General features: G+C 35.3%; 1 protein-coding gene and 1 pseudogene across 2 annotated transcripts; one reads left to right on the top strand and one right to left on the bottom strand.

The window, feature by feature from the left end:
* Positions 1 to 24,888: 24,888 nt before the first annotated feature.
* On the bottom strand, positions 24,889 to 27,242 carry LOC308502774 (cytoplasmic dynein 1 intermediate chain 2-like; annotated as a pseudogene). The gene is made up of 2 exons: positions 26,838 to 27,242; positions 24,889 to 26,257 (listed from the first exon to the last, which is right to left on the bottom strand). The product of its transcript is annotated as a cytoplasmic dynein 1 intermediate chain 2-like (transcript).
* A 21,226-nt stretch (positions 27,243 to 48,468) lies between these two features.
* SYT10 (synaptotagmin 10) lies at positions 48,469 to 111,750 on the top strand. The gene is made up of 7 exons (XM_081061041.1): positions 48,469 to 48,742; positions 65,420 to 65,777; positions 80,117 to 80,684; positions 97,888 to 98,008; positions 101,268 to 101,439; positions 103,909 to 104,038; positions 105,855 to 111,750. The coding sequence occupies exons 1-7, from the start codon at positions 48,592 to 48,594 to the stop codon at positions 105,924 to 105,926; spliced, it is 1,572 nt and encodes a 523-aa protein (XP_080917167.1). The 5' UTR covers positions 48,469 to 48,591; the 3' UTR covers positions 105,927 to 111,750.
* Positions 111,751 to 144,179: the final 32,429 nt, after the last annotated feature.

The raw sequence follows: 144,179 nt of genomic DNA, 5'->3' as shown, positions 1-144,179 counted from the left end.
AATGGCAAAATGATACGGGGGTGAGTAATTGTATTGTAGTGAACTACAAAAGTTGGAGAAAATGATAACATTTGAATGAAAATAGAATTATTTACTGTCCAATTTGCTAAGTTTTTACTTCCAGGAAAATTGTTTGAAACAAAATTTTTTCTTCAATGGCTGTACAGATTTTTCCTTGATTCTAGATTTAGAACTTCTGCTTCCAGAAAAATATGAAACACAAACCTGACTATGTACATCTCTGCCTACAAATGACCTCCAAGATTCTCTTGTACAAGATGCCCAGGTTCCTTAGGATGACATTTGAAGCTATGACCTGGTCTCTGTCTAACTTGGATTATTAGTCTCTAGACTCATTTCCTTCAATCCCTGCCTCACTCCTTTGAGAAAACAGGGCATGTTTTCTTGTCTTCATGCCTTTATGCACCAACTGCCTTCTCTCTACCACCTTTATCTAGTTAAAGCTAACTCTTTCTCAATACTACTCATGAATTAGCTACTTTCAGGGGCCTTTCCCCATCCCACATATCGGGCTAAACGTTTTCCTCTGGGCTACCAAATCTATACACAGAGAAAAGACATGAAGCTGGTCAAGGGTCAAAATGCCCATGTTCCAAGGCCTAAATTTTTCTCTTAATTTCAGCTGGGACCTCAGGTAAGTACTCACTTAATCCTCTTAAGTTTCAGTGTCCTCATTTGTATTTCAGGAATAAAAATAGTAGCCACTTCATGGAGTTAAAAAGAAAGAATGAGAGGAAGCCTCAGAGTTGCTACTATTATTATCATTATTGTAATTAATAGTATCCATTTTGCCACTCTAAGTTCCCATAGAAATGAACATTATTAGGTTTTCAATAAACATTTGTTGACTGGAACTGTTCTCTTTTGCATGTCTAACATTATTTTTAGTTAGAATGCAAGAAACGACATCAAATAGTAGATACTATAAAACTAAAAAGTTAGAGTTATGTAGATTCTTGTCAAGATTTAATTTTCTTCAGTTATTATCTAGATATATTTCAATATATTTACATATTTTCATTTAAATTGTTTGAGTAATAAATTTTAGAGGCAGATAACTGAAATTTATTATCGTTAGAATATTATTCTTCTCTAGTATAATTAAGCTGTAAAATCTGTCATGTCTACAGGAAAATCAATTTGTCTTAAATATTTAAGTTATGTTTTCATTTTATGTAATCAAGAATAAAAATTAAGAGTAAGTGTCTAAATTCACTTTATTTGCAAACAAACAAAAATGGATCCAAAACTGAGATTTTACTCAGCTATTTTCTGCTAACAGCTTTGAGCAGCTCATCTCAAAATTCCTCTCATCTTTTTATTCAACACCAGCTTCATTCCAATGCTGTCCTAGTCACTTCACACCTTCTTATGCCACCAACTCCAGCCCTCTTCTACCTTCATCACTCTCAGTAGACGATTTCCTTCCATGCTTACGGGAGGAAATAAATACAATAATATTCCCTCAACTTCCTGCCTGACTTTGACATTTCCAGATAGTCTTACTGGGGGCTGAAGTAACTCTTTTCCTTAAGCTCACCCTATTCCCCACTTCTGAAGACTTTTTAATCAGTTGCCCTTTCTTCTACATCTTTAATCTTTCTCATTACAATTTCTTAAGTTCCATCTACAAAAAGGTTCAAGGTCTCATCGTCCTTAAATAACTTTCCTTTAATTTTTTTTCCTTCTCCAGCTCCAGCCCCATTTCTCTCTGTTCATTTTTCTACAACATTTTTTAAAAAGATAAACCTACATTTATTCTGTTTGTATTTTTAAACTCTGACTCATTTCTGAATCTTACTACATGCATGGTTTCTACTTTCATACCACTAAAATTATTTGTCTCGTCACCATGGCATCCTAATTTGCAGCTGCTACTTATAATTGTTTCTCTTCATCACATAGCCTATTTCACCTCTGTAATATCTATTTATTTTTGGTTACGTCTTCTTCTGAAATTCTACTTCCTTATTTTCCATGACACTGCACTTTTCGAACTTTCCCCTATACTCATCAACTCTTTTTCAGTCTCTTCTACTCTCTAAATATTAATGTTACTAAGTATTTTTTCCTAAATTCTTTCCTGCCTAAGATCTACCTAAGCCACATCATGACTTTAAATTCTGCCTATTCACCAAATCCTTTTAAGTCTGTAGCTCCAATTCTCTTTGCTTTTCTCCAGCTTAGAATTTTCTTGTGAGCTACAGATGCATATTCCCAAGTACCTACCATGTGTCCCCGAAAATAAGACCTAGCAGGACAATCAGCTCTAATGCATCTTTTAGAGGAAAAATTAATATAAGACCTGGTATTATATTATTATATTACATTACATTACATTACATTATATTATTATACTATATAAGACCCGGTCTTATATTATAACAAAATAAGACCGGGTCTTATATTAATTTTTGCTCCAAAAGACTCATTAGAACTGATTGTCCAGCTAGGTCTTATTTTCGGGGAAACACGGTAGTAGGCATCTCTAGATGGATGTTTTGCATGCATTATAAACTTAAAATTTTTAAAATAAATTTACCTCCTTCGAAACCAGCCCCTTTTCCAGAGTTTCTTAGCTCTGTTAAGGGAACCACTATCCTACCAATCCACAGTAGTTAAAATTCTGAAAGCCATGTTAGATCTTTATTTTTCTGCCTTCTAATCTACCTGTTCAACAATTTTTGTGGATTCTCTCTGTATATGATATATATGCATATGTGTATGCATGTGTATGTATCCTACGTAATTAGAATTATTCATAGAATCATAGAACTTAATAACTTATTCAAACATAGGATCACTGTAAAAAATATATTTGTTTTTAATACAGAGGTAAGTACAGCTAGAAAAATAACTTCAAATATAATATGCCTATAAATATCACAAGAATTGTTTAAATCTTAATAGATTAAAATATAATTTTGAAAATTTTAAGTCCTAAATAAATGGACGTTTTTATTAGGCTCATGAACAGAAAAACGATATCATACGGATGTAAGCTCCTTGAAGTAAAGTACTTATTCATCTTGTATTATCTATAACATATAGTTGAGTGCATTACACCTAGTTGCTACTCTATAAATGTCTATTGAATGCAGTGGGTGGGTTTTAGAATGTCTTAAAAATTAGCTAATCAATGGATATAAAATTTTATTTATGCAAGATTAATAAGTGCTAGAGATCTGCTGTACAACATGTGTCTATAATCAACAATACTGGATTGTACATTTAAATTTTATTAAAAGGACAAATCTTCTGTTAAGTGTTCTTACCACTATACACACACATATCAGAGTGAAGATAAGTAAGTCATATAATATAAATTCACTAGTCTAGCATGCTCTCATTAATTTTCCCCACAGTTTAAAATTAAACTATCTTTAATTTCTTTTTTATCTAAAGTTATGCTGAGATTTGAACAAAAAAGAACAAAGAGAAAGGAAAAGGAAAAAGGACAGAGCTTTCACTTGAGCAAGAAGAAGGTCAGCTGTCAGGTAAGTCCGTAGGAACAATGCAGCAAGAACTTGGGAGAGGTTAGGAAGCACTCACAGCTAGAATGGAATTTGGCAATGGGCCCACTTTTTTATTGAGGCAGCTGTGCCTTTATGTTTCCTTCCTGGTGGCTAGCTTAATTTGATCATGCAAACATACAGAGACAAGAACAGTCCTTAACATTGCATTCTACTAATAACCATTTTTCAAACATAGGTCTCAGAGAACCAACACCATATCTCCTACACTTATGCTGTGCTCAACCAATAAGACAGAGAAGTGATCACAGAATAAAGAATTTTTCTTCTTTTGGAGGCAGGTGAAATCAGAAGGGTTTCTCCTCTATGCAGAATGATGAATGAGGAATCATCATCACTACCAGGTGCTAGTAAGGGCAGGCGGTAAAGATGATTCTTCTTAAATTCCTGAATACATTTTTTCTTCTCTAATTTGATGACGATAACCCAATTCACTTGAAAAAAAAGTTTAATAGGTGAAGAAATGAAAAACCCTGCTCATCCTTTGACACAACTGAAATAAAGTTCTAATAAAAGAATGTGTAATAAAACAATTCCCAGTAATACCAACTATTTTTGGACTTCTTTTCCATTTTCCTCCACACCTGAAATTTTGTAAATTACCAATAACACTTGGTTTGAGAATCCTATTAAAGGAACATGGAACATTAGCTATAAAAATAAGTATAGGCCCATTTGTGCAGAGCTTAAAAGAAAATTGCAGTGGTCTTACTAAGAATCAGAAGATAATCTTAATGAGAATGAGCCAGCAGACCTAAAAAGAAAACGTAAAATGCTTCTTGCTCTTTTTCATCTCTTTTTAGCTTGATATTCTTTTCTGTGTTCCTCTGTGTTTTGAAGACTACTCAAAGTTTATGAGCTCTAGGAAAATTTTTAGTTTTCTGTATATTGAGCTGGGGAAGAAAAAAGAATGATAGAAATGGGAAGAAGTGAAAACTTTTTCCCCAGGCATATGCATATTCTTTTGAAGATGTTGATATGGCTATCTGTGGAGTGGAAATTATAAAATGGTCAAAGACTTATTTTCTATAAGCTTAAGATATACCCTTACTCTAGAAATAACCTTGGCTTATTTCTAATATAACTCAATCACAGGCCAGGTTAAATTTTTTAAAGCAACAACAGCATTACCTGGGTTGCATATTATTGCACTTTTAATTACTTGGGGTTTTGTTTTGTTTTTGGTTTGGGTTTTTGCCACCAAGTATAGGAAACAAAGGATATAGCTAGTTCTAAGTCTGTTACTGACTTATCACTGGTTTTTGTTCTGTTATTTAAGAACAAAAGCTAAGAACATGCCTTAGTTTCCACATTTATTAAAGTAAAAAAAATACATTTCATTTTATTGTACAAGAATATTGTCAAAGCATTTAAAATACCTTGCATCAAATAAAATATCTGAGTAAATAGGAAAATGAACATAAATAATACTGCTAACAATTATTCAGACTCAATGTCATTTAAAAACACGACTTATTTGAGGGAGGAAAATTGTAATTGAACTTAGCTGATGTTAGAAGGGTCAAAATTGCCAGGATATCATCTTGTTTGACCCAAGAACTTCCAATGCAATTGTGAATTTTAAGCATTATCTTCATTACATGAGACCAATATTACCTTAAGATTAAAACCAGACAAGGACATCACAAGAAAAAAAAAACTAAACATCAATACCTGTCATGAACATAGATCCAAAATTCCTGAAGATATTCGCAAATTTAATCCAACAATCTATATACAGAATTATACACCACGACCAGCTGGGATTTATTCAAGGTATACAAGACTGGCTCAGTATTCAAAAACAAATTAATGTAATCCATCATATCAACAGACTAAAAACAAACAAATAAAAAACATGATCACATCAATAGATACAGAAAAATCCTTTGACTAAATCCAATAGTCATTCATGATAAAAACTCTCAGTGACTTGGGAATAGAAAGAAACTTTCTCAATTTGGTACAGAATATCTACAAAAAACATACAGCTAACGTCATACATAATGGTGAGAAACTCAAAGCTTTCCCACAAGCTCAAAAACAAGAAATGATGTCCCCTCGTACCACCCCTTTTCAACATTGTACCAGAAATCTTTGCTAATGAAATGAAGCAAGAAAAGGAAATGAAAGGTATACAGATTGGGACGAGATGACATGATCATTTCTACAGAAAGTCTGAAAGAGCTGAAAAACAAAATCTCTTAAAACCAATAAGTGATTAGAGTAAGGTTGCAGGAGGCAAGGTTAATATACAAAACTCAATAGCTTTCCTATATACTAACAATGAACAAACGGAATTTGAAATTAAAAACACAATACTATTTACATTAGCACCCCCAAAATGAAGTACTTAGGCCTAAATCTAACAAAAAATACATATACGATATATCTGAGGAAAACTATAAAACTCTGATGAATAAAATCAAAGAACTAAATAAATGGCGAAATATTGCATGTTCGTGACTAGGAAGACTCAATTTTGTCAAGATGTAGTTTCTTCCCAACTTAATCTACAGAGTCAACGCAATGTCAATAAAAATCCCAGCAATTTACTTTACCAATATCAACAAACAGATGATAAAGCTTATATGAAAAGGCAAGAGACCCAGAATATAGTGTTTGTGTGTGTATTCACAGAAAAATTAAGTGGGAGGACTGACACTATCCAACTTCAAGACTTAAAATAAATCCACAATAATCAAGACAGTCTGGCATTGGAGGGAAAAAGATAAATAGATTAATGGAACAAAATAGAGAGCCCATAAATATAGACTCTAACATATAGTCAATGGATCTTTGACAAAGAGGCAAAAACAATACAATGGAGCGAAGACAGTTTTTTTCAATAAATGGTGCTGGAACAACTATACATCTACATGCAAAAATAAATGAATAAATAAGTCTAGAACAGATCTTAACATCCTTCACAAAAGTTAACTCAAATGGATCACAGACCTAAATACAAAACACAAAACTATGAAATTCCTAGACGATAACAGGAGAAAGCCTAGGTAACCTACATATTTTTTTTTTTAGATACAACACCAAAGACATGATTTATAAAATAAATAATTGATAAGTTGGACTTTATTAAAATTAAAAAACTCTTCTCTTTGAAAGACATTATCAAGATAATTAGAACACAAGCCAACACAAGCCACAGACTGGGAGAAAATATTTGCAAAAATACATCTGGTGCAAGACTGTTATCCAAAATATACGAAGAACTATTAAAACTAAAACAATAAGAAAACAAGCAAACCTATTATAAAATGGGCTGAAGACCTTAGCAGACACTGCACAAAAGAAGATGCAGAGATGGAAAATTCGCATGTAAAAAAAATGCTCCAAATCATATGTCATCAGGGAAATGAAACAACAGTGAGACACCGCCATATCTCTATGAAAATGCCCCAAATCTGAAATACTGACAACATTTAATGATGAGGAGGATGTGGAGCAACAGGAATTCTTACACATGACTGGTGGGGATGCAAACAGTACTGCATCCAAAATGGTACCTTTGGAAGACAGTATGGTGGTTTCTTACAAAACTAAACATTCTTTTACCATAAGATCCAGCAACTGTGCTCCTTGGCATTTACTCGAGACATTGAAAGCTTATGTCCGTACAAAACCCAGCACAAAGATGTTTATAGCAGCTTTATTCATAATTCCTAAAACTTGAAAGAAACCAAGATGTCCTTTGGTGGGTGAATAAATAAATTGTGGTCCATCCAAACAACGACACATGACTCAGCAGTAAGAAGAATGAGCTGTCAAGCCATGAAAAGACATGGAGGAATCTTAAATATATTTCATTAAGTGAAAGAAGCCAATCTGAAAAGCCTACATACTGCATGAGTCCAACTATGTAATATTCTGGAAAGGGCAAAACTGTGGAGTCAATAAAAAGATCAGTGTTTGCAAGAGTTAGGAGAGATGAACAGGCAAAGGTCAGAGGATTTTAGGACAGTAAAAGTACTTTGTATGATACTATAATGATGGCTGTATACGAGTATCAGCATACATTTGTCCAAACTCATATAATGTACTCCACCAGGAGAGAACCCTAAGTGAACCCAAAACTGTGGGTTTTGAGTGACTGTGATATATCAATTCAGGTTCATCCATGGGAAGAAAAAAAGAAATGTACCACTCTGGAGAGTGATGTTAATAATGGAGGAAGCCATGCATGTGGGGGCAGGGGACACAAGGGAAATCTCTGTCCCTCCCTCTAGATTTTGTTGTAAACCTAAAACGACTCTAAAAAATAGTCATTAAAGAAAACTTTGATGCTTTATTTCCATGGTATCTTACAGTACCAGAAAACATTTTCAGACTTATTAGATTATGATTATGGTGTTTTTTTTCTATTTTGTAATTGTTAATTTTGGGTTGGTATTGGCTAGCACTTCAATTCTCTTTTTTACCTGCTTTGCTCTGGTTCTTCTATTTGCTCTCCAGACAGCAATTTGTTCCCATGGAGTAGAATAAGAAATATGTGAGCAGCCTGGTTTAATATTGTTTTGCTCTTTTGATGGCAGTACATCCATTGTACGAAGCACAAATAACACTTAAAACTTGCTGCTGCATAGTTTTTCCGGCTGTACATTTTGCATAAATTGGATCATTTCTTTAATAAGAAAATTTTTCTGTTCAAGTATAAAATATAGAACAAACTTTGATTTAATTAAATGTGTAACTCATCATTCTGCATTTGTAAATGCCCACCTTTGCAAACACTGAGAGCATCAAAGATGTTTTTCCCTGCTGAAGGGAGAATGTAATAAATTGTGAAATGTACACAGATGTTACAACATAAATAAAAATTAGAATTGAAGAATCATTTCAACAGAATCCTGAAAGTGGGTAAGAAACTACACTAAAATTTCTAGTATAAATTATTATTTCACAAGATCACTAATTCTTACCTCCCATACAGACTGACACAAAAATTTAAATAAAATCACCAAACAGTTTGCTTTTGTTTAAAATATGTTTATTAGCAAGGTAAGAAATTCACAATACTTAGTATTCTAATTTTGATTATTTTTTATAATCATGCATTTTGTCTTAATTTGAAGCTGAAGCCTTCAAAAGAACTTTAGTCTCAATTTTATAATTAGTTACTATGTAACTAATTTTATAAATAGTTACTGCCATGTTTCCCCAAAAATAAGACTGGGTCTTATATTAATTTTTGCTCCAAAAGATGCATTAGGGCGTATTTTCAGGGGATATCTTATTTTTTTTTATATACAATGATCTACATTTATTCAAATACAGTCATGTCATCTTCTTCTGGAACATCGTCATAACATACTTAAATGCATCTGTCTGGCTGACGATCTTACCTGGGGCTTATTTTCGGGGTAGGTCTTATTTTCGGGGAAACATGGTATGTAACTATTATAACTGCATTACTAAAGTGAAAAAGGTACCTCTTTACTGAATACTCAGAAAAGTTTGTTATTAAAGCCATTAGAAGTCTTGCTATCTCTATTAAGTGTAATAACATAAAGGATCTTTATATTTATCATCTGGCTTATGGCAGAAACACAGCTAGAATGCTTCCATATCATGCATATTTTTTAATTCTTTTTTTATTAGTTTCAGACATACAAAAAAATGTAATATTTAGACATTTCACCCCTCACAAAGTGATAACCCTTCTCCCCCAATCTATTGTCCCTCTGACATATCATGCATATTTTAATAAACTCGTACAGAATGAAACAAAGTGTCAGTTTCTGAAGGCTGGAAAATCCATTTATTACGTGTAAGAAGTAGAAAGACTTAATTTATTAAAGAGCTGTTGAGTTTTTAATCACAGCTAGATACCAAATCCACTTAAATGAGTAAGCTACATTGTTACTGTATTATTATAGGTTACTTGTATCATACTATGAATGAACAAAATAGGCATTAAGAAGACTGCAACAGAAACATAAGTTGCCACAAATTCATTACAGTGTAAAATACTTAAAAAATGTTGACAACTTTATCAGTTGTCCCTTTACAATTGTCTTATTTTAAAACTTTTCCATGTGTTGATTTCTTTATTCCATTAGATCATTTTGCTCCATGATATGTTCGGGTGCCCTCTGATGGAAACTAAGATGAAGTTGCTATTTATTTAATATACAATGTTAAAAACTGTTCAAAATATAATAAATTATAATTCCTATAGGTAACTGATTATTCCAAGGTCTTGTTGTATGGGTAATAACACAGATAATATTGGTGCCGTAAGGAGTTTTAGTAGCATGGAGGTGAAAATCATCACATAAGAAGAACTTGTATCTATCTAATGTACATGTTTTACTTATTTATTCCATTATCTTTCTCTCCAAAGGAATTTGGTTTCTTTGTGACTATGTATTATTATTGATGTGCACAAAATTTCCAACTATGTACACTTTTCATAAAATACATAATACAAGTTACCTTTAAATTATCTTGCTTATTGGGATTTGTTCTCTTAAGCTCTTGTAGTTTTAGTGCCTGTTTTCTGAATCCATTAGTATAAATGTCTACTTTTAATGCATTGCTTTTTAAAATAGATCTATACTGAGTATTTTTATTTTAGTGGTTATTTAAAAATAAACTCTGATGTTCCATCTTGAAAATAGACATGTGCCTTATTTAGTTCTGCATCTAACTAGAATATATCTCTAATATCTTATGCTATGCTTATAAAGCAAGAATCCTATTCATGAATATCTGCATACGCACCACAGAGGGATCTTGGGGCTAAAAATAAGGTAAGGGTAACATTTCCAAAGTTAAACACCTCTTATAAATTATATCATAATACAATAGTGTGATGGATGCTGTTATCCACTCCCTTAAAAAGGTAATTCTATATTGTTTTGAGTAGCTATTATGGATATCAATCATTGTTTTCAGGCATATTGTATTTGTGCTGGACATAGGCAAGGAAAGCAGAAAATGTACTGATCACATTTGAATGATTCAATTATTCCCTATATGAATCCTAAATAGCCATGTATAGAAAAGAAAGAGTAATTGTCATTGAAGTTTCCCATATGGAAAATATATATAAACTTCTTTTGATGCATTTAATATAACATTTAAATGTAATGTCTAGATTAGAATATTTAAAACATTATCAAATTTCCCTGAATTTTAGTCTTAAAAACAGTATTCTTATTGTAGTCCATCTCATAAACAATCTCTTATTCTTTTAAAAGCATAATAATAAACAATGTTCTTATTTTTTTATTTTCAGACACCACTTTTACCTCTTGGTCACATACCATGATAAGATATACTTATTAAGATATACTTAAGATATACTTTTTTTTTATACATTTCTTTATTAACAAATTATGCCACACAAATCAGGTTACTTTTTCTGCTTACAGAGTTACAGAAATTGCATCTGTATTTGAAGCAGCAACATTAAAATCTTACTATGAAGAAATTCTGGGTATCTGATGGACACGTGTCCCATTTGGGAGACCACCTCAGGGAAGATGTAGATGCTTGATCAATGTACTGTACACCTGAAGCTGAACAATGGTGAATGCCAACTATAATTTTATATATATAATTGATGGCTCCGTGCGATGTCGGAGGGATAGTGGATGGGGGGATGGGGGGAGGGAGGTCCACAGTGTGAGGGATATAAATAATGAACGTCTAAGTATTACCTTGTCTTGTGCACCTGAAACTAAAAAAAAAAAAAAAAAATCTTACTATGAAGAAATTCTATATCTGGACCAAAGGACTGTAACATGGATTGAAAATCTAACAAGAAGACTGGCAACTATGGTGCAACTACAGTTACAATCAGATTCCAAGGTAAACTGTGGTCTTCTGAATTTTATCTAGTTCCATAAATATAGATGTAGATATTGATATATAGATAATATAGATATAGGTAATATAGATATAGAGACAGAGATAGGTAGAGATAGAGAGATAGGTGAAAGAGAGAGAGAGAGAAAATTTTATTCTAGTAGCAATTTAGTGTATCTAAAGACAAATGTCAATACCTTTCCATTTTGCATTTAATCTATGACTATTAGAGCCATATCACTGAAATAATTAAGAAAAAATTTAGGTGCCGTTTGATCCAGCCAGGAAAATAGACATTTATATATTTCTACTACAGGATTTCAATATAGAAAATTGGTCACTTAAGTTTGGGAGTGTTGAAAGAACAAAATGGAGATGCTAAGATAACTCAGAGATAATAACTGTAGAAATTGGCTACCACCCCAAAAATGGTGGAAAAGATTGGGGTTCTCAGAAATTAGGAGCTTGGAGGTAAGGTTTTGTGTAATAGGTGCTCATATTTTTGAAGGAGAGAGCTATCTTGGGTCCTACTACATAGGTAGTACCTTGACAGCATGAAGGAGTATTCTCCAACTTGTGATGAAGGGGTAGTGGCATCAACAAGTTTATGCTGGTATCCTTGAGGGGAAAACATGAGAACGGTTCTGGAAGCGCACAAAAGAGGCTGGAAACTGGAGCCAACTGCCCCTCCTGGGTGAATGCTGCTGCTCCTTTGGTGATGAAGGAAGATCAAAAACAGGAGGAAAGACATTCTCTGGGACAGCTATCTGATAGTATTATATAATGATTCTTAATCTTAGCCTCTCATTAGAATCACTTAATTTAAAAAACCCAGATACCCAGTCCTCACTTGTAGACAATGAAATCTGAATTTGTGGACATGGAAATTAGGCACTAATATTCTTTAAAGTTCCCCACCTGTATTCTAGTGTGCAGCCAAGGTTGAGAACCACTGTCCTCGTGCCTCTTATTGTCAGAGGCCCTCTAGCAAATGAAGTAATATAGTTTGCAGTTCCTGCTCTAGAACTGTTGTCACACAGCAGCCGACCCATCTGTGCCCTAGTACCTGCCCCAAAAGAAAGGAGAATCTGTGACACTGATCCCTTTCATGGACTTTACTTCATCTTTGTCTCCCTGTTTGGCCCCAAAGGATGGCTGGTTAGTCAATGATGGGTAAGATCCCTCAAGGAAGGAACAACCTAAGCCAGGCACAGTCACATGGGGGCCATCTGGAGAATTCACGGGATTGACAGAGATGGGCACAGACCCCCATCTTCCCCTGGCTAAGGAGAGCTTCTGCCTCTGTGGCTACATTCCTTCTCACATCCTGCTTGGGAAGAGATTCAATGATGTGATAACCTCAGTTCTCCATCTATTCATATGCATAAAGTTTTGTCCCTTGGGGAGATACATACATCCTGAGATTTACGGTTCCGGCTGCTTGCAGGCAAGGGTGATTTGTTTGAATCAGTTTCCTAGTATAATGCGTGAGATTCACAGATCTTGAGATTAACAACCTTTACTTCCTTTACTTCCCCATTTGTTAATCAATAAAAGCTATGTGTTGGCCCGATTCGGGGCTCAGTCCTTGAGGCTGGAGTCCCTTGGGCCCACTTGCACTCTATTCTTGGCTACTGTATTTCTTAATCCTGGGCCTCCCTTCTCGCTTCCCACAACTCTTGTGCTAGACGCAACACAGAACCATAGAAAAGAGCATAAAAAGGTGGATGTGGAGTAGAGAGATAATAGTTAACTAATCAGCAAAAATGTGAACATTTCTTGGCAATTAAAGCCAAAAAATTTGCAGAAATGGTATATAGGAAATTATAATGTGTTTAATATATTGTACAGTAGCTGTCAGAATGACTCAATTTAAAACTAATCTGGTACAGACTATATGATTTGTAAATTCATTTATTACATAATGAGTCAAACTTCTATAATATAGCTAATAAATATATTCAAATTATAGAAGTCTAGGAAAAAGTCTTTAAGATATAATAAATCTGATTGTACTACCTTGATTGTCTTAATTCCCATCACATATTTCTGAAATCAAACAATCTTTCCTACAAATGAACCATTTTAAATCTAAAATATTAGCCCCTTTCATAATGAAAGAGAACGTAGATCACTTATCTCAGTGTCTAAAACAATAAAATAGTACATAAATAACCAAAATAATAATTTTCTCAATATTGAACTTTAAAAAATTTTAAATGACATTATTACTTCCCAATAGATTTGTGTACTGAATAAAGAAGAACCCCATCCACATCACAAGTCCTTGGAGATAAATTACCATACTGCCTTTAGTGAGATATGCTCGAAATTCTACACACACTGAATTAGAGACAGTCAAAAGGATATAAACACATATACATGATTTGATTTGACTTCCTTAGTTGAATGTATTAATAAATCTTAAATGGTAATGTATTATTATGAACTGAGGCTAATCCGCTAGGAATCTAAATAACCAGAAACTCAGTAAGATATTGGAGTTGGAACTTGCAAACCTCTTAACTTAATATCAAACTATTTGATCTAATTGACTTGGATGTATAAGCCATAGAAGCTAATACAATTAAACATAAAATGTTATTTGTAGCTTTTATTGCTTGGAGCCTCTGTGTATACACTGAAATAAAAGTCCCTCTGATAGTTGAACTGCATCTGTAGTCTTTTTGGTGTAAAGCATCTACTATTCAAGAAGATTCACCAGGAATTATCTGCATTACTGGAAATTAAAATGAATGAACAAATTGGCATTCTACATTACACATGAAAAGTCTCATAATTTTGGTTAAGGTGAATGATTTGGTCATTCAACATCAAGACTCTAGATTGAAAGCCCATCATATTTTTCCCTAAAGATTCCTGAACTTGCTGCCTGCCTCTGTATTCTAACACCTTTACTTATAAAATGAATTATTTTAAACTTTGATTAACACTTTTTAAGGCTATCTGTCTGGTATCCTAACATATCATTTTCTTATCTCCTTATTCGGTTATAAATGACCGGAAGTCAGATCTCTCTTTTAAAAAGTTGTAACATACATGGGATTACAGAACAAGGGGCCTCAAAGATTTTAAACATCCAAACCCATCTTCTCCACATTCTCATTTTATGAAAGAAGTTCTGATGTCATGTGTTGTGGTAGACCTTGAATGCAGGTCTTTAATTCTACTGATCACTTACCAAAGTGAATGCATCTCCTACCAGGTGATCAATACATTGTTGTTGAGGAAATGAGTGAAGGCATGAATAAAGATATTAAAGAAATAATGGATGAGTAAATTATAACATCCTAAATTCACACAAATATAGAAGTTCAGTTCTCATAGAGACAATATTTGTTGAACGAGCTCCTGAATGTTATCATTCATGACACTGTCAGCCATTCCTATTTAATCACAGGTCACCTTTAAAATACATAACACAGATTACTCAATCTGAATACCAAAGTGATCTAGCCAGTTTCAGACAAGGCAATAAATCTTGAGGTTGATACAAAATAATTATACTTTGGACTTCTGTAATCTTTGACTTTGCCTGCCTCCTTTTTAGCCTGAGGAAATCTACTGCATGTGTCAAGAACACAAGAAATTGTGTTGTTTCCACTTAAAAGATATCATACACTTATTCTTTGATATATCATTAAAATAATGACAATACTAATGTTTGAAGGTCCAAGATGGTGGATTAGGTGAATGCTATGCCCACTGCTTTCCAGGATCACCAAAATTACAAATTAATTATAGAACAATCAACATCAAGAATCATCTGAAGACTAGCTGAACACATCCCCTATAACTAAGGATATAGAGAAAAGACCAGGGGTTGAAGCAGGGGAGACACAAAACAGGCTGACCCCAAACCTAGACAGTGGTGGAACACCAGGAGGGACACCACAGTGGCAGATGTCTCCCTGGAAGAGGAAGGGGTCACAGACCCATACCAGGTTCTCCAGCACAGGGGTCTTGTGCCAGGAAGAAGAATTTGCACAACACCTTGCAGTAAAAATCAGTGAAGACTCTGCCCATCCCAGTGAGATGGAGGGCAACTGGAAACCCAAACACCTCTGAAACGGCCAGCACACAGATTCATTCACTTCCAAACACTCTCCTGGTCTCCAGTGGAACTCAAGAGGTACCAGAGATATACGGGGAAAGATAGAGTTGTGTGGCTTCAGAGCGAGGGCTAGAAAGAGAGCAGCCATTATCTTTGTGTGGAGCCTGCCTCACATATAGCCTACAAGAGGGCGCCATCTTTTCTATGTCGAACCCTCCCCCAAAGGGCCAAATCTGAGACCTTATCGGTCTAGTAAAATCCATGCATGTGCACCACCTGGGTGACACCCTGCGTCCCTGCCTTCCCAGCACAGCGAGTACTGTATCACCTAGGTCACTCTTGGCTACTGAGTAGCCAACAGCACCCTACAAGCTGTGGAAGCCATTTACAGTAGCAGATTGCCTACAGCAGCTTGGGGAACTTTTGGGGATGGCCAGGCAGTGAGATGAGTCACAACTTCTGCCACAGCCTCTCTTGGGGGACTATCAAGAACCTGCAGGCCTGGAGTGAGTAGGGACTGGCTGCAGTGTTCTCAGAGTGTTTTTGTGAAGTGGTCATGGGTCAGCACTGATGTAAGAACTGAAATTTCATTAATTTTGTAAAAACCACCACCCACACTCCATAGCTCCCTGGAACCTCACCCTGTCCAGCTAGTTCTGCATCACCAAAGTCACTCTCAACACCAGGTCAACCAGTCTGGCCCACACACCTAAAATAGACCCTTTCAACAGCTCAGGCTTATGTACAGCCAAGAGGTGGCAATAGGCCTAAAGGTCCCAGGGCCTTTTGCAAATATGCCCCAAACCCAATACTGGGAGGAACCAGCATTGGTTCAAAGTGAGGCCACTCTCAAGGTCCAGTATAAGCAGCAGCCAACCACATGAGCTTTCTGCCTCATATCAGGTAACCACAGGCCACTCACAAGCGAGGCTGAAATTGTCCTGCATGGAAGCACCTCCCAAAAGATACCAGAAACAGCACACCCAGAGGCCAGCTTCAGAGCACTATCTGATTAGTCACACAAGCAACACACAAGCAACAGAGGGTGGACTTTACAGGCACAAGAGCCCACAAGGGCAAACCCCACTCAAAGGGGTCAGCCCCCACATAGCAGCTCATACACTGTGGGCAAAGCCAACCCTCACAGTCAATCAGCCTGGGAGTCAATCCCACCACTGATGCACTGAAAGAAATCTAGGCTCAACTATTAACAGGAGAATACACATAAGGGACACTCCTAGAACAGATGCACAGGAGATCAGGGAGAATGCACCACTGGGCTATGCAGGACACATACCACATAAGGCCACTCAGCAAAGACTGAGAGACATAGGAGGTCTACCGAATACATAGAAGCAGACACAGAGTGACAGCCAGAATAGGGAAAGGAAAAAACATGTCCCAAATAAAAGAACAGGAGAAACCTCTATCTCTGGTAGGTTGTTTGCCTCCATTTTGTTTAGTTTTATTTCCAGAGTTTAAAACACTGATTATAAGAATGCTTAAGGAACTTAGTGAGAATTTCAACAAAGACATAGTAGACATAAAGGAGGACATAGACACCATAAAAATGAACCAGTCAGAAATAAATAATAAAATAACAGAAATGAAGAATATATTGGAAGGAATCAACAGCAGATTAGATGAATCAGTGATTTGACAGACAAGGTAGTAAAAAAACACCCAATAAGAACAGCAAAAAGGAAAGTAATAATAATAATAATAAAAGACAGTTTAAGGAACCATTGGAACAACATCAAATACAACAACATTCGCATCATAGGAGAACCAAAAGGAGAAGAGAGGGAGCAAGGGATCAAGGACCTATTTGAAGAAATAATGACTGAAAATGTCCCTAAACTGGCAACGGATATAGACATGTAAGTCCAGGAAGCTCAGAGAGTCCCAATCAAGATGAACCCAAACAAGCCAACACCAAGACACATTACATTTAAAATGGCAAAGGTTAAAGACAAAGAGAGAATCCTAAAAGCAGCAGGAGAAAGACAACTAGTTACTCACAAGTCGCAGCATTCAAAATTGCATCAAAAAAAAAAAATACTAAGGAATAAATTTAACTAAGGAAGTGAAAGACCTGTACTCAAAAAATTATAAGACATTGAAGAGACAAATTGAAGAAGATACAAATAAATGGAAACATACTGTGCCATGAACAGGAAAAATTAATATAGTTAAAATGTCCATATGACCCAAATCAATGTAGAGATTCAGTGCAATCCCTATCAAAATACCAACGGCATTTTGCACAGAGCTAGAACAAATAATCCTAAAATTTCTACAGAACCATAAAAGACCATGTACAGACACAACAATCCTGAGAAAGAAGAATAAAGCTAAAGATATCATTCTACTGATATCAAACTATATTACATGTTATAGTAATCAAAACAGCATTGTATTGGCATAATAACAGGCACATAAATCAAGGGAACAGAATAGAGAGTCCAGAAATAAATGCATGCCTTACAGATAGGTATGGAGAAAAAGGCATTTGCCAGATCCACAGCTGAATTCCAGTTACTGGGGATGTGTTAATTTGCTCAGGCAAATTAACCACACCTGGTATAACAGCTGCAATTAGAGTCACCACATGGTTAAGTTTACAATAATCCATTGTCATTCTCCCAGATTCACCTGTCTTTTGCACAGGCCAAATAAAAGAGCTGAATGGGGAAGTGGTAGGAATCACCACTCCTACATCCTCCAAGTCCTTGATGGTGGCATTAATGTCTGTAATCCTTTCAGGGATGAAGCATTGCTTTATATGTATCATTTTCCTGGGTAGAGGCATTTCTAATGGCTTCCACTTGGCCTTTCCCACCATAATGGCCTGCACTGTATAGGTCAGGAAATCAATTTGTGGGATTTCTGCCAACCTCTAAGTACGTCTATTCTAATTATGCATTCTGGAACTGGGGAAGTAACTACAAAATAGATTCAGGGACCTACTGTCCCCACTGTGAGATAAATCTGAGCTAAAACTCCATTGATCACCTGAACTCCATAAGCCCATACTCTGACTGGAGGGTACCAAAGTCACTTTGGGTCTTGTAGAATCAGTGTCAGTTCAGAGCCAGTGTCCAGTAGTTGTTGAAAGGTCTGATTTCCTCTTCCCCAAAGTACAGTTACCCTGATAAAAGGCCATGGGTCACTGGGAAGGCTGGGAGAACGATTGACAGTGTAAGTCTTTGGTAGTATTCCTCAAGAGAACCTGGCCTTACCTTTATTAAAGGGTTTTGCAGTATGTAAACTCGCTCAAGTCAGGGAATTAAATCAAGGCCTACGACTCTGTTTTTATGATTTGAGTTAGACTTTTGTTCACTTGACCTAGAAGTTTCCTGCTTACACAGATGCAGTAAGAATTTTAAGCTTACCATCTATTTCACTTCCAGGAACACCATGATTAAATAGTCAATACCATAAGTCTACAAGATACAAGAGTCAGAAAAGTTTGATTACTTCTTTGTCTCCGCTGTTCTTTACAATAACCACACCTACCTTGTCTTTGGCCATTAGTTGGCCCTTGCCACCCCAGGATCGACTTACTCCCAGTGGGGTTAGATTTTCCAGTTGAGTGGCTATGGTTCCCACTCTCAGTTCTGGCCTACAAAGAAGAGTGATCATGTCGCTCTTCAAGAATGCTGGAACTCCCTTCACAAATTTACTTCTCAAAGTTTTGGTGAATGGTGTATGTTCTCCGTGCAGACCATCGCAGTGTAGGTGAGTAGGTCAGACATAACAAATCCACTCTGACATTCTAATCTCCCTAAACATCTGCATCTTTTTCTCTACATTAAACCAAAGGAGGCCAGGCATTTTTACTTTGGTCACAGTGAGACATCTTTTGGTCCATGTTTTAGCGGACCAAACAAATAAATTGTTAGATCCCTTTCTAACTGCCCAAGATGCAACATTAAATGCAAAATCTCTGGTTCGTGAGCCCACATCATTAAATTAAGCCTGATCCCACTTTATGTTCTTTCCACCATTATCTCACACCTGTAGTAACCATTCACACACATGTTCCCTGGATTTGTCTGCATGAATCAGAAAACAAAAGTAGTTCGTTTGAAAGAAAGTGGACCTCCCTATAGATCACGTTTTGTAACTCACCTTTCCGGGCCTGTTAGGACTTGAATCTAGATGAAGGTTTAGAAGCACAGAGAGGTGGTAGAGATGAGCACTGAGAAGAATTAGCATAATCTTACATGACAACTGCCTTAGGGTGGGGGGGGGGCATTACAATTTCCTCAGGCTGTGCAAGATTAATCCTCTCAAATGGAGGTGGAAAGGCTAATTATCACTGTGGGTGGGGAAGATGCTATCAGTGGAAGTGGAAAGACAACTTCCACTAGGGCTGGAAAGGCCACATTAGCTGGGAATAAGGTGGCCAATTCCAGTGGGGTTGGGAAGGCTATTTTTACTGGTAAAAAAGACTCATCTGAATTTAGGGGATCAACGTCCTGAGCTTTGTCAACGTCTTCTCACACATCCTCATCCCAACTTACACGATCCCATTCTTTTCCAATCAATCAATGTAGACATCCCATGATGCTAAAAGTTCAACTTGCATTGTAATTAGCCCAGTTGCAGAATGAGGTTCTGCATTTGATTTTCAGCAATTTTAGTCCTATGGCTACATCTTCAGATTACTCTCAAATTTGAAGCATTTCCCTTAGAGGGATCGGGTGCAGTTCATTCATTCATACATTTAACAAGTTTTTTTTTGTTTGTTTGTTTTTTTTTTGTTTTTTTTATGTGTGTGAGTTTTTACCCTATTCTAGGTGGCGGTAATAGAGAAGTCAACCAAAAAATGTACTCGCCTTTGTGATACTAATATTATAATGAAGGGACCGAGGTGTTAAGCAACAAATATATTTATAAAATTATCACAGAGTCATTAATGTGGTGAAGAATGAAAATCAGAATATGAAAATCAGGATCAAAGGTAACTGAAATTAAGGGGGAAGGAGGCTATTTAAGATAGGATGTTTAGATAATACCTCTTTCAGGAAGGGACATTGGAATGGAATTGTAAGGAGAACATTGTGTGAAGATAAGGAGCAGGATACAGTGCCAGGCAAGAAGGCTGGGGCTCAGAACCATATTCCTTGTCTTTATTTGGGAACGGGAGCACAAAGAATGGTAATCTATGGCAGAAAGGAGTGAAAAAGGCAGTTCACCACAAAGGAAAAACTTAGCACAGTACAATATATTCTATTTTGGAAAGCCTAACAGTTTAAGGGAGGTAGTACGTCTTTCCCTAAGGAGCACAAGATCTGAGCTAACAGGCTGGAGAACTTTGTGAGTTCTCTCTGTAAGAAGACAGAAAGACAAAGGCAGAGCAACTAGAGCAGAGGCCACCAGAAGCAAGATGACAAATCTAAAGAAAATGTACATTTCTTTACATAATTTAGAAAAGGTGTATCTCTTCTACATGGCCGTATTTCCCTGAGGATAGGATCTTTCCCGTTTATTTTTAACGTGGTCATCTGCTTTCTCCTTCTGTTGTCCCCCCAAAACAGGACCTATGAATGATTATGAAAAACTACTTATTAATATCTATACAAGATATTCATGAAATGGGAGACAGTTAGGTAAAGACTGGAATGGCACTCAGAGCTTATTTAAAAGAGACAGATATACCCCGGTGAGAGGAACTGTAGGGACCATCATGGCCATACCAACACAGTGTGTATCAGAGGCAATTTTAAATACCTGAAGATTATTTTTGAACCACTCGAGATGATCACAGTAGCTCCAGAAACCTTTGCGTGAAGTATGACCTTTGTGTAAGTTTCACTTTTAACTAAGATTTGTATATTTTCCAGACTCATCAATGAGGAAGGAAAGAGCAATCATACAACTGGTAAAAGCTAGCACATACAGCACACCAGGCTCGAAATTGGTGGTAGCAAAAATAATTAACAGATAATGTCAATGCACTGAAGTGTTGTCACAAGATAATGGTCTCCTGCTGCTACATAAATGTTGAAGCGAAGCACGTTTTTTTTCAAAAACAAACATCAAAGTTGAGACAGGAATTTTTATCACATAAAATACTAACCGTTAAACAACATTCTACTGAAATAATTTATTTGATACATTATATATTGCCCTAAAAATGCTAGAAAAAGTAATTATTTTATAATAGGAATGTTATAATCGTGTCCGAACAATTATTTGTTGTTATATTCAATGTTATAGTTATTCAACTTGATCATAATCTGGCTTTTTTGTTTTTAACTATTTAAAAATATTTATTTGAGTTCATGTAATCTAATGGCAGATCATGCCCTTTATTATCAATAAGCATGTCTCATTGATAATGTTTTTAAATTCATTGTTATATATTCATCTAACACTTTCAATTGAACATTATAGTTTAATATGTCTATTTTAAAAAAAGAACTAACTTATACTTTTTTCCTAAGGAACATATCTTTTCAACTCCTGAATGATTAGAGGTAATATCACAAACCCGGTGACAACTAAGTAATTGCATAATGATTATCGCATGCCTCTTGAATTAATACTGGAGACTATTATCAAAGTTAGAGACCTTTGTGTATTATAACAGAGAAGTTTGTGTATTATAACATTTCATCTGAACTTAAAAATAATTTAAGAAACTTGGAAATAACTTTGTGCCAGTTATCAATTTACTGTGTCTCAGCTGAAGACCCTCTTTTACTTTTTGCAATAAGGGACATAATAATATAAACCTTTCTCCTTTGCCAGTTGGCACGATGTTAAGTGTTCTTAGTGTAGAGTGCTGGAAGGACCCAGCAGGAGGAAGGATCTTCTCTTCTTGCTTTCAGGGAGCTCCTCTTAGTAAACTCCTGCAGTGTGCAGCAGTCAGCAGCATTTCTCCTTGGATAGCTTCCCCCAGAAGGCGACTTCCCAGTTCATCACCTTTGCAGGAGGATTACCAGTCAGTTGCACAGCACAGGGCCTCAGCCGACATTTCCACCATCCTATGAGCCACTGCCACACCCTCTCTAATAAAGTCTGAGTCTCAGCTTTGGGAGGCAGGTTCTCGCATATTTGTTCCTTTCTTGGGTGTTCTGTCTCAGCCAAAAAGGTAGGTGCTCCCCCTTATATCTGCTCTTCTTGTATTCTGTAGAGTTCTCTTTTCCCATTAGTAGGTAATCCATTATAATTAATAAATCTTTGTATTAAACGTTCACTGTTAAATTACCCTGTGGTTTCTGTCTGGAGTAAACCCTGACTAGTACAACTTTCAGTTTCATCCCTGGGTTTTGTTTTTTGTTCTTTTTTTTAAGTTCAGAATATAGTGAGTTATTCACTTATTTTCTTATGGAGGTGATATTTATTTAATACAAAATTAACCACTTAAAAGTGTATAATTCAGTTCATTTAATACATTCACAATGTTGTTCAACCACTACCTATCTCTATCTAGTTCCAAGACACTTTCATCTCACTAAGTGGTCACTCTCCATTTCCCCTTTGCCTCAGCCCTTGAAAACCACCTATCTGCTTTCTGTCTTTATAGGTCTACATAGTCTGAGTATTTCATATAAGGAAACATATGATGTAATCTTTTGTGTCTGGCTTCATTCATATAATAAATGTTTTCAAGCTTCATTCATATTATAGCATGTATCAGTACTTAATTTCTTTTCTTTTTTTTAACTTATCACCAACTGATGCATCGGATAAGCCTGGGTGTTTATTACCTGTCTCCCCACAACTAAAATGAGAATGCCCCATGAGGGTAGAGACTCTGTTTTATTCACTGCTGCCTCCCTAGGATATCAAACAATGTCTGGTCATAGCAGTCCTTAAGTAGGGATTTGTCCATAGATTGAAGAAATGAATAAAGAAATCAATTCTGACAGCTGCTTTCATTACCCAATGCCTTTGATTCAGAGCTTTACGAAAGCAGGAAAATTTAGTGTGAATATTCATGTGTCCATAGATTTGGTGCTGGATATGCTTGCTTTATTCTCTCCACTAAAGGACTGCTATTAAAATACAACTATGCCTTGTTTAACCAGAGGTATCCGTGAGCAACAAGAATTAAATTATGAGTCACCATCAGATGACTTACTAAAATAGATTATCCCATCACAAATAGCTTTTCTGTTTTTGTAATTATAAAATATAGTAAAAAACACAAGCTAGATTTATTAAATTTTAAAACTAAGGTATGTACTGTTATGAAACAGTTTTCAAGACATATTTTTGTGAAAAACAACAACAGCAAGATGAAGAATAGTGTTCACGAAGTGCTTTTATCCTAGTGGAAAATAATATGACGGTTTCTGACAGCTTACTATGTGCCAGGCACTGTATTATATATGCTAGATGAATTATCTCATTTAATTATTTCAACACCATGTCCTAAGTACTATACCTCCAATTTTTTCCAATTATATATATTATCTTTGTTTGTTTTTCTTTTTTCTTCTTTTTTTTTTATTGACCCCCTTCATCATTTCTCCACCACCCTGCCTCTGGTAACCACCAATCTGTTCTCTGTATCTATGAGCACGTATTTTGTTTGGTTTTTTTTTTAGATTCCACATATAAGAGAGATTATATGGTATATGTATTTCTCTGACTAATTTTACTTAGCATAATTCCCTCAAGGTCAATCCATGTTGTCACAAATGGCAAGATTTCATTCCTTTTATGGATAAAGAATAATATTATATATACATATAATATTATTCTTTATCCATTTCTCCACCAAAGGGCACTTAGGTTGTTTCCATATCTTGGCTTTTGTAAATAGTGCTGCAATAAATATGGAGTACATGTATCTTTTTTTTTTCTTTTCTTTAAAGTTAAACCGTATTTGTTTTTATTTATATATAGCTATCCATGAATTATAAAGAAGAAGAATATTAGAATGTAACTTGGATAGATGTATGCATGCTATGGTTAAGAATAAAAAAATCTTCCTATATATTACAGTTAGTGAGAACATTAATAGTGCAACAGGCAATTATGATTATTTAAAAATATGTGAACTATTTAACTTGTGGTTTAGAAATAACTGTACATAGTGTTATAAGTTGAAAATAATTCAAAAGAATAACTAATACCAAATATACACCCGTGTAGACAAATTCAAAAATGGCTGCATTCAGTAAAGTCAATCAGTTCTATTAAAAATGACACCAATCCAAAATGTAAAAAGGGACATTTTAAGATTTGCTTGCTGCATTAAATCCATTGTTCAACACACAAAATTTCCTTTTAACTATCATTTAGACAGAAGTATGCAAATAGTCTTAGGATCTATTTAGAGTCTTCTCCAAATCCACTATGACTACAAATCCCCTTTTCAGGAGCTACGCGGGGATTTGGGTAGCAGCCTCCTTCTCTTTATCAGGTCAGTTTGCACCAATTTCTGAGTGTTCAGCTGAATCATACCTATTCATCATTTTAGGGGACAGCATTCTGCTCTCCCTCATCATATATAACAATCTTTCTTTCAGAATCACCCATAGCAATCTCTTTTCCAGAATGATTCTATCTTACGCAAATAAGGGCAGGATTGCCCTCCAAGGAAATTCTGGTAGTTGGTACCGCTGTGTCATTATTGAGATTCCACAAATCTAGCCTTCCCATGCCATCCACACGAGCAAACAGGGCTGGGTGGGGAGTGACCATATAACATCATAAACATAGTAGGAATTCTCTTCAAAGGAGTATAAAGGCTTGCTATTCTTAGCTGTCTAAAGTTTTAGGGTCCAGTCAAATGATGCAGTGACGAAAAGATGTGAGAAGTCTACTGCTCCAACAGCTGCATGACAATGGATGCCAGTGATTGGTCCTCGATGCCCCTCAAACATCTCACCGACTCCAGCTTTGCTGCCTTGGCGGAATGCTTGTACACAGAACCTTCTTCTCTCCCAACAACAAAGTTTTTGACATCTCCAACAGGGAAGAACATAGATGTCACATCTACTGCCTTTGTTTATGAATCAATACCATGCTATCCTGTGGATGGGAAAGCACGTATAGATTCCATGAACAATTTTTTTTATCAGTACAGATGCTAATCAGATTGTGAGCATTTTGTGTTCCAACAACATTTATATAATATAGAGGATGTGTGAGCACAGCAGCTGACAATGGAGTTCTTCTCACCATGGTTCTTTTAGTGCTACATTCATCTGACGGCACCATTTAGCCTGAATCTGTACCACAAAAAAAACACAAACAAACAAAAAAAAACAGATTTGGATGAAATTTTGCAAATGTAGCAATCATCACAGCTGGCTTGCAGTGAAACACACACACTGGGGCAGTTTTTTGTATTTCATATTCCATATAAGGGCCACATCATCAGGCTCATAGGGAGCATCTTCACTGTTAGTATAGGAAGACACAAGTAACTCTGGATACTGAGATGACCAATCCAAACAACTAACAACCCGATGCTTTCACCAATATTCATCAAAAAATCGTTGGTTTAATGACAGTTTAGCACAGGCTTGAATATCTCATGTTTTGTCTTCCAAATCTCTTCCCCTGTAGTCAAAGAAGATATCAATCTACTCAAAAAGAATTCTTTCTACAATTCTTGTAGAAAGGTCAAAGAAACTTAAAAAAAATTTCTTGGAGTGCAAGACTGTTGCTTTTCTTCTTCAGTCAGTTCATGAGGGGGCGCTTTACTATCATTTTCCTCATCTTTCTTTTCAAAGATTTCTCTTCTTCACTTTCAATAGGTGGTTTAGGAGTCACTAAATCTTCTCAGACTGGAGACGACTTCTTTGTGTTGACCCATAGCTAGAGTCTGAGTTTACTTTGTACAAGCTCTGACAATTTAGTTCATGAACTTGTTCCAATGATGTTGCTAATCTTTTTTGATATTAGAGGGATTAGTCACCATGAATTTGTACCAACTGGACAAACAGTTAATCAAGTTGACTATTTGCAAGAGCTAAACAGGCTGCATGAAAAAGTTAGACAACCTGAAATTTTGCCAACAATTCATGGCTCTTGCATCATGACAATGCACCAGCTCACATGGCACTGTCTTTGAGGGAGTTTTTAGCCAGTAAACAAATAACTGTATTGGAACACCCTCCCTACTCATCTGATCTGGCCCCCAGTGACTTCTTTCTTTACTTGAAGATCAAAGAAGTATTGAAAGAAAGACATTTTTATGACATTCAGGATATCAAGGGTAATACGACAACAGCTCTGATAGCCATTCCAGAAAGAGTTCCAAAATCTCTTTGAAAGGTGGACTAGGCACTGACATTGGTGCATAGCTTACCAAGGGGAGTACTTGGAAGGTGACCATAGTGATGTTCAGCAATGAGATATGTAGCACTTTTTCTAGGATGAGTTCGTGAACTTAATTTTTAGACCTCGTATGTCATGATTTCTCAAGGAGGAGGAAAGTCAATTTGTGTCATTTTAGCCTTTCCAAGTTTAATATATCCTTGTCTAGATCCCACTGAACCATCTACAGAATCTTGGCTGCCAACTTCACTTGGAGTGCTCACAGATTTGAAGGATGGAGACCTAGTAGAAGAAGAGATAATGGGGTATTCTGGAATTAGTCCCATGCTTCGAAGCAATGCTTCAGTTTCTCTCACTTTGTTTCAAGATCCGATTCTTCTTGCACAGGAGCAAGTGCTTCTGTCTTCTAATCAGTTTCCTTTTCTTTTTTTATCCCTTTCTTCCTCTTTTGTCTTCTTTTCCTAACTGACTTGGGCCAACTGCTGCTTCTTTTGTTCCAACTCTGCCTTTAATTCACTTTTATCCGACATGTTTGTGACCTGTCAGGTGGTGGGATGGGAAAGAGTGCTCCTGCCTGCAAGTGCCAGGTAATGTCCTTTCCTTCACTCTCAATGCCAACTATCAACACCACTAGCTCCAAGACTGCCCGAAGCACCTATATTTTTTAGTTAGTGTTTTCATTTTCTTCAGATAAATACCCAGAAATAGAATTGTTAGATTGGTAGTTCTATGTTTAATTTTTCAGGAACTTCCTTACTGTTTCCTCTAGTGGCAGCACCAATAACACTCCCACCAACAGTGCACCAGGGTTCCCATTTTCTACATCCTTGCCAGCACGTTTTTTTCTTTTTGACAATAGCCATTGAAACAGGCATAAGGTGATATCTCGTTGCAGTTTGGATTTGTATTACCCCAGTGATTAGTGATGTTAAGCATCTTTCATGTACCTGATGGTCATCTGTATGTCTTCTTTAGAAAAATGTCTGCTCAGATCTTCTGCCCATTTTCTAATTGGTTGTTTCTTTACTACTGACTTGTACAAAGTTCTTTATATAATTTGGATATTAGTCCCTTATCAGATATATGACTCGCCAGTATTTTCTTGCATTAAGTAGGTTGCCTCTTTATTTTGTTGATGTTTTCCTTTGTTATGCAGAAGCCTTTTAGTTTGATGTAGTCCCGCTCTTTATTTTTGCTTTTGTTGCGTTTGCTTTTGGTGTCACATTTAAAAATTATTGCCAAGACATGTGTCAAGCAGCTTACCACCTATGTTTTTTTCTAGGAGTTTTACAGTTTCAAGTTTTACATTCAAGTCTTTAAACCATTTTGAGTTAATTTTTGTGTAGGATGTAACACAGTGGTACAGTTTCACTCCTTTGCGTGTGTCTGTCTAGTTTTTTCAACACCATTTATTGAAAAGACTAATTTTTATTATAAATGAATGTTGAATTTTTTCAAATGTTTTTTCTGCATCTTGAGATGATCATATGATTTTTTTGCCCCGCATTCTGTTAATGTGGTGTATCACACTGACTGAGTTGCGAATGTTGAACAATCCTTGTATCCCTGGAATAAATCCCAATTAATCATTTTAATGTAGTGTTAAATTCAGTTTGCTAATACTTTATTGAGGATTTTTGCAACTATGTTTATCAGGGATATTGGCCTGTAATTTTCTTGTCGTGTCCTTTCTTGTTTTGGTATCAGGACAATGCTGGCCTCATGAGTATGGGAGAGTTCTCTGCTCGTCTATTTTTTTGAAGAATTTGAGAAAGAGTGATATTAATTTTTCTTCGACTGTTTGTTAGAACTCACTAGTGAAGCCATTTGATCTTGGACTTTTGTTTGTTGGGAGGTATTTAATTACTGATTCAATTTTTTTTCACTACTAATTGGTCTGTTCTGATTTTCTATTTCATCATGGTTCAGCCATGGTAGTTTGTATGTTTCTAGGAATTCATGTATCTTTTAAATTGTTCAGTTTGTTGGTATATAATTGTTCATAGTAGTTTCTTATGATCCTTCATATTTCCATGGTGTCAGGTGAACATTCTTTCATTTCTGATTTTAGTTGAGTCCTGTCACTAATTGTTTTATGCATTTATCTTTCAAATCACATGTGAAAACAGGAAGTGTTACCAACAAAACATACAATAATTCTGGCTTTATATTTATTTACATAGTTACCTTTACTGGAGTTCTTTACTTCTGTGTAAGTCTCCAAGTTACTGTCTATTATCTTTTCACTATACCATAAAGTACTACCTTTAACATTTCTTGTAGGACAAATATACAGCTTTTGTTTCTCTATGAATGCATAATTATTCTTTCATTTTTGAAGAACAGTTTCATCAGATACAAAATTTTGGGTTGACATTTTTCTTTCAGCATCGTAAACATGTCATCCCACTGTTTTCTGGCTTGTATAATTTCTAATGGGAAATCAGTTATTAATCTTACTGAGAATCACTTGTAGGTAATGAATCATTTCTCTCTTGCTACTTTCAAGATATTCTCTTTGTCTTTAGACAGTTTATTACAATGTGTCTCAATGTGAATCTCCTTGACTTTATTTTATTGGAGTTCAATGAACTTCTTGGATTTGTAGATTCATGTATTTCATCAAATTTGTGAGGTTTTTCAGCCATTATTTCTTCACATTTTCTTTCTTCCTTTTTAACTCTCTTTTCCTTTCTAGGGCTGCCATAATGCTATGTTAATACAATTAATAGTTCCTAAAAAGTTCCTTAGGACCTCTTTACTTTATTTCACTTTTTTTTTCTCTGCTACTCACAGTGGATAATTTCAATTGTTCTATCTTTGAGTTTATTCATTTTTTTCTTCTGCCTACTCAAATATACAGTGTATCCCTATTAGTGAAACTTGCATTTTATCTATTTTTTTTCACCAAAACTTCTATTTGGTTCCTTTTTATAATTTCTATGCCCTTATTGATATTGTGTATTTCCTGAAACATCAGTCTCCTTATTTCATTTAGTTCTTTGTCAATGGTTTGCTCTTTGAGCAAATTTAAGACAGTTGATTTTAAGTTTTGTCTAGTAAGTCCAATGCCAAGGTCTTTTCAGTTATGGTTTCAGTCCTTTATTTACTTTTCCCCCTCTGTGGATGGGCCAGACTTTTCTGAAGTATTTATTTATCTATTTATTTATTCATTTATTTAGTATGCCTCATATTAAAAACTTGACATTTTGAATAATGCCATGTGGGAACTCCGGAAATCAGATTCTTCTTTCTCTCAATGTTTGCTATTTTAGCAAAATTGCTTTCTTTGTTTTATGTAGTCACTGAATTCTCTGGTTCATTATCCCTGCATTCAGCCATTCACCTGACAGAGATTTCCTTAAATGCTGAAATTTAGCAGTCTTTTCCTTCATTAAGCACTTCCCTGATTGTTATTAGTTTTTCATTAGATTCTAGAGTTTTTCAAAAAAGTTTATTCTGTCAGTTCTTGTCAGTTTAATAATACTTGTTTCAGTGGAATGAGTTCCCTACCCTGCCATTTTCTATGTTGTCATTCTTGAAGTGTATTTTTTAAATGTTTTATGCAAAAAAGTGAGACAAACTATTAAAACAGAATTCATGAATTACAAATGGAAATATTATTTGCACTCATAAATTACTTATGGAACATATTTCCTAAAGAATCTAGATGATCAACAAGCTTTACTAAACCTTTAAGTGCCATAAATTAATCAAATTATTTTCCACATATACCCTTTACACAACAAACATTGTGTTTTCTGAAAATCTATTCAGAAGAATTTAAAAGTAGTAAAATTTCTTGAGCAGGTATCTTTTAAAAGGATCTTGTTCTAGTTATTATAGTACATTTCAATGAAATTCAAGTATATGGTATTATATAAACATTCAAGAAAATTGTAATTATACAAAAATTGCAAGATCACTTTTAAAGGACTTACCATTTTCTTTCAATATAACCATGTCTAGAAGTTTTCAACTGATTAGAATAAGGTTGGATATATTAAAATTTTCAGGCTATCAGTGATTATAAATATCTAAATTCTCCTCTAAAGCATCATGCTGCTCCCCATAATATGTGAGAAACCCATCTGCGGAAGAGTGATGCTGCACTGTACAGACTAGCAAACCAGATAATTCTTTTTCCTTTATGTTTGATTTCAATTCAAATGAAAAATAAGCTCAAGAAGAGATCTTATTTTGTAATAAATTTTTCCAATCTTAATTCCATTTTTATTTGTTGTGCTATTCAAATGTTAATTAGAAAATTGCACATATATAACAAACACAATTTTGTCCATTTACCAACATTCATGTTACAAAAAAATAAAAGATATGTTGCCTATGTTTGAATTTTATTATCGGCACAAAATAAAAAAAAAAACAACGCAAAAATATTTATAAATACATTTAAAATGAGAACATTCAGAATGAGTGTGTTGTTTTTTTTCAATATGATGGCTCTGCACAATTGATTTCTAATGTTCTTCCAGAATTCAGATAATGGAAAATAAGCCATTTATATTTGTTCTCAAAGGGCTTTTTTTTTTTTCCCTCCAAGGAAGCAAGCAAACAAATTAACTCAAGGAAACAATCTGGGCTAAGCCATTTGTAAACTAAATATACATGAATTTAAAAATCAATTTAAAAATAGACTCACCAAACCAGAACTAATATATGCCAGGGATTTACAAAGTCCTTAAGCAAAACAAGAAGCCAGAATTAAAGAAAATGTTCCTGTAAGCCTGAGAGGGTGGAGTTAAACAGGAAGTCCAAAATTAAAGTGGTGACAAGAGTGAACCTAAAATATATGATTAGGAATACGTGTGTGGAATGGAGGATTTGGCTCACAAAGGGGGAGCAGGGTAGACAATCAATCAATTCAATTAACTAACACAAATTTTAAAGTCTCTTTTTTCTTATCTCTGTATTTGTACACCCTGGCCATGAATGGAAAGCCACTGTGGCACTTTGTAAAAATGCAGGTTTCTGGAATCGACCCTTGGATAATCTGATTCACAGGTCTTTGGTATGATCTACATGTTAGTATTTTAGAAAGCCCTGAAGATAACTCTGGTGAATGTCCAAGGGTGCATACCACTAATTTATATTTGGACGTTTAATGTTAATACGCACAACTTTATATATCTGTACCCATTTTATTAGGCAAAATTATAATCTCGATTTTCTTTTAGGACTCCACATGGTAATAGATGCATGAATTTAAATAATTTATTTCATTATTTAAATTATAAATAATAAAATTAAATTATTTAGTTTAATTTTTATTTAATGATCAAATAAAAATCAAACTGGGACATTTTATAGCCCTACAGAATAGTAGAAGCATCTCTTCAAGACCTAAAAGTCAGGAACTACTCAATGTAAACTATGAGGTTTGCCTGCCCCAACTTCAGAGTCATTGCCTAGAAAGTCAAATAAAACTTGAAGTGCATATAATTCACTTCCTCCTATTTCTGATATGGAAGCAGAAATGTCTGCTATGTCCTTTCTCATGGCTTGCTCTGGCCTCTCAGTACAATGTCATTTCAAGCATCAGGACCTTTGCCCCTCCTGAAACAAATAAGGGTATAAATATGACAGAAAAAATGAGTTTTTACTTTATAAACAGATTGAGGGTAGCCACCCTGGGGCCAGAAGGGCAACCTTAATTATAAAAAGTGTAAAAGAGCAGCAGGACAATGGTGAAGTAAAAGTCATTCTCTGAGTAGATTGCGACAGTGACTCTTAAGCTTGCTCACCCAAGAAAACAGATTTCCAAAGAAAGTCTACAAGTATCTATCACTCTAGAAGACTGAACTAGTTAGTGTTCATGCAGTAGAAAGGTCACATGTTTTAAGAGTCTGAATAAACAACATTTATATTCCAGCCCCAGTATTTTCTACGTGGGTAACTTTAGGCAAGCAACATTACCTCTCTGTTTCTCTATTTCTAATTCTATAACCTGATGATAAATGTACTTCAGCACTGTAGTGAGAATAAGAAATTGTGTACACCCCCCCCCACACACACACACACGGTATATCTGTTTTTCTGAACAGGCCAAATAGGCAAATGGGGTTATGGTAGGAATCACCACCTCTAAATCTTTCAAGTCCTCAGTGGTGACACTAAGTTTTGTGATTTCTCCAAGAATGGAATATTGATTTTGCTTTACTATTTTTTTTAGGTAGAAGCAGTTCTAGTGGCTTCCACTTGGCACTTCTTACCATAATAGTCCTCACTCCACAGATCAGGAAAATACTATGGGAATTCTACAAGCTGATGAGTACTTCTACCCTAATTATACATTCCAGAACTAGAGAAATTACCACAAGATAGGTTAAAGGACTCGCTGTGAGACAGACCTGAGTTACAATGCAGTTGATCACCTGACCTTCACAAGCCCCTGCTCTGACTGGTAGAATGGTAACATTTTGCATCTCCTAGAAGTAATCAGTACAGTATTCCTCTAAAAGTCTGATTATTTCCTTTTCCCCAATGCGTAGTCACCCTGGTGAAAGTCTATAGGTTCCTATGAGAAAGGCTGGGATAAAGTAAGAGAAAAAATTGGGGGCAGTGTAGTGAGGTCCTTCCTCATTACAGAGTACTCATCCAGCTCCCTCTTCCTTCAAGGAGTCGGGGTCGATAAACACTCAAATCTGGGAGAGCCATGACTTTTATGAGGATTTAAGTTAATTTCCGGTTCACTTAACGTAGAACTCTTCCATTTATACGTAGCAATTTAGAATTGAGTGCTATTCATCTATGTCTTTTCTAGGTACATTGTGATCAACTAACCAACACTACAGGCCCCTGGGAGTCAGACTATTATGATTACTAATTTGACTCTGCTGTTTATTACAGTAATCATGTTCAGCTTGTCTTTAGTGATTAAGTGCCATCACTTGGCCCCTGCTACCCCAGGATCCAATTATTTCCATTGCATTTAGGGATCCCAGTTCAATAGAAGCAGTTCCCACTCTAAATTCCGACCTACTGAGAATAACAAACAGAGCTCTATAAGGACGCTGAAGCTCTTCTCACAATTTTTTTGTCACAGTCATGGTGAAAGGCGTGTTTTTCACTTCCCTGGGAGGCTGAGCAGGTCTTACATGATAACCTGCCCTAATATTTTGATCTCCCTAAGATTTTAGATACTTTTCTCTACAGTACAACAAGGCAATTCTGGCATTTCAATCTCATTTAGTGTATGCCATATTTTGGTCCATGTTTCAACCAATTAAATGAACTGTTAAAGAGTCCTTTCTAACCCCTTAACCTAAAACACAAAATCCAGAATCTCTGCTTTGTTGGCCCTTATCAATAAATTTGACCCGATCTAACTTTATGTTCCTTCCACCTTTATCCCATACACATAATAGACATTTCCACACATATTCACCAGATTTCTATCCCTCTAAAAGGAAAACATCATGTAGTTCTTTTGGTGTCTAGTACATCTTTTTGTGGGTCACACTTTGTACCTTACCTTTCAGGTATTAAGCATGTATTAGGTTGGTGCAAAAACAATCGTAGTTTTTGCAATTATTTTTAACCTTTTAAACCCCAATTATTTTTGCACCAACCTAATAGTTATAGGTCTAGAAACAAAGGCATGATGAGATATGTCCTGAGGAGAATCAGTGATGTCTCACCAGGCAACTACGTCACGAGACGTCATTACAGATTATTCAGGCAAAGCACAGCAAATACCCTCAGACAAGGGTGGATGGGCCACTTCTATTAGAAATGAAGACTCAGCAGAATTTAGACACTCAATGTACTGAACTTCATTGAGATCTCCCCATATGTCCCCATTCCAATTTTCAGGATTCTATTCCTTCCCAGTCAATTCCTTCACTTTAATAGAGAACAGCTAAAAAATTTGGAATTTTGCATTTGTGTTGTAATCCAACCAATGGTAATGAAATATGAGTTACATGGAGATAGAATAGGTTTGGTTTTCAGAAATCTCAACCCCATGACTACAGGAGTTAAATCTCAAGGCAGACACAGAAGTTTCAGATCATTTATGCAGAACTGAGCTGGGAATTTGAAATTCTGAGCTCATCCTTTTTCTTTCTCTCTTTCCCCAGTGCAGTTAGGAACAATTATTCAATTTCATTATACTCCTTAGCTTGACTAAAATGTTCTAAGTTACCAAATGCAAGGTCACCCAGAACCTTGCCATTTGTAAGTATCTGATTTGGAGTATCCAATAGCAATATTTTGTATTTTTTCTATAGCCACAATCATGCCATAAATTACCAGTCTTCGCTTTACAAAACAAGGTGCTTTGAATTCATTGACAGTTTCTGAGATCTATTTGTAATCACACAATATTTAGGTGTATATTTCAGAGTAACAATTATTCTATGTACTCAGAATACTTGAGTTAAAAACAATTCAGAAGCATATTTTTATTTTAAATTCCTAGGAAATTCATTGTGTGCCTTCATTTGTTATTAACTCTGCTAAGAGTTATGCATGTGAATCCACGGAAGCATAGACTCCTTAATTATCAGACATTGATATGTTGTTGTATTTTGAATACCAGGCTGGCACTTGTTTCAACTTAAAATAATCAGTGAGCTGAAAGAATTCTAAAGACACTTAAATCTAAAGTAGAATTTGTTTTCTTCCATAATGCCAATGGTAATGAAACATGAGCTCACATAGAGATAGAATTTTCATATATCTTCATGATGTTCCTTGCATCTAATTTAAGTGAGATTAGATTTATCTAAGATTTATTTCGATGTAGGATAATGAAATGCAGTTCAAAACAAAGCATTTAAGGAAGACATGCATGGATGTTCTTATGATCACAATGGCGAGATAGATGTGAGGTCTATGAAAGTTTAAGGGAGATTGGAAGGCTGCCACCATTTATCGAATTCCTGTAAAATGTAAAGCACTAGGATATGAGCTTTACATACGTTATCTCATTTAATCTTCAGCCCATAAATAAAGTGTTACAATCCTCAGTTTACAGAAAATGACTGAGGTGATGGAAGGGTTATTGCATAAGAATACTTATAGAGGAAGTAGCAGTAGGGATTTAAACCTACGATGTCTATGGGACTCAAACTCTTAATTACTAAACTATAATACCTTGTTATAAAAATTGTAATCTTAAAAGAAGCCCCTTTGTAAACTTTAGATTGATTTCAAACATTATTACTATTATCATGACTATTGTTATATACATAGGTTTTTATATTAAATAATACATGATTATTGTTGAAAATTTGGATAATACATATACGAGGCTGGACAATTAAGTTCACAAACTCATCCTAGTAAAAGTGCCACATACCTCATTGCTGAATATCACTACAGTCACCTTCGAAGTACTCCCCTTGGAAGTTATGCATGGACGCCAGCACCTAGTCCATACCGCAAAGCAATTTTGGAACTGTGTTTCTGGAATGGCCATCAGAGCTGTTGTCGTATTACCCTTGATGTCCTGAATGTCATCAAAATGTCTTCCTTTCAATATTTTCTTGATCTTCAAGTAAAGAAAGAAGTCATTGGGGTCCAGATCAGATGAGTAGGGAGGGTGTCCCAATACTATTATTTGTTTACTGGCTAAAAACTCCCTCATAGACAGTGTGAGCTGGTGCATTGTCATGATGCAAGAGCCATGAATTGTTGGCAAAAAGTTCAGGTAATTTTAGTCAAACTTTTTTGAGCAGCCTTTCAGCACTTCCAAATAGTCAACTTGATTAATTGTTTGTCCAGTTGGTACAAATTCATGATGAATAATCCCGCTGATATCAAAAAAGGTTAGCAACATCATGGCAACAAGTTCGCAAACTTAATTATCACACCTTTGTATATGGTTACAGGATGTAAATAAAGTGCAGCATAGGGAGTATAGTCAAAGGTATTATAATAGCCATATATGGTATCGGATGAGTAATGGACTTGGGTTTATCACTTTGTGAGGTGTGTAAATGTCTGATCATTACCTTGTTTTGTACACCTGAAACTAATTCAAAATACAGAACAAAAAATAAAATCACTTAAAAAAATCAATTGTCCATAAATGTAAGGTTTTATTTCTGCACTGTGAATTTTATTCCATTGATCTGTATGTCTATCCTTATACCAGTACCTCAGTCTGAATTACTGTAGAGGTTTGTAGTAAGTTTAAAAATGGGAAGTGTGTGTCTTCCAACTTCTTTTCCAATATTATTTTGGTTATTCTGAGTGCCTTACATTTCCATATGAATTTTAGGATCATTCCATCAATTTCTGCAAAAAAAACCCAACATCTGGGGTTTTTACACGAATGGCATTATATCTGCAGATTATTATTATTTTTACTAATGAGCTCGGGATACTTCATTAATTAAGGTTTTTAATTCAACAATGTTTTGTACTTTTCTAGTCTTGCACTTTCTTCATTAACTTTATTCTTAAGTATTTTATTCTTTTTTTTGCTGTTAAAAATGAAACTGTTTACTTAATTTTATTTTGGATTGGATTGTTAATTGCTAGTGTACAGTAATACACTAGGTTTTAACTATTGGTCTTGTAAACTGCAATCTTGCTGAACTTGTATTTTAGCTGTAACTGTTTTGATACAGATTCCTTAGAATTTTCAAAATTATGTCCTCTGCAGAGATTATTTTACTTCTTCCTTTCCAATATGGGTATCTTTTATTTCATTTTCTTGCCTAATTTCCACAGCTAGAACTTCCAGTACAATATTGAATAGAAATTGCAAGAGTGGGGATCCTTATCATTTCCTGATCTCAAGAGAAAAGCTTTCAGTCTTTCACCATTATGTATGATGTTAGATGGGGTTTTTCATAGATGCCCCTTATCAGGATGAGGAAGTCCAGTTCTATTCCTAGTTTGTGGAATGTTTTTATCATGAAATTTTTTTGTACGAATATCTATTTGTTCTTACAATCAAGACTTAGCAGCCAGTATTCAAAATTGATAAATAAAATATTTAATCAAATTACACTATTATGATTTAAGTTTTTGTTTTGTTTTGTTTTAAATGCTGTTATCCTGAAGTTCTCTGGTATTCTTGATAGCATCTGAATTGACTTTGAGGTCAATTCCAGAAAAAGCAATCACCAAAATATTTTTTGTAAATGTAGCCTTATGGAAACTAGTGGTAATCCTAAAAAAACAACTGCTCAGAAAAACAACATACTCCTTATTTTATAGGCATATTCTATGTTCTAGTACTTACTCATTAATGTTTGGAGCCAAGATTACAAATGCTTCTGCAGAAAACTTATTCATAAATTAAAACGGAGCTCTCCGGCTGCAGGACGCCGAGATGCCCCAAGCTTGAGGCCGACACCGCCTGCACCGTGGGAGTAGGGGGGCTTGGCTCTCCTCATCTTTCAATAAAGCAGTTGGTCTGAAAATAAAACAACACAGAAATATTGTGAGAATAGTAATAATTCTCAGACAGTCGTTTATCATATTAAGCCAAAGCTGCCTTTCTGGAACTTATACCATTTACCTTACTTCTGCTCTCAAGAGTAGAACACAACTTTATTGTCTCTTCTGATGGGAAAAGTATACTTGATATTAGGAGATTGGTTCTAGGCTAGTTTTCTTGTAAGAACAGAACTTTGAATTTAAAAGTTGCTGAAATTTACATACTGTATATTTTCTCACATATAAATTGCGTGAATATTTGTTCAATGAATGAATACATTGTAATCACAGTGGTTTACAAAGCATTTTATCAATGCATCCATCTTCCCTGAAACTTTCCAAAATAAACCAGTAATGTTTAAATTTTTGGGTATTTAAAAATTGTCATAGCACATCTAAGCTCCTATTTCGAATTTGTCAGTCCCAGATAAAACCTACCTACAAGATATTAAACAGTTTCATTTAGTAACTAAAAAGCTAAATTGTTGTTTTATTCCTACTCTGTGCCCATCATTGTTCTCAGTTCTGGAGATGTAGTGGGTGAAAAAGTCAGAGTTTGTACTGTAAAATGGGGAAGATAGATTGTAAACAGATAAAAAAGCAAGAGGTGCAAACTTCCAGGTATAAAATAAGTTATGGGGATGTAATGTACAGTACAGGGAATATAGTCAATAATATTGCAATAACTTTGTATGGTGACAGATGATAACTAGACTTACCATGGGGATAACTTTGTAATGTATATAAATATGATGTATACTTGAAATAGGATATTGTATGTTAATCATACATCCATTTTAAAAATACATTTTTTTCAAAGAGGGCTAGAATCTCCCAAATGAGTAGAAATCAGAGAACATTGTCTCAAGAGGAATTTTAGAAAGGTTAATGGTGTGCTGTGTGAGGTTATTCATCATTCTCCTCTTGAAAAAGGTATACAGTTACTTTTCAAAGACTGTGTGAGTCTCAACTGTTTTACTTAAAAATGAGATGTCAGTTTGAGTAAAGCCTTGGCACTGAGTAATAAGAATGAACTGTAAAATCCCCACCTTGCTTTCCCCCACCTCCATGTAATCTTCCTTATGTTCCCTCTTTAATTTTAAATGCACAAAAGAAACTGCAAGGAAGACAACCAAGGTGGCACAGTAGGTAAACGTTGTGTTTACCTTTTCTCACAACCACATCGAAATTACAACTAATCTACAAAACAACCATTATTTAGAATTGCCTAAAATCAAGCTGAACTGAAGCCTTTCAACTACAGATGTATAGAACCCACCCCTGACTGATAGAAAGGGCAGAGATGCAGAACAGGATGTGGGCTTGTTCCACACCTGTGTGTGACCATTAAAGATCGGGAGGGCTATTCTGGCTATGGGAGTACCTCCATCTCCTAAAGGAGGGAGAGATCCCAGCCCCACTCAAGCTCAGAGGTCCAGTGCTGGGGAAAGAAGTCTCCATAATTTTTGGTTGTGAAACCAGTGGAGATTGTGACTGAGTGAGACAGTACGGCTGCACTGCCAGGTGCTCCTCTCAAAGTGACTGTGCGTGGCCTTACCCACCAATGGAATCACTCGTTCTGAGCTCCAGCACTGGGGCAGCAGCTGGAAAGGTGGCAGGCACAAATGATGGGGAATTGAAATGTCTGGCTTGGGACGGGGGCTGGAGAGGTGGCTTTCTCCTGAACGGAGGAGCTCGTGGAGGCCATTGTTTCTTTGTTGAGCCTTCCTCCTTCCCATCGTGCTAACACAGGTGACTGCCATTTCTGAGTCTCTTGCCTGGCCCTGGCGATTTAAGACCTGGCACTGCCCAACTTTTGGTCACACCCAGGCTGCTTTCCGTGGCCTCTTGCCTTGGCTCAAGCTGCACATTCCTAGGGTCTCTCAAAGGTTTGTGGAACCCAGACAAGCAGCATCTGGCTTGAGCAGCTCTAAACTGGCATTAGTGGCAGCCAGCCTTGGTTCACGGCTTGGCCTCTCAAAGGCACTTCCAAGCACAGCACAGGTGGCAGACATCTGCGGATTTCTTCTTGGCTCCTGCCAGGTGTCCCTAGGTGGGGCACGGGCTATAGCTGAAGTAGACCCACAGCAGATCCCCTCCAAGGTGATCCTGGGGCTGGTGCCCCCATTGGACAGCTTCAAAATGAGCTGGAGCATCACCTAGCCATCTCCAAATATGACACATCCACAGGGCAGATTGGGCAGGCACCAGAGTCCTGCTGAGGCAGATCCTGCTCTGTAGGGTCAGCCTCTGCACAACAACCCTTCCACTGTAGTTAAGGCCAGTTCTCACAACCAATGAGCCTAAGGGTAAGTCCCTCACCTTGATGTGCAATTATCAACCAAGGACCAATTAGAAGAGGAGGGCACACACAACCCACACAAGAGACGCACCTGGAGCGCATGGCTCAGGTGACCAGAAAGAGTGAGCCACTGAAGCCACTGAACCCCACAGCACACCTTATGTAGTAGGTGTGTACTACATAAGGCTACTCTGCTAAGACCAGAAGACATAGCAGCCCTACCTGATACATAGAAACAAACACAGAGGCAGCCAAAATGGGGAAACAAAGAAACAGTTCCCAAATGAAAGAACAGAACAAAGCTCCAGAAAAAGAACTAAGTGAAATGGAGATAAGCAATCTATCAGATGCAGAGTTCCAAACACTGGTTATAAAAATGCTCAATGATCTCATAAAAATGGAGATGGAAACCATGAAAAAGAACCAGTCAGAAATAAAAGATACGATAATGGAAACAAAGAATATGTTCCAGGGAATCAACAGTAGATTAGATGAAGCAGAAGATCCAACCAGTGAAGTAGAAGATAATGTAGCGGAAAACATGCAACCAGAACAGCAAAAAGAAAAAAGAATCCAAAAAATTGAGGAGAGTTTAAGGGGCCTCCAGGACAATATCAAGCATATCAACATTCACATTATAGGGGTACCAAAAGGAGAAGAGGGAGAGCAATAAATTGATCTAGTATGGGGAATATAATCAACAATGTTGTAAAGATCATGTACGGTGCCAGATGGGCACGGACTTATCATAGGAATCATGTCATAGACTGTGTAGATGCCTGACCAATGTGCTATATACCTGAAGAGCTGAAGGAGAATAATAATGAATGTCAACTATAACTAAATATATAGGTATATATAGTTACGGGATGTGGAGTACAATATAGGGAAGATAGTTGATGATAATGTAACAGCTATATAAAATGTCAGAGGGGTAGTAGCTTGGGGGGTAGGTTATCACTTTATGAGGGGTTTAAATGTCTAACTATTACATTGCTTTGTACACCTGAAATAAAAAATTCATTAAAAAAATGAATTATAATGGGTTTACATATCAAATAATCCTAATCCAAAGCATGGTGGTGATGATTTGTATTTGCATAGTGTTTGATACGTTTTTTTGAGCATTTCCATATTCATGGCCTCTTTTGAGCCTCAGGGCAATCCTCTGATGAAAGTAAAACACAATATTATTCTTACATTAGAAAAGAAAAACTAGGTTCACAGAATTTGAGTAAGTTATGTTACTTACTCAAATCACACAGTTATCACACAGCTCCAAAATGATGGAACTTAAACCAGAGCTTTCCTACCTAACTTGACTAACACACTCAATCTTTTATTTTAGATTGGTTATTTGAATTGACCAGGTATGAATGTTGGGGAACTTACTTCTGATGTAAATTCTTAGGACTACTTTTTGGTTTTAAAGAGGCCATATGGAACATTGGTTCTCAAAGTGTGGTCCCTGGACCAGCAGCATTGTCACCTGGGAAACTGTCAGAAATGCACATTCTCAGACCCTACTTCTGACCTATTGAATTAGAAACTCTGGAAGTTGGGCCAAGAATTTATATTTTTACCAGCGCTCCAGGTAATTCTGATACATGATAAGGTTTGAAATCACTAAGTTAAAAGATAATTAATGGCTACCCCATATTCCTTGTTTTATTATTAAAAATAAATGATTTAAACTTTTTAGACTTCATTTACATACATACACATTACAGAGAAAAATTTACAAATATGTCTAAATATGACCATATCATTCATGATTTTTTAGTGCAGTCTTTGAAAAATGTACTCAAAATAATGGCAAGAATTTAAAAGTAGGAACATCATTTTTGTAAGCAAGGGATGCAAAGAAAATGATATTGCTACATATTTCTGACGGAAACACAAATTGACTGTGATTTCATATAGCAGAATTCTCCTCCTTGGAAATCTAGATCATATAAATGAAATTCTAAGTATGTAAATAAATATTAAAAGTTTTACTACAAAACGCACTATGCACTAGTACAACATGTGCTACTACTAAATGACAGAGGGATCCATAGTGGTGAGTAACAAAAAATGAAGTGAATTCCCATGAGTAGAGAAACAGTTGGATAAATTATGGTGTATCATCACACTGAAAAATTTATGGTCATTTAAAATAATTAAAGGTACCTAGTTGAACTGGAAGGATTTCAGTTGAATAAGAACTGCACCTTTTTGGGAAACAGACAAGACAGAACAACACCGATTCATTCATACACACATCTATCCATATGCTTCTTTAATTATACGAGAGAGGAGAAGAATATAACAAGATACATGCAAAGTTTTTAAGTGGCATAACTTCTGAGGGCAGGGATTGGTTGATAATGTGAATGGGGAAATAGGTAAAGGGCATGCTTTTATCATCATATGCTTTTATCAATTATAGCTGCCTGGCTGAAGAGCATTTTAATCTTGTTCTGCCTACTGTACAAGCACCTCATGAGGTTAGATGAGAAGCAGCAGCACACTGCAATACTTAAGAACCTAAATTCTACAAACTAAGGCCTTACTTCAAATCCAGGCTCTACTACCAATGCCTATATGGCCTAAGAAAAACTACTGCAGCCCTCTGTAGCTCAGTTTTCCAACCTGTAAAATGAGAAAACAATAGTATCTATATCACAAGTCTGTTGTGAGAATTAAGTGGGTTAATATATGTAAAAAGCTTAGAACCATGCCTGTCACGGTTCTAAATGAGTTAATATCTGAGTTACTATAACAATTATCTTGCAAAGTACTTGGTTTTATATAGTAAATATAAATTATCATTATTAAATCATATGTATAAAATATATAACAGACCTGACACAAAGCAAGTGTTCAAAAGTTAATATCTGTTCCTAAGATACAAATGACCACCTTCTGCCTTCTTGAAGGACATATTCCACTACTACCATCACACTCTTCCTTCTAACCCATCTTTTCCCAATTTCCCTAGGAATAGAACAGTTTCTACCATATCCTACTATTTCTGAAACAAGCGAGTAAAGGCTTTTATTGCTGGCAACTAGAAGAAAAAAGACAAGGTTAAAAAGTGACACATATTATTGATTCAGCAAATATTTATTGAGTGACTATTACTGCTGACACAGTGCAGGAAACATGGAAATGAGCAATGATAAGAAAGAAAGGTTCTCCACTTACCAGAGTTTATTGTCAAATTCGTTATTTGACTTACATTACATGTGCTACAAAAGAGAAATAGAGAATGAAAAGAAAGCACAAAGTCAAAGAATTTAGAAAAGAACAAAGAAAATAGGCAGATGCCAGGTAGAGTAGGGCTTTTACAAGCCACTTTCGACATATTTGATATATCTAAATCTCAATGGGAAGGCACTGGGAATGATGCAATCAGAATTGCCTTTTAAACAGTTATGTATGATGGATTGGAGACATGCTTGTGTTCCTGTCCCTTCTGAAATGACAACAGACCAATAAAAAGACAAAAAGAATAGGAGAGGACCCAGGAGACGATGACAAAAGGCCAAACGATGTCAGTAGGTTTATAAGATAGAAGCAGGTAAAGAAGAAGAAACAGCCTTGCTGAGCAGAGGGAGCTTAAACCTCTAGAGGGAGACAGCAATAAGAAGCGACAGCTTCACCTCACAGAACCTCAGGAAAAAAACAACAGAAAAACAAAAACAAAAAAAGAAATGGAAGTAACTTGTACTGATTCTGTAGAAGATGGAGGGTAGGGTGAGAGGCTAACATAGGGGAATTGGTGCACTTCTTAAGGTATTTTTAGGCTCAAGTTGCCACCCATGCAACTCTTTGGTCAGGTGATTACCCTTCCCCAAACTTGCAAATAAAAGTTTTTAGCCTGAAGATATTAAACCAGAAAGGCTTCAATCCAAGACACCAAAATTACAAGAGGGAATAATGAAGCCCCAGTTTGAAAATGGAGGGTTAAGTAAAAGCCGATTTTAATTATTACCCCCACATCCCTAATGAAAGATTAGATATTACCTTCTAATATTTGGGGGTGCTCCAATTCAAAATACCCTGACTTACCCTTCAGTTAAGCCCTTTGTTTATAAGCCTTACTAATGTACTTGGGATTTCAGCTCCATATTGCAGTGCTCTGAAATATAAATGGAGAGCACTTATATTTAGTCATTTATATCAGCAGACACCTGAGATAATTCTACAACATGAAGAACAACTAAACAAAAAATATTTAAAAGGAAGTTAATCAGAAAAAAGACACAAGACAGAATCAGAGAGGGGAGAGTTAAAAGTACATTATTAATATGGTTAGAGAAATAAATACAGACCGTGCATCCATAAAATAAGAAATAAAAAAAATCAGTAAACAAAAAAGTATGCATATCTTAAAACTATTATAGCTAATAGCTGAAATTGTAGTAATTTAATAGACGATACAAAAGAGAAAGTCAAGGAAATCTCCCCAAAATTAGAGTACAAAGAATAGGGGGTGGTAGAGATGGAAATAGAAGAGAAACGAAAATTTGCACTCAAAAATCCAAAAATAAATGAGTTCTGGTGAGGGGACTACACACATACACACACACACACACACACACACACACACATACACACACACAAATAGGCAGAGAATTATTGAAGTAATAAATCAATAGAATTTCTCAAAACTGAAGAACTCAAAACTGAGTCTGTTTGAAAGGTTCACTGAGTACCTGTCAGGATAAATGAACAAAGTGAACACAATGGAAAGAGAGAACACCAAACCTTCAGAGTGATGAATCAGGTTGATTAAAAGGATCTGGAGTCAGAATAGAACTGTACTTCTCAATAGCAATACCCACTCATGCAAACTAGAAGTCTGGTCATCATCATCACCATTTGGGAGTGGTGATGCCGTTCTCTGAATCAAGAAGAAGTTAGAATTATAATTGGGCTCTTATGAATCTGAGCTACTGTGTTTCCCCGAAAATAAGACCTAATTGGAAAATAAGCCCTAGCATGCATGATTTTTCAGGATGACATCCCCTGAACATAAACCCTAATGCGTCTTTTGGAACAAAAATTAATATAAGACCTGGTCTTATTTTGGGGGAAACACAGTAGCTGTAGAACACAGAAATGGAAGGTAAGGATTTTTTAAGTTATAATTTAATGTTTGTCACTGATCTTCATTAGGGTAAAGCTCAGATGTTCTGAGATGTCCTCATTTACCATCTTAGTTCTTGTCTTGAAGGTCAAGTAATAGTTGAATTTGTAATGATTCCCAAATTCCCCTTCCTTTAAGGAGATTTCTACCAAAGGAGATAACTCTTTCCCCTCAAAATTTTGAAAGGGCCATGGGAAGGGGAGAAAGAAAAATTTGGAAGAGGACTGAGCAAATGAAGAAATGAGTGTTGAACATTCACTGAAAATTACCACTCAAGAGGCTAGCTTAGCTAACACAGGAACTATCTCAGGTCTTCACCTCCAAACCAGTTCTTCCTCTACTTAAGGCAGAGGTCACTCAGAAGGAAGCTGTGAAGGTGACCCTTAAAACCTGTATTTGTTGACTATCAATGTCTCATAGGAGTATAGCACTTTGAGCAGCACATGGTGCACAGTAAATATCAGTCAAACCTGCTCTCCCCTCTTTTACTATTTTAGAAACTCCTTCAGCGTGTGGGTGGGGAAGTATATGCAAATCTGTATTGTGTGGTTTACTTGTTAGGCTCTTGTTAGTTGCAATAGCTGGCAAAATTGTTTTTTAAAGATTGTGGAATTGGAATTCTTGTCATCTTACTCTTCAATATAGAAAAAAATTACATTGCCTGTAATTTCTACTTTTCCCAAAACTGTTACCAGAGCTGTTAATAAGTGAGAAGAAAAACTGGTTTGATTCACCTGCTAATGAGCTGGGATGGTCTAAAGCACAAAAACCATCATTATGGTATTAATTTTAGATGAAAGCAAAAATATTTCCGACAAATGAATTCATACAAATGAATATACACGTGAAATTAACTCTGATTGTTGCGGAAACAGTAGTAAGAGTAGCAACAGGCCAGGCACAGCAAATACCAGGAGGATATTTTCAGAATGTTTTTACTTAATATTTACCGAAATCAAACATAAGAGGGTCATTAAATAGATCTGCTGCATTACTCCACTTAAGCAATTACCATTTGTAAGTAGAATGAAGACAAACTACTCATTTGGCCCTCCCACGCAACAGTTTGTTCAAACAGTAAATATGAAAGCACAGCATTGCATTGCAAGTTGTTTTACATATGTGGGTCTGTCTGTCTAGGTCATGGAGGCGTGGAGGGCTAGGACAACTGCGAAGGGCCTTATTAAGGTGTGTTACTTCTCTTCAAACATACAATAGATATGTAATATTTTTTAAATGACAGTGAAATTATTTCTTTAATCAATCTGTCCTAAAAACCACCCAAATTAATGTGCATAAACACAAAAGCAAATAAAGCCTGCACATTTTAGTTTGTCTTAATTCGTGATAAAAAAAAAAGTCCTAGTTATTATCCTATGAATCAGGTCAAAATGCTTCAATTAATGAATGCTTACCTACTGGGATGCTATGCCTAATATGTATAGCAAGCTTTACCATCCTGTCCTTACAGAGTAATTTATCAACTGTCAAGCAGTTTAAAATAAGACGACCTATTCTACTAGTAAAAATATGCTAACAAGTTCAGGATATTTCATTTCAGAAATAAAGAATCCTCATCTAATAAAGGTTAAATCAATCCTCAGATTATAATACAGCACCACACTCTGCCTGAAAACAATTTAAAAAGAATGTAAACGCATTTACTGTAACCTGTGGCACATGTTTACTAACATTATTTTGCAGCTTTAGCTCCCTTAATGATTTGCACCTGTTTGCAATGCACCTGTTTGTAAGAACAGGTGAATTGAAGCCCCTCATTTTACAAATGAAGACCTGAAAGCAAGGTCTTCACGGTAAGTAGAGGAGTGTGAATCTGAATTTAACCCTCCTCTCCATTAAACCCATGCCTTGTCTTTTCAGTATTTAAACCACCTGTAAAAGGGATAAAGGGAGTCAGGTTGTGCATTCTCAATTGCCAATCATGGATTAATCAACAGAATCCTGACGAGTAATCGAAATAACATATTTTATCTCCTAAGAAGGTTAAAAAATAAAAAATAAATCAAAGGCAATGAATTTAAAATCTGCCCATTCACAGTATTTATGCATAAAGAAAATCTGAACTGTATGAAAGTAAATGTACCTTACAGTGAATTTCATTACTAGTAATAAAAAGATCTCTAGGGTTAGTCTGTCTCAATCATCATCGTTAGAAATCACTTTTAAAATGATTTCCAAGGACGTCTGTCTTCCTCCTACGGACGTCTGGTTTGACTATGGATCTCCATGTTTTTAAATTTAACTTTTTTCAGTTTCTCTTCAGACAGAATGACTTTTCAGAAAAGGAGAAGTGGATAGAGCAAAGAGAGGAGGACGCGTCTGCAATAAAGTTGAAGGGACACGGGACAAGGGGGTTGGGGTGAAGGGAGACGGAGTCTGAGAAAAGTACAGAGAAAGCCGAGATTTCTCCTCCACGCTGCACGCTAAGAAGAGCATCCCGGGGCTCAGTGGGGGGACTCAGCCGAGGCGCCGGCCGCCCCCCCGTCGGGTGTCCACCCGCTCCCCAGCTGACTGCGGTGGCGGGGGTTGGAGCCGCGCGGTCCGCCGCGGGTCGTCCGGGCCCGCGCCGGGTTGCGATTGGACGCGCCACCCCCAGGCACCTGCCAGAAACACAAACGCGCCGGGAACTTGCGGGGGGCGGGGGGCGGCGGCGTTCCTGCGAGTCGCGGGCTCTGGCTTTCTCCCGTCTCCCCCCTCCCCTCCGCACTCCCAGCCCGGGCTCTCTTTGCAGCTCGCCTCGGCTCGCCCGCGCGGCCGGGAGTCGGCGCAAACCTCGCCGCCGCCGCCTCGCGCGAGTTCCCGCGCCCGTGTCTCCGCTTTCCTCGGCTCCCCCCGCTCGCGCCATGGGGCCAACTTGGGGCTCCTAAGAGTTGCTGCCTCTCAGCAGCGCGCTCTCTGGCCAAAGTCCCCGCGGGCGGGATATGGCTTAGGGCGCAGAGGGGCCAGCCTAGAGGTAACGAGAAGGGGACAGAAGTCGGCTCACTGAGGGTCAAAAGGCCAAACGATGAGTTTCCACAAGGAGGACGGAGTGAGCAGCCTGTGCCAGAAGGCTCTGCACATTGTGACGGAGCTGTGCTTCGCGGGCCAGGTGGAGTGGGAGAAGTGCTCGGGCATCTTCCCTCCGGACAGGGGCAGCCAGGGCGGAGGCAGCACAGGTAACCGGGAAAGGGCTCCGCTCGCGCCCCGCGGGGACCCCGCGCCCCCTCCTCGCTCCCGTGTCCTGCGCGTCCCGCGCGGCGCTGGGGCAGCTTCGGGACCACGCGCCTGCCTACCTCGCTCCTCCTTTCCACTCGGCAGCTGGCGACTTGGAGCGCGGGCCGTTCAGCTTTTGTCTCCTCTCCATCCGCCCGGCTCCTGGCACCTCTCTGGTCTGCTCTTGGCCCGCCAGCGCCGTCTCGCTCCCTCACCCCCTCGCCGCTCTCTCCCACGCCCGGCGTCTCCCTCCCGGCGTGGAACGGCGAGCGCGGGCGGCGCCGAGACCGCTCGCCCCGCGCTGCCTGCGGGGTCCGCTTGCCGGAGGGACTCCGACTGCTCTAGCTCTTCCCGTGGGTCGCGGGTTGCGGAAGGGGCCAGGCGGGACCGTCCGTGCTTGAACGCAAAGGATCGCTTTGCAAATGGGGCTGCGTCGGCTTCCGAAAGCAGCAAAAATCCCGGAACGGGTAATCCGCAACTGCGACCTGTTGAGTACTTGACAGTTTCCAAAGCCCTTTAATGCATGTGATTTTCTAGGGCTTCATGACAAAGTTGGCAAAACAGCAGGGATGACTATTGATTGCCCATTAGGCGACAGCTAAGGCCCAGGACACATATAGAGGAAGTAGAAGAGAGGGATAACCCTTTCCACACACGCTCCAATATACACCCCCAACGTAGGAAACTTGGGAAGAAATGGGGTGGGATAGAGAAAGATATCGATCGTCAGAAATCTGGAGGTGGTAAGGAATCTCAGGTGACGGATTTTTTTCAAGACGGAGGGAGGGACCGTATGTTTTGGTCACGCGTGAGGGCAGAGGTTTTAACGACCTGCGCCATGGTTTGTGCAGCCTGTTGTGCTGTTCTCACCGGAGAGATGACTGGGTTTATGGGCCGCGTGGTTTCAAGAGCCCCTTGTGAGGGTCACTTGTTGCTTTGGGAGATAAACAAACACTGGTGTTAGGATTTTCAGCATCAGGCTGGAAAGTTGTCATTCCTTCTGTAGGGTCTTGTTTGTTCCCCTTTGCTTTGCTGTCGTTTGAGTCTCCTGCGGGTTTTTGCGGATTGAGGGTAGCCAGGGCAACAAGAGCTGGACCGCTAAACCCAGGGGAGCTGACTGTAAGAGCCCTGCGAGCTGGGAAGGAGGTGAAAAGGGCTCATAGAGTGACCCTCCATCACCACTAAAAACAAAGGGTGAGGGGATGGAGGTGAGAATAGATTTGGTTTAGCTTTTACATACCATTATTTGTATGGAATAGCTGCAGGGTTTTCTAATTCTCTGATCATGGCAACAGGAACCAAGAGAGGCTTCAGTCTGCACTTGGCAGAACCTGAAGAGGTGCTGCTGCTTGGACCCTGGAGCAGAATGATACATAATTGGTGCTATCCACATGCTGGGGACTTAAGACATTTTGTGCATAACCACAACAGAGTCTTTTCCATTTGTTCAGGAGGTGTTAAATTCCTGGGAATGTATGAAACTCAGCTATTACTAGAAGCAACGGGGTGAACAAGGTGTATGTGCATGCCATGTATATGGTTACTGAGCATGAGGCAATCGTCTGGTGTGTGATCTTGAAGTCCTCTGTGGTGACATTGGATAAAGTCTTCTGAAATGTGTTGGTGATTCACATGCTAAAAACTCAGAGAAGGGGTACAATGGAAGAAATGAGAGTATTTAAAGACCTGCTTTTGGTCATTTAGCAGTTGATACCGTGGAGAAAAAGATTAATTCCCCACCCCTTTGTGATCCTACACTAAGTGGTTTCTTAGATTGGCTGGTAATGAGGAAAATTTGTGAAAGTTAGAGACCAAATAGTACTAGCTTCTAAATCTTTGTAAATGCACAACTCTGTTAGCTTAAGGTAAAACACAGTATTGTATGAACTATAGAAAGTGTTCTGAGCTTGCCCTAAACACTAATTCCTTTTGTCATCCTAATTCCTTTTGGACTTTCCCTTGGGAACAAAAAGGGCACAGGTGGGATTAGTCTAAAATAAATACGTGAATATTTTTCTCCCCTTAAGGGAAAATATATACTATTCAAATGGCGTATTTGATTGAATATATATGAATATATATTGAATGGCTATCCCTAGAGAAGACCCTCTACTAGGTTGTATAGGAAATACAAAGTGCACAAGATTGCATTACATTTCCCATTTGTAAATCTATGCAATAGAAGTAAAAGACTTTAATCAGCAAATAAACTCCCAATATCATGATGTATCTATGAAGTAGATTCAAAGATTATTTACCAAAACTTTAATTATATTAATTAGCCACCCAGCTTCACATTGTGCTTTAAAGTAGATTTTCTTACAACTTACATACTCATGCCCCTTATTATGGGTCCCATAAGACCACTTTTGGTAGGTGATTCTTCTACTCACTTTTAATGAGGAACACATTATCGGTAGGAGGACATTAACATTGAGTGGTACAGCGGTTATGTACTTTGAACGTTAATCAGCACTGCCCAGATGGTGGTAGTTACTCTATGGTTGCAGTGACAATTGAAAGCTTTCAGATTGTGTATGTTTTTAGATTTCTTCACGTAGGGGAGAGGGAGAGAAATTCAGGTAATCCCGATGAAAGTCATTGTACATTAAAGAAGTTATGAATCACATATGTAAATAAGATATTATCCTACTAGTTTTTTAAATGCCAATAAAGAACAATCTTCACCATCCTCTTTAACAAAACCGCAGTAGCCGAAGCAGCATCAGTGATATGGACATTGAGAATCTGCCAATCAAGTTGACCAATTCCATATTTTCAGTAAATTTTTTCAGTAAACAGCTGCCAACACCAGTTAATTTATTCTTTTCAAATAGTTTATTACAGACATTATCGATGCCAACATCACTAGTACACTAGAAGGTTCATCCTGTGTAATTTTTAGAAAGTCAGATTTTTGCAATCTTTTTACCACTAATTCTCCCCCTCAAATAAGTGTGTCACCCACTAAATTCATCTTAATGCACAATATGATTTAAAACTAGAATGCTTAGGAAAAATACAAAACAATATATTGGTTTCAAATGTTATTTTTCAGATATACTGTGACTAAATATACAGAATAGTTTTGAACTGGAGTTGGGTTCATTTCAAGTCAGTCTTTAATTGCTGCTCCATATCCAAATGCTTATGAGGTTTTAGGAAACTACATGGTTTGAAAAGCATATCTCATAAATTATAGCTTATCAAAACGAAACCCACTTAAGCTCGCAGTCACATCACAATTGTAGAGACCTAAGCTTAATTTAAATATTTTAAATAGCCATTTAATTCGTCAATGTTTTAATTTTGCATTTTTACACTTTTAATTTGGGACTAAAAATTTTTAAATTGAAGTTTAAACAAATGTTTTCTAAATTCATACATCTGTGAATTTCTCAATGTGAGGATGAGTAGGTAGATAGCAAAGAATTTTATTGAAGTTACTTGACTACTCAGAAAAGAGCTGGCTAAGTAAAATTTAAAAATTACATTATGATTTTCCTCTGTGATTAAGGCAGTTTTAAGTCTATCATAAGGGCTTAAAATGAGTAAGCCCTTATAGTTTTTTTCTACAAACACAAAACAATGATTCATAGGTTTTTTTCTACAAACACAAAGTAATGATTATTTATAATTTTTATATCAATATACTGCTGAGTTTTGCACATTCTAATGATCGTATGAAGAATTACAACTTAGAAACATAGTGGAAATTTTTCCTTGAGACTTGTAGGTTTGGAAAAGAGTAACTGAACCACACACAGTGAATTCAGAACTATAGACCCATACGAAGAATGCAAGAATGCGTGAGAGGGTTTTGTCCTTCCTCCACATTGCCACTCCCTTGAAAAATGGCCGGCTTCTACTATTTCTAGTCTCATTTTTACTTAATCATCAATACATGTTGTGCTTGGTTTCATGTTCTCTAAAGGGAAATGGATGACTGTCTTCAAAGGCCATCCAGGTCTCAGCAAGCATTTATTTTTCTTAATTCTGAAACATCAGTATTTTGGCAGTATTGCCAGGATATTTTACTTTAACTTAACCTTTTTTTTCTTGTGACAAATTAAGATATTTCCCCATTAAGAATCTCTGAAATCTGATTCTTATAAGAGTGATTTTATGTGCAAAGTATATAGCTATGCACTTTATTCAAATCACATTTTCTTTTAAATCAAATTATCATTGTAATTTTGTTTTATGGAAAAAATTAGCCATTATTTGGGATAAAGCTGCATTCATTACAAGCTTTTTATTGTACAAAATTCTTACAGAAGACAAATACTATCATAAACGTTTAATAGAATTTCCAATGCCAATTAAAATGATCTATACTTGAAATGCAATTGTGTTCTTCCTTCCTGATCTACACTTTATTCTACTAATGATGTGCACATGAAGTCAATAGAATGTAAGCTTTTTGAGGACAGTGGTGTGTTTGCTGTTTTATCCTCATTGCTTAGAAAAATCTGTGGCTCTTAATATAATCTCAGTAAATATTTGTTGAACGAATGAAAGAATGAATAATTGAATTAATGAATTTGTCCTCAAGAAGCCTCATTTTCCTTATTTATAAAATGATGTATGCTATTTAATAATCTCCAAATCCCTTCTGAAAATAAATTGTATATATTTGTATCTTTGTGTCTCCAGTGTCTAATACAGTATCCTATGTAGATAAGCATCAAAATATTTAGTTTATGATAATGGCAGAAATTAGAGCACTTGAGGCATTTAAAATCCAGACTCTAATGAACCACATACTCATAAAAAAGCATTTAATATCCTGGCTAAATTTGTGTTGCATAATAAATGTATTGAATTTATTGAAGTTCTAGAGAAGAGGAAACGTCTGTTTAGTATATTCACTTACAATAGTAAAAGGAAAGCTTGTTAGTTTGCTTCAATAGAAAGTAGCTTGGACAAAAATGTCATTCAAATTGCTGTTAGTCATTCCAATTAAAACTAGAATCACTATTTTGCACTAGTGAAAACTAAGGCAGGAAAAGTTAGCAACTTCTCCTCAAATCACAACTAGTTAGTGATGGAGGTAGGACAAGAACTCCTTAGATTCTAAGTTCAGCAAAAAGTAGAAATAGGAAGAGATGCTGGGGGCATTCTTGGTGTTATAGGGCACTGGAACGATGTTTGTAAAGATAGGCTCTCAACTGTTTTTATACTGTTGGCTGAAATTAATGGCATATAGGAAGGTATCAATAAGATTTCTCAGTGTACAATTATGACCCAAACCTCAAACTTTCTTTTTATTAGATTTGCTGTCAACCAAATACAAGACACAATGTTTTTAATTTTTCTTACTTGAGTATATGCATGTATATGCACTTAAAATGCCTACAGCTAAGATTTTACTCATACTATTGGCCAAATAGAATTGATTTATTTCAACAGTAAAATCATGTAAAAGATTTTAGTGTGTTTTAAATGTACAACTTTGAGCTTATATAATTATAAATATAGCTCCTTTTATATGTTCATTTAAAAGCTTATAATGAAAGTAGATATTAAATTACCAGTTAAATTGTTTTTGTTAATTTTTAATTAGAAAATAATCCATTAAAATATCATTTGTTTTATTTTCCAGCCATATTTTGGCTATCTACATCAAGTAATTAACAATCCATGATATTAGTAAAATTCAGTACTATGAACATTGGAGACAAAATATTACAGTGGAAAAGAGCTGAGAGTCATCTGTTCAAAGATTCCAAAGTATGATTAGTATGAATGTATCAAAGAAAATTAGACCTCCTGATAGGGAGAGTTATTGTTAAAGGTTGGTATATTATTTTGCTTGTTTCTAATTATACAATACTAATTTCCTTTGTTGGTGGCATACTCAAAAATGATAATTACTTATCTTCTTTTGCTTATTTAATTTTTCAATTACGGGTTTTAATTATTTTTCTTTTTCAATTACAGTTAACATCCAATATTATATTAGTTTCATTATATTAGCATAGTGGTTAGATGTTTATGTAACTCACAAGATGCTCACTCCCAGTGCATAATATCCTTTATGGAATTTACTATGGTGGCCTCAGAGCTAGAAAGGTAGAATCATCCTGGGGTGGTTAGGGTGGGGGTGGGATGGAGTGGAGGAACTGATATTAATAACTTTTGTTTCATTCAGGTGTATCCATCCTGAGATGTGTTATGATCTACTGTCTAACATTCCATTATTGAATAGAGAACATTACAGTCAATTTTTAAAATCTTGTAAATGTCAGTTTGTTCATATGGCAGAATTATTTTAATCAAATAACTAGGACTCTTGTTTTCTCTTCCATGTTCCTTGTTCCCTTACTTCTATTTCAGTAGTCATAGATTTACAGGAATAGTGGATAAAAAAATATTAAAAAGCTTATTATTTCTGATATGTTTCAGTATGAGTTGTTAATGTATCTGAAAGGTGGTTTTAGCATTATGCTTTTATTCAGCAAATATTTATTGAGCACTTACTATGTGAAAGCCACTGTTCTAGATATTAAACCGTACTGGTGCCATTAATTAGATGTTGTGCGTAGTTGTTCAAGTTAACCTAAATGTAGAATTAATAGACGATCACAGATTATAAATTATTTACTCAGTAATGAGCATATGTAAAGATTATAAAAATTAATTTAGGTATTTGAATACCATATTGGGTACCATATTTTATACCACATTTGATTGAACCTGTGATACTATTGATTATAAGATGCACCAGTATCTTATATGATACCAAAAAAGAAAAAACAATGTTGCCAATTAAAGACTTGACACTTTCTTATTGCATAGAATTTTTATTTTATATTTATGGAGAGACCTCTGTTAAAGTTTAACTAGACATAGACTTTACATATCATATATCACACTTGTATAAATATAAAAAGGAAAGCATAATAAATAAATGGGTTAAAGTAGTTTTAAAATTAAAATTCTGAGTCTGAGTCTTCTGAATGGCCTTTTGATTCAGCATTGATGATGCCTTTGTTATTCCACTCAGTGTTGAACTCTGTGCCATCAAGAGTGCTGTCAAGAATGTTAATGATAGATTTTTTTTCCTTAGAAGAATTTATAAAAGATACAAAGGCCATTGGTGCTGTACTCTAAAGATACCTGTACAATTATTTGGAATGTGGGCAGTGTTGCCAAACTCATATGACACACTACCTTTCCTCACCCAATCCCAACAAAAGCTTGGCTTTTAGGGTTAAGGTTGTGTTTCACTGTTTTCTCCAGTATTTTCATCCAAGCCACTGAGTGATGATGCTTTTCCTTTAGCACATACACATACGGAGAAAACTATAACACCATTGCTCCCTTGTTCTTAGTGATTGTACTAAACCACTGATACTAAGGTATATTCTGATTTCAGAAAATGAAAGTGTTTAAAAATATGGATTTTATACTCAATTAAATGTAGTAGTCATGTAATTTTTTTTTTTTTTTACCATTGAAATTCTCAAGAAAGACAAAAGTCAATACAATTCAAATGGAAATTATCAGAAGCATTGATGCAGGGATACGTACAATTGAATGATTATGTGTTTGATTTGTAGATGAGGAAGAGACTGCTAGTTGTTTCCCAGTACTCACTTTTCCCTTCTATCTTACAGTAATAAAATCCTTTCTTTTTAAATGGCAAGTGACAGAATTAATTTAAAAATTAATTAAAAAATTAAAAGGACAGCTTTTCTCAGACTTCCTGTGGTTATGACTAAGTTTTCTTCATCAGAATGTTAGCAGCAGTGGTATGTACCACTTCTAGGTTGTGCCCTTACAATGAAGGGACATTCCCTCACCTTCCCTTGTCCCTTGTTATTCTTCCTCCATCCAGCTGCCTGGAATTTGGACCTGGAAACTTGCCATCTTGAACTTTAAGGAGAAGACAAAACCCTTCGAATAGCAAAGCGAAAATATAGAAGAAACCAAACGCTTTGAAACTAATGTATCTGCCCTGGCTTGCTTATACTGGGACAGTTACATGAGAGAGAAACAAACTTCTATGTTGTTTAAGTCACTATTAATTTGATCCCTTGTTATAGAAATCAGAATAATGGCTAATAATAATAATAATAATAATAATAATACCATATGCATACTATAAATAAGTTAACCTCAAAGATAATCCCAAATTTTCATCTTAGAGGCAGCTTACCTGAGCTTTTTTGAATATAAGTTGCTGATTTAAATTTTATTCCCATTCTTTCTTTATAAAATGATGCTATGTGCATGGTCTGTGCAGGCAACAATGGGAAACAACCAAAGAAACAAAAGGCTTGGAATATCCATGAAATAAATTATAATTCATGATTAATTATGGGACATTGCATTTTTGTACATTTTGAAAATTAACTAGAACTTTAAAATAAAAAAAATATGATACAGAAAGACATAGATAAGAGTATCAACTAAGGCTGTGGTAATTGGGAATTAAAAGCACACCAATTGGTCTATACAATTCTGTGTGATAATAGGCATCTGCATGGGTAGTCGGTAATTACACCTAACAGTTTTCACAAGCCACAGTGAATAGAACCATTCAAATGTTACTATAATCTGGTTTTACAGACATTAGCAAAGTTCTGCTTTACTAAAAGTTTCTGACCAGTTGGCATTTTTTGGCTTACTCTTTCCTGATAAGTGTTTTTTTTTCTGTTTTTCAGAACTGTGACTTTATTTTCAGATATTAAAACATGGTAAAAGAGTAAGATCTTTATAGAAAAAAACTGAGTCAGCGATATCTAGTCAGACAGATAAATAGTGGCAGAACAATGGTTATGCATATGTATGTAATCACACCAGAGTGTAAGCAATTTTAAACCTGATTATCTTGGAGCCTAATCTAATTTCTGTAAATTTCATTAACTCTTAGTCTAATCAAAATATAATAGGATGCATGCTATGTGATGTATTGCTATGTAATGGATTGCTTTTAATTATCCAAAGACATTGAAAATTTTGGTGAGAGAGATCTCACTCATCCAATTTGCCCATTGCAACGGGTAAATTCCAAGTTTATATGGAAAAGGTAAGCCATTCATATTCATCATCCTGGCCTCCCCATGGTTCGCCTCTTTCTTCCAATGATCTTCTTTTCTTCTCTACCTTACCTCTTTACTTTTATGATCATGCCCAAACACTTGTTATTATGCTGAACAATGCTATCTTAGCATTATAAATTCAAACATCTCAACCCTCAACCTAAAGGTCTGATGCTTTCATCTTTCTTGTGTAGAAACTCCAAAGCATTCACCTGTCTTCTCTGTGAATTCCCGCTCAGTAAATATGGCATCATATTTATGATGCATCCTTCCTCATTGTAATTACTTTCTCTTCTGAGGTTTATCACATTCTCCTGGGGGAGAGAGGGACCTCACTGATGGACAAATCTCCTTCAGTTCCTACCCCAAAGCAGGCAGACTGATATCACTCTATTATAGTATTGAATTTCAAAAGAACTCTCAATTCTGACAAGACAGCCGATGTTTTCCTATCAATTTTCTTCTCTACAGTTCCCTAACTCCCACTTTGGATAGAAAAGACTACTTGTAAACAAGAATTTACTTGACTTCTTACCCAAACGCCAATAAGCTCACCAGATTCCCAAACCATCCTCTTTTTCTTACAGAGGAAAAAGTGATCCAATCCTTTCACCTTGCCCATCCATTGTCACCTTTAAGGGCCTTCACTATTAATTATTCACACTGCTAAACTTTCTATTGCTTCTTGTCTAATCATTTCTTCCCATACATTTCAAAACATATTTAAGTATTGCACATCTTAATACAAACACCTTCATCAACTCCATGTGCTACTCTAGTTATTGCTCTTGCTCCCCTCCTTTCCTAAATCCGGTTTCCTGAAGGAATTATCTACTTTTAATAGAATTCACTTCCTTACTCCCATTCATTAACCAAACTGCATTAATCTAATTAAAAGTTTCACTAGTCTCATCAAATTTACTAAAGATCTACTTCTTAAAGTTAGTGGTTATTTGTCAACCCTTGGTTTTTTAAATTTTTCTTTTTTTTGGTTACTGTTGACATTCAATATTGTTTTATATTAGTTTCAAGTATAGAGTGTAGTGGTTGGACATTAATTTATGCAGTGATCCCCCTGATTAGTCTAGTACCCATCTGGCACTGTACATAGTTGTTGCAACATTATTGACTATTGACATATTCTCTATGCTGCACATCCCTGAGACTATTTTGTAACTACCAATTTGTATTTCTTAATCCCTTCATCTTTTACACCTAACCCCTCCCCTCTGGCAACCATCAGTTTGTTCTATGTATCCAAAACACTAATTTGAAAAGATGTATACACCCCTATGTTCACTGCAGCACTATTTATAATAGCCAAGATATGGAAGCAACCCAAGTGCCCATCAATAGATGATTGTATAAATATGTGCTACATATGTCCAGTGGAATATTACTCGGCCATAAAAAAAAGAATGAAATCTTACCATTTGCAACAACATGGATGGACCTAGAGCAGGGGTGTCCAAACTTTTTTCAATGTCTTTCACCAAGGGCCATATTCGGTAAAATACACAAACAGCTGGGCCACTCACTCGAGGTGATAGTACGTATTCCCTCACCTGGTTTATTTAAGTAAACTAAATATATTTTTGGAATTTGTTGCGGGCCAATTAAAAATGGATTGTGGGCCACAGTTGGCCCGTGGGCCGCATTTTGGACACCCCTGACCTAGAAAGTATTATGCTAAGTGACATAAATCAGATTGAGAAAGTCAACCCTTAACTTTTTATACTGTTGACCACTTCTTAAAATATTCTCCAAATTTCTGTAAAAACACATTGACCTGACTTTTAAAAATACTTTTCCTTCTACTCTTTCTCAGTCTTTTATGCATTCAGGCACTTTGTTGCTTAAAGTTAATAATACTTTAAATTCAGAGGGTGCCAAAAAATGCAAAAAAAGTATACACATTTTAAGAAAGGAAAAAACTATTAAAATTGTAATACTTAGTATATACCAATAATAAAACATGAATACAAGTCACATTTGACTTATGTAACTACAAGAGATGCTCAAAATTGTTACCATCAGTGTCCAGACACTTCTGATTATGGCGAACTACTGCCTGAGCAATGTTGACCAAAGTGTCCACTTTTATACATATTTTTGGCACTCCTGGTATTGGTGTACATGAATATTTTAAGTAGTGGTCAATAGTATAAAAAGTTAAGTGTTGACTTTCTCAATCTGACTTATGTCACTTAGCATAATAGCATAATTGGTGCACCCTCCCGGTATTGGTGCACTCCCGGGATTCTGTGGAGAAGCTTTTATCTTCTTTTTCATGGATTCAGATTCCACTTTAAGGAAGTCCTTCAATTTTATCTTGAGTCGCAGTCATGTGTGACCAACAGTTTACTCAAAATTTCTACTTGCATAACCACAAGTACTGCAGACTCAGTACGGCCCAAACTGAAATCATGATCTTCCTTATTTTATCATCCTGTTTGTCTCCCAAAGTGTCAGATTCTTCAGTCTTCACACTCCTTCACTACAGCTTTGACTTCCCAACTATCTCCAAAATCTGTTCTTTTGCCCATTTCAGAAACCCTCTTTTGGAGTGACTATAATCTCTCATGTGGGTAATTTATAATCTGTTAACAAGTTTTCCCTCTTCAAGTCTGGCTTCCACTCAGATCTTCTCCCTAACCAGAGTGTTATGTCTGAAAAGGGTATCTGACCATTTCAATATCTGACTTAAAAATGCTTTGGGGACTACTTATTTTTTCCTTTGAACTAAGTCCAAATTCATAACATTCTTTATGTTATGGTTAAAAATGTTGAATCAAAATCATAAAAGAATCATTTAAAACAGGGGTGTCCAAACTGCGGCCTGCGGGCCAACTGCGTCCCATAATCCATTTTTAATTGGCCCGTAGCAAATTCCAAAAATATATTTAGTTTACTTAGATAAACCAGGTGAGGCAATATATACTTCATCTCGAGTAAGTGGCCCAGCTGTTTGTGTATTTTCCCGCATATGGCCCTTGGTGAAAAACGTTGAAAACAGTTTGGACACCCCTGATTTAAAACATTTTGATGACTTCGTAAATTCCTCCAGTCCTCCCTTTATCTTTTGATAGATTCTTTTTTATTTTGTTAAACAAATTTTGTTGAAAACAATTGTCATAAAGATCTAAGTGTTAAACAGTTGTTTTGTTTTTTAATGTTTTTAATGATTAATAATTGCAAGGAATGTAAAAATGTATAAAATATAAGGAGCTTGTTTTTATAATTTTATTTTTATTTTTTAGGATACAATTTTAATGATTCCTTCTTTTGTTGCTCTTGCTTTATGTTTCTAATGGAAGGGTGTACAAGATAGGAATAATCACTCCTATCCCTAGGAAGTGACTTACCTGTTTCCCTCTTCTTTGAGGTGTAAGCTTCATAACCTCAGGAAACAAATACTCTATTCCATGTAGTAATTTTACAGGGTCGAGGCCTCATGGAGAACACCTGTGGTGTCCAGCCAGGCACGTATGGGCAAGTCCAGTTAATTCAAGGTGACATATTAAAAAGTTCACATTCTGATAGACCTAAGCTGATAGTCCCTTAGTATTTCAATTGTTTGTTGCCTGCTTGAATACCATGTCTATCTCTCAGTTATTCTGAGCACAAATGGGTAGGAAAATGGAATGTTACTTATTAGCTTCCTAAATATTCCTATTTACTTAGAAATGTTGTCTCCATTATAAACAAATGCATTCTTTTCAGTGCCAGATATCCTCAAAAGATTAGTCTCTCCTCTTCTTACTAATCTGTGACTCAACATTCAATCCATACCCAATCCATACCTTTGCCTCTTTTCCACTTGGCATTCCTGTTGAAGAAAAATAGTTAATCATGATACCAACCCATTGTTGCACTTATGCAGATAACAATGTTAAATACTTCATATACATTTCCTCATTTAAACTTCACAACATTCTTATTAAATAAATATAAACATCCCTCTTTTACTGAGGCTCTTAAAGCCTAAATAGTGTGCCCAAAGTCACATAGTAGGGGAGCTGACATTTGAATCCAGGCCTAAAGTGTTCCACAGTAGAAGCTATGTTATTACTACCTTCCTAGTAAGAAGATTTCTACATATTCCCTCTAGATCACTCAGCTTTTAGTCATCCAGCCACCTTGAAATCCACAGACATTTGAGTGCCTTTCTAAATAAGTCTCAAAATATGTATTCAGTGGCTTCATAAACAACATTTTTGACTATATGATATATACTACACACTAAAAATAAAAAGGTGAATAAATTTGGTTTTTGCTCTGAAAGATCTTGGAGGAGAGTATTGGTAGGATGATAAGCAAAATAACTACAGATCCATAACTCCTTATCAGCAATTATAAAACCTCAAACCCTGAAAACTACATTATTTTGTAAATTATGACAATTTGGCGTTAACACTGTACCTAAGTTGGCATTAAGCTACATACAGTTTTCAGTGATCCTACTCAACGTAAATAATTCATACATTTTATTACAGATATATTAATGTGTTTGGTTATTGAATGTTATCCCAGATAATATGTGCTATATTACTTTTCTAATATCCAAAACAAAATAATAATTTTTGAAACACATCGTGTATCAAAAGTGTGGGATAAAGGATTATATGTCAATTAATTATTATAATACGAGTGTTACAGTGGTGGGTGCGCTTTAAAAGTCCATTAGAAATATACATTTCTAATATATTCAGAAATAGAAGAGGCAGAGAGAGCTTTATGGAAGAGGTACTATTGTATCTGATTATTGAAGGATGAATACAAATTTGCCAGGCAACCAAACAGAAAGAGAAAATGCACTGGCACTACATGTAACAGCCTGAGCAAAATCATGAGCATATTGGTGTGGTCACAGTAAGGAGGATAGGTAAGAGAAGAGCAGAAGAATGAAGCTGGATCAATAGTCGGGGTCCAATCCCAAAGATGCTGTGGAGCGCCATGCAAAGTTGGATTTGCCCCCAGATGGCTAAGAGGATCTAGAAGTATGTTAGGCTAAGAGAGCTACCATGGTGACGAGGGCATGATCTGGTTTCTACCTGTTACCCTGTTAGTGATAGCATAACCTTTCAGTTTCAGAACTAACTTGGTTTGGGCGAAATATTTTATGGTCCCCTAAATGATAGAACCAGATATTGATTTTAGAAAGAAAATTGTCAAGAGAAGTGAAGATGGAACTAGGGTCAGAGATTTTTTTCCTCAGGGCTTTGTCCTAAAGTGAAAACAACCTTATGAATGCCAAAGCCCATCACTTAGGAATAGTGACATAAGAATTTCATAAATATTTTGTGGCTGGCGTATAGAAAGTAATGTAATGCCTGACCTCCATTAGTAAGAAGGGAGGAATTTTCAGTTATAGACTGAAAACTATTTCCCTCCTTTCCCCATCCCCACATTGTCCTGCAGTTGTTTTATATCTTGGCTTTTATCTCCAACTGGGTAGAAGTTAAACTGTTGAAAAGTTAGTTGACTTGGAATATTCAAAAAAATATAATGTAAATGGTGCTGAAAGTACATGAAGATTATGAAGCCATAATTGTATTTATTCCTCCATTTAAAAATAATAATCAGGAGACACTAATTTTATACTTTTCACCCTTTTTTTTAAGTTACAGTGCTCATGAAAAATAAAAAGTAAAAATGAACTGCAAAGTAATAAAATATGATCACACATTTCTTACCAATGGAATATAAATGGGAAATATATTCAAGGGTTTTTTTGTTTTTTAGTAAGCAAAACTGAAGGAAAATACTAATGTCTCTATCACAGCATGTCAAAATTAATTTTTATCCTTATAAGTAGCAATAAAAACTTGGAATTATTTCAATTTCTGAATGGATTTCCATTAGCTACAAATTAGGAGTTTAAACAAAACCATTTCATCTTACCAATCAGGGAACTGTAAATTAAAACAAGGTATCATTTCCCCCCTCAAATCAGTGAAAAGCAAAGTACAACAATATTTCTCAGAGGTTGTAGGAACTGGCAAACTCATGTGATGTCTTCATTACAGCCACTGGGGTATATTTTGGAAACATCTAGTAAAACTATGTGCATAACCTATGATCTTGCCATTCTATTCCTAGAAATGAACCTTAGAGAAACATTCACAAATATGCACAAGGAAAAGGTGTAAGGATGTTCTTTGTAACTATGTCGCAATAGCAAAACATTGAGCATAATCTAAATATCCATCATGACGAAGAGTTAGGGAATACTATGTGACATGAAGTTAGACCTCAGCTATTGAAGAATAAAAAAGTAAAATAAATTGATACATTGTTAACTGAAATCTATATTCAAATTTCCTTAGTTTTTAACTAATATCTTTTTTCTATTCCAGGATTCCATCTAGGATAACACATTGCATTTAGTTGTCATGTCTTCTTAGTCTCTTCTTGGCTGTGACAGTTTCTCAAATTTCATTTAATTTATTTTTTATGACCTTGACATTTTTGAAGAGTTCTGGTCAAGTATTTTGTAGAATGCCCTCCTACTGAAATTTGTCTTATATTTTTCTAATGATTAGACTCGGGTTATGGGTTTGGGGGAGGAAGACCACAGAGGTAAAATATCATTTCCATTACATCATATCAACTGTACATACTATCAATATGATTCATCCCTGTTGATGTTCACCTTGATCATCTGGCTGAGGTTTCTCAACTGCAAAGTTATCCTTTTTTAATCTTTTCCCATACTGTATTCTTTGGGAGAAAATTATTCTGTGTAGCCAACCTTTAATGAGTAGGGACCTGTGCCCCACCTCCTGGACGGCAAAGTGTCTACGTAAATTGTTTGGAATTCTTCTACATGAGAGATTTGTTGCTTCTCTCCCATTTATTTATTTACTCAGTCTTATTTTTTTACTATATTCCTTTGACTCTAAATATCTGTCATTTTACATAATGAGTATATATTACATAACAAATATAATGAGTATATAGTAATTTTGTGATTGTTTTGAAATAAGAATGTTTTAGTGCTACTTAGATAACAAATCATTAATTTTGGACTTTGGAAATTAGGAGCATGCAAGGTTATCAGACAATGGAGTTTGAAAATACAGCTAACAGTGCACACATTCTATATTAGTAATATGTTATTCTCATTTAAACTATAAAAAATGTTTTACACAAATATTTAATATCATTCCCTGCTCAAAGAGTGAGAAGGTTGCATCTTTAGATCACAGAGAAGCAAATAGAAGCCTCATGTGTATAAAGTTTCTGAGTTTCTTAAGCGTCATGACTTCGTGGCAGGTTATAAGTTGCCAGCCTTCACTTTGCAAACTCTTGGGCCCCTTGTAGTGTCCTTAGAAATAATATGCCTATATCACACTTTTCCTGTATATAACCAGAAACTTTTCTTGGGATGGGATTTTTCAAATATCTCCTTTGAGAATTTTCTGACATAATTGCTAATTATTCCTCCCTATGAAACTAACTTAAAATTAAATTTTTGAAACTAAATGAGGAAGCTGTTATTATAATGTAAAATTATCTGACCATTTCTGCTCTTCTATGTATGTTGTCAGTGAATTAATATTTTTTTTACATTGTAATTTCTTCCAGATATTTCAGTCAGCTTGTTAGCAGTTGTTGTCAGCTTTTGTGGCCTGGCCTTGTTGGTCGTCTCACTTTTTGTCTTCTGGAAGTTGTGCTGGCCTTGCTGGAAGAGCAAACCTGTGACTTCCAACATCAGTACTCTTCCACAGAGCGCTTCAAGTGCTCCAACTGAAGTTTTTGAGACTGAAGAGAAAAAAGAGGTGAAAGAAAATGGAAAGCCAGCGCTAAAAGCTATTGAGCCTGCAATAAAAATCAGCCACACTTCCCCTGATATCCCAGCAGAAGTTCAAACGGCTTTAAAAGAACATTTAATTAAGCATGCACGTGTGCAAAGACAAACTACTGAGCCTACATCTTCATCCCGGTAAGGAAAGACCAAATATATAAAGTTTTGTGTGTGTGTGTGTGTGTGTGTGTGTGTGTTGTGATTTCATAACAGAAAAACTGAGGTGGGAAAAAAGAAAAGACAAACAGGAGAAATGAGAAACATACAAGAAACAAATAAATAAGGACGGAATGGATCAGACAGATTATTATTTATTGACTCTTGAAATATCATTAACTGATAGCTGCTGCTTATACTCTTTCAATTTAGTATATTTCAACCAATAAATATTGAGAAAACAGACATATCATTAAATCATCTAGAAGTTCACCATCAAATCCTATTAACAGAGATTGATGTTTAGTCTACAATTGTTTAGCACCGACACCATAAGCATGGAACCGCTGAAAAATTCTGTTGCTTCTTTGAACTCACATAGAACATACTCTTGAACTGGGCAAAGTATGATAACAGAGCTTTGGTGAATGCCATGTGTGTACCAAGTAGTATACATAAAAAGAAGATACTTTTTAACTCAGCCTGGAAAAATCAGCAAAGGTTGCTTGAATGAAAATAATTTGCCATAGTGTATTTCTAACTGTGTTAACTGTAAAGCAAAAAGAGAATCTTGTTAAGAGTCATTTTTTTATTTCTGCTAAGTATGGTCTTCAATCCTTATAATGAACAACAACATGATAGTAACAGTTTTTCTTTGGTTCCCAAAAGTTGCAACTAGTTTTACCTTAGGGCAAGGTGAAATCAATGGTATTGGGTGGTAAATTGCTAATTAACTGACTTCCTAATCTTATCTTTCTACCTCTCTAAATTGAAGGTGCATCCATGCTTTCTGACATGACGTGCTTTTGTGGGTATAGACATCTGTCAAACTGAAAAACTGTGCATAGGTTGTGTTTGCTACTAGGATTGAAAGAATATTCAATGTATCTTTGATGAAATAAAAAAGGACTGTATCCATCAATAAGTCCTCTTCTTCCTGAAATAAATTCCAGAGGTATAAGTAAGAGTAATTATTATTTGGGGGGATAACGAACTTGGGGATAAGGAAGGAAGATGGATGGGGGTATCTTTTCCATGTTATACTTTTCTATGCTATTTAAATTTTATAATCAAAGTATGCCTCATATTGAGTTATTATTTTGACAAGTTTTCCTGAGTAGTGGCATTTAGGGTGATTTTTAATTTTTTTATAATTTTTATGTAATGTGACCTAATATATATGTTAAGTTAAATTTATTTATTATGGATATTGAACTGTAAAATAATTATCCCATGTGCCACTTTTTTTTAATGTCTACAGGTAAAAACATTTTGAAATGATCTCAGGTGGTTACCTTACTATCACTACTATCATCCCTGCAAATTGTGGCCACATCTTACATTTAATAAAGCCTTAAGACACTTAGAAATTCAGGGTAAAAATGTTCAATTAATCTAAAAACATTTTAAAAATATTAACAACAGTTATGAGTGTATATGAGCTCTTTAGTCTTCAGCATTATGTAACTCTTTTAGTTGATGATTATACCCTATGTAAGGACACTCAATTAATGAAGACAAATTGAGGTAAGCTATGAAAATAGCTTGGCTTTCTCTGCGCAAGTGTTTTTCTGGAAACCACAGAAAAGCAAAATACTGTCTCCAAAATATTGTCTGTTGAATGTAAAGAGACATCTTATCTGATTATCCTTAGCTAGAGGAGAATGAAAGAATACATACTGAAAATACATGTGTGAAGACTTGGGCATGGATGCAAAATTGGTTTCTAGAAATAATATATAGTAGGAATGAAGGCATATCATTCAAGCTCTGGATTTCTCAGTAATTATCTGAACTTGAATAAATCAGAAAAAAATGTTTTGTCTCAGTCTTAAAAAACAAAAACAAATATATCTTATATTTTCTAAGATAAAAAGTAGAACACAAATTTATAGTTTTGCTAGCACTTTGATATCATTTCCTCTGCCTCTTTGAATTTTCTTGTTTACATGAGAGACTGGGAAAAAAAGAAAATAAATATTATTTTTGAGGGCTTGTAATTTACTCACTATGCCAGGCACTCTTCCTGCAAATCCTCCAGCAACCTGCGTAAGTAATTATTATTAATTATCCCCATTACTTGTGAATTAACTGAAGGCCAGAGACATTAAAAAATCCACCCAAAGTCATGCAGCTGGCAAGAGTTAGAATCAAATTTATCTAGATTGATGAAAAATATTTTAAGCATTAAAGCCAAGGGAATATAGTTTTTCGCAACAAATATGTTAGTTATAAGTCTGCTGAGGACAGGTAGTTTGGAGGATGGAGAATGGGGACATCCTTCTGCTTATTTTACTCAGTTAGAAATACGGAATTATATGTGGCTATCATGATTGACTAGAGTCATGATGTTAATCTTTTTGGCCTTCGGATAAATTCCTTGCAGAAAATGATTATTCCTAGTTCTCAAAAACCCTAATCTACATTAATTACTTCATCATACCAGAAATTGCCTTTATAGAGAGAGGAAGAGGAAATTGCTGAGTTCATTATGCAGTCCACTTGGACACAGAGATCAAGGGTACATTATTATACATTAGATTATTCTGCTAAAATGCTAACTTTCACTGACATGTAGCAAAATCAAAGCACACACACACACATTACACAATAAATTGAATTTTAATGCGTGGTTTTCTCACCTTATTGGGATATCCAAACTCTAGTCTATTGTTGAGACTCCTCTTTATTTGGCTTAGGCCATAGATGGCAAACATACTCTTTAAAGTTTTATTTGTCTCTGTACTTAAATAACATCCTGATTGGTCCAGAAGTTCCCAGCATTGCTGGGAAATGCCATAGTTTTTAAGTTCTCATCTACCTTTCCAAATACCTGGACTTTTGGTCCCATCAGCCTGCCAGGCATCCAAACGACCCAGCAGGCATCTGTGTATTTCTTCATTATTAACATTCTTCTAGCATCCATCTTCTTCAGTGATATTTACTTCTGGGAATAGTCAGTGTATTCTGCACACTCTTTCCACTCTGCAAACTCTGAGTAGCTGGAAAAAAATTGACAACATAATTCAAAGATAAAACACAATACCAACTTCAATATGAAGAAATACAAGAGCAAACTGTGTAGTGGGGAATGCAGAATTCAGAGAATGGAAAAATTGTTTCCAGTTGAAGCATGGAGAAGGGACATTAAGTTTGGCTAAAGGACACTAGAAATTCACATAAATGGCAGTTGTGAGGGGGTATACACCCCAGAAGGAAACATTTTATGTGAAAAAACATAAAACAGAAAACCTTGCTAAGAAAGCAGCAGGTTAGTTACCTTAATCAGAATATAAAGTTCAGTGGATGAATAATAAAAGATTAAAGTCAGCTGGAATTAAAGTATGAGGAGGCCATAAAATCATGGTCAGGATGTTCAAGGTCTGTCCTGTCAAATTTTTTTGCAGCAGAAGAGTCCCTTGGATAAAGAGCTATGTTATAGGAAAATTAATTTGGCAAACGTTGATATGACAGACTGTAGAAGATGGCATCTGTTTTGTAACTAATATAATAAATCAGGCATAATAAAAATCAGGACGTAGTGAACAACAACAAAAAAAGACAGAAACCTGAGAAAAGCTGTAAAGGAACAACAGATCCCTTATGAAAAATATTAAATGACACTTCAGTCTTTCCAAGTCTAGTCCAAACCTTTTAAAAGCCTGACATTCAACCTATTAGAACCTAATGATACCGAGCTATCATTACAGTGTTTTTGGAGGCTCCACATAACTCACACATACAGTTCTACATTGCTTTCTTAGGCAGAAAACCTGGCAGATTCATTTCTGTATTGCTCTTAAAACCTAGACAAGGCACAGTAAGAACTCAGGCTGTATCTGTTTAATAATAATAATAATAATAATAATAATAGTAAAGCAACAAATGAATTTGATGACTTCATCTTATCTATTCAAATGGATCTTTCATGGTTACCAATTAGAAGGGTACTTGGTCTTTTTATCATCCTCCAATAGATCTCAACAGTCTACCTCTGTGTTTTTTGCTCATGTTGCTTCCTTTGTCTAGAATGATGATCTCTTTTTTATGTACTATAAAATTGTTAAGGAAAATGTATCTGGGAATCTACTTTTTCTGCCCAATTATAAGCTATTATCCTTTATCATTTGTAACCACAGTTACAGTCTAGCAATTAATTACTTATTGTCTTCATATTAAGCTATAGCTGTTTGACAAACTAGACGTTATTCTCAGAGAATAAGGTTGTGTAACCTAATTTCCATCATTACATAGGTGCATAATAAGCATCAAGTGAATGCTTTTGATTGATTGATATTGCTTTACTTCACTTTCCTCCTTTAAAAGCAGTATCAGGTGGTGAGATAAATTGTGCTCCTATTATAAAGAGGTTAATAATGGTATACTCCCAGCCATGAGTATGAGGACCAATTTTCTGGGCATTCATTAGTGGTGTAAAGATGAGGTGAATAGTAAGTGGCAAAATAATTTGTTGAAGATGAGGAATTATATAGGTTAGCCAATGTTTGCAAGGATTCTAAGTACCTACTGAAAATAATTAGGAAACCTAATGGTAGATCCAATGGAACACGAACAAAAGCAGGAAAATGTACGGGGAAAGAAGTCATTGACTCATATGTGCTGATGGATTTACAATTAGTTTTGGTTGATTAGAAAAGTAATTCTTAAAATCATCACACACAATGTCAGAAAGAACTTTCAATGTATACTTCTAAAAAATAACTGAAGAATTATGTAAACTGGATTGCATAGTTTTCTTTAAGAGATTTTTTAAAATTAATTGTCTCTAAAACGATAGATAGCAAAAATTGCAATTATCCATTCCAGGACACTGTAAGAAACGGAAAACAAAATGAACATCAAGTGAGAGTTTAAAAGGTATACAGTTGACTAGTATATCGAGAAGCAGTACTTGTCCAGAACCATGGGAGTACCTGAGATCTATGTCCTTGAAATAAAATTTCATGAATCATGCTGGGCAATTCATGTGGTATTTAACTACCTCAAGTGGTTGAGGTAGTTAAATAATCCCCTTTCTGAAACATATGCATTTGGTGTATGCACTAACTTCTTTTCTAAAATGAGATGATTCTCTGAACCAAAATCAGAGACAGAACCTTACAAAATAGATGGAAACTTGGAAAGTTTGTTTTCTGGCACTGATAAATACTATCTCTTCTTTAAAAGCACTAATTATAAATTGATTGGGTCCTCCTTCTTTATAGTACACATAATGCTTGGGAAGTTTGATTCTGTTAGTCACAGGAATCTTAGGGTAAATTATTTTCATACAAACTTTGGGAGACATTTCCTGAGTCCTAGCATGTTATTATGAAATTCATGAAAAGATGAATAATACAGACTCTGCCATTATGAAGGCCATTATAATTTAGTAAAAGGGTTGAGGAATGGAAGACTATCTGAAAACAAGGAATTTCAATACACTATTTGCAGTATGCTCAAGATGTGGAGGTACAAAAGAAGGGTCACCCAGAGTGGTAGGTGAATTCACCTGGAGGACTAAAACATTTTTCTCCAAAAAAGCTAGCTAAACTCACTGGGAGGTTGGCTCATGATAGCTAGCAGCATACTTCCAAGTAAGGGAAGGCCTAAATGACATACTGAGCATAGAAATTTAGAGTTAGAATACATAATTAAGGTAAAAAGAACTTCTAGACATCTAGTAATACTAAATAGAATGTTCTTGGATTTGTTATTTTGACAAGTTGTTCAGAGATTTTTTTATATACATATGGCTTCACTTTGTATTACTTCCTTTCTTGTAATATAAAATATGTTCTCAGCACTTTATTTGTAGATCAAAAACTACCATACAATATTCTCCAACCTGATTATATTGGAGCATTCCTTTAAATATGTATTATATCAAGAGCAATTGCTTATCATCAGTTATGATTTTTTACACTTTTTTTAACATGTAAAAAGGTCATGGGGCAAGTATTTTCAGGGTAACTGAACATTTATTTCATTAATTGCTATTAAATGACAAGTTGCCAGTAAATTATTTGAACAGAATAGAGATGTTACTTAAATGAATTTTAACCATCGTATTACATAATTGAGAAGAAAACAGTTTTCCTCCAAACAGCTTTTATTATTATTGGATTGTTAATGATATGGCTAAATTTTTCAGGGGAAAATATTTAATTAATTTATTCAACCATATTCATTGAACACTTGTTATATGCCAGGCATTTATCTAAACATTTGGTACACATTAGGAAACAAAACTCTCAAAAATTCCCACCACATTCTTATAGAAAAGAACCAGACAACATAACAAGTAAATAACGTGATGTATTAGAAAGTAATAAATTCTATAGAAAATAATAGTGCAAAATAAAGAGATTCGTAGGTCTAAATGAGGGGGACAATGTTTGCAATTTTAAATGTGATAAGATAGAATTTGCTGAGAAGGTGACGTTTGAGCAAAAACTTGAAGAAATAGGTGGGTGGCCACGAAGGGTTCTGGGGAGAGCTTTCTGTGCAGAGGAGGCAGCCAGTGCAAAGGCCCTGAAGCTAGAACCTGCCATTTGTGTTTCAACTGCAGCAAGGAGGCCAGTGTGGCTATAGCAGACAAAGCAACATGGAGAATGCTAGGAGAAAAATAAGAGAGGTAGCAGGGCCTAAACCATTTTATGTTTACTCTGAATAACATGGAAAGCCACTGGAGGGTTTTTAATCAGAAGAGTGGCATGATCTGACTTATGTTTTGAAAAGATAACTCTCTTGTTTTGAAAATAGGCTTTGAAGGAGGCCTAAGCATAGAAGCAGAAAAACCTCTAAGAGGCTATAGTCCAGGCCAGAGGTGATAGTGGTTCAGACCAAAGAGAAGGTAGTTAATGATGGTGAGAACTGGATGATTCAGGATGTAGCTTGAAGGTAGAACAAACAGAATATCCTGACAGATTAGCTGTGGCTGTGAGTAAAAAGTGAGGAGACAAGGAGGACTCCAAGGCTTTGGCTTGAGTCTCTGGAAAGAGCAAGTTGAGATAGACCAGACTGTGAATGGGGTGATTTTGAGAGGCAAGAATGGGAAAGCTGGACCTGTTGAGTTTAAAGACCCTATTATACATCTAAATGGAGAAGTCAAGGAGGCAACTGGATAATGACTGGAATTCTGGAGAGAATCTGTGATACTTACATAAATTTAGGGTCCACCTGTAGATGGTGTCCAGAGCCAGGAGATGATATTATCAAAGAAGTGAGTGTGGATAATAAAGAGAAAACCAGAGATGAATCCCTGAGGTTCTCTAGTATTAAGACATCAGGAACAGCATAGTGGACTGAGAAGTAGAGACTAGTAAAGTAGGAGGAAAGCCAGAAAGGAATAACCTGAAAGCCAAGTGAAGAGAGTATGTGAACAACCAAGAGAGACTCTAATAAGACCAGGTGGGATGAGGACTGTGGATTTACCTGTGAGTTTAGCAATGTGAGGGAGACTTGTTGACATTCTCAAGAGCAGTGATGCTGGAGCTGGGCGTGTGAAAAGCTAATTAGAGGCAGTTTGACTAGAATGGGAGGAGATAAATTGGACAGTGAAAATACCGTCCTCAACTCTAAAGGAGTTTGCTGCAGAGGTTTTAGAGAAACAGCAGTGGAGAGAGAGAAAGTGGAGTGAAGACAATTTCCTTTAAGATAGGAGAAATAAGAATATGCTGTTATGCTGATGGCAATGATCCAACAAAGAGGGAGAATGAATGCAGGAATCAGAGAGGAGCCTGCTTGAAGGTTACATGAGAGAAAATGGGATTTAGTATTACAAGTGGAGGGGCTGGCTTTAGGTAGGAGCATGGGTGGTTAATTTAGTATCAATCGGAAGGCAAAAGATAGGGGTACAGATGCTGATCGGTGGGATGAGGAGGTACTGAGAGTCTGTGGAAGCTTTCTGCTCTTTGCTTCAGTTGTTTTAGTGAAGTGGGAAGTTAGGTCGTTAACTGAGACTGGGAATGAGGAAGAAGATGATAGAGGTTTGAAACAGGTGAGAAGGAGTGAAATCATCTTGAATTTAGGAGATTGAAAGGGAGAATGGATTGCTGTGCAGCATTAGGGCCTACATGAGGAATGTGGTCTTGAATTTGAAGTGAAACAGTGAGAGTTGTTTTATGTTTTTTCTCCAGCAGTATTCACTTGCTCATGTGTAAGTGCAGCCATGATGGAGAGTTGAATTCAACCAGTGCTGTGGTTTTGCCCTGAAACTAAGAAAGGAGAGAGCAACAAGGGAATTGGGGATGTGTATGTGAGAGTGGCTTTAATAATGAATCACTGGACTGAAACTGGGTAGAGAGGGAAAAATTATATTAAGGCATTGGTGATTATGAAATGGTGATAAAAATCTGTGGAGGTTCTAGTGAGTTAAAATGTAAGAGGATCTGAGCTAGAAAGATAAGACCTGTTGATCAGAGAGGGGCATGCATCCAGTAATATAGACTATATCTAGCTAGCTACTCTTAGATGTTCAGATAAAATGGGCAAGTTTTTCCTCCTCCCTCTGAGAGAGTACTGGATGGTGCTTTCCGAGGTTTGAAGAGTAAGAATGGGATCAGTAATAATCAAATGAGCTGTACTTTGATTGGCTGGATAGTTGTGTGAGACTAAATAGCCACTTATCACTGTCTTTCCAAAAGAGAAACAGAAGAAAAAAGAAAGCAAGAAGAAAAAGATCTGTGTTGTCATGGTAATAGTTTAACATTGTAATAATTAAAGCCTCTTAACTGACTAGCTGAACTGTAACTTAAAATATGCACTATTTACCCTGTAATTAGGGCACTTGCTTACTAGAACAAAAACGTTACCACTCTGATTCCTGTTAGAAGGGGCTTTACAGCTGCACAATTATATTCACGGGCATAAGAAAAAATTACTGATTTTTAGGGAGAAGAAAGAAGATTAAAATTTCATTATATTGAAAAGCATGAGTGAGTGTGAAGTTATGGAATGAACTTATAAAAACATGAGGAATTAACTTTTGGGGGGTTTTTTGCTCACAAAAATTAAAAATAATGTTGCATAAGTGAAAGTCATTTGGGTAGAAATATTAGATTATTTAATAAAATATTATAAATCTCTTAGGAACATTGAATATATAAATTGGACCCTTTTAACAATTCACAACAATATGTACTACCTGTATTCCTTTTTTAATTCATCGTATTTTCATAAATGCTCTCTGACAGTTCCCCACCCCTAATTTAGCCCCTGATCCTGTATATCTGGGATAGATTCAGGGTCAAAATACATTTCATAGCATGCTTAATGCATTTAAATGGGATTAACCTAAAGAAACATTACTTCAAGCTTTAATGAAGCTAGAGAGGTTAGAGAGATGTATTATTCATCATTTATTGGTGTTTATTAATGATGTTTATTTTCAGTGTTTTTATTATAGGTAATTTTTTCACCTCCTCTTAAGAGGAACAATGTATATTGATGAAAGATGATGAAAATGGTTAAGACACCAATTCTATTTCAAAAACAAAAGTCAGTTACATATAAGAACTTACATATATATGTATATATTCACTTAGATACAGAAACTAAAGTATTGTGTCTTAAATTCAGTATAGTTTTAATTAGGAGCTAATTCCCTCATCTGAGAAAAAGTAATCCTAGTGTTTTTTTCCATAGAAATAATTTTTAAAATAATAATTTAATAACAATTAATTAATAATTATTAATTATTAACTTAATTTTTAAATATAATACAGAATAAATTACCTTACAAATTCCACTTTTCTACGTAGTATTTCCAAAACTTGTTATTTCTTATCAAATAAGGACTGCAAAAACTATAAACTTGATATGAATTTTGTACATGTCTCATCATAATTTTATCTACAAATTAAACATCTTTGCTCCCTTTCAATTCATGGTAACTTCAAAGAAGTTTAAAATTATCTCTTTCTAAAAAAAAATCTCCAACTATTTTAACCAAGTAAACTTTGCATCTTAGTGGATTAAATAATTATAATATATGTTATGTTTAAGTGGAAAAACGTACATAAAATCATTTATTATTTTATGGTTACTTAGAATGATTAATTTTTGGAATAAATTAATCAAATGGGATAACCATCACTATGACATTACAACATGGTGGTTGCGATTATAGCCACTAGACCCAGACTGCCTCAGTCAAATTGGTCAGATTTCAATTTAAGCACCTGCGTATCCATGTAACTTTAGTTACTTACCTCTTGTGCCTGAGTGTCGTCATTTGTAAAATGAGGAACATAATGGTAAGTACCACATAGGGTTACATGAGGATCAAGTGAGTTGAAGAATTTACGGCTGTACTTGCCACATAACTAAGCACTCAATATATTAGCCCTATTGGCAAAATCTGAAGAGTACGGTCACACTGTAATTTTTTATTGTGAAAATTTTATAGTGTATATGTCTTTCCTTTTTCCTGTCTTTTATTATTCTCCTTTATTTCGTCCCATATTCTCGTTGGATATCATTATCTCCCATTCTAAATACTGGAATATCATATTTTTCCTTAAGCCTTCTTCTTTCTTCTTTGTAATTCTCAAGACAGGACCCTGAAGCCCTCTCTTTTGGACACTGCGGCTAAGCAGAAGGCTGAAGAAGAGATCATCCAAAACTCCTGCAGTGTATTTTCACCTGTCACACTCTTCCACCACTTTACCAGTCTCAACCATTATCTTAGTTTGTGATATACATCATGTGCTGAATTGTAGTTCCTTTTTTTTCTAATTAAAATTTTTTGGGCAAATATATGGTAATGGAAGGAGAACTGACTCTGGGTGGTGAAAACATAATGTGAGCTATAAATGATGTATTACAGAATTGTACGCCTGAAGCCGGTGTAACTTTACTAACATTGGTCACCCCAGTAAATTTTAATTTTTTAAAAAAGCCTATATAAATATGAAAAATTTATTGCGGTGACAATGGTTAGTAAAATTACATCGGTTTCAAGTAACAATTCTGTAATACATCATGTATATATCACATTGTGTGCTCACCACCCAGAGTCAGTTCTCCTTCCATCACCATATATTTGACCCCTTTTACTGTCTTCTACTTTCCCTACTTTCTTCTACTTTGTTTCTTTCTTTGTTTGTCTTGTTCCTTTGTTGCATTCTGTTTTATATCCCACATATGAGTGATGTCACATGGTTCTTGACTTTTTCTGTCTGACTTATTTCACTTAGCATGATATTCTCAAAGTCCATCCATGTTGTATCAAACGGCACTATTTCATTTTTTCTTATGGCAGAGTAGTATTCTATTGTGTATATGAGTATATACCACATCTTCCTTATCCAGTCATCTATCGAAGGACATTTTGGTTGTTTCCATGTCTTGGCCGCAGTAAATAAGGCTGCAATGAACATCAGAGCACATATATCTGTACAGATAAATGTTTTCAGATTTTGGGGGTATATACCCAAGAGAGGGATTACTGGGTCATATGGTTATTCTATTCTTAATTTTTTGAAGAAGCTCCACACTGCCTTCCATAACGGCTACACCAGCTTGCATTCCCACCAACAATGTATGAGGGTTCTTTTTTCTCCACAGCCCCTCCAACACTTGTTATTTTTTGTCTTGTTGATAACATCCATTCTAACTTGTATGAGGCGATATCTTACTGTGGTTTTTATTTGCATTTCTCTGATGATTAATGATGTTGAGCATCTTTTCACATGTCTATTGGCCATCTGTATGTCCTCTTTGGAAAAACGTCTCTTCAGGTCTTCTGCCCATTTTTTAATTGGATTGTTTGTTTTTTGTTGTTGAGTTTCATGAGTTCCTTATATATTTTGGATATCAGCCCTTTATCGGAGGCACTGTCTCTTTATTTTGTCGATGGTTTCTTTTGCTGTGCAGAAGCTTTTTAGTTTGATATAGTCCCGTTCATTGATTTCAGCTTTTACTTTCCTTGTCTTTGAGATCAAATTCATAAAATCCTCTTTGAAACCAAGGTCCATAAGTTTAGCACCTATGTTTTCTTCTATGCAGCTTCTTGTTTCAGGTCTTATATTTAGGTCTTTGATGCATTTTGGGTTAATTTTGGTACATGGTTACAGATAGCAGTCTAGTTTCATTCTTTTGCATGTGGCTTTCCAATTCTCCCAGCACCATTTATTGAAGAGGCTTTCTATGGTTCCTTTTAAAAAACTTTTTGAGAAGTCTATAAATAATACAGTAACAGGCAAAGAGTTGCTGGTTCTTACATAGCTCATTTTGGTTGTCTTCCTTATTTGTATAAAAGGTGACTATAAAGAGGTTAAATTAGTTTCAATACAACTTTAAGCTTTTTTTATGGTTCAGTATTTCAGTCCAGTTATAGAAAATAAGTTAATTAAATGTAAGAGAGTGGACTTGGAATGCCTCAGATTATTATTCTGATTTTACCCAATTTTATTTTATTAATATACATAATAATTATGTCATGAATATTTAGACCAATAAAATTATCAAATACCCATTGACTGATAGAAAATCATAGAAATTAAGTGTTAGAAACCACTTAGACATCTAGCATCTCACCTGAGACAGAAATCTTTTCCTTCAACATCTGATCTTTGTTTCTACACTTCCTGTTTGAGGAAGTTCATTACTGAGCCGTTTCGGACAGTTCTAGATATTTTTAAACATTATCTCATTATATCAAGCTGAAGTCTGCCTACGTATAACTTCCATAAAGTCTTATTAATTCTGTCATGATAGTCCTTCATTTATTAGGAAACAGCTAGCATTAATCCCATCTTTACTCTGCCTCTGCTTCTTTTTGTCCTTTCAATGTTTAACATTCTCAGCTCCCCTAACTACTTCTCAGTGGTATCACGGCTACATGTCTCACTTCTTAATTAGTGTCATCAGTTTAGTGCTATCAAAGAAGCAGACCTGATGAACTAGATAACAGAAGTGAGTAAGGATTTTGAAGTAAGTGCTGGATAGATATAAAGTGTAAGAAAGAGCTGAAAAAGGAAAGTCATCTGAAGGCTCCTCTAGAAAGTGAAGTATAAGGTGATGAGGGTCTGGAATGAGTGGCAGTGCACAGTGGAACTGAATGGACAATTACATGAGGTGTCTCAAAGGAAACATCAACTGGATGTAGTAGCTGAGTACATCTCATGGACAAGGAAAAGTGATTCAAAGCATCCTGCAGGTTTCCTAACATGAATGACTGGTAAAAATGTTAGTGCTATTGTTGGATATTATGGAAGAGAGAACTAGTTTGGAAGCAAAAGAGAGAAAATAATGAGTAAGCTTGAGATGAGGGCAAAATTAATTCATTTTCAAATCTCCTTTGCAGATATCAAGATATGGGACTAGGAGATTTTGTAGCTGAGATATATCTAGGTAACGATCAGATTTAAGATAGTAATTGTAGCCCAAGAACTGACCATTAGTCTGATGGAGAGACTAAGGAGAGAAAAGAAGACCTGGGAGTAAGCCTTGAGGAGACAAATAACTTGACACATCTCATGTCGGAAATTATGGAGGATGTATTAAGAGAAGCAGATCTTAATGTAAATCACATTTACAGGATGCTAGTAAGCCTACATAGCTAATGTTCTACAACATCCACTCTAATGTTGAGTGGATGAATAGTAACAGTGACTATAGGAAAGTCAGTTTGAATTTTGGGAACTTTATTATGTTGGTCCCAAATTCTAAAATTTTACGTTCTTTTTTTTATTCTTAGTATTTCTGGAGCCTATTCCAGGGTGAAAAAAGGAAAATGTGCTTATTTGGGCTGTCACAACTATATATTCCTTTTTAAAGTAAATATTCACTTAGTTATCTTAAATATTAGAAATAGTTAACATGTTAAAAGAATATGTAGACTTACATTTTTTATTTTATTGCTGTAGTCAATAAAACATGAAATCCATGAGACATAAATATCCAAATGAAAAGAAACCAGCATCTCTATGATTTGCCTATATAATGCTTACCTCTACATATACCCAGATGATTGATGATTTACAGTATTTTGTGGAACATTGAATTTTGCTGGTAATTGTTTTTATTTATAATTGTATATAATTAGTGCTTATGATTGGGTACAAAATTTCAAAAGCTCATAAATATTTACATTTGTGTGTTTCTCTAATTTTAGGAGATTTTCCTTTGAATATTGCATCTTCAGTTTTTCAAAAGTAGCTCTTTCAGATTGTGTGTGTGTGTGTGTGTGTGTGTGTGTGTTGATATAGATATAATGCTTTTATTATCCTTGGAGTGGGTGTAGTTTATATGCTAACGTTTAATATTGTCACAAATAGTTATCTAAATGATCTTGTGTATATGTGTGTATACAGCCACAATTCCTTCAGGAGACACCTACCAAGGCAAATGCAGGTTTCCAGTGTTGATTTTAGCATGGGCACAGAACCCATTGTACAAAGAGGAGAAACAACAACCAGCATTGGGAGGATAAAACCAGAGCTCTACAAACAGAAATCAGTTGACTCTGAGGGCAACAGGAAAGAAGATGTCAAAACCTGTGGAAAGCTTAACTTTACCCTCCAGTATGATTATGAAAACGAACTTCTAGTTGTTAAAATTATCAAAGCCTTAGATCTTCCTGCTAAAGACTTCACAGGAACTTCCGATCCTTATGTGAAGATGTATCTTCTTCCAGATAGGAAAAAGAAATATCAGACCCGCGTGCACAGAAAGACTTTAAATCCTCTATTTGATGAAACTTTTCATTTTCCTGTAGCATATGATCAACTAAGCAACCGAAAACTACATTTCAGTGTATATGACTTTGACAGATTTTCTAGACATGACATGATTGGTGAAGTGATTGTTGATAATTTGTTTGAAGTCTCTGATCTCTCCAGGGAAGCTACAGTATGGAAAGATATTCATTGTGCTACCACAGTAAGTAATAGTTACACCAATATATTGCTTTTTATTTGACCTGCAGTCAAAACCTAAAGCTAAGTGTTACCCAGCTTATTGGAATAAGTTTACAAAATTACTGAAATTTATGTGCTAAGAACCTATAAAGGTAAGATTTGATTACATACATAATAATAATTCAGGCACCTCACAGAATATATATAAATAGCTCTTGTAAATTACCAAAAGTAGTAGGTCTTTTCTCTTGTAAAATATTTATCACCTATTTTTAGCACTCAATTACCTCATAGTTAATACTGACTTTTATTATTTTAAATGCCTTTGTTCCTCAGATCAAACCTAAAATGTACTTTGATGCTATTTCAAAAAATCCTTAGTTTGGTCTAAAAGAGCCCATTCCTTCAGAAGCTTTTGTGGAATAGATATGATTACAGTATTTGAAATGCTGAATGATTGAGAAGTAACTGTTTACTTAGAATTCTTGTTCGTATTGCAAAATGCTTTTTCTGATTATAAAATAATAGCTTTAATATTGAAAATTTGGACAAAAAACAGAGCATAAATTAAAATACAATGCTACCAATTATATATACTTATATATACCGTGTTTCCCCGAAAATAGACCGACCCCGAAAATAAGCCCGTTAAGATCTCAGCCAGGCAGGCGCATTTGGTACGTGGTGATGATGTTCCAGAAGAAGATGACATGACTGTATTTGAATAAATGTAGATTGTGTGCATGAAAAAAATAAGACATGCCCTGAAAATAAGCCCTAATGGAGCAAAAACTAACATAAGACCCGGTCTTATTTTCGGGGAAACATGGTATGCATATTGCTTTCTAATTTTTTTCTATACATGTTTAAAATTATTAAGATGAAATTTAGTTTAAAATTTTTCACACTGATTTACTTTGTGCTATATTTGTTTTAGTGTATGACATATGCATAAACATATTATTCATTTATCCAACCATTTTTTTATTGTTGGACATTTGAGTTAGGCATAAATTTTGTTGTGCTAAAAATTGTTGTGTTCTTTTTTGCATAAATCTGTTTTTTTTTCTTTGAGATTGTTTGTCCAGAATAGAATTATAGAAGTAGAATTAGAGAACTGGCCCCTTAGGGGAGATTGCTGAATTGTTTTGATTTGTTGGTTTTTAAACGGAGGCATTTAATTTTTACCACCATGTTGTCTTTATGTATTTATCATCTTTTGTCTGAGTTTTGTCATAATTTATAAGCTTAAAATGTGGAAGTTATGAATAGAGAAAAAGGATTATATTTAAAAAATAGGAAAATTATACTTTTTTTCTTAAAATTTATTGGGGTGACAATGGTTAGTAAAATGACAGAGATTTGAAGTGTACAGTTCTGTATTTACATCATCTATGTATCACATTGTGTGTTCACCACCCAGAGTCAGTTCTCCTTCCATCACCATATATTTGATCCCTTTTACCCTCATCTCCCACCCTCACCCCCCTTACCCTCTGGTAACCACTAAACCATTGTCTGTGTCTATGAGTTTTTGTTTGTTTGCCTTGTTCCTTTGTTGCTTTCAGTTTTATATCCCATATATCAGTGAAGTCATATGGTTCCCAACTTTTTCTGTCTGATTTATTTTGCTTAGCATAATAATGTCAGGATCCATCCATGTTATCCCAAATGGCATTATTTCATCTTTTCTTATGGCAGAGTAGTATTCCATTGTGTATACATATCACATCTTCTTTATCCAATCATCTACCGAAGGACATTTTGGTGGTTTCTATGTCTTGGACACTGTAAATACTCGTAAAGATGCAATGAACATCGGAGCACATATATCTTTACAGATAAATGTTTTCAGATTTTGGGGGCATATACCCAGGTGAGGGATTGCTGGGTCATATGATAATTCTATTCTTAATTTTTTGAGAAATCTCCATACAGCCTATCCAACACTTGTTATTAAATGTCTTGTTGATGATAGCCATTCTAACTGGTGTGAGGTGATATCTCATTGTGGTTTTTATTTGCATTTCTCTGATGATTAATGATGTTGAACATCTTTTCATATGTCTGTTGGCCATCTGTATGTCCTCTTTGGAGAAATATCTATTCAGGTCCTCTGACCATTTTTTAATTGGATTGTTTGTTTTTCTGTTGTTGAGCTGTATGAGTTCCTTACGTATTTTGGCTTTTAGCCCGTTATCAGAGGCGTTGTTTGCAAATATCTTCTCCCATTTGGTTGGTTGCCTCTTTGTTTTGTCAATGGTTTCTTTTGCTGTGCAAAACCTTGTTAGTTTGATATAATCCCATTCCTTTATTTTAACTTTTACTTGCCTTGCCTTTGAGATCAAATTCATAAAATCCTCTTTGAACCTGCTATGGAAAGAAAATTATTTTTTAATTCAAAGTAATTCCTTTTGCGTTTTCTCCGCATATCAACATTTTACTAATTACAATCAGTATTTGAGGTCACTATATTTTCATTATAAATTATATGGATAAATTAATTTTACAATTTATAGTGCCATTACGTCATCATAACATTTTCAGTTGTTGGGTTTTTATTTTCTGGTCTTCATTGTTATATGTATTATGAAACAAAGAAGAAATTTTGAAACCGAAATATATTTCAAAGGTATTAAGGCTTTTTTGATTCCATATTGTTTTTTACCTTATTACTGATATTCCTACAGGGGAAAAAGTGGTGAGCAGTGGTTTTTACTGTTTTTAAAAACATTTCCTTCTAGACTTCTACAAATGCAGATAATTGTTAGATTATTTCTCTTGATTCCTCAATCTTATATTATTTCTTCTTTTATTCATTCAACAATTATTTGCTGAGTGCCTACTATGTGTTTGTCATGCTCTAAGTACTAGAGATGCAAAAAATTGCGTGAAGCATGTTCTATTCATATATTTAGGTTCAAAGGTAAGTAACCCCCAAATGAAGTCTAAAAATTAGTGTAAACTTCTTAGAGATTGACAGTGATTTTTATTATTTGTTTGTTTTTCTTTTTACATTTGTAAATTTTTGGTCCGTTTTTAAAAAGTAGGAATTATTTATGGAAACTTCAATTTTTGACTGCTAATAAAACACTTGTTTGGGGATAAATATTAATAAATCCTTTGATTGTATTTTTAACTATCCCATATTCCTGATATATTAATTTTCTATATCTACTGTAAAAATTACCACAAATTTAAAACAACACAGATTCATCATTTTATAGTTCTGTAGAAGTCCAACATGGTTCTTTTTTTTTTAATTAAAGTTTATTGGGGTGACAATGGTTAGTAAAGTTACATAGGTTTCAGGTGTACAATTCTGTAATACATCATCTACATCTCACATTGTGTGTTCACCACCCAGATTCAGTTCTCCTTCCATCACCATATGTTTGATCCCTTTTACCCTCATCTACCACTCCCTTCCCCGCTTCGCCTCTGGTAACCACTAAACTATTGTCTGTGTCTATGAGTTTTTGTTTCTTCATTTGTTTGCCTTGTTCCTTTGTTGTTTTCAGTTTTGTATCCCACATATCAGTGAAATCATATGGTTCTTATTGGACTAAAATCAAGCTATTGGCAGGACTGCATTTCTTTTGGGAGCCTTTAGGGGAGATCCATTTCCTTGTATTTTCCTGCTTCTAGAGGCCAGTAGCCTACTCCTTGATTTAGAGTAGGCTGGTGTTGGTAATATAGGATAATCTTCCCATCTCAAGATTTATAATCTTAATCACATCTGCAGGGTTCCTTTTACCATGTGCGTAACATATTCAGATTCTAGGAATTAGCACATGGCCATCTTTGGGGGTGACTTTATTCTGCATACCACACCTTTAAACATTTTCACTTTAGTGTTCTGGATATAAAAAGAAGTAGGCAGATAATAAAATGTATTATTATATTATTCTAGTCAAATGACATTTCTCTTTAACTGGAATATTGAGCCACACACTATTCTAGGTACTTCTTATGACTTTTTCTTATTGGAAGCATAGTAATGAAACCTAAATGTTTTGGCTATGGAACCAAAGTTCACAATATACACCAGTGTCATCTTTATGGTTAGTGTAATATTTAATTAAAATCTTTCTTTAGCTTTTGAAAATCATTAAGCAATTTTATATTTTCAGATTAATAAAATAAAAAAAACTGATGTGGGTTGAAATTTTATTCAGAAACTTTTTTCTTACACATTTTTAACTTTAAATAATTTCATATAGAAATTATAGAGTTTTCTACAAAGAAGGTTGAAAAAAGGAAATAAATGGAAAGAAATATATTCATATGCCCTCACTCATTCAAGTCCTGTAGAAACCTACAAAGGTGATGAATTATGTGGGCATAGATACAAAAAAAAAAAAAGTAACAGATAAAACATATATTTCAATTAAGTATTAACTATCTTTATATTAGGGGACACTGATGAAAAGTATAGGTAAATAACTACCTAGTTAAGCATAGTTCTTGAAAAATCATTATAATTTAAGGTTCTTATTTGAGATAATCATATATGAGTTGTTTTTTTTTTTTTAAACTTATTTATTTATTTATTTATTTATTTATTTTTAATTAATTTTATTGGGGTGACAATTGTTAGTAAATTTACATAGATTTCAGGTGTACAATTCTGTATTACATAGTCTATAAATCCCATTGTGTGTTCACCACCCAGAGTCAGTTCTCCTTCCATCACCATATATTTGATCCCCTTTACCCTCATCACCCACCCCCCACCCCCTTACCCTCTGGTAACCACTAAATTATTGTCTGTGTCTATGAGTTTTTGTTTCTCCATATATGAGTTTTTAAAGAGTGCCTTTGTATAATTGCAGTTCTCCAATTTAAATAATCCAAAGTTTAGTTAAAAAAATATTTTGTCATTGATTTGAAAAGAAATAGTTAATATCTTTATTTTTTATTTAATTAAATTTATTGGGGTAATATTAGTTAAGAACATTATATACTTTTCAGGTATACAATTCTATAATACATTATCTTTATATTGCATTGTGTGTTCACCCCCCAAAGTCTAGTCTTCTTCTGTCATCATATATTTGACTCCCTTTACCTTCTTCATCCTCCCCTCAACCCCTTTTCCTCTGGTAACCATTATACTATGGTCTATATTATGATACATTTTTTAAATTTTTAATTAATCTCCTTAGTGTTATTAAGTTGTGCTTTACTGTCATATCAATATAAATGCCACAGACCTCTTTTTCTTTCTTCAAGCCAGTGGTATCTTATTATTGTTGAAAATGGAATTCTATGGAAATGAGAGTTGCTGTTTTTTTGTGATTGTTGTTTTTAATTATTTTATGTGTCTCATTCCAACAAATTTTCATCATGGAGTCTTTGTCACATTTTTTTTCCATACTTCCAAAGGCTTATACAAGTCCTCTTCAAAAACATCTTGCTAGGCCAATTTATTAAATGAAATCAATGTTTTTCTGCAGTATTAGATTGAAATAATTTCAATTTGATAACATGAATATATATTGAGAATCTTCTGTGTACAAAGTTTATACTTTGTTCTAAAGTGGAAACAAGGTCTAGTAAAATACAACATTTAGTCAAGAACTTTAGTCTAATGGAAAAAAACAAGTAAACAAAGAAATAAAGTATTTTCCAATGTATAAATAATACTACATAATCTTTTCCTGATAACCTCAAGAAGTGTGATCTTGTCTACAAACAGACACACAGACACACAAACATGCTTTTTGGTACAGATTGTAGCTCAGATGAAAATGGTATTTAAGATCACCCTTGGATGACAACAGAACTCTGAAAAAAAGGAGATAGATGTTCCTTGAAGAGAAAACAGCATGAGGAAAAGGAAATAAATTAAGAGTAGAATGTTTTCAGAGGAAAAAAGTAGATTTGTAAGTGGGAATATGGGATGAAGAAGGAACTAAAGGGAACACAAAGTAGAATGTTATATTTATACTACTATCAGGAAGACCTTTAGTAACATTAAGGTTTCTATTTATGTTGTTTTTATCAGGAGAGTGAAACCACTCGAGCCCTTATCTTGTATGGCAACTGGGTATATATAGTGGGTAGGAGTGGGAGGTTGTGAAATACAGGGGGCCAGGTAAGAGTCTTAACACAGCAGTCTAGATGAGATAAAATAATGTCTGATTGAGGCTAGTAACATTGGAAATGGAAAGAAGCAAATATATGCTAATGCAAGCATTGTCTGCTGCAATTGTTTAAACATTCTGCAAGTATACACCTATGTCTGCCATTTGCCCCTCAGCTTCTGGAAGACAGAAAGCATCTTGTGCATCTCTTGCCTTCCTCACAGCAAATGTGAACGCTTAGTGGTTAATCAATAAGTATTTTTTGAATAAATTAACTTAGCAAATTTTAATAGAAGGCCAACCTTAAGAATTTAAATGCAAATCTACCACCATCAGAGGAGAAGAAAACACAATGCAATGATGTACCCTGTTGTCTAGAAATTAATGAACATATGTTTGGTTTCATTTGCTAACATTAACTACTTTCTGGAGACAAAAAAATTAAATTATTTAGTGTATGGTACAAACTCATATGTAACATAAACCAGGAATATTTTTAATTGTCAAAAATCCTATCAGGTTGAAACAAGAGCCACATATTTGATATTCATAATTTCATTACTAATAAATTATTTCTGTACAAAAAGGATTGATATTCTTATCAGGAATTAGTGGGCTTTTTTTTTTTATTTGAGATTGAATGACAAAGGAAATAATAAAGATGTGTCTTTATTCTGTGGGGAAAAATTTTCACTTTGGGAATCATCCCACTATGTATGACAAATGTGTCAAGCCAATCACCTATTGCTTTAATGTAGAACTATCTCCAACATAAGGAAAAATCACACTGAAGAGCAGTGTGTGCCCTATGCCACTATTTCTGTTATGGGAAGGAGAAATGTATATTCATATGCAGTTATATATACAAAAAAGTCTAAGAACACACAAAGAATTTAATAAGAGTAATTACCTATTGGCAAAAATTGGTAGAAACTTTATGAATATGGAAAAGGAATAGTTTGCAACATATTGCTTTATATGCATCTTATTTTTAAACTGTGAGTATTCAAATTTTTAATCTTTTTCAAAAAGTCAATTATTATAGAGAGTAATATATTTTGAATATTTAAACATAATTTTCTCATACACACTCAAGAGCCATTGAAAGTATAGGGAAAGTATAGTAGATACGGAAAAGTTTTCCCTTTTTTGAACAGAACTAACTTCAGTTTGCATATTTATTTATTTACCCATCTAGTCGATGAACACTTTTTCAGCTCTGTGTTTTAGACACTTAGAAATTTTCACAAGAATAGAAAATGTGTCTGTATAACCACACTGAGCGGTTTTACAGTTATAAAGTGCTTGAATCTGTTATCGTCTAAGGAGCTGTCTAGTATTGTTTGAAAGAGTAGACCTTGAGATGACAAACACAAAAAAAATTGTTGTATTCATTGTGCCAGCTATTCAGAGTACTAAATGTAATAGCTGAAATTTGGTTTGAAGTAATATATTTTATTACACATGACGAAAATTTCTTTAAATGTTTAAAAAATATTTTTAATTTGGCTTCTTATTTCTAGTGATATATTTTTAATTTTCCCTCCAGTCATCCTGGGTCTACCCCAGGATCAGAATAATACTATATTTTTTTGCATTTAGCTATCAATGAATTCTCTTCTAAAGTTTGTTAACTATGGAGTAATGTGTTAGCCAATAACATTTTAAAGTGTGGCAAAATTCCAACCTCCATTCTAAGGAAAAAAGTGTGGTAGAAGGCAGGGCAGTGGGGTGTAAAGCTTTTTGGTCAGAGGCTGTCTCCCTTAGATCTCCCAGGTACAACAGGCGCTATTGTAGCAAAGGCCTGCAAATTGGGACAATGAACCCACATCTGCTCCTCTGTGAAGATTCCTAATTTTCTATTTCATCTCTGCAGCAAACTTGGCCCTGGAGTGTCACAGATATCCCATATGCTAATGAACCACCATTAATGGATTATTAGCTCAAGTGATGCAAATAAATTCTATGAACCTATCTATAAGGTTTCTCAGTCATTTGCAAGAATTGACAGGAAGTAACTATATTGTAATATAAAGTTAAAGTTAAGCTTAAAATAATAGAGCTTATCATAGACTATCACAAAATTAATGAGAGTTCCCAAAGCTTGAGTCTTCTTGACTTTAACACCTGCTTAACTCAGGCAGACTGTGAAAAGGAACTTGATCTCATAAATATTTGATATTCAATAAATCACCACAGATTATTATCTTACTTTTAAAATTAAATCATATCTGCATACATTTAGAAGACAAGGCTTTGGTGTCTGTTCAGTCTATTTTGACTACCTTTGCATTTCACATGGACTATTGCAGGTAAATTGGCTTCCCACATCAATGATTACATTAGACTTTTAGTATCTGTTTAAGCAGTCGATTCCTATTCTGTTTCACAAAACAAAAAAATCAAAGTGAATGCATATCTAAAGTTAAATTTGTGCCAATACCAATAAAATCTCTGGCTACTGTATGGAGAATAGACTTTGGGTCTATTCTCAGGGGTGAAACCATGTGAACCAATTTAAGGTAGACTATAGAATAGTGAAGCCAAGTTTATCCAGTCTAAGTGTCTACATATAGCAATACTGAGAGGGCTTCCTTTAATTGGGGATTTTGTAAAGGTATTTAAAAGCATCAAACACTCTAAGGAGAGCTGTATACAGTTTATTACACCGGTTTCTACGTCCCATCTATAAATAATGATTAAGGTTTGAGAATAACACTCCAGTTCCTTTCACCAAGAAGCTAGCTCTTAACCAGTATGATAAAGGGAAGAGTTCATAACAAATTTGTATCCTCTTTTTATGTCTTAAATTGCAATTGTCCCAGTGTCTATATTGGGCTCTCCCCTCTTTGCTTCAGGCTCCTTATTACACAGGTAATTATGAGATTTGCTTTGTGAAGTCCAGGAAAGGCTGTTTTAAGGCCTCAGATCTGTTTCTACAACCTGAGCACTTCATGGCTCCTGGTAGCTAAGTCTACCTTTGTGTCAGATAGAATAAGAGCTAAACCATTTTGGCAGGCAGAGATATGTCCTGCCTGCATTGGGAACTGAAAATGGTTCTCCCACTGAGCAGAAACACGGCTCTATTAAATAGCATCCCTGGCGATAGCAGCTCTGGGTTGTGACTGTTAATCACTTAATGCTAAGATGGGGTTTGCAATTACCCCATCTCTAACCTGCCATGTTCTCTGCTCTTTTCTGCCCTGACTTCAGCAACATTTCACCTGGACTTTGTATCGTGGCCAACCAAGCACAGTTCTTAATATCATGTGCTTAATACAAAGTGCATTCTTTCTTTCTTGCAGAAATACAAGCGAGTCCTCGTGAAGGGCACCTGGTGAGCATTTTCTGTCTTCAAATAGAGATGGCAGGAAAAACTCAATAATGAAAACTGTGATATAAAAATGCAGGAATCTAACTAGGTTTTGTAATAGAGCCCTCTTGCCTGTGCCTGCCCTCACCCTCATTGAACACGATGAAATCTGATTTAATCAGAATACTGGGAGAAGGAGAAAGAGCAGGGAGGAAGTGCTGTGCAAAAATTGTGGTTCTTGAAAAGAAAAAAAGGGCAGTGGGTTAGAAGCTGGAGGTTATAACGTTAATTATATTTTCTAATTTGTATTCGATCAAACAGCTTCCTCCCCATTCTCATTTGCCTCCCAGAGTCACTAGACTGCTTGTGCTGGCAGGTTGGAGGACACGACCATATGTGCAAAAAAAAAAAAAAAAAAAAGAAAAGCAATTTATACACCTTAGGAATACACTTGATTCTGAAATCCAATGTACTATATAATTATAGCAAACATTATCTCAGATCACACTAGACTAGAGGAATCTATAGAGAAATAAAGTTCAATAAAACTGAGAGATAAGTATCCTCTAACTTGAGCTCCCCAAACCCTAAGTATATCTTTCAATGACTCAAAACTATTACAAGTATTAGTTTATTGTCCTCTTAGGGCCACCACATAAGGACCTGCTCTTGCACAGTTCTGGGGGTTCCAGCCACAAAGCCCACAGCATCCGTTAACAGTGTTGCTATTTGCTCACTTTTTCCCTGCTTCCTGAGTAATAACTAATCGTCACTCCTTCAAACAGATGTTCCTGCTGCCACTGAAGTCATGACCAAGCCTGATGCTTTTATAATTTATTCATTCATTTATTCATTCAGTAAACTTTTTATTAAGCATCAATTTTATGATTGTCACTGGCCTCAGAAAAAATTGTTTTAAACAAGAAAAAAATAGTGTTTTGTTTTTGTTTTTGTTTTGAGCATCTACTGTGTCAGGCTGCAAACTGGACCCATGACATACATTATGTTTTTGTATTATCCTTTTAAAAATGAAATGCATCCCCTCTATGAAATTGTTATTAGCCATGGAAATAGCTATCATCCTGACTGCACAGAATCAGGGTTAATTTGAGTAAGTATTCCTGCGGAGAGGTCATTAGAATAAGGTCAGTGTGTTGCTGTTTAAATTATCCTGTGGCATTGCCAGAGCCAGTGGTCCCTCTCTCTGACCTTCTGGTCATTGTTGGAAACTCCAAGCCTCCAAGCCTCATTATGTGCATTTCTCTCTGTTTTTAATTCCCTTCACCTTTACTCATTCTTCAAGGTGCAGATTAAATGTCATGCACCTCTGAAGTCCTCCTAGGTTTTCATGGGAGGAATCTCCATAGAAAGAATTTTCATCTCTGTTCCTGTAATTAAAACCCAAGAATCTCTCTAAAAGCATTTATAACACTGAATCAAAAACAAAATAAGTATGTTTTTATAAAATTCTGCAGAGCTATGTTTTTCTTCCAGCTTGTTCCCTAAAAAATTAATTGTGTGATGTTCTGAGAGGTTAAGTGACTTGTCTAAAATCACATATAAACCCTATGAGGAGAAAAATTTTGTGTGGTCGTCGGTGTACCCCCACTAACTAGAAGAGTGCCTGGCATTTTGGATGTTCTCAATAAACATGAGCCTGTTAATGAATAAATGAATGTTTAGAGGTCAACAAGGCTTTGATATACAGCCAGAGAGCAGAATTTTGGAGTTGTGGGAACATCACAAGAAATTTGTAAGATGACTATAGAAAAAAACGTAGGACTCAGTTTGTTAGGGACCACATGTGTCATGTGAAGGAGTGTGGACTCTATATTTTAGGCCCAGTGTGTCCAACATATATCAGAGAGTCAAAAACAATCCCCTTGAGGTTTATAGCAGAGCCAGGAGACAATATAAATGATAATGCTGACTCATTGTCCTATTTAGTCTTTCCTCATGATTCTCCAACCAGATCAACCCTGATGTTCTCTGCCTTAAGAATTGCATCTTTCCTAAATCTAGCACATTGTCTGGAAATTTAACTGATAGTCATTTTTTATGGCCCTTTGTTCTTAAACTTGAAATCAAATTATGAGCACCAGTTGATCCTTTGTGGTCTTTCCCATGAGGCCCCACCTGCACCATGGCAAATAAGGTCCAAAAGGGACTGTCCATATGTTCCCAAACATGTCTGAACTGTATATACTAATTAGTCTTCATCTTGCCAGTATTTACAATTATAAACTTTTAGAACTAAAAATAAATCAGTCCATCTATTTAAACACCCTCATGTGACACCAAAGAAACTGAGGTCAAGTGGAGTTAAGTGGATTGATTGCTCAAGGTTAAATTCCACGATTTTCTTCGCTGAATGGGAGATATGAGTCAGAGAAATAAAAATTTTACGATAGTGTGAATCCAGTAGATCCATTCTGGGACTGCATTTCACTGTAGCTTCATTTTGTCAGCAGGTGGGTGAAGGACTAGCCACTTAATGAAGATGCTCATTTGAACTAGTAACACGTTGTTTAACAGTGTGTGGAAAACCATCAGTTTTCTTAATAACCAGGAAATGTGTAAAGCAAGCTGTATTTAGGATACCAAGTGGAAGGCAAGCTGTATTTAGGGTGTTAAATGCATGTGATGACTGCTGTCACTATGGCAACAAATTGTTTGTTTACAGGCTTTTTTCAGTAAGTCTTAGCATTCTTACTTTCTAATATATCACTGACTTCAAACCGCTCTTCAGCCAACACCTCCCCATGCCTGTTTACGTTAATGGCCTCTCTCTTTCTCCATCCTCATCTAGCCTTCTCAAAATAATGGTTTTCAAATATTATTTTTATAACTGTCATTATCAATCATACTATTCACATACAACATTATTCCTCTTCTTCCCCATGAAATCCCATCTCTTTAATCCTTCAAACCCCACTGTAATGATTATTTCCCTCCCTGGTATGCTTCCTTAGCTTATTTCATCCAGGGTTATCAAGGCTTTCACATGCCTCCTTTTCATCCCTTACACTCATTTGCTGTAGCTTGAGCTTACAGTTAGTCCTGAAATGAAATGTGCAGTGCAACTATTTGTATATCAATTTATCTTTCAAATGACTTTTATTTTTATTCTGGAGAGACAGTACATGGAGAAAACTTTGTAACTGTGACTATTATTCATGAGGTTGACTATAGCCAATTATCATAAAATGATCTCTGTCTTTCCAACTCTCCTGTGGAGCCAGGATGGATAAAATCAAATGTACAGTCCCTGACCCAACCTCAGTGTTAGGCTTTTCTTATCAGTCCTTTTTCCAAGTACAGAGTCAAGAGATTGTCACTGTGAGTAATTTAGTGTGTATGAGAATGAAATAAAGGCTTTCTTACCTGAAATAAATTTTGTAGAACAATATATCCTAGACATTATAGCCAGCTGTCAAATGATTGTTTGCCCAAAGATACAAGAGTTTTTCAGAGGTTAATTTGGGAAGCTCATGCTTTTATAAAATTGTAGTGAATGAGATTACCCACAAATAAAATTTTCAAAAACTCAAAGTCTTTCTAATTTTAAGCTAAAATTACCACTCCAAACATTTTAAGGATTTTGGACAAGAATAACTCTAAATAATAACGTATACTTCTCTACCTTCTTAAACAGAACATATAGGATATTTTCCTTAACTTAAGGAAAATAAGCTAAGCTAAGCTTAAGCTATTTTTTCTTAGCTTAATGACTCAGTCATATTTTTTACTATTAATGAGTGTTCAAGTCTGTAATAAAATGTTTTAAGTTACTGAGGCATTATTAGCGTTAATTCTCCTTGGTACAAAATGATCTAGGTTGCTGTTCTTTTTAGTACATTTGCTTCTCTATTTGTACATATATATGTAGGTATTGTGATGTGTTTTTGCAGCTATCATTTATTGCTACCTTCACTAAACCTCCTGCTATTAGTTTCCCCATTTCTACATTTCAAGTGTGTTTTGACCTGATGGAGGCTGATATACCAAGTAAACATTCTTGTTAGAATTTTGTCTAAAATAATAGTAAATGGGTGCTGAGTAAGAAATGATGTCGTCTTCTTAGAATTTTACTGCATGACTTAGGTATATTTATGCTGGATGTTCAGAAACCTTTCAACTTATTTCCTGGTTCTTTGCTGTGCACTAAGGGGGTTCCAATTGTTGAGACTGAGTATGGTTTTATAAACTGCAGTGGTCTGGGGCAGACTGAGAAGAGATGGCAATTAAAACTTAACCAGTTCCCTGGAGTTGGGCCATCAACACGGAGACACCCTCGGTGGTGGGTACTGGGTCTCAGTACACTTACTGTAGCCAAAATCGAGAGTTCTGCGGTTATATCTGTTACAGGACCTTTTTTAAGGTCACACAGCTGTTTACTTTCATTAAGTTCATTTCTCATAATTATCCCTTAGATTGCTTCCAGATTTTAAAAATTGAAGAATATTGGTATTTACCTTAGAGAACACTCTGCCCTTTTCAGTATGTAGTAGATTTAATTCTTTCACATCCATACTTCCTGAAGGAAAAATTTAGTCCAATGAAGAATCAATTTTTGTGCATTTATTACAGATGCATACTACACATTAATTTTTACCACCCACTTTGATCCAGTTTTCTTAAAATGTTTGACTACATGGAGTTTAAATATTTAAGTAGATTTCTTACTACTGCAGTAGGCAAAAAGTCACCAGCTTGTCATACACAGCTGCTTAGAGATGTCACCTAATCATGCTATTTGTTTTCAATTTATTTGGCCTAGTACTTTGGTCAGCTCCTCACTGTGGCCTCTTTATATTTACCAATAACTGTTAATAACTGATAGTCAAAATTATGTTGTACCTGCACCCATCAAAAAGATATTTGAGAGATGGGACCAAACTCAGCAAACTCTTAGTTCCAGCCAGTAGGCATGTAATATATCTAGAGAAGTATAAAAATTACTCCCACAAATTATCTCATGTGTAAAAGTAAAACCATGTCAGTCGGACATGTGAAAATATATTTTATTTGCTAATCCTCTTAGATGTCTCTATTTGTGTACTTTATTTCTGTTTGCATGTGGTGCATTTCCTGTTGGATCCTAAGCATTTCATCACTGAGATCACATCTCCTATTTCTTTCCTAACTTCTCCATCACCACCCCCACCATGTTTCTTGGTGGAACTTGGTATCCTGTTCTACATTCACAAAGGGATTCCTTAACTTTCACCAGCTGACAACATAATATGTCTATGTCTACTCTAATTGATTTCCTCGAAGGAGAAATACCCAGTGAGGGAATGAGGAATGGCTGCCAGACAGAAAACTTAAGCCCATTGACTGAACCTAAAGAAACACTTGGAAAAAGAGATAGGAGAAACAAGGAAAGAATCATCAGATAAAAGTAGAATTCAGACTTATTTTCTTAGCCCTTTATAGACTGTTCTTTCTTTTCGACTGAGATCGTCAAGGGCAGAATCATACCATGTCTATCATAGTGTTTACAGCACCTACCAGTGGGCCCAGCAAGTGATGCTCAGTACTTGCTTGGTGGTGAAAAGAATGAATCATTGGCAGAAGGTTGTACTCTTTCTGTTTTTTCCTCAGGTCTCTCCTATTGCATCTTGCTTACTGTTTTGTGTCTGCAGCAATCAAACAGCCCAGAGGAGACCCAGTTGGATATATCTTTCTTATAAAATATTTATTTCTTACTAATTTTCTCGAAAAATAATAATTGCTTCCCTTGATTAATTTTTTCCATTTATCCAGTTCTTACCAAGCACCTGATATGTGTAAGGCACTGCTCCCTGTGATAGCAATACTGCAATGAATAAAACAGCATCCCTTATCATATGTCAGACACTGTTAAATACCATGGGCTTTGTTTACAGTATCTTATTTAATGGTTAAAACCCCTGTGGAGAGGGTATTTTCCTCAACTTGGAAATGAAGTTTCACAGATTCAAAGCTTAATTAAATTTCCTGGGATCTCACAGTTAGGAAGTAGAAAATAGGAACAAACCAAAGTTTAACTGAATCAAAGTTTATGCTCTTAATTACTAGGCTCTATTACTTCTAGACCATGACTAAAGAAATAGAATTACATAAATCTGAACCTGAGCTCTAAGAATATGCCCAATAAATATTAACAGCCTGTCATGAAGAAATTTTAGGAACCTCATTCATTGACTTGAATGCATAGCAACTTATTTCCCCCAAAATTAAACCTATTATGAATTGTCTTTCCAGGAATGGTTTGATTAAATCTGTAAACAACGTTTTTTAAAATCAAAGTTTATTGGGGTGACAATTGTTAGTAAAGTTTCATATTGAGAAGCATCCTAAATGTGCATTTTTCACTCTCCATTTCATTTCTCCATCATCTATGCAGCCATTGACAGCAAATACATCTATATCAGCGTACTGTGGACATTTCTACCTTATAAATGAAACAAAGCAGATCGGTTTTTATCCACATTAATTCATAGTCTTTCCATTCCTAAAAAAGAAAAATGCGCTGAGAACCAGCTATGCACCAGACACTTCAGTAGAATGTAAAAATAAGACAAACAAGAACCCTGATTTTCTAGACCTTACGTATGGGAATCAGGGAAACAAACAAACAAAAGAACTTAAAGGGTAATTTCTGATGACGATAAGTGCTATGAAAAGAATGTAAAGGATCTGTGTGAGTTGGGGTGAGTGTAGGATAGGATGGGGGAAGGCCTCATTGAAAAAATGCTGTTTGAGCTGAGTCCTACATGGTGAGGACTGTGCCATGTAAAGATATAAAATAAAAACAATAAAAACACAGAGGTCAAAGGCAGGAACAAACTTCATTTGTATGAATAAGAGGAATAAAAAAGGCTTTTGTGTTTGCTTCAGACTGAGCTGAGCAGGAGAGGCAAGATATAAAGTTAGACAGATAGGTAAGGTCCAGATCACACTGGGACTTACATGTACAACCTTGTAATGCATGGTCCAAACTAAGATGTATTTAACAATGGAAGGGGATGTTCTGAATAATTACACCAGAACGAAAGGTATAAACCTGGAATTTTCTAGATACACCAGGATTTATAGTTACCCCCACTTATGTCCCAGGGTGAAGGGTTTGAATTTTATTCCAGTACAGTTGTGAGCCCTTCGATGATTTTAAGCAATAAATATTACTTTTTAAGCAATAAATATTAATTCTTAATAAAAATTATTAAGAAATAATTTGATTTGTATTTCAGAAATTATCACTTTGGTTGCTGGTGAAGATCAACTTCTGAGATAAGAGATCAATTTTAGAAACTAAGGAAGTAATAATCCTGACAAGGGGATAGTGGCTTGAATGATAGTAATAGACCTAGAAACAAAGTCACCGGTTTGGGATATATTTTGTAGATAGTGCAGACAAAACATGGCTTGAATACGGTGAGGAAAAGAGAAGAATAACAGTGACTGCTAAGTTTTTGGCTCCTGCCTCTGGGTGAATTATGACACCATTTGCTGAGCTTGGAAAGACTGACAGAATTGGTTTTCGAAGATGATGGGGAATGAGTGGAATCAGCAGTCTGATTTTGACTACATTAAGTTTCAGATTCCTATTAGAAATACAAGTGGAGATGTCAATTAAGCAGCTGGCATATACGTACTCTCCTTTCTTCCTCTGTTTAAAACAGCTTTCTTGCAATGTTATCTGCCTCCTTAATAAAATAATTTAAAATGACATTCAAATATTCTATTAAAGTGATTTTTCACTCAACGTCTTCAATTATATTTTGTTTTCACTATCTGGTGTTTGAAATGGCTAACAATATCAATTGCCTTTCTAGGAAAGCATAGACCTGGGTGAAATCATGTTTTCCCTTTGTTATTTGCCAACTGCTGGACGTATGACATTGACAGTCATCAAGTGCAGAAATCTGAAGGCGATGGACATTACCGGAGCATCAGGTATGCACACAGTCGGCTAGTGAGTCAAGAGTATATCCCCAAATAAAATACTCCATGTACCCCAAATTACATATAGCGATTGAATTGTTGAGTTCGTTTGTCTGTTGTGGGGTAATAAATATAAAAGTAGAAAAAGAGATTACCAATCAAAGTGCTCCAAATCACCTCTTTTAGTTACATTATCATTGCGTACTTTTTAAAAGGTATTGTTAAATAGATTAACTTTGACCTTAGGTTTTTATTTTTATTTTTTCTCTACTGATTTAGCTCTTTCTGAAAAGTCGATAATTTACCATCTACTTCCCTACTTCCACTTAGTCACTTACTTATAAAGGAAGATTTTTAGCCTTTAAGCCATTCACTTCAAACTCGCTGTACGAGTAAGGACCATATGAAGGACCATATTTAGACTGAATTTATTTTCCTCACCTGATCTGCAGAGAAATAACCAGGTTCCAAGACCACCATTCGCTTCCTTACCACCTTTCTAAGTACAAATCTGGCGACAATAGGGACTGAAAGAAATAAAGTAAATGACATTCTTAAAGGAAATTTCTCTTGTGCTAACTTTTATAAAGTGGTAAAGCCACATCATGTTTTTTTATCACTTAATTTAAATCACTGCAGTTCTGGAAGATTATTTATAACTGAATATGTGAAGTTGGGCATTGCACTGTGAAAGAAAAAATGATCAGAGCAGAGTAGGGAGGATGGTCAGTAAGCATTTGTTGAATAAAAGAGAAATAAGAAATAGTAGAGGAGATATAGTAAAAGATGGCATAGGGGGTAATCCATAATTTTGTGGCTAAGAACAACAACAAAATTAATAAACTAAATTTGCATTACAAAAAGAATGAAGGATCTCCAAGTTCTGGTGTAGACAGAGCTCCAGAATTTACGAAATGAACAAAAGAGGGAGGTGCAAAAATAAATATGGCTATCACATTCCTTTCTGTGTAAGAATGGGAATTTTTAGAATATTCTCGTTGCTAATATTTGCATTAGGATATACTAGAGTGATACACAAAAACTAAGCGGTGGAGAGGTATGTAGACAAATGAGAGAGAGACTTCTCCTTGGACGTCTTTATCATCTTGAACCTTGAACTATGTCGATTTACCAATTTTTAAAAATTTGCAATACATACTTATATATGTACATGTGTGTATATATGCACACATATATATGTAAATTCATATACATATATATGTATATATACATATATATGTTACATATATACATATATATTATATACATGTATATATGTAAATTCCACATTTATCTTGAAACATCCCAAGAAAAAGTCTTGGGTCCATAAATGTTGAAGAAATATAGATAAACAGTGTGCTCTGTAAATTATCGTTTAGTTTACTCTTTCTACCATATATCAAACACAATCAAATTTCTTTTGGGTTCCACCCAAATTTTTTTTTAATTAAATTTATTCGGGTGACATTGGTTAGTAACATTATATAGTTTCAAGTATACAGTTCTCTAATACATCCTCTGTATATTTCATTGTGTGTTCACCACCGGGAGACAAGCAAGCAGCCTCAAAGTTGTAATTAAATACAAGATTGCTTCTTGTTTATATGAAGCTTTTCATGAGAGGACTGCGTGCTTTGAGAACACCACCTCATTAATTCTCACAAAAAGCTTGTGAATCAGCTAAGCAGCCAGTAAATTATCCTTGTCTCAAGTAGAATAGAGAAATATCATCAGAGACCTGATGGGGTCATCAAAGGATAAACCAGACCTCGTTCCTGTTTTTAATGAGAGGCCTAGGCCTGGGGGCTCATACACAAAAGTGCATCACAAAAACGAGTTTCTTCCTTAGAACATACTTCCTATTATTTTGAAAAAGTTAAAAATAAATGGAATATAGCCATTAAACAATGCCCTTTCACTCTGTTTTCTTCTACATACCCTATTTCTAGCCATAAAATATGTTTTTGCCCTTTGGTGGAGATGCTTATGTAATATGTAGACAGATCTTTCTAGAGCTCAAAAAAAAATTAATTTGCCCAAATAAATTAACATTGCCATCATTTTGCGCTATTCTAAGGAAATAAAATTGATTACTACATTGATGAAAGAGAGAAAAAGTGGTGGTGGTGCTACAGTTGGAAGGTGACCAGAATGCAAAAAAGAAAAAAGAATGAAGATAGAGCAGAAACTGACAGTGTTAACCATCTAGTATGCTCACCCCAGTGCCAACATTTCCTCCCAAAGCCATGCCTCCTTTTTATAGAAAAAAAGTAAGCCTTTTAAAAGAAACTTTTTTTTTATTAAATTTATTGGGGTGCACACAATGGGATTTATAGACGATGTAATACAGAATTGTACACCTGAAATCTATGTAAATTACTAACAATTAAAAGAAACTTTTGTATAATACCTTGTATTTTTCTATAGTATTATCAGTTGTTATACTTAAGGTGGCAGGAGTAAAAAGGTAGAGATCAGTCAGCTGGAGCAGAACTTGTTAACAATTATTTGATCCCTTTGGCCCATAAAAATATAGACCAATTAAATTGTTCTCTTTCCCTTTGGCATCATATTGTCAGTGTCATAATAAGAATCTTCCTTGTAGCCATCTGTAAGCCAAATATTGCCTTTCCTGTTGTATACTGTTGAGCATTTAATAATGATTTGTAGTGATCATTTCTTCAATCTGAGCTCCTTATCAAGTACCAACTCTATAATTGTAAAATGAAACCTCTGATTTTAGTAACTTTTCCAACGATTGAAGAAAAATTTAAATATAATACAGTTTTTGCTTTCTAGTTTCTACTTATTATAATTACATATACTTGTCTAGATATAATGTTGCTCTTTCCCCAGTCTTAGTATTCTTATTCTAAATCATTTTGAGGGAAATAAATTTTAATACCATTATTCTTACTTATTAGGGTTACATTCCCTAAAAATCACTTCTAACAAAATGTGTCTTCAGATAGCTGCGGCAAAAAGACACATAGCTCTGGACTGGCTCCTGATAAACTAGTGAGTTTTCTCCATTGTATTAAAAACAGTTATGTCAAACGCATTATTTTCTAGTTCATTCAAGAGAAATGTTTACATTTAAAATAAGAAGTCTTAGAGAGTCTGTAACCCCCAAATAAATTATCTGAATTTAAACTGGTAATACCAAAAGGTTTGATATACCACTTTTCTTACTTAGTAATAATTAACTACAGTCTTATTTATGCTTTGTACCATTCCTTTTATTTTAATAAAATTACCTTCCCACTCCTAGATCCTTATGTCAAAGTGTCTCTGATGTGTGAGGGTCGAAGATTAAAAAAGAGGAAAACAACTACAAAGAAAAACACTCTAAACCCGGTGTACAATGAGGCCATTATTTTCGACATTCCTCCAGAGAATGTGGAGCAGGTCAGCCTCTCCATCGCAGTCATGGATTACGATCGGTATGTGCTTCTCTGTACTCACTGAAGATCAGCCATGTTTAGTCATATGCAGACTCAATTCAGCTTTTCAGGTTATTTTTCGCCACAATAGTTTTAATAGAAATTGGAAGAGGGAAAAATTATTCATTCAAAATTCATTTTTTCCATGTTATAATATTTCTTTTTTTCTTCTTCTCCAAAAGAAGTCATGCTTAAGTTGAGAACAGAGAACACTGGGGCTGGTGAAAGAATGGGTGCAGAAGCAGTGTGGGATACATTACAGAAAACACTCTTGTGAAGCCTTTTCAGAGGAACAACAAAAATCACAATCAATGGAGTTTCTCAACTGGGCTGATGTATGAATATAATGATTCTTATCAGAGCTCTATTATTAACTAGCTGTGTGAAAGAGAAAGCTATGTAATCTCTTGGGGATTCACTTTTCCCTTTTGTAGCACATCAGCATAATATGGAACTGTGAACAGCGAGTATTAAGAGTAGAAGGTGAGTAGTGACCAGAGGAATACAGCCTTGATGGTTTCACATCAGTCTTAAAACATGGCTTTGTGGATAGCTCTTCCAGCTCACACACTTGGAGTCACTTCTCCTTTCATGAAATAAATTGCAAACTCCCAGGTGCAGCTCTAAAGGTTCTCCCGGAGGCAGCTTCTACATTTACCCTCCCACCCGCCCCTTGTCTGATGTTTCTCCCTGCTCTTCGTATCTCACCCCACCCAGGCTTTACAGTCCCGCTCAAGTCACCCCTTCTGTGTCTTTCCCAACTAAGCAACCTCTTCTTCCTCTGAATTCCTGTCCCACTAAAAGTGCATATCTCTTCTTTGGTCCTTGCTATATACTTCTTTTTATTTTTTTTTGCTTTTTATATTTATAAACCTTTTGGAAAAGAATGCTGCATATTTAACCTACAAAATTTTCAGCACATAGACAGTGCCTTACCACATTTATTTTGTTCTAATGATAATCAGAAGTGCTACAGAACACACATATACAAATATTCAAAAAGAGTGTTTATTTTAATATTTGAAGAGTGTCATGAAAATGGTAGAACCAGGATCCTATAACCGGGAGAAATTAATAGTCTATGTCCTCTGGCTCAGCTAGTAAAATGAAGCACTGGAAGAAAAAATGATCTGTACCATCTTTTTGAAATTAGTTTATATCACAGGTTACAAAACAAAAGCTATCATTAGAGAGAGAGAGAGACAGAGAGAGAGATTGAATAAAATTAGTTGAAATTTTGAGCTCTAAACATGTTGTAATGTTTTCATTGGAAGCCCTTGTTCTGCTTGACCAAATAATGGCTTCTATCGATTTCCCACAGCAGTGATGGCAGGTAGATTCAATTGAGCAATTGTCACCCAAACAATTTCAGGGAAATGGATCCTGACAATATATAAAACAGAAAGATAAAAAGCACTTCTTTCTAAAATTGTGCTTGTTTGGGAAACTTCATATTGAGGAAAACGGTACTAACTATACATAGCTATATCAGTGATAGGAAGAAAGGAATGAAATTTCCTAAGATCATCTCAAAGCCCTCTTAGCGATGTCTATCAAAAGAAAAGCTTTTAAATTACATTCCATTCTTGAGAAGCAACTTACCACTTGCACACTTGAATTAACTGTCTTGATTCAAATCCTGTCCATGCCTCTTACTAAGTGGGTAAAGGCAGGCAGGTCCCCAGACTTCTGGGTGTTTGGTTTCTGTATCCATAGAATGAGATGATGGTAATAATACTCGTGGTCATGGTGTGATTGAGTGAGTCAATACATTTCAATTACTTAGAACAGCGTCTGGCACATAATAAGGTCTCAAAAATATTGACTATCATTATTTGGATTTGTTGCTGTGAAAACAGGACATGAATAGAAAATAGGAAGATTGTTTAGTCTGCTCTGGTGCTATGCAATAATAAATTAAACACTGTGGTACTGAACATAGCCCTGCCCTGTTTAATTGTAGTACAAGCATAACATTCACTGATATATCATTTAAAGTCAACTAAATATGGTCATTCATACAAGAAAGTGATTATTGAGCTCTATGGTGAGAAATCTAAGCATCATCATAAAACATTAAGCCTTGTGGAAAGAATAAAATTTGATTTACATCATTTAAACGTAATAGGATTCCTTCCAAGAAAGAAACTCATCATCTAGGTAAGGGCCAGCTGGCATTACTCATTCACACTATTTTTATTACTGTGAAATGTGCTCAAGGTACAGAGCACTAAAATGGATTGTGTGTGCTCCTTTTATAAATTCATCTTTGAATGCTGATCCTGTTTAGTAAATTTAAGTTTATTTAAGATTTTTCATTTGACCCAAAGTAGTTTAAGCTGCAAAATCATCTGGAACCTGTCACAAAATCTTGGGTTTTAATCATATGCTTAAAATTCTGCTACGATGTACGGAAGCCCATGTATCTTTGAATGTTGGGGTGAAAGTGTGATATTCTTTGACTCACAGGGTAGGACACAATGAGGTCATCGGGGTGTGCAGAACAGGGCTGGATGCCAAGGGTCTCGGGCGAGACCACTGGAATGAAATGCTGGCCTATCACCGAAAACCCATAACTCATTGGCATCCCTTGCTGGAGGTAAGCTCTGTGCTTTCCTGACACCTGCTCTCTTTCATTATCTCTTTTGCTTAAATATTCTTTATCTTCCAAGTCCTTTTTGACCTTTTATATGTTCACTTTTTTTTTCTTTTTAAATAGACGTTGCACTTGCTTTTGTCCCACAGACCCTATCATTCCAGTATGCAATGTTCTGTGTTCCTTGTTGGATTTTAAAAACGACTATTAAAAAAAAAATTTAAAAAAAACAAACGAAAACACCGACTATACTTTCTGGGTTGGATATGTGTTTGGACAGTAGGCCCATAAAACTGCAAGTCTATGTTTTCTTGGTAGAGCCTGAAAACGTACATCAATGAGTGGTGAAATGATCGAGGAAATTCATGATTATCTGGAAACTGAATGTCGGCGCTTCTCCTTTGTGAAAATGGCCCCCTCACCTAAACTTCCCCAGAATCTCTAAATCGAGGTACTGACAGTTAACTTCATGGCTAAGAATCCTGAGGGAAACTGGTATTGCTTCCTCTTGTTAATATAACTATTAATATTAGTTAGAATCGGAGCTGACAATGTGCCACACTCAGTGCCAAGAATTTAATACTCAGCATTTTCGTTAGTTGTACTCTATGAGTTTACTACTATTACAGAGGAATGGCAGAACTTAGAGATGTTAAATAACTTGCCTGTATAACGATTACCTGTACAACTCATCTATATAAGGGGACAGATATGTCTCTGCCAACTCTGGTCAGGAAGTAAAAGCGCTCACTGATTTTTAAAATATTGAGGAATCATTGCCTGAGTTCAAAGCCTAGCTTTGCTGTATGCTGCATATTGGTTCTAAGTTCTGCTATTCTCTGTAATAGTAGCAAACTCATAGAGTAAAACTAACGAAAATGCTGAATACTAAGTTCTCAGCACTGAGTGTGGCACAATGTCAGCTCTGATTATAACTAACATTAATAGTTATATTAACCAGAAGAGGAAGCAATACCAGTTTCCCTCAGGATTCTTAGCCATGAAGTTAACTGTCATTCTCCTCGATACACTGAGTGCTGCTAGACAGAAGGGCTTTCTCTGCCAAAGACAGTTGCTGGAGCATCTTGAAAGTCACAAAGTAAGTCATTGATTAACTGGGAGGTAATGCAGGTTGACAGAGGATTTGTGGTAGATGATGGAATTTATGCAATTCAGTAAAAAGAATGGTTATGATAACCACATAGTAAGTGAATGATACGTTGCCATCATATCTGCAGAATCTCCAGACAAAGATTCTGCTTCCTATTCAGGCACTAGGCACTGGGTTGCATGGGAGATGCAGTACAGTGTGATTTACCACTAAATGGCAGTGGGCCCAGGTTCTGAGCTCAGCTTTGTCACAAAAAATGTGACCTTGGATGTGTTACTCAGGACATTATAGGGAAAATTTGTTGAATATGGTATGAACATTGCATGCTCAGACATCATCATGGATATCTGCATATATATATATATATATATATATATATATATATATATATATATATATATATATATTAGTATTTCAAATCTTTACCTCACTTCTTCATTTAATATGTCATAAAAGTCATACACACACACACAGAAAAATGCACATCCACACAGCACTTTTCCCTAGAGTGCTTCCAAAGTATAGACAAGTGTATTCTCTAAATAGCTCAATGAGTCTTGGGACGGTTGTATTTCATCTCAGAAGTATGCTGTCTAAAATATAAAGTATACTCTACTGCTTCTTATACAGTTAAAAGGTAGCAACAATTACCCACTTCATTATTTTTTTTTACACTAGATCATATATTATGAAATTATTGTCTTTCAGTTACCTGGCCGGGCAAGCAGTTTTGATAGTCAAGGATCCTGTCCATCTCCCAAACAACCTTCCACACCGTAATGCCTCCAAAATACGACCATTACAGTAAGGACATGGGACCATGTGCTCGTTGGATCAGAACAAAAATAGGTTTGATTTTCTCATTTAAATTGTATCCTGATAATGAACAAACTTGATGTGCAATTTTTCTTTTACTTTTTTATCTGTTTATTAACTTTGGACATCTTCATATATTTTACTTGAATACAAATAGTCCTTCCTCCAAAAGGTATTTTATTCTTCAAGTCATATGCCTATTAGCACAAAGAGTGTTTTATTAAGTTGTAATTCTTTGCATAAACAAAGAAATACATTTTTTAAAAAGAATCCATACTTATCTAAAATTATATATAATTTATGCTGCTGTTGTATAAAGTAGCACATGTCACATTATGTATGGTTTTGATTTTGTTACAACTATGTTCATTTCTAGTTATTCATATATTTCCATATAAACTTTAATGGAAATTTTGAACTTAATTTGCACAGCATTACATCCTTGTGCAATCAAATTAATGTAACTTATCTGATAATACATTCTTTCATTCTTAGCAAATCATTTTCTTGATAATGTTTGGCTCTGCTAAACTCAAAACGTTGTCTCTCAAGATTGTGTAAAACATACAGGTAAAGCTATAATTTAAAGAAACATTTGAATATAAATTTGAGAAGTAATATTTAGTAGCTGGAAAATGGAGGTTGAGCCATTTGGGCTGCCACTTTATATTGTCTTAATGTTACATTAGTTCACACATTTGTTGCATTGTTTAACTGATATTTTCAAAATTCTAATACTCTTAAACTCAAAATGTAGCATTAGTATTTCCAAATGAATAGAATTAGAAGCCGTTCATTTTTTTAAGTGTTCGTAAGGTTCTCAAGTACTGTGATATGTATATTTTGTGACATGAAACTATAATGTAGATCTTGTATTTCTGATAGACCATACTAACAGACACCAAAGGTACAATAACTGTCTGCTTATTGTCATTTAGGTTGTATACAGTAATGGTGACTTTTACCCCAATCTGAAGCTAATTATTAAAATTGGGTATTTTCTTAAAGAAAGGATGACTTACATTTCAGCAAAGTATATGATATACCATAAATAATATAATTTCAACATTTAATGAAAATAAACAAGTAATTCTAACAGTCCCGACCCACAGTCCTTTCATGAAAAGCATTTGGCTTCATAAGGATCAAGGATTAGACCACTAGTGGTAAAAACTATGCAAACGTTTTTACATGACAGGTCAACTTTTTACTGTCTCATTTCTGGGACCTACTGGAAAGTATCTATACTGAATAACTTCAATCTTACTTTTGAGATTTGTCCTGTGGATAGTGCATATTTCAAGCTTATCCCAAGATAGGAAGTTAAAAGAACAAAACAATACAAAGCAAATCTGAACTTAAAATATATAAACACATTCATCAGAATGAGAAATTTTTATTAACAATTATAAAATTTTAATCTTAGTAATATCCCATGTTTCTAAATATTAAAACAATAAAAAGTTTTAAAAGCCTTGAAATTTTGTTTGTTGGCATCTCTCATAATGACATTACTGTTAATTAAGATGTATTTTACACATTTAATATTTTAAAGGCAAATACAATTCCCTAAAATTTTTCAAATGCTTGTTAACATCCTAATGAAAACAAGTATTCCTCACTAAATTTTCTAACTGAAAATAATAGAAGAAACCTATTTGAAAATACCTGGCTACCTTACAAAGAGTAAAATAACCACTTGCTGTGGACAGAATGATTGAAGATGACACTTCCATTTTGGAATTCTTTATTTTACTGGGAAATAACAGTTATCAGATGGGAAGATAAAAGTTATCCTCTTAATAAAATGACATTTTCAGAGATAATTGTTTTATTAGTAGATATGGCTGCAGTTTACAATTAATTAGTGAATGTATTTCCTAAGTGAATGTAATAATTATTTTCATCTGAAAATGTGGTTTCAGGACTTTATATTCATAATTAGAAGCTCATGATTTTCTTTGCCTCCTACGGAGAAAACACCAGTGTTTGTGATGAAAAAATGCAGCCAGCCAACCAGGAGACTTTAATATGGGGATCATAAATTAAAATAAGTTTTAAAAATAATTTTTAAAAAATGTTTCCTAGGGATCGGAATAAATTCATTATGCCAGAATATTTATTAATCCCGTAAGAGAGATTAAGGAGAGAAAATTCACAAGGCATCTGTCATGCAATACATGAGAGGTTTGCCCTCATATTGATGAAGCATGATCCTTTAAAATGATAGGTCATATTATAAAAATGTAATCCTACCACTTTCAATACAACACATCCTCACACTACACAGCCACACAGTCATAAACATAACTTATCCTCTTTCTACTTGCTATTGAAGATAGAATATGTTTTATTTCGATATTTAAAATAAGGTTTGATGTTACAGATTTCCTCCACTAATTTGTGTGGGACACCACATTTTAATGACAGCAGCTTAGGTACATAATGAATACCTAATTTCAGGGATTTATTCAGGGACTTGCCAAACATAAATCTAGGAAAAAGGAGCAAATGTTGATTCATTAGCATAACAACCAATGTTCTTTTCCAGGTTGTTTGTTTATTTATTTATTTATTTATTTATTTATCTATTTATTTACTTTACCTCATTCATTAAGTAACCAGGAGAATGAGGAAATTGAATATGAAAAGAACATTCGTGTTTGTGCAGTATATTATCTCACAAAAATCTGAACAGTTGATGCTTTCTGTGCACTGGTTTCTTAATATGTTTCTGGACAATTTTAATTTTCTTTGTCAGGCCAGTCCTGTTTCTGGTACTTTATTTCACATGTAAAACTTCTGATATTCATATGTTCACAATTCAGTAAAAATATTATTAGAACTAGTGCCAGGGAACAAGAGATGGGAACTTAGAGCCAAGCCCCCACTTTCTTATGCAGTTTTGGGGAGTGTGTACGTGTTCTAGTTACTGCAGGGAGATCACAACTGATCAATACTGACTCAGGTTTTAGATAAAAGCAAATATATTTGAACCTATTTGGTTGCGATATTTAACTGACATTGTCACCTGTGTTTATTCTCCTGTAATGTTCATTATTTTAAAATTTTGCAGACTCAGTAAAGAACTATCAATCTCTTAAGGCTTTCATTTAATGATTGTTTCAAAAATGAAAGAGCCAAACTTCCACTCCTTTTTGAACTTTTATTATCCATAAAACAAAATGTAACTTATTTCAGAACGAGTTATCAACAGAGCCAAAGATATTACAAATAACGGGACCGAAAATCTTAACATTGAACAAATGTTCATTTCTTTACCTCTTTAAAAAGAGTATTTGATATTATCTCACAACATATATATTCATGGACTGGAGTTCCATCTGATGTTTTTATTTGCTACCTTAGTTGCGATTATGACTGATTAAAACATGATATTTAAGAAAAAAATTAGGGTTGATAAGGATTCAAGAAAGTCATTCAACTTCTATTGATTGTAATGAAAATGTGGAGATCTGTTTTCTTCACAGCTTGTTCTTGAAGCAACCCTGGTTGTTCCAAGGTAGTTTAATTGAGCTGAACTTTTATAGTTTTTAGCCTAAGAATTTATTGCTGCCAATAAGAAATAATACAAAAAGCACAGAAAGTAAAATAATTTAAAGTAAGTATCTACTTAAATAAATGATAAACAGATGTGTTAAAGCATATGGAAATAAAGATACTTGAATGCAAAACCAAAAACAACTTTGTATTTTAACTTTCAGTGGAAAGTAAATCCTCTAACATTGTTCAAAAAACCCACGACACAGCATTTTAATAGTTACTCAGTCACATGGCTCAGGATATGATTCATCTGAACCTAAGATCCATTATTTAAAAGAATATAGTGAGTTTGTATTTTACATGGGAAACAGAGCTAATTAAACTAAATGCTGTTTTCAATGTTATTCAGTGATACTCTTTAAAGTAAGAATTTTCTATTTCATTAAAAGACTTTTCCTATATTTACTCAATTTTATGTTAGAGTTATTGGTAATTTAATAAAAGATCCATTGGTAATACTTGTGATCTTCCATTAACAGTTCACCAAAAAGATGCGTATTTGAACAGTGGCGTTTAATTTTCGTTTCAGGTGTTTTCTCATCAAAGTAAAAAGTTATTTTCATTTTTGCCCTGTTCATCATAAAGATAGGTAGCCAAGGTTTGACTTAATGGGATGACAATATCATGCTATAGCAACTTAAAAAAGAAATCACTAAATTAATGTATGAGGTGGGACTTAAAGATTTATTAAATGCCAACATTTTGAATACTAGAAATGGTGATTGAAAAAAATAAGTAGAAGATGTTCAAAAGATAGACTTCTTCGTGCCTGAAATGATTTAAATACACGCCTACAAGGAGGAATTGATTAGAATAATCCTATTTTTATCTATACTGAGACACTGGAAGTGATTTACTATTAGATCTAGGGATGCAAATAGTATTTATATGGAAATGTTTTCATCTCAAACTGACAATTTCTTCTAAGCTCACCTGGGTCATGGGAACCCTCTCTAAAGAGCAAACTATTCCTGATCTTATCATGAAAGGGTAAAAATAGGCCATTTTCTTTGGAAATTTTGTCGTGATTTCATCTGCTATGCACAGAATCCCTACTTACTGTCTAGGGTGGTGGATTTCAATTATTCAATTTCATGTTTTCCCTTCAAAATCAATTTATTGGATAATAATGCATATTATAGAAATGAGTTAAAAATTATTAAGAGAAGTCTCAATATTGGAAGGTTAATGCATTGAATTTTTGTTTTTACCTCTTTCAAAATTGTTTTTTATTTTTCCAGTCTGAACATCAATACAGGAAATTATGTTTGACTATGATTTTGCTGTAGAATGAAGTTTGTGAACCAGAAAAACCCTGTAAACCCAAAGGCTATGTACAAACTGGCCATAAAATCATTCTCTATGAAAATTGCACGGTTTATTCTATTTATATAGATCGTTTTGTGGGTTTTATTATATATTTTTTGGTTTTTTTAAAGACCCTTTAAGCTTTTCATTTAAAAAACACAGTAATCCTCAGTGTGACTAGCTTCATAAATTCTATTGCTGTAGAAGAAAGAAACAGATAGACAAACTTTATATGCAAAATATTTGTTTTTTTTATAAGCAAAAAGTCCAGCCCAAGTTCATGTCATTCGCATTAACTTTTTATTGACCCTTCAAACTGAGAGACATGATTGGGTTCATCTTCAAAATATGGATAAGTTATGAAACACAGTGAAATGAAACTTTCACTTCAGAATGAAGACTGAAGAAGTCAAAATAGTATTGTCTCACATTGTAAATGTGATGATTTCACTAATGAATAGTCCAAGATTACATATTATTCTAAACTGACAGCAATCATAAAAATTCTTCATTTCATACATGACATTGAATAATTTAGATCCATCGTATTTGATCTTGCTTTGTATCCTTCAATGTTCATAAGCTGACTTTTTAAGTGAACTTTGTGATGTAATATGTAGCCATTGTTTAATCAATATCTTTGACTTCCATATTATAGAACAGAAATTTTAAAATCTTTTGAAATTCGTGTTTCTGGCTTTTGTACATGGTAATGAGCCATTTGTGAAACTTGACAGCATATAATTGTATTACTGAGAACAAATGTTTTGCAACCACCTTTAAAGGATGTTACACATTTCAGTATTTTTACAATGTCTTCTTTAGAATGTGTGAACATATTTGTCAGGTTCAGATGAATTATGTAACAATGAAACCTCAAAACTGTTATGAAGTGTACAGTTTATGATTACTTTTGTAAAAGAAAATGGAAAAGCACTTGAAATATAATTTTACTGTTTCATATGTATTTTGAAAAATAAATAAAGTGATTATAAATTATTTTTGTCTTTGAAGAAAATACCTTTTCCATATTTGGTTTTGAGACCTCTATGTTGCTAAGTGTTTCTTTAATACTCATTATTTTTGGCACTCGTTAGACAACAGTATAATTCATTTATCAATATTTCAATAATTCAAGCAACTACATATATCTTAAAAATATATCTGAAAAAATTTGGAAGCATCCAATTCATAGATATCATTATGTATGCTATTGTTTAAAATTCCTTTTTGTGCTAGATTTGAACAGTTTTAACTCTATTTACTCTTAGAAAGTAATATAGAACAAAGGTTCGTTATATCCATTAATGTTTACAGAGAATAAAACCAAAAATCTGGACAGCAACCACAAATAGGACTCTTCACACTTTTCATGTATTTTAAACCCACTTTTCCTCCAAATGAAAAAATCACCCAAAGTTCCAAATAGGAGTATAATTTCTGAGTGTATTTACTGAGTCTATTTAGCGTGTGTGCATTTTTATGAGCAAGTTTTTGTTTGTTTGTTTATAAATTTCAGGACATACATGACTGAAAATTTTACCTTAAATGGGAGTCAGTGATGGGAACGCAAGCCAGAGAGTAAAGGAACTAATAGGTAAGAATCATATTGAGAATACAAGACACAAATAGGTCAACAAATTACACAACTGGAAGCATTGATCACATGGTGGACTATGTAAATGATACCTTCAGGAGCTCACAAATCTAACCGCCTACATAGTGAATAACAAGAGAAAAGCAGTACGAAAAGCTACAGAGTTACCTTCACCGGAAGTTGTAATTGAAAACTAGAGTCAGAATTGAAAGAAAGATTTTTTTTTTAATTGGACATATTGCCTAAAACATACAGAACATGTACTATGCACCAAGCACTGTGCTCAAAACCTACCTTATCCCTAATCTGTACAAAATCCATGTGATTTATGACTATTTTCCAATGAAGAAATTGAGGCTCAGCTCAATTAAGTGGATATACTTGTACACGTAATTAATGGTAGAGTACAGCTTTGAACACATGGTTAACTCATTCCAAAATCTGGGCTTTTATTCTCTACGTGTCATGAAATATGAAAATTAATATTTATACAACTTTAAAATATTTTCACATATGCTGTTTTTTAATTTTTACCACAAGGCATGTGGGTTTTAACACTCCCATTTTACAGAGATTGTGACTGTGGTTAAAAGAAAGTCCAAGGTCATGTAGAAGCTGACAGGATGGGTCCTCAAATCTAGGTCTTTAGCCCTCAAACTACATGCACAATTTATCTGATGCTTTTAAAGTAGAACACACTAAGTACACTATGAAACAAAGAACTCATTGGCTTTTGTGCTTCTTTCGATAAATCACCAAGATGAAAGATTTATAAACTTCATTGACCTTTACTCATCAATAAATTGAGATCAGTTGTATCTGCCTGATCTAGCAATTAGTTAATATATGTGTCATTTATATAACATGTAAACCACTATGCAAATAGTACTTACTAGTTGTTGTGTCCAACATCATCATTCCCATCATTAATGGATATTAATGTTAATCCATGGATAGGATAAATATTTTCAAGAGCCATAACAGGTATATGTGCAGATCAAGTTGCTAAGAAGAAGGGAGTTAAGCTACTGAATTGATCCTGACCTAACAAAAAAAAAAGGAGCAGAGGGGAAGAAAGGAACATGGTGCATTGGCTCAAGTCCTATAGATTTCTGCTAACCATATCTCCTTTTTAGATTATTTTTCCATTGCCACTATTCCAATTCAGGCCATGAAACCTCTTGTCTGCCTTTTATAAATCTTGCTAATTGATTTAAAAACCTCTAGATTCCCATAAAAGTCACTTTCTACTTAGGTTGTTTCCATACCTTGGCTATTGTAAATAATGCTGCAATGATCATAAAGGTGCAAATATCTCTTCGAATTAGTGTTTTGGATTTCTTCAGATAAATACCCAAAAGTGGAATGCTGGATCATATGGTAGTTCCATTTTTAACTTTTTGAGGAACCTTCATACTGTTTTTCATAGTGGCTGCTCCAATTCATATTCCCACCAACAGGGCTCCCTTTTTCCACATCCTGCCAACACTTGTTGTTTTTTGTCTTTTTAATAATAGCTATTCTGACAGATGTGAGGTGATATCTCATTGTGGTTTTGATTTCCATCTCCCTGATGATTAGTGATGTTGAGCATCTTTTCATGTACCTGTTGGGACCTGTGTATGTTCTTCGGAAAACTGTTTAATGAAAGTATCTTTTGTTTTGTTGATCTTTTTTGGGAGGGATTTATATATATATATATCAGTTTCATCATAAAACAATGAGACAGAGCTGCATTGTTTTGCAAAATCAGGGAAAGGAGAATTCGAACTTCACAGGAGGTAAGTGGTAGACTGAAGCCAAAAAGCCTGAGAATTATAGGGAGAGGTGTCAAAAGAGAAATTTCTGGTGACAATGAAGCCTAGAAGGGGCATCAGAGAACAGATGTGTCTGATGAGATCTTAAGATTCCGTCGTGACCCCCTTAACGTTCTTCCTTCTATAAAGTCTTCGTGGTTTACACTGCCATTTGTGTGAGCAGATCCCTTAGGGAACATGTAAAGGTGCTGAGTTCCACTTCAGGGTGGTGCTCAGGGGAGGAGACAGTGCACACAGCAGTACAGGGCAGGAGAGGTCGAATGGTCTCAACTGCCCTCTCAGTTACATTTTGATGCATAAAAAGAAATTTGAAAGTAGGTAAAACTGTGACTGTTTCAGAACAATGTGTTTTGGTAGGATTAGTTATATCTTTCTATGTCTTTTAATGCATTTCCAATATAGGGAGCCCATTTTACTATAAATGCCAATGATTTTCTAATGAGGAAAAACAAAAAACAAATCCTTTAGTCGTTAGTTTATTAAATAAATACCTACCGAACATTTACTCTATGTCAGTCATTCTTGAGACGTAAAATTTATCAGTGATCAAAAATACAAAAATAATCAAAATCTGTGATTTCATGGTGATTAAATTCTAGTCAGAGTCAGACAATAAACTATACATAGTAAATAGATAAAATATGTGTGGCAGAATCTGACAATGGTATTAAGAGAACACATTAAAAAGAATCATGGGTGCTGGAAGGGTGAGATGGTACTTTTAAATAGGTTGGTAAAATAAAAGATTAAATAAGGTAAGCCATTGGGAGGTCAGATTTAAGCAAACACTTGAAGAGGGAAGGAATTAAACATGAAGCTATCTAGAAATAAAAATGTCCCAGGCAGAGGGAGTAGCCAGTGAAAGACCATAAGATGAAGCAGCCTTAGATGTTCAAAAGAAAGCAAGCTGGATATTGGGCTACAATGGTGTGTGTGAGGAGAGCAGCCAGTCACAAGATCAGAATCTAAGTGGAGACAGATCGTGTAGGACTTTGTCGGTTACTGTAAGGACTTTGGCTTCCTTCTGAGTCAGGAACCCATTATGGAGGTTTTAGATGATGAGACAAAATCCAATTGTTTCATCAACAATCAGCCCAGGACTGTGTCAGGCATTGACTCTATTACAGGGAGTCAGAGAGACCAGCGAAAACACTATAGCAGCAGCCTAGGTGAAGGATGATGGCCATTCACACCAGGGTAATAGCAGTTAGAGATGGAGATAATTGTTTGGTTTTTCATTTATTTGAAAGTTCAAATCAAGGTTTCCTAGCAGATTCAAAAATAACTAAAAGTATGTTGGCCTAAACAGCCGGAAGAACTAAGCTGCCCTCAGCTGAAATGGGAAAGCATATAGAAAGAGTAGATTTGGAAGCAGAAGGACAGAAGGTCAGTTTTGGACAAGTTTAAGTTTGGAATATCATGTAGCTGTCTAGGAGGCAGTTGTATATCAGTCCAAATGGATGATATAAATTTGAAAATCAACTGCATATAATTGAAATTTAAATTCATGGTATCGTGAAGGGAGTGAGTATAGGTACAAGAGCAAAAGAAGGGACTGAGCCCCAAAGAATTCCAACCATAAAAGGGACGGATCAAATGTAGAAAGTGGTAAAGGAGACTAAAAAGGAACAGCAGGGACGGTGCAGGAAAATCAGGAGTCAGGTGAAGAAAGAATATTAAGGAGAAGGATGTCAACAGCTGAGTCAAATGTTACAGAAAGATCAAATAAGATAAGGACTGAGAATTGGCCAACGGATTTAGTAACATAGAAGTGACTTGTGACCTAAATAAGCACAACATCAATGGAAGGGTGGGACCAACATCTGTCTGGAGAGTGTGAAATCAGGAGATTAAGAGATAAATTAGAGGTGAGGAATTTGTGAGTGAACAGGAGAACTATAAAGCAGAGCAGAAGAATGGAACTGTATTTGGTAGGGAAAGTTGGGTCAAGAGAAGTTTCAATTTTTTTAAAAGATGGGAAAAATAACATCATGCTTGTGTATTGTTGGGAATAGCCATGAAAACAGGGAAAACATAATACTATAATATAAGAGAGGGAGGTAGAATTTCTGGAGAAGAGTCGTAACTCGAGTGAGAGCAGCTGAGGTCTAATGCGCCAGTGGAAGGACTGACGTGAATCAGGTTCAGGGGCAGCTTATGTATCAACGTGTTGTCAGAGCTTTTAGCTACAGGTGTTGGTACGTTGGTAAATGTGGTGGTGGAAGCTGGGGAAGTTCTCCTTTGAATGCTTCAATGTTCTTGGTGAAGGAAGCAAAGTTGTCAGCTGAGAGGGATGGCTGCAAGGGAAGTTATTCAAAGTCTGCGAGACGAAGAGGTAAGAAAATCTTCCAGTGGAGGGTGGGCAGTCTAGAGAAATGTGCTATCATTGCCGGGCAGAATTAATCTACTTTGAGGTTTGTGGCCCTGAATTTAAAGGAGGAACAGTCAGTGTGGTTGTGTGTTTTTCTCCAGTCATGCTCACTTTCGGTGGTACAAACACAAAATTTTGATGGAATAGGATGAATAGAGTGAGTTGGAAAATATAGGACATAGTGATTCAAGAGAAAATGCATCAAATTGAGAAAAGAGAAGGGTTGCTGTTATGTGTGTCTTCTATGAGGAAAGAAAATCATACCACTGTAAGTCACCATAAAGATTAAATAATTGCGGTTTCTAAATGTAGTAAACAGGCTGATTTAAAGTCATTCATTCATTTTTTTCCCCATGGATGCTATTGAGAATCTACATGAGTGAACCAAGTGGACTCAGACCCTACTATTATGGAGCTTAAATTGAGGATAGGAAAGATATTTTAATCAATAGTTCTAAATGAGACGTAAAATTTTTTATACTGTGTAACAGGAATATCTAACCTGTTGGTGCTTGATCAATGGAGACTTCGTTGGAAGAAAGGATATTTTAGTTGAGACATGAAGGTGTAAGATGGGCTGTGATGGGAAACTGAGAAAACTGCCTGTGCAAAGGCACTGAGTACAGTAGAAGAAATAAAAGATGCTGATTATGGGTGGAAGAAAAAGACTAGCAGAGTGCGGAGCAGGACAGGACGAGGCTAGAGAGATCTCTCGGCAGAACCCACCTCATGGAGTAGTATGACTACTAATCATTTGGACTTTCTCATAGAGGAATGGGATGCCTAGACAGGAGAGTATCCGCTTTACAGATTTTTTAAGTATTGAAAAAATTGGAGGTGTGCAAGAGCAAAAAAGAGATAGAGAACACTGTGGGGCTCATCTTTTGATGGAGGAGGGAAGGTTCAGAAATGTTTTCCACATACTCAGTTTGAGGTAACTGAAACATCTAAATATCTATGTCAAGTAGTCCAAATCATTTGCTGACAGTAAGAAGGAAGTAAAGTTTTTAAGGATAGAGAGGAAAATTCTGAAACAGTTACACAAAGAAAGCTATGAGTTAATGTTGATGCTGAAGGGCTAGAGCATAAAAATAAAATAATTATGCCACAACACGAGCGACCTTGAGGGTATTGTGTTAAGTGAAGTAAGTCAGACAAAGAAAGACAAATACTGAATCACTTTCATGTGGAATCTTAAAAAGCCAAACTCCTAGGAACTGAATAGAATGGTGGTTTCCAGGAGTTTGGGGTTGGGAAAATGGCGAGAATGTTGGTAAAAAAAAAAAAAAAAAAAAAAAAAAAAATCAAACAAACTTCCAGTTATAAGATGAATAAGTTCCAGAAATCTAATGTACAACATGGTGACTGTCTCTAACAATATGTATGATATACTAGAAACTTGCTATGAAAGTGGAGCCTTAAAGTTGTTACCATAACCGTAACAACGGTTGGTAATTATGTGAGGTAAAGAATGTGTTCACTAACCTTATTGTGGTAAACATTTCATAATATATACTTGTGTCAAATTATCACGTTGTATACCTTAAAGTTACACAGCATTATATGTTAATTATATCTCATATCGGGAAAAACTGATTATGTTCATAGGCTATATAAGCTGATGAAAAATATAAGATGTTGTGGCCTTGTACCGTGGAATGTCTGAATTTGGGATTTTGAGGTGAAATAGTTTGGGGTGGCAAAGGTACGAGATGCACACATGAAAGTGACAACGTCAGGTGGATGGAAGAACACCATTTCAGGCAGGTGGTTAAGGTGCTAACAGCCTAAGTGTCTCATATGCTCTGACCCAGAGATGAGTGAAGTGTGAGCAGGTGAGCAACCACTGCTTGAGAGATGCCCCAGGAGGAGGTTAGGTTAAGGCAAAAATGCGGAAGGCACTGGGGCTATGCAAGAGTTTGCTCATCGTGGGTCAGGAATAGCAGACAGCACAATGCGAGGGTTAGGGGACTGTGAATGCGGTGAGAGGCTGGATCAGTGGGGGATACCCCAGGGCATTGTGAGAATGTCAACCTGGGGTAGTTGAAAGACTAGAGTGTCTGAGGACCACAGGAATGACAAACAGCAGATTTCACATCAGTAGTTCCTGAAGGGTGGTGGGCTCTCAGCTTCCCAGCATTGCTGAAGTCTGGGAAAGATGCCGGTGTTTTGTGACGGGGCAGGGGGCAAGCTTTCTTGATCTCTTTGAGTGACAGCTATGGGAAGTTCCTAGTGAATATTTCTTTTATTAAACTGCATTATCCAACATCTCAATTGTGCTTTAATTCTCTGAAAAAAAAAAAAGGTAACCTTTTCCCAAAAAAAGAAAAAAGAAAAATTAATAGCTTTTAGTGAGGGTTGGGAGCATGAGTCACTTCATCCCCAAGGACCACCCCCATGCCCTGTGGGCTGATCTAGAAAGCAAGCTCTCTAATGAAAAGTATGTATTTTCATTTTCTGCTGCTTGATGACACTTAACTTTGGATAAAGTAGTATGTTCTTCTACCATAAATGGAGACTCTTCAGATGAGGTATCATACAGTTTCAATTAACTGATTCTCTTATTCTAAGGTGTTTTTGATAAAAGTTAATTCATACAACCCATTTTGGCTAAGTGAATCATTGGATACTCTTGTAAGCTGTGTCTATATCATGAAAGCAATGACTAAAGCACTTCAAAGTCTCTTTACATAATGTAATTTGTTCACCCTGGGTAAGAAAAGTCTTATGAGTTCAGGCTATTTGTTGACTGCCACGTGTATGGAGGGTGCCACATGCAGGCTCTGTTCTAAGCTTCTCAAAGGAAACAGCACCAAAAGAAAGTTTCGACCAAATATTTATTACTTGAGTTGCTGCCCTGAATCTCTCCCTTATTTGTGCTTTAGAGAATAGTTTGGGACAAATTAGGAATTAAAAAAAAAGTGGTTTTCCTTTAAGCTCTCCTTTTGTGAACCAAAAGTTCTAAGCAGACCCCCACAAGACAAATGACACTTCATCTTGGCTTCTCGTTCCCCAGAATTCAAAACTCATCCCAAATTGTAAGTATTCCTTCCATTAATTGAAAGAAAGACTGAGCCCTCCAAAACCTGAAAAGGCACCACAACCAACACTTCAAATGACTCTGAACTTTTCTTTGCTTTCTGAATTTGATAATCCCATTTTTTCTCGTAGGAAACCTAATAAAATTAGTAATTCTAATGGACATTGAACGCTTACAAGGAATCATTTATCAGTAGCTGGCTGTGTATGTTCTTGGTAAGGGCATTTACAATTTTAGTTTACTAACAGATGAAGAAACTAAGTCATGGAACCTTTCAATAGCTTTTCCTGATTCACTCAGAAATAATAGGGCAAGATTTTTATTCCAGAAACCTAACTCCAAAGTCTTGTGTCTTGAAAATTACACTCTTCCACCTTAAGGTGGACTGAAATGGCAGTCAGTTACCTTTCCTCCCAGAGTATTTTTTGTTTTTGTTGTTCTATTGCCTCTCGATTTCTTTCTATGTTTAATGCAGTGCTTCTAATCCCTAGCAGACAAAATATTTTTTATCACAAAAGTTTTATAATACTTCCTTTCATATTCTGAAATAAAATTCATAATGTTCAATAAAGGATTAACTCAGCAGACCTGGGTTGTCCAAACACTGTACATTTTAAATGAAAGTTTGGCCCTTGACCAGCTCCTGGAAGGAAACCTCTGAGTCCTGGGAATATCATGCCTGAAAGGAGTGTCTTTGTTTGCCTATGGCTTTGGGTGACAGCAGATCATTTCTGCTAACAAAGTGATTTATGATGGAACTGTGAGCCATACAGTATCAATTTGATATTGGAATAGCTAGAGACTGAGTAAGGTAAGTAAGGTAAGTAAGCCACGTGGGCACTCCATAACAATGTGTCTGACTCCCAATAAAAACCTTAGATGCCATGGTTTAAGGGAGTTCTCCTGGTTGGCAATACTTCATGTATGTTGTCACATATTGTGGCTGGGAGAATTAGGTACTGTCCACGGGACTCCACTGGACTCCACTGGGAGATGACAGCTGAGAGCTTGTGCCTGATCTCTCTGGACTCCGCCCTATCCATACAAGGTGTTTAGTATCATGTAAAAGAACACGTGAAAAGGAAGTTTTGTGTAATCAAAGAACAGATACTTAAATATGGAATTGTTTGGGCATGACTATAATGTATAATGTAGTCACATGCTTGGACTTAGGCCTCACGCCAACTGGTAGCATTTATCATTGGAAGCATGATTTTTCTAAATGGTTAACAACTCTTGGCAAATTTCCAAAGTATAATCTTCCCTCAATAGCAGTGTTCCTGGAAAATTAAATATAGTTCAAAACAATGCAAAAAATACTTTGTCCTTGTGTATAAAATGGGTAATTTCTAGGTTCAAATAATTATGAGTAGATTGTTATCTACCTGGGCGTTCTGTGGATCAATTAAAATTCATGCAGGATGCTGGACAATTCTTTCTTGTGAAGGCTGCCCTAAACATTTCAGAACAATAACATCATTGGTCCTTTCTTCTTAAATGAGACAGGACTGTGACACCCAAAAACACTTCTCTGGGAGTGGCGCCATTTTTGTTGATAACTACCAATCTAATGACATTACTTCTTTCTCCATGGATTAAGTCTGTGTGACATTTCTAAATTCTCTCCATTGGTCACTAGTTCCTTGAATCCCTTCTTAAGGAATAGGAAGTGGGGCTTATAGCTGTTTACATTCATAAACACATGCAGCTAGTGGCATAACGGACATGGCAGGATAGTATTTTTCGATGTTTAGCAATGTCGTTGCTTTTTCTTCCTCTTTGGAGTTGATTTTTTTTCCACCTCTTTCTTCTCCCACTCTCAACAGTCACAGCAGCCAGATTTTGCCTGATCATCTTCTCAGGGGTAAAATGTAACAGAGGAGTTTCTTGCTGGCTTTTTTGTTTTGGAAGCCAATCCTCACTGGATCTTGGGGATGACTTAGTCCAATTGAGGCAGAGCTTTCCTCCACTTCAACTCCTGTGCGACTAAAACAGATTTTTAGACTGGATGGTGGGGAACTGAAACAAGGTGAGAAGACCTGATATAAATGAATCATATAGACAGGAAAGAGGGATTTTAAAGCAAAGGATCACTCTCACGGAGCATTTTATTCAAAGACCTAGCAGCTGTAGGAAAGCTGACCTTCCCCAGTTACACTACAGGGAGCACTTCTCACCACCCATTTCCAGGGGTTAAGCTCCCTACTGATTACAATACTTCCCTTGGACTGCAGCCAACTCTAAACTGAGTGCCACCTACAGGGAATGATGTCTGCCGATGTTGTAATGCTGCTTGGACCTTTACCGATATATTCCAACTACTACTGACTCACATGAATCTCCTGGCAATATCCCAAGACAAAAAAAAAGGGGTGGATGTTAGATTTGTAATGGAACTGAATTTAGGGAAAGCCACTGTAACTGTTTTTGGTGGGGATGCACCTCAAGATCTCCCTAAACTGACAGATGACCTACGGCATATCCATTACACTAGCAAAACTGGAGGCAACTCAAGTGTAGTGTCACCTCAACTTACATACAAATGAAGATACTCATCTCATTTCTCCATATAGGAGAGAAAGTGGTTTGGCTACCCAGGGATGAGATTTTGTTTGTTACTGTGGTGTGAGGAGGCAAGGGGTACAGGAAGAAGTGGTGGTTGAGTTTTTATGTTTTGATTTTGTATTTGTTGTTTTAGTTTGGCTTTGCAAGCATACAAATATTGATGGCAGATTACTCAGCTCATTTCTAGAGATCTGGGTGCTCTGTAAGTGCCTCCCTGAATTTGCAAGGCTGTGCAAAATTGATCTCCTGTTGACTACTGATCCATTATCTTATAAATGACAGTAGACTGGGTATGGGCAGATATGGCTGTTTCTTCCATTTAGTCCAGTTTGCTCCTCACTTCCCTTCACCACTCCCTGTTGCTCCCTTCTCCTCTTTCACAGTCTTCTTCTTTGAGAATTTTCTTACATTCTAAATACAAGATTAGAAGTGGGTGTTGTGAGTCTTGTTTCAGATGAAACATGTTATGATGTAATTTTGCCAGTAGAGACCTACCTACCCTGAATACAGCATTATGAGGGTCTCCCAAGATCCTCAAAGTCCCCACATCAAACATAAGGGGCCTATGTTGAGTGAACCACTTGCACAGAGCCTACTTACTGCCCAATAACCACATGAAAAAATTCTGAAATCAACTAGTTAAGTATGACATTGGGCAACTGGATCACATGGTGTTAACAGAACAAGCTTGGAATAACTTAATATGTATTGAGGTAACTCTCATTAATATGTTTTAATTTTAAAATTGTTTTTTATGTTTCCTTTCTTAATATTTTTTTAATTTTTCAATTACAGTTGACATACAATATTATATTAATTTCAGGTGTACAGCATATTGATTAGATACATATAACTTACAAAATTATCACCCAATAAGTCTACTACCCATTTGACCATACATAGTTATTACTCATACAGTATTATTAACTATATTCCCTATGTTGTATTTTATCTCATGATTTGTACTTCTTAATCCCTTCACTTATTTTATGCCCCCCAACCCCCCTCCCATGCAGAAACCACCAATTTGTTCTCTGTATGTATTTATCCAAAGAAATCCAAAAACACTAATTCAAAAAGATACATGCATCCCTATGTTCATTGCCTCATTATTTACAATAGCCAAGATATGGAAGCAACTAAAGCGTCCATCAATAGGTGAATGGATAAAGAAGATGTGGTATATGTGTGAGAGGGAATATTACTCAGCCATAAAAAAGAATGAAATCTTGCCGTTTGTGATAACATGGATGGACCTAGAGGGTATTATGCTTAGTGAAATAAGTCAGACAAAAACAAATACCATATGGTTGCACTTACATTTGGAATCTGAAAAATAAAATAAACTAACAAACTAACCAGAAACAATTTTAGAATTCTTTTAAAGCTGGGTCATGTCAGCCTGTCTAATGAAATGATAATATCACATTAAGGAAAACAAACATGATTCTCGTAGGCATATCAACACTTAAGAGCTAGCAAGCATAGCTAGTGGCTCCCATGCTGCTGGTATCCCACCCCAAGTGACCGATTTCAGGTTAGTACTGTATTCTCTGTGCTTTTCAGCCTCATGGCTCAGACAAGGTAGACCCAGGGAATACTGGACTTATAATCATGTGTGCATGCTCATGAATAGTTTTTGATTTGAGGCTTTGTTTCGAGGAGGGAGGCAGATGGTGGTGTTTTTAAACTTAATGCTCACCCAGCAGGCATAAGCAAAAGTGTGTGATGTAATGGAGGAGAAACCTCTCAGCTCCTCCAAGTATGCTTTCCCAGATTAAAACTCCGAGGTATGCCTGCTGAGTACTATATAGGAAATAGAAAAGGGCTTCAACCACAAATCTACAGGCAATGCCTCAATCTTCTCTTCTTACTATTTGCCCCCTTTGTGCCTCTCATGGATATTTCTTCCCATCATGGGTAATGCAACCAGGTCAGCCAAGCATACTGTTTCTTTACTGGCCTACTGAGTGTATTAGTCTGCTCAGACTGCCATAACAAAACACCACAGACTGGGTGGCTTAAGCAACAGATGTTTATTTTCTTACGTTTCTGAAAGATGGAAGTCCAACATTAAGGTGTCAACAAGGTTGCTTTCTGGTTAGGTTTCCCTTCTGGCTTGCAGATGGCCACCTTCTTGCTTTGTCCTTAAATGGCCTTTCCTTTGTGGACACCCAGAGAGAGATTTGTGGTGTCTCTTCCTCTTCTTATAAAGCCACTACTCCTACTGGATTGATGCCCTGCCTTATGACTTCATTTAATCTTAGTTACATCCTTAGAGGCCCTATCTCTAAATACAGCCACACTGGTGATTAAGGCTTCAATATATGGATTTGGGTGGGGGACACAACATAACACTCAGTCCATAACACTAAGTATTGGGTTAAAGGAGGGAGCTGATAATCCATATTCAACTCATCGTACAGTCTCTTTCCCTTATTCTCTCTGTCTCTATGTATGTCTCTGTTTCTCTTTAACTGCATCCTCTTTGTACCTTTCCATTTCTGTTTTTGATTTCTTTCTCCTCTGCACTGTAGCATTGGGGAGGATCTGTAACTACTGAATTTTGGTAAAAAAGGACAAATTCCAAGCTGAGTAGAATCTGAAACCATTTTTCCTGACTGTCCAGAAGTCACTGAATCTTTAATATTTCTACATGATAATAAAAATCCCTTCCTCTTTGCAGCTCCTTGAAATCTGATGCCTGCTATATGCAGATCACATCAGTATCATGTGTTAACTCTTGTCTGTGACATATTTTATCACATTATGTTGTTGTTTTTCTCCAACATAAAAATATGTTTCATATTCTAGCACCTGAGAAAAATCTTGGCCACATGTCCAACTGTATTTTATTATCTGGCTCAGAACATTTTGTCTTTCATCTCTGAATCACAAAGTGACCTTAGCAGTTAACCTCCCATTATTGAAATAAAATCTAAATAGCTTCCAGAACTATGGCTGTCTAAAAATGTGGCAAAATTGAACAACACTGAACTTGTTCTAATTTAGTTGGTATAAACCACCTCATCAAGCCTGTCCATTCCTATCAACAGCAAGAAACCTCAAAATCCTGTAGTTCTAAATAAAATACATATGGTGGAGAGTAGTTCCAAAGAAATCTTGAGGTTAGACAAAAATTTACAGCCCCGGAGGGAGGTTACACACCCTTTGATGGAAACTGATCTCTACCATGTCCTCTCCTTTTCCCTCCTCACCCATCCAATAATTTAACTCTCACATTTCCTTTAAGGCCGATAAAAATCCCACACCCCTCAATTAATGTTATAAGATTCCAAAATGCAGATTTGTTTTAATCTCTCAGCTTTTATGCTATAGAACCAAAACTTGATGACATGTATAATGGATTACTCTTCTTACTTGTTTCCTTGTCAAGAATATAAAATTTGTAGCAACAAAATATATGTTTCTTTATAGTAAACAATATAGAACTAGGCACATATTAGGATTACAAGAAATGTTTTTTGCTTTGATTTGATATGGTCAATTCTTAGTTCACTTAAGAATCCTCCTCCAAATTCCTAATTGCACACAAAAAATCCTTGGTTTATTAAAAAAATAATAATTCTGAGGAACATGATCATATTTGCACAATCAATAAACCATAGAGGGACTGGAAACAGTATAATATAGGAGCAAATTTTTCATAGAGTATATTCATATTTTAATTGTCTCAATGGTTGTATTTTCTATTTGGTCTTGAAAATAAAAATCTTAATGAAAATAATCATGCCGTATATGTCAAAAATATTATTTTATTATTATAAATACAAATTGTCAAACCTGATTCTCGCTATGCAGCTTATTACCATTACTCTATATCTCCTGGAGAGAATTAATGAAAGGATGCTCCTTAGAATTTATAATGGTAAATTTCTGCAACAACAACAAAAAATTGTTGTGCTATATTTTTTCCTCCAGAGAATATTCTATGTTCTCTCTAGCAAATAATTTAGATGTAAGAAACCATGAAATTTTAATCACAGAAACAACCCTCTCAGCTTGATAGTCAGCAAGCATTATTACAGGGAATAAAGATTTGCTAAAACCAGAAATCAAAGGTAATCAGTAATGAAGTGAGGGAATATAGTTTGAAATAGGATACCGCTGGTGTTTGGTCTGATTTTAGATCAGATGGCCTATGGAACTTGTACTGGACAATGCTATGAGTATAAATAAGGATAGTAATAACATTTCTGTGGACCTAAGAAAACTAGGAACGAGAGGGTAAGTCAATAAGAGGTGAGATGACTATGAAGTCATTCACCAAGAGAACCATAACCAAAATAAGGACACCTGAAAACTTCAGCGCTATATTTCTAAATGAGACTCAAAAATGAAAGTGAGTCATATAAATGCAATGATATCTAGTATTTTTCATTTGGGGTTATTTCTAAGAGAAATTCAAAGCATGGTACAGTGACTGAAAATGTGAAACACAAAGTAGACCAATGTGGAAAACCAATCTTTCTTATATATATGGCTACATGTTCAAAGAAGGATAGAGTAAGCTGAAAATTAATATAAATTGAGTGAAAACCAAGATGTAGAACAATGATGGGGAAGGTAATTGGTGGAGGGTCCCAAAAGATGGACAGACAGCCAAAAAGAGGCCTGACTGACTGTGGCTCAGTCTCAGATCAGCAAATCACATCACTACAGCTGGAAGACAGCAGGTTACAGTGGAAGCGGCAACGGCTGACTCAGTATTGAGTGCATATGCAACTAGCATAGGTTCCTAAGTTTCTATTGTCTTGGACTATGCTCTATAATTAAAATGCAGTATGTCTACACTTGCAGAGACACTTGAGTAGTCTCAGATTCAGGGCTTAGAGAAATGTAAAGGTGAGAATTTCAAGAGCTATTACATCCTCTGAAAAGTCTAGTTGGCTAGGTTTCTTTTTAAAAAATAACTTTGATATTTGAGAATTATAGAATGCAAAATGCCAGTGAAAGGGAAATAACACACTGGCTATTATAATCTCAGAGTCCATTGTCTTAAAATAATTTTAGTTTCATATTAAAACCTATTTGGTAATCACACTATTCATGTAACTATCATAGTAATCATACCTCTCAATAAATATGCTTCAAATTAGATTGTCTTGACACAAAGTTTACTTTCGTGTTTTTAAACCTATCACAGTCAAAAGTAATCATGAGAAAAGATTATTAGAAATAGGAATATATGACCCTGTTGATTCATATTTTAATAAAATTAAATCAGTATTTAATTAGAATGAATTATACTCTTCTTCAATACTTTGGCACTCTCAGTTTACTTTACACCTAGAGTGAAAATTCCTATAATGTCTTCCAATAATATAATTTTCTCTCGCAACTGAAGGCAGAAGTTACAAAGTAACAAAAAAAGACTCAACTTGTGGTACATATTTATTTATCCTATTATCTTTGTGAAAATGACTGCTAGTTAGCCAGACACTGCTTCTGTGCTAGGAATGTATCAGTAAGAAGATATACAAAGTTGCTGTGGTTAGAGACTTTATATACTTATCTGAGGTAGAGAGAAAGGCAATGAAAATTAAAAATAAAAGATAATACCAGATTGTGATGTATGTAAGATAAAAATAAATAAGGTGATTGATATGAAGAAGAGTAAATGAGTGGACCTACTTTGAAAAAGATAACAAGGAAAGACCTTTCAGAAGATGGCACATTTAAGAGATGAGACAAGAACAAATCCAGAGACAGTTAAGATGAAAGCAGACAGACAGCAAAAGGCAATCAATCCCCTAGGCAACAAAGCAACTGATGTACTGGAGGAATCTGAAGAAAACTTGCACTCTGGAATCTATGTCTTTCCAGGGCAAATTATTACCTTGAAATAGCCCTGTTCTCCACTTTTCAGAATGGGCTGCTTCCAAACCTTTAAGGCAGACATCCAAAACCTGCAGGAGACCTACAGGTGTGCCTGCAGCAAAGTAAATGGGATAGAGTAATGAGATTCTGATAGAGCTACAATGAGGGAGGGTGAGGAACAGTGAGAACAACCGAATGAGGAGTGTAGACATTACTCAGTTGCAACAGAAATGCAAAGAAGAGTATTAATCAAGATCATGACATGAAGCCATTTGTATTTTTGATCAAGCACAGTGGCATCTGTGTTTCTTCCTTACCTCTAATGGTCCTGCTCTTAGGAAATAGCCAGTCCAGTAGGAGTCAGATGGAAGCATTGCCAGTTGAAACAATGCAAGCTCCAAGAGTTGGCCCTGACCTCACGTGTGGATACTGTGCCTAAGCGAGAGCACTGCTTCCTCCATCACAACTAGGGCTGAAAGGATCGCAAATTCCACGCAAGCCCTGCTGAGTTCTCAGAGGTTTGTAAAATTAAGGTATCCACGATGATTCCTGAGAAATTCAGTTAGTCCATCAGTCATTTTCCAACAAAATATCACCGCACAGTAGGGGACAGGCAAAGGATCCACAGTGCAAACACTCTGGGTTCTATGTGTTCTTTGAGGGCAATTATCACCTTGACATGGCCCTTTTTTCCACGTCCTGAAACAGGCTGCTTCCAAGCCTTTAATGAAGATGTCAAAAACTCAAATGCCTCTCAGAGCGGGGAAAGGAACACAAATGATTGAAACAGGTGTGATTGGAACCAATTCATATACCCTATCTAAAGAGGACAGCAGCTGCTTTACTATAGCAGATGGTTGACTTATAAACCCATATTTTAAAAAGAATCTCCCATATTTTAGAGAGAAGCCAAAATCTTTATGTTAATAAAAAATTGTTTAAATCATTATAAGGGTCAAAATTTTAATAAGAAAAAAGACATTGCAGTCTTGTAGCTTGAATCTGACCTGTCAGTAACAAGACTGCAAATTTTCCCTGTAAGTTCCTTTGAAAGCTCACACCAATTTAAATCTGTCCAGACCTCATACTGTTTCCTGAACCACCATCAGGGTCTACTAAGATTTAGACAAACTTTTCAGAAGATCCAGTAAACAATAATTGGTGGACCCAGGAATATTAGCATCAAGCATTTTTCTTGAAGACTGCACTATGCATAACAAAGGAAAAATAAAAGACAATGAAAGAGAGTCAAAATTAGAACTGAAATGCAAAAGAAAGTGGGGGAATAAGCAACAAGATCATGGAAAGTAGAAACCTAGAAACTAAAAAATATACAATTGAAATTAATACATGGGAAATGCAGGGAGAACGAACTCAACAATATCCTACTGGCCCATGTAGGAGAGAGAGAAGAATGAAGTGGATCTAGAATTCCCATCGACACAGTGATTTTATATGTGAAACTGAAAAGCAGGCCCATGAAATACATTTGAGGGTGCTGAGGGCAGGGTGTGGCAGGTAAGACAAACTGAAGATAGAGGTAAGAATAGCTAAATAAGAGTATATATCTGCTAGAAGGACTTGAGACTTGAAGGGCACAGTTGTTATTGTCGATGCTGTACTAGGAAAAAATAATTGTGAACCAGTTTCATAGTTCACTCTTGCAAGTAGCACATTTGAAAAAAAAAATGAACATGAGGGCTTACACTCTTGCAAATTATGATCGCAGGAACAGTAAAGAAGGAGCTCACAAGTGTGTGGGCCCTGTATGTAGTTCTGCAGTAAAAACCAGGAGTCACAGCTGTGTGAGAAAAGACATTAATAACTCTGAAGAGAACAATAGCATCTGTCTTATTCTGAATCCCCTTAAACCTTAAAAACTGACAAAATCAAGGGAATAAATAAAATCTCTTGATTTCCTGTTCTAACAAAATACACATTAAAATATCTAGGAGTAAATGGCCATGATATATGCAACTTGCCCTTAAATTTTTCAGAAGAGAGAAACTTTCCAGTTTTCCAAATGTCATCATTTATTCATGCATTCTTTGTTCATTCACTCAACAAGCATCATTGGTTATATATGCTTTATTCAATGTTACCTCTCTAGATTGCCTGCTGTTTGATATGTGCTTAATAGATGTAATACACATAAAACGTATCTTATTATATTCAAATCTACGGAAGTCCAGCTCCATAAAATATTCAGAATATTGCTGGCCTTTGTTGCATGCACTTCACTTCAAAATGTATTGGAATTACTTTCCACCTTAGACAGTAAAACTTTTCCAACTCCAAGTGTCACTTTAAATAGCAGCTACTCACATCTCTTAAATCATTCCTATTTGCAAAATTTAACAAAGCCCCTTTCTTCCTACTTCCCCTTTCCCCCATCTGACCAACCCCGGGCAATCTCAGATTCTCTAAATTTCTTTTTGCTGTTTCCTGTATCAGTGATCATCAGATCCCCTGTCTCTTCCAGTGTCCCTACTCCTACACTCAGCACTTTTAGGGTTTTGTAAGCGCAACGAAGACATTTAGCTGACCAAACTACAATGCATTCTTCCTCCTTAGAAATCTGGGAAGTTTGGGGAGGAGATGGAGGTGAAAAGGAAAAGGAAAGACAAGCAATTATACATTTTGCCTTTCTTCCTGTCACACAGATACATGTGGAATACATTTAAAAAAAAAAAAACTCTCCTGCTCTTTCTTCAAAATGAGATAGAGTTTCTTGTCTTGAGAAACTCTCAATCTGGTATCCAGTCCAAAAAAACAAAAAACAAAAAAACAAAAACAAAAACCTGGTTCATGGGGTGACTCGGTACATCCTGAAACAGTGGTGGTTTATGACTGGGATCCCTGTGTGTTTATTAACACTATGCCCTTCGCTCTCAGTTGCCTCAATTTGGATGAGAAGTTATGTTTGCCCTATCTGTCAGGAAAGTTGAGTGAGGTCTAAATTTAATATGAGAGAAGTTCCTTTCCAAAGAGAGAGGTAGCCTCTCTCAGGATCTCATAACAACTAGATTTTCACTGGAGAAATTCTTCAAGGGAGATGTCTGCTAACCTCAGGCTTCTACTATTGAAAGAAGCTTTCTTTACACTGTAATATTAGTTAGGGCTCTTGGGGAAACTGTATATACCCTAATATGTTCAAACACCAGAATCCTCCATTATTCTGAGTTTAGAGCTATTGGGTGCTGAGGGTGTTTCAGGCCGGGCCGTTCTTGACCCGCAGGAGACGAGCTAGACTTTGGATGAGAGAGACAATGAATGACAAGATTTCAGTCCTGATCCTCTCCAACTTCAAGGGCTAATTTTGATAATTCCAATGATATCAAATTGTTAATAGAATGGTCAAACAAATTAATGGTCAGTTTTGAAATTAAGTAAGTCTTTACAGATATCTACAAATTGGTGCAGAGTATTTTTAAAGCCAAGGTTCTAAATGAGGGGGGGAAGCATACTCTATATGTGTGAACCCACTTTATTTTTTAAAGATTTTTATTAAAATATAGCTAATATACAATATTGTTAGTTTCAGGTGTACATCATAGTCAACAGTACCCACCTGGCACTATGCAGAGTTATTACCCCATTATTGATTATATTCTCTATACTAAAGAAGTGATAATATGGTTGCATGGGAAGTCCAACCATCTGACCCTGTACCATGCTATCAACAATATTGACTATATTTTCTATGCTATACATATTATCCCCAAGATTTATTTGTTTTATACCTGGAATTTTGAACTCTTATTCTTTTTTATCTTCCCCCCTTTTTTAAATTTTTCAATTAAAGTTGACATTCAGTATTATTTTATATTAGTTTCAGGTGTACAGCATAGTAGTTAGACATTTACATAATTAGGAATTGATACTTCTGTACTCACCTGGCACTATACATAGATATTACCATATTATTGATTATATTCTCTATGCTTTATATCCCCATGACTATTTTGTAACTACCAGTTTGTATTTTTTAATCCCTTCACCTTTTTTCACCCTGCCCCCCAAAACCCATCCCATCTATCACCTTTATAAATCTAGCACCCATCTGACACCATACATCATTATTACAATATCGTTGACTGTATTCCTTATGCTATACCCTACCTTCCCATGACTATTGTATAACAGCCACTTTGTGCCTCTTAGTCCCTTCCTTTCTTTCACCCACCTGCAACCCCCTCCCATCTGACAACCATCAAAATGGTCTCTGTATCTATGAGTTTGTTTCTATCTTGTTTGTTTATTTTGTTCTTTAGATTCCACTTATAAATGAAATCCTATGACATTTGTTTTTCGCTGTCTGACTTATAGCACAATACCCTCTAGGTCCATCCATGTTGTCATAGATGGCAAGATTTCATTCGTTTTTACGGCTGAGTAAAATTCCATTGTATATATATGTACCACCTCTTCTATATCCATTCATCCATTCAGGGACACCCAGTTTGCCTTCGTATCCTGGCTTGTGTAAATAATGCTTGAATGAGCATATGGATGTGCACGTCCCCTCAAAGTAGCATTTTTTGTTTCTTTGGATAAAAACCCAAAAGTGAGATTACTGCATCCTTCTTTGTCTCTTGTTATAGTCTTTATTTTAAAATCTATTTTGTCTGGTATAAGTATTGCTACCCTAGCTTTTTGTTTGTTTTTTTGTTTCCATTTTCATGAAATATCTTTTTCCATCCTTTTACTTTCAGTCTGTGTGTGTCTTTTGATCTGAAGTGAGTCTCTTGAAGGCAGCATGTATAAATATCTTGTTTTCTTATCTATGCAGCCCCTCTATCTTTTGATTGGAGCATTTAATCCATTTTCATTGAAATTAATTGTTAATAGGTATGTAGTTATTGCCATTTCATTATTCATATATATATATATATGTATATATGTATATATATATATATATATTTCATCTTAAAGAAGTCCTAACATTTCTTGTAATACTGGTTTGGTGGTGATGAACTCCTTTAGCTTTTTCTTGTCTGGGAAGTTCTTTATCTGTCCTTCGATTCTAAATGATAGCTTTGCTGGGTGAAGCAATGTTTGTAGTAGGTCGTTGTTTTTCTTCACGTTGACCAATCTCATCTTCTCTGCAAAATTTCTGTTGAGACTCACCTGATAGCCTTATGGAAGCTCCCTTGTCTTTAGGTAACTAACTGCTTTTCTCTCTCGCTGCTTTTAAAATTCACTCTTCGTCTTTAACCTTTGGCATTTTAATTATGTTGTGTCTTGGTGTCGGCTTCTTGGGTTCTTCTTGTTTGGGACTCTCTGTGCTTCCCCGCCTTGTGTATCTATTAGGTTGATGCAAAAGTAATTGCAGCTTTTGCAATTATTTTTAACCTTTTAAACTGCAATGACTTTTGCACCAACCTAATATTTCCATCACCAGGTTAGGGAAGTTTTCCATTAATAAACAGCAACTGCTTTCAAATTAAAAAAAAAAAAAAAGACACATAATAAGGTACCATCAAGGAGTTGTAGGATAACAAAATGAAGTCTTACCCTGAAAGAATTTACAATTTCCTGACAGGGACAAACGTCCTCCCAGTGCTAATGCTAAGTAGAATATCCTAGGAGTTTATTAGAAACACAAAGTGCTAGACAAACATTTTAAAAGCTTCTATTATTTGCCAGAGTCTGTGTATGACTCTGGCATATTCCTTAGCTCATTTCGAGAAAGGGGACATTAATTCTGAGGGAAAATTAAGGAGGTTTGATGGTTATCTACAGACCAACTGGTACAGATTGAGCAAAAGCAAGAGTTTATAATTCTGGACACTTAGCCAGTTTTGACAAAGCCTTTCTTTTGCTCTCCAGCACCTGGATATCTCTTGATAATGTGATTGCACAATTTGAGTGGGCAGTAACCATGACCAAGCACACAAATTATGGGAAGGTGATCAGGAAAATTATGGTAAACTATTTTGATTGGAAGAACCATAATTAATGCTTCTTTGGATCCTAATATAGAAGAGATGATGATAAAATATAACATGCTTAATAAATACCACATTGCTAGATTCAATTAGAGGGTTTTATTTGTTTGTTTGTTTGTTTTAATTGCTTTACCTTGACAAACTTTTCATAAACAAAAAATTCTCAGAAATTTAGAAGGAATTTTAAATAATCTAATCTCTGTCTGGATTATGACCATATATTGCTATAAAATATCTAAAAGAGATTTTCTATGCTCACACGTAATGGAGAATAATATGACCACTACCTCCTCAGAAAGACCATAAGATCCAAAGAAACATTAATTATGGTTCCTGCCATCAAAATAGTTTAAGACAGATTAGTAAACCATGTGAAAACATATAATGCCAAGATTAATAATATAGATAAATCCTTTTGAAATTTAAGGAAGAAATCAGTGTGAGTTGAAATGTATTATCTGGAAATAATAATGTCCTGATGTACTAAGGAGTTTAATTTGAATTAGTAGAGATTCCTTTGAAGTAAATGTTTTTACCATTTCTGCTCCTCAGTCTGATAGGAAAAAAGAAAAAGACCACTCTAAGGGTTAACCAAATCCAAGTACTGAAGCTTAAAATCACAGGTGAAGTAAAGAACATGGCTCAATCCCTAGAAAATGGGAGAAAGGATATAAGAAAGCTGGTCCAAAAAATGTGCTGGGGGTGCAGGAAAGATATCTTTGTCACCTGTCAGCCTCCCAACTTGCTTCTAAGTTAACCACGAGTGCTGAAAATATGACATTGGTCCAGAGAACAAGTGGAACCAGACAAAAAGGAGTTTTGACCCTAATGGTGCCATAGAACATTCTGTTTTGCAGCATGCTTATCAGCAGGACAGAAGACATCCACCTTGCTCAGGTTTCAGAGTGTGTGCAGGACCAGATGCAGAAAGTGAGAGATGGTATAAGGAGCTTTCAAGGCTAAATCCAGACGCGAAGCGTATAACATTAAGGGGAAAGATGACGTCTAATGGATTTGCAACTGTTCACTTTTTGTGAAACTATCTAACTGTAGTCAGAATGCATGATGAGTGCTTCAGTTCATCTACATCTACATGTAGATCACCTGTTATCAAGAATAATTCTGAAACAAAACATGAAAAAGGATGAAATGCCCTGTATTAGTCAGGGTTGTCCAGAAAAATAGAACCAATCAAATGATATGTAAAGAGAATTGTTATAAGGAATTGGCTCATGTGATTATGGAGGCTGGCAAGTCCTGAGATCGACAGTGTGAGTCAGCAAGCTGCAGACTCAGGAGAGCCATGGTGTAGTTCTAATCCAAAAGCCACTAGGCTAGAGACCCAAAAAGACCCAATGCTTTAGTTTAAGGGTGAAGGCAAAAAACCCTGATGTCCCCGTTTGGAGGCCATCAGGGAGGAAAGAATCTCTCTTACTCAGGAGAGTCTCAGCCTTGTTTTTTCTGTTTAGGCTTTCAAGTGACTGGATGAGGCCCACCCACATTAGGAAGGTGCTTCAATCTGCCTTACTCAGTCTACCAACTTAAATGTTAATTTCATCCAAACATAGTCACAGAAACACCCAGAATCTTTGACCAAGTATCTGGTCACCCGGTAGTCCAGCCAAATCGATGCATAAAATTAGCCATCATATGGCCCTTTTCCAAAGCCTCCCATAGCAAAATTGCCTTTAAAAAGTTTTTAAATATTTTAGACTCATGGCCTTTAAATTTTAAGATGATCTTTTATAAAAGAAGAAAAGCTACATATTTTAATTACTTTGCTGACACATTTCTAAAATAAGGCATTTGGCACATATTTATTCAAATTGAGTCAATCAGAAGCTGACAAAACAAGGTGAGCAATGGCATGTCATCCAGAAAATTACAAAAACTTAAAAATAAGACCAAGTTTTACTGAAGACAGACTTTTTTTGATAGACTGATTTTATTCTCTTTTTTGTGAGATCTGTTTTATCCTCCAACTATTCCACAGAAATTTTATATTCATTAAGAAACTATGACTTAAAGTAAAGGAGCTTTTGTAGGACATATACCTATAGACTTGGTATCTTTCTCAGATAATAAAAACAGTTAACATCTTCACTGGAAAAAAATGTATAACCTTTCTTGGTCTCTGAGCCTATAAAGGTACTACTATGGAAGCATGAGAAATAGTTAACCTGCCAATAAAGGTGGCTGCTTTAAGAATCCAGAGATGTCAACTGAAATTCAGTCTTCTGGTGCCTCTTCACACACCTCAAGGTACATGAGGCTTAAGAGGGATATCACTTAAACTCTCAAATCTTCACTCTCTCTAAAGCGGTATTCATTATAGTATTAATTTTGAGATGTTTATGTTTTCATTAAATTCAGATGTAAAAGTCTAAGACTGCAGACTATGTGAAGTGAATAAGCTCTATATTGTTTACAATGACTAATGTCTCACTGCCCATCACCTATTATATGTCAGATATGCTGAATGCTTCCTTGGATCTGTCATACAAATGTGCTCTGCTTGGAAGCCATCTTTAGTCAAATACCATGTGCACATGTGTTCTTTCTCTCTCTTAGCTTTTGAAAACTTAATTGCAATACTGTCAAAGAGATCACAGCAAAAAAAATCTATTCATTTCTCATCATTCTCATTCAAATCTGTCTTGCAGTAGTGTACTTGAATTTATTAAGTAGGAGAAAGATTATGTAAAATATATATTTTTATAGTATGAATGAGTAATCTGTGTAACACGTTTTTACTAAATAAGAGCACTGAGTGGACAGAACAGAATATTCAAACTCATAAATACGGAGACTATTTTAATGATTAACAAAATACCTATTATTAAGTCAGAGGGCAACATATAACCCTCCACAAAATGGGTTCTGGATTGGTATATATTTCTTTTCCATCTACCTCTCAAAAATATTTTTCTTTTGAATGTAACTTCTAACAGAAATCCAGTTATTTAAAGTTAATTGTATTTATATTATGAAATACATTAAACACTAGATAACTTCTAGTCATACAGAGATTATTTGATCTCCTTGTACTTTCAATTATTTTATTATCTCTACTTCAGATAGATCACTAGGAAGAAATAGTAGTGCTTACGTTAAATTGAACCACTTTTGCAGCTATGGGAAGAGACTGTAACTACAGCAGTCTCCTTTTGTCTGTGGTTTTGATTTCTGCAGTTTCAGGTACCCACAGTCAACCATGGTCTGAAAATATTAAGTGAAAAATAACAGAAATAAACAATTCATAAGTTTTAAATGGTGCGCAGTTCTGAGTAGCATGATGAATTCTCTCAAGGTAATGCTCTGTTCCTCCCGGGATGTGAATCATCCTTTAGTCCAGTGGTTCCACACTGTTGATGTTTCCCGCCCTTTAGTCACTAAGCAGCCATCTTGCTTATCAAATTGACTGTTGTGGTATCCTGGGGCTGGTAATCAAGTAACTCTTATTTTACTTAATAATGGCCCCAAAGCACAAAAGTAGTGATGCTGGCAAGTCAGATGTGCCAAAGAGAAGCTATACAAAAGGGAAAAGTTTTCCGTTTAAAAAGGAAAGAAAAGTTGTATGCCGAGCTTGCTGAGATCTATGGTAGGAGCAAAATCTCCTATCCCTAAAATTGTGAAGAAGGAAAAAAAATTTCTGCTGGTTTGCTTTCACTTCCAACTGCAAAAGTTATTGCATGATAAGTGCTTAGTTAAGATGGAAAAGGCATTAATTTACTGATGGATGACATGAATAGAGAATGTGTTCCAATTGATGGCAATATGTTACACCAGGAAACACTGAGCCTATGCAAAGACTTTAGCAAGTGATTCCCTGGAATGAGTGACATCAGCCATTTACTGCAAGCAAGGGATGGTTACACAGATTCAGGAATAGGTTTGGCATTTTAATATCTCACATCATCACAAGAAGAAAGGTGAGTATAATAATACAATTAGATATTTTGAGGGAGAGAGAGAGAATATTCTCATAACTTTAACTGCAGTATGTTGTTACAATTGTTCTATTTTATTATTGTTGTTATCTCTTACTTTTCCTAACATACATTTTAGCATAAGTATGTATGTGTAGGAAAAAACAGGCTAGATGAGATGTGCTGTAGGCAGTTTCAGGCATCCACTGGGGGTCCACGTATATGTACCCTGCGGATAAAGGGGAATTACTGCAATGGCAAACATAAGGGATTATGTATCTAAGTGATAAGTCTACCCAAAACAGTGATTAAGCAGATAGAATAGTCTTTTATTTCCCGTATCAAGAACTTGTTTAATAGACAATATCATCTACAGACCATGACACCTTAAACTACTTTAGTCAGAGATTGGAAACAGAATAAAAATGACATAATATTATCTATCAGTGAGAATGAGGTTTAGCAACATGTAAGAGAAATAACAGAATCCATCAATAATACTGGTTAAACGTGGGATTATTTTTCTCTTATTTAAAAGAAGTCCTGAAACAGAGAGTCCAGGACTACTCTTGCTGTTTCTTGGTCATTAGCTTTTATGTTTCTATTCAATCATCCTAAATGTATGACTTTCATCTTCATTGTTTCCTCATGTTCCAACATGGATGTTGGAGCATGGTTATTACTTAAGTATTCCAGGAAGGAAGCAGCAGGAAAGGAGGCAAGAAGGGGAAAAGATCAATCAATATAGTCTCAATAATTTCTACATGTTTGGAATTTATAAATTTTTGTGTTCTATAATTTTAAATCACTTTATAAAATATTTATAATTACTCCATTGCCACTTGGAAACGGTTATAGTCTCTATAAATTATAATTTTATACTTTATAGATTTCAAATAAATCTTATTTAGCTCCTTTTTTTTATAATTATTTTTATTGGCTTATTTTTAAAGCTTGAAAAAGCATTCTATATAATTATATTTCTGGAAATAGTTCTCTATATCTTCAACAATTTTTCTTTCATATATTATAGAGTGTGATTCTATTCAGTGACCATTGAGTCATCATCCTTTCTGTGGCATATTTAACCTTTTTATATCTCCTTTTTCTTATCTATAGAATAATGATATCAATATCTATTTCATAGAGATGTTGCAATAAAAATGACATAATACTGGGGGTGCCAAAAAAAAGTATACAAGTAGACACTTTGGTTAGAAGCTCAAGCAGTAGTTCACCGTAATCAGAAATGTCTGGACGCTGATGGTAACCACTTTGATCATCTCTTGTAATTGGAGAAGTCAAACGTGATTTGTATTCATATTTTGTTATAGGTATATACTGAGTATTACAATTTTAATACAGTTTTTCTTTCTTAAAATGTGTATATGTTTTTTTGGTACTCTCTGTATATGTGAAATATTTAGCAGATTGCTTGTCACATATTAAGTGCCAAATTAGAGTTACCCATCATTTCCATCATAAATAAACAGTAAACAAGTAAAATATGGCATGATTTTAAGCAATTATGGGATGTAATTAAAAGAAGACCTTAGACCTTCTTGTTAAAAATATTCTTCTTCAAGTAGGCAAATGGCAGTAACATTGGCTCCAAAGAATAAAAAATTCAAGAAAATACAAGCACTCGAAGGGCATAGATTTTGAACTTTTCTGTTTATTGATACATCTTCAGTGCCTAAAACAGTGCCTGCCACATTATAGGCATTTAGTAAAAATCAAAAAAACAAACACTGTATACCTGTTGGATGGCTGTAAACCACATCTGGTATCATAATAAAATTAATTCTTTTTATCAATTTTTAACCTCTAAAATCAACCTGTGAACCATTCACTAAGCCTTGGTTTGGGTTGCAGAGCAGAATATAAACATTGGTATCTTTTGCAACATAAAAGTGAAGGGATTAGAAAGTGCAAATTAGTAAATAGAATATAGTCATGGGGATCTGAAATACAAGATGGGGAGTATAATTAACAATGTTGTAAATATTATCTAGGATGCCATATGTGCACTGGACTTATCAAGGGGATCACTTCATAGGCTGTGTAGATGCCTGACCACTATGCTGTACACCTAAAGTTGCAGTAGAATAATATTATATGTCAACTATCATTAAATATACATATATACGTGTGTTTATATATATGTATATATATATATATATATGTACATATGTGTATAGTCACAGGAGGTGGTTGTAAGATAAAAAAGCTAGTCAATGGTATTGTAACAGTTATATAAGGATGTCAGAGGGGTAGTAGCTTGAGGGAGGCAGGTTATCACTTTGTGAGGGGTGTAAATGTCTAACTATTATGTTGCTTTGTACACCTGAAACTAAAAAAAAAAAAAAAAAAAAAAAAAGGGAAAGTATAGCTGACAGAAGGTAGGAATTAAAAACAGAAAAAGAAGATGTCATGAAGCACAGACTTAATAATTCTCTTTAAGTTGAAGCAAGATATTGGGAAATGTTGATTAAAAACATAACAGGGGCACGTTTGTTACTTAAAAATACAAAGGTAGCCAAAAGAAGAACCCAAACTATAATATAACAAAGATTTGAGTAAGAGAAAGGGAGATCACATAGGTGAGATAAATTTTCCTCTTCATAGCAGGGAATTAGTAGGGATTGTCTAGAGTTGATAAATACATATGAGCATATTATTTCAACTTAGCACTTAGGGCTATTATATGACAAGTATATAGGAGTCTACTGTCATGCTTCCATTTCGTGAAGACAATCGATTTTACAGAGAAAACCATGTGGCAAGAAACTAAGGTCTCCTGCTGGCAATCAGCATGATTCGCCAGGCATATGAGCGGCCCTAAATGGATGAAAGTGTATTCTCTAAACCTAGCCAAACCTTCAGATGATTGGCGCACTGACCAATATTTTGGCTGCTACCTCATGAGGGACCCCAATCTAGACTAGCCATTCCCAAATTGCTGATCAACAGGAACTACCCATAATTGTCTTAGGTTTTCAGGTCATTTGCTATGCAACAATAGAAAATTAATACAGATTTTGGTACCTAGAAATAGGGTCCTGCTATAAAAAAACTTAACACGTAGAAGTGGCTTTGGAATCAGGTACTGAATGAAAGATGGAAAAACTTTGAGGAAAGAGCTAGTGAAAGACTTAAAATCTTTGAAGAATCTTTTAAAACATGCCTGATGGACTTTGAGAAGGCTATCGATAAGGGCTTAAAGGAATGTGTGGAAGATATTATTGGAAATAGGCGATAAAAAGATTTTTGCTATGGCAAAAATTTTAGGAACATCATCATTTTCTGTAATGTGAAAGGTAGAAAATGTGCCCAAATGTATGGGGTGATCTAGCTAAGTAGATTTCCAGGAAGAGTGTTGAAGGTGTCATCTGGTTTCTTTTTGCTTCTTACAGTAAGATGTAAGAGAAGAGACATAAAATAAAGGAAGGGCTGTTAAAGAAGCAAGGACTTGCTTATGAAATTTCCCTGGCTTTCTAGGTGACAAATGATGAAAAAAATTAAAAATGACTTCCAGGCAGAGATCAAAACCAGGACACTGCCAGGAAAATTTGGCCTAAAGGTGAAGCCTGGCCCTCAATAATCTGCGATACAAGCAAAAAATTAATTGTTGTGGTCAGCCACTGAAATTTGAGGGTTTTAATAGTTATTGGAGAATAGCCTAGACTATTCTGATCAATACAATGAGCAAAGCCAGCAAAGCAGATTAGAATGGATAGACTGTATCTGAGGGCTTCTAACAAGGCAGAGTGTCAGAGTTATCTTCAGGCCAAAATTCTCATATCTACTTCTCCTCCCTAACCCCACCTTTAAAGAATTTCTTTTTTATGTGACTGGTCCATAGTGAACAGAATAACAAGGAATGGGTATCAAACTAAATGAAGAAAGAAGTAATAGGACACTAGAGTCATTGTACTACTTCAGTTCTTGAAATTGCTTTACAATACATAGGCATGTGCCTAATGGTTAAATCTTTTTAAATCTAAGCTAAGCTAAGTACAAATCTCAGCTTAGTTGTTAGACAATTTACTTCACCTCTCTGTGGCTCAAAGAAATTGTATGTACTTTCTGAGCTTGTTGTAAGATTTAAACCCATTTATAATAAAAAGTGCTAAGAACAGAACCTGTTAAGCTAGAATTGAGACTAAAGTTTCTCTATATACAAAGTCTTAAAGACAGCAGTTTAGTGACAAAGAACATATTATAGACAGATCCTGGATGTTTGAATCCTGGCTCTACCACGTATCTTTTTTATGACCTTACATTTAACTTTTCTATCCCTCAACTTCCTCATTTGTAAAATGGGTATAATACAAGTTTTTAGCTCATAGGTGTATTGGAAGAATTGAGTTAATATTTGTGTATTAAATGGGTTAGTTTATAATTGAGTTAATATTTATGAGCCAGTGCCTCACTTATAGTAACTATCATAGAACTATTTTTTAAGTAAATTCCAAATCAACATGTAAGTAAGGCCTCGTGGAGAATACAGATTTTCATAATTATTGTAGCTCCTGTTTTTACCTCTTTATACGTTTTTTGGGGGTTTGACAATAGGCATATTGAAGAATTCTGGATTCTTTTTCCCTGTAATTCCTATTAGGTTATCTCAATTCTTAAAACCTTCAATTGAAGTATATACCAATAGAAGTTAAATACTTCTCTTGTTAGTCACCTGGAAGTTTTTGACATATCGTTGATAGGCACCTGAGTGATACAGGTTTTTATGACACATTAATCAGTCACTTCAGCTTTGAAAAGTTCTGTGTTCTATTCTGAGAGATTTGGCAATTTCTTCTGTCTTTAAATTACTTGGCTTGTGACAAGTAATCTTCTGTACACAATGTAACTTTACATTTCAAAGCTGCATCACAATGCAGTCTTTTCAAAGACATTTTAAGAAAGAATTAGAAATCCAGAATTAACTTAAAATTCAATCGCCCGTGGAATGATCAATATAAGTGTCTCTACCTAAGTGACAATCAAAGGAACCTCTATAAAAAGCTGAGTTCTCACAGGCAAAGGCATTGAAAACTTACTCCTTGCCTTGGTGGCCAGAATCTTCTTTTGCCATTTCGAAGACACATCCCAATTTCAGAAAGAAGATAAAGAAAAATGTGCAATTTGGAAGCGAGGACAGTAGAACAAATCATTAAATACCTTGAAGAGATTCTGTGCAACTTATTTTACATATTTTATCTTTACTCCTCATAATCTGAAAGACTGTTATTGTTATTTTTCTCTATATTCAGATGAAAAAATATAACCTCAAAAAATTTTAAGTAGCCAAAAGTCACAAAGTGATAGACATATACCTGAAATATGACAGAAGTGGTAGTTTAAGCCAGGTATGTCAAAACATAAAATCTGTGCTTATTTCATCATGTTACCCTGCCTATCAAAGTAACATGTGCTATTATAGAGATGATTAATTCATGAAATAAAATCTAATTTTTTATTAACTTAATTGGCATACCGTGATTTTAAAGAGAATATCAAAAGCAGAAGCACTTTGGTGATCTAAACATAAACATTTCCCCCACCTCCTCCTTTGATCCATTTTCCTTAAGTTCTCATGGAAATCACATATTTTTGGTCTATTTTACATATTGCTGTACCTTGCTGCTCATGATTTGGGCTATTTTTGTCTACTTCTATGAAAACATTCCTGAATAAAATCATGTTAATTTTTCATATCCTCACTTTCCCCTTCCTACGGTATCATTATTAATTGTAAATTATTGTTTCATTTTTGTTTTCATCTCAACATTTTTATAGTTTTATATTTTGCCATATTTTAATTCTACCCAGAAGTTGTCCTAGGCTATCATTAAAGATGTGTCCATGGGAATTTTACTGAGTCTTTCTTGATCTGCTGTCTATTTTCATAACCTTAAAACCTCTCTAAAAAATTATTCTTTTGTTCCTTGATTTTTCTATTTTTGTCTCAATCTCTTCACCTTTAGTTTTTTAAATCTAAAACTTAATTAATTGAGCTTGTACTAAAGAATATCAATTTTTGCTCTTTAAACTTTGTTTTACCCTTTTCCTTGAGAATTCTCCTCATTTGACATTTTTAAGGCTATCACTTTCTGACCTGTTAAAAAGAAAATAAGAAACAAGAAAAATCCCAAATAAATAACCTCATGTTACACCTTAAAGAACTAGAAAAAGAAGAACAAATGAAACCCAAGGTCAGCAGAAGAAAGGAAA

Source organism: Rhinolophus hipposideros, assembly GCF_964194185.1.
Source record: "Rhinolophus hipposideros genome assembly, chromosome: 9".
Classification (NCBI taxonomy): Eukaryota; Metazoa; Chordata; class Mammalia; order Chiroptera; family Rhinolophidae; genus Rhinolophus; species Rhinolophus hipposideros.
Note: the sequence above shows the minus strand (reverse complement) of the source record. Positions and strands in the feature narration are given on the sequence as shown.

Coding starts and splice junctions, on each gene's coding strand:
- SYT10 (XM_081061041.1), top strand. CDS start 48,592: ATGAGTTTCCACAAGGAGGACGGAGTGAGCAGCCTGTGCCAGAAGGCT. Junction 48,743..65,419: donor CCAGGGCGGAGGCAGCACAG/GTAACCGGGAAA, acceptor AATTTCTTCCAG/ATATTTCAGTCAGCTTGTTA. Junction 65,778..80,116: donor GAGCCTACATCTTCATCCCG/GTAAGGAAAGAC, acceptor GTGTGTATACAG/CCACAATTCCTTCAGGAGAC.